We start from the raw sequence: 142325 nt of genomic DNA, 5'->3' as shown, positions 1-142325 counted from the left end.
AATTGTCCTACTGCTTGGGCTGGCCAATTCAATGGCCATTATAACAAGCCAACCATCGTGCTTAAGGTTGTGGCGTCTTATGACACATGGATTTGGCATGCATTCTTCGGCATTCCTGGATCAAACAATGATATTAATGTTCTTTGGTCTTCACCTCTATTCAATAATGTTGTCAATGGATGGGCACCAGAATTTTGGTACAAGGTAAATGGTAATAGGTATGAGCTAGGTTACTACCTAACTAATGGTATTTATCCTAGTTGGTCTACCTTTGTTAAAAGTTTTTCTCATCCCGATAGTGCAAAGAAGAAATTATTTTCGCAGAGGCAAAAGTCTTACATGAAGGATGTGGAAAGAGCATTTGGGATCTTACAAGCTTAATGGGACATTGTTAGAGGGCCTGCATGACTTTGGCGTACCGAAGACCTTCATTTAATCATAATGACGTGCATAATTTTGCACAACATGATTGTGCAAGATGAGTACATCAAAATTGAAGAAGATTCAGACAAAGATGTGGATGATGACCAACCAACACATGCGAGAGCTATTGCAAGTGATGTTAAATATCTCGCTGAAACCACATATGAGACCCGACATGTAGGGTCACATTGAGTGAGTATATGAGACGTTTAATTAGAATTCAAGCTCTTCAAGGTCATGACACACTCCGTAAGGATTTGGTTAAGCATGTATGGCGCCGAGAAGGTGAACGTTGATGATGTTAGTTGAGCATTTATGTAATAATTTAAGTGTACTATGTTGGTATTTTCTAATAATAAATAAGTGTCTTCTTGTGCAAAGTATTTTGTGTAGTACATTGAATAAATTATTGAATGGAGGTTAAATTATTAAAGGCATCTATTCTACATCAAAGTGTGGAATAATAAGTACAATAATTATTGAAGGCATCTAGATTAATAGAAACAATAATTAATACACACGACAATTAATAAAGTACATAAACTTAATACAAACGACAATTAATAAACCACATAAACTTAAAACAATCGAAAATTCATAAACTACATAAACTTAATAATGATATCCACCATCTTGATATGGTGATGGACTTAGTGGTGGACTTGGGATATAGCCTTGAGATAAATTATCTTCTTGAAATATACTCCTTATGGCATCCCTTTGCAGAATTTCCCTTTACTTACCACGTAAGTACTTCTTCCTCTCTGGAGTGTATTTGTTGAGGGCTTCCATCATCAAATTTATTTTGAACCTCTCTTGCTCATTATCCCCGTTTTCCTTCATTTGCAAACGCATTCGAGCCGCTTCTTTTTTGCTAGCATTATGGATTTCGCTCAATTTTGCAATTCCAGTAGCAATGGGTTCACTCATTGGATCTTGGGACTTCCTTTTTCTCTTTGCTTCCTTTTGCTTATCTCATCCGGGGGGCCTTGCAAAAGAAGAAGTTGGGGTCATTTGTTCGATACCTTCATTGACACCTTCATTCGCACCTTCATTGAAATCATTTGGGGGCGGGGCTTCACTATGAAATAATCTTCCCCATTGTTGGTCCGCATCGGTTCCCCACCTCGGACAATCCTTGAGGACGTTTCAAGCATGATGCAACTTAAAAGCTTGATTTTTTGGTCAAGTAGTTCTTGCGGACATACTGAGCTATCAGAGTAATAACTTAAAAGCTTGAGGACGTTTCAAACCAGAGTTTTTTCTTCTTCTAATTTTTATGTCATAACTAGATTATCAGGATATGTTTCTTTAAAAAAAAAAAGGTTGTTGCCTTAGTTCTTGATATTCACATTTGGGTATAAATAGTTTTCTATTATCGTCTATGTACTATCTTTTTCTAATTATTAACGTATCCAATTAAAAAAAAGGCATAACTAGATTATTGAACTACCAAAAATTAGAGTGCTGCCATTATCCTATTTTGCCACATGCATTTTATACAAATGCTAATGACATATTTATCCTTTTAAGAAAAAGACTTTTAGGCCTCTATTTATAAATTCTCGTCACTATTAATAAATACCTCCTTAATTCCAAAACATAACAAAGTTAGTAAAATAATTAAATTAAATAAAAATTAATAATTAATGAAAACATAAAAACCCAACTGCCACCCCATCTCCTCACACCCACTTAATCAAGTTTCCAGGGGGTCCCGAGGACACACCCAGGTCTCTTAATGCATTTTGTGCTGCTTTCTACTCATGCTCTTCTTCTTAGTAGTCACTATAGCGCGTAAGACTCAACCTGGAAGATCCAAATGACCAGCCACTAGAGTCGAAGGAGTCAATCGACGTCATGCCGAGTGTCAAGTGTTAGGTTTTGAACTTACACATATCATGATAAGGATGCCTAAACGTGGGTTTAAACCAATTAGGAGTCATGGCCATGTCAATAACTGATCTCCTAGAATTAAGGGATATGGGACGTGATAAGGATGTCTGCATTGCTCCACATCAAAGGAAACTGATTACTGCAGTTCATAGCAGTGGCTATCCAATCATCATGATAGATGGAAGTTGGAGAAGTTCAGTTTAATATAATAAAGGATTCCCTGCTCACAAAGAACACGTTCTGTAATCAGGGGTTCTATCACCATTGGAACATAAGGTCTTGAGTGAGTAGAAGAATTCCTATGCGTTACCAGTAAACACAGCCTGCACCAGATCTTATGGTCGATCTCTTTTTAATGCCAGCTCTTGTAAATGTTATATGTAAGATATGTTGTTTGTGATCCTTGTTGAAGACTAACCATTTATAGTTCCTACATTTGGTATCAGAGCAAGGTTAGTCTACTTGGATTCAAACTTAATTATCTTAACATTTATACCTATATCATTTACTGGAAATATTTGTTGTACGGGGAAGAAAATTGCCTCAACCTAGCCCCTAATGTTAGCATCGGTGATTGTTGCCTTGATTCATGACAACATCTAATTCCCTACTTCATGGCTGCCTTGGTTAATGATAGTTTCATTTATTATTTTGAGGCATTTATTTATGACTATTTTGATTTCTTGGTTCATGGTTGCCTCGATATCTTGTTGCCTAATTCCTAATTGCAAGTTCCTGTAATGTTTCTTGATTGTTTATATATGCAAGAACAAGTAAAAAGATGATTAGATCACCAAACTTGTGAAACTCAATCTCTGCTTAGAGAACCTGCATGTGGTGTTCATCTTGGTTGAAAAGACACAGAATTAGGCAAATTCTACAAAGAAGGGAAATTTTGAGTGGTTTGTTTTTGTGCTATGTTGCATGCTCGTAAATTTTTCTCTTCATAAGCATGCGTTTTTTATTTCACTTTTCTTCCTTGATCTCCTTGGGTGCATGCAAGTAAAGTTGAAACTAAACTATTTTCATGCACCGGTTGATGGTGTGTAAATGAACATTGCGAGAATGTATCTTTGTAAAATTATACTGCAGTGTGTGTGCTATCTGCTGCTGTGATTCTTCTGGTAAAGTTTCCTCGTTAAACAACATATTGAGTGCATGCTCTGGGACATGACTAATCAAATGATGTTTTTCATTAGTTTATTAGTATGATTATATCCCATTTATTTAAAAATGGAAGGTGAAGTGGCTTTATGATATGCATATGCAACGTGTTTGGCTGCAGTGAGAATGCAGTTTTCATCTATTTCTGTTGTGATCAATATAATGATTCGTATATTGTTGGAACTATATCACTTTGAGGTTTATCTTTTCCGCTACTATACTAACAGTTTGGTTTGCAGTAATGTTAAGAGCAATTAAGAACATTGTTCGATTACAGTAAAGGAAGAATGTTTGTGGTTTAAAACTCAAGAAATGTTCACATTCTTTTCCAAAGAAGGGGATGTATAAATTATTGGTAGTTTTAATCAGTGTATGGCATCATGTAGATCAGGCCATATTTTTGTCCAAAGATTTGTAATAATTGCATGATAAGATCCCTGAATGATGGCTATACAATGAAGGTCAATGGCAGTTTATATCTCTTGCCCAAAGGTGTGATATAAACATGCATTTAACAATCACTAATGATTGTTTCAAGTTTTCCATGTCTTCTTAATATAGTCCTTACAGTTTTCCAGATGATTTCAACTGGCGTATCAGGATAGATTTAAGGACTGGGAATCTTCACGTTTTGAGATTGTGCCGCTGCTGTGTTATGCGGGCAGAAGCAGATGCTAAGGTATCATTCTAATGCCTTCATTCTTTCCCATGTGTGCTGTCAGAAGCATTCCTATGTGGTTACTGTTAAAGTGTAACCTTCAGATTTCTTTCCCATGTTTGTTACACAAATCTTTCCCATGCGTGCTGTCAAAAGACAGCAGATGGTGCTACTGCATGTGTGCTGCCATATACTTGATATAATTGCATGAAAAGATCCTATAATGGTGGGTGTACAATAAAGAATGAATGGTTGCTTATAGTTTTAACTAAAGGTATGTTATAAGTATGCATCTCAACGATTTTTCCATGTCTTCTTCAGTGAATACCTTGACTATGAACTTGTGATAAGAAATCCTAATGCTTTATGCATGTATAAAATTCGTATGATGATTGCTACAGTTTTTTCTATAGCATGATTAATTGTTCTAATGCCATATGTTGCTGCCAAAGTTTTATTCACAGCAGGAAAAGGAATATATGGTTTGGAGATTAAAACATTGTAAGCATTGTGTTTTTGTCATTCTAGAATTGGTTGTCATGCAAACGATGATCGATATGTGATTGAAATCTGGAATATGATTGAAATCAGTTTCTTGATATCTAAGTATGTATTGGCAATAGCCATTGGTGTAGATTGTAGCTTAGTAACTTTAGGTTGAACCTGATACATGTGAAAATAATCTATAATTAGATTTTACTTGTGTAGAAAGTTGGTTTTTCATTTGACGTTTGGATGATTTCTACAATCAAATTGAAATGCTAAAGTTTTATGCAGGTTTTCAACACTAATAATCTCTATACTTGAACAAATGTTTGAATAAATCTTCATCAAAGTGGGAATTATTAGAAAATTTTGTTCAAGGGATTCTTAATTGAATTTTGTGAGTGACAGTTCATTGCATAAGACCAATCTTTCAAAAGAAAGAAATAGTGAATGGCTTGAACTGTGATAAAGTGTGTAGTATTTTATAAAAGTTTTAAGTCAACTTTGTTCCCTTGTCCAAAGACATGATTTGAGTTGTAACTTGAAATTTTTGTGAAATAGCTATGCAAATAAGGATGCATGATTAAGATTGCATAACTGATATTTTATGTCTCTTGCCCAAAGGTGTTACATAAATTGCATGTCATGGTTACTCACTCAATGACTAGTTTATCTGCATAAGGCAGAATTGTGGCTTGGTTGGAAGCATTAGGCAAACTCATTGGAGTTTGATAAAGGATCGAATATGATTGTATCATATTTGATGTTGTTTCATATATATATGCAGTGTTTGAAATGATGAATTACTAATCAAACCGAGGTTTAATGAGCTGGTTATTGTAAAAGGCTTATCATTGGAGCCAAACAAAGGCTTGACAATGATGTTTGGTTTGATCAGTGGGAGTGTAAATAATAGACATGTTAAATATGTCTATTTGCTCTGTTAATATCATGCATGAGTAGTATTGGGGGATGTGATTTCAGAGTGTTAGTACAAATTATGAAGTACTAATTTTCTGGGGTTCAACTTTTAAAGCTATTCATGGATGAGTTGTTGTATGGTTGACATGACTTAAGTGATCACATAAGGGATTGGTTTAATACATTGGACAAGGAACATGATAAGTGGAAGTTCAAAAGTGGGAGAATGTTAGGCTTTGAACTTACACATATCATGATAAGGATACCTAAACGTGGGTTTAAACGAATTATGAGTCATGGCCATGTCAATAACTGATCTCCTAGAATTAAGGGATGTGGGACGTGATAAGGATGCCTGCATTGCTCCACGTCAAAGGAAACTGATTGCTGCAGTTCATAGCAGTTGCTATCCAATCATCATGATAGATGGAAGTTGGAGAAGTTCAGTTCAATATAATAAAGGATTCCCTGCTCACAAAGAACACGTTCTGTAATAAGGGGTTCTATCACCATTGGAACATAAGGTCTTGAGTGAGTAGAAGAATTCTTATGCGTTACCAGTAAACACAGCCTGCACCAGATCTTTTAGTTGGTGTTGCTGCTGTCTTTGTTGCTGGACAGATGGGTTCTTAGGTATGGTCGATCTCTTTTTAATGCCAACTCTTGTAAATGTTATATGTAAGATATGTTGTTTGTGATCCTTGTTGAAGACTAACCATTTATAGTTCCTACATCAAGATTATGAAGGTGGACAGTGGGTTCGAGTGCTCGATTTGCTTGAAGCAATTTAAGATTGACGACATGGCGAAGGAGAATAAAGTGGACGGGAACTTTGATGGGATGGGTCGGTGAATTTCTTAACCAACTTTCAAATAAGATGTGGAGGGTATGTAGAAGTGAATTTGGGAATCTTACAATTGGTTCCAAATTCGGAGCTAGGAAAAAGAAATAATGAAAGAAAAATAGGAGGAGAGAGAAGCAAAGAGAGGTTGTCGGCCGTGGAGTCGAGTGGTTAATGGGTCAGGGTGGCTGGCGGGCTTCGGTGATGCTAGACTTTTTGTTTCAATTCTTACTTTTGATTTTTGTTTAAGTTAACAGTGTTGGATCTAATCCAACGACACTTTTTCTACACCATATGATGTAAGAGAACGAGACTGATTAGAAGTTATTTTAGGAATAATAATAGTTGGAAAATACCAAGAGAGAGAGAATAGAAAGATGTAGTTCTGAGGTGTATGTTGAATCACCATATTGTGCCTTTATTTATAGTAGTAGGATAAGTTATATTTTTACCCTTATAGGATTACAACTCTAGTAGGATATTAACTACTGATGGGAATATTTAAAGATATCCCTATATACATTAAGATTTGCAGAATCACATTCCTAATCTAATAGGACTGCAACACATTTTTATTTTATTTTATTTGTTTTATGGGTGGAATTATAATTTGAGTATGAAAATAGGACAATCGAGTAAAATCTAGGAACACTCAAAAATTAAAAAGAAGCAATAGTCTTTGTGGGCTCTTAACTTTTACCCTTCTCAAAATAAACCCAACCCAAAATTTTTTTTTTGTCAAATAAAACCCAAATATGTTTACTTTTATTATACTACATCAAAACTAAAAAGTAAAGTCAATTAATACTACGGACTAGTCGTATTTCTTTTCACTTGTAAGTGAAGGGTCTTAAATTTGATTTTCGCCAAGGGCGACTTTGAATTGCATTATTGTAACATCCCACATCACCCAAGGAAGTGGATCTTGTAAGCCTCATATGTATATTCTCATCTCTACCTAGCACGAGACCTTTTGAGAGCTCACTGGCTGTGGGTTCCATCGGAACTCCGAAGTTAAGCGAGTTTGGCGAGAGCATTCCCAGGATGGGTGACCCACTGGGAAGTTCTCGTGTAAGTTCCCAGAAACAAAACCGTGATGGTGTGGTCGGGGCCCAAAGCGGACAATATCGTACTACGGTGGAGTCGAACCCAGGATATGGTGGTGGCCCGGGCCGGGATGTGACAATTATTGTTAGCTCATTGTGAATGCTAAGTTCATCCTCTCCCTAATATCATTTGTTAAAAAAAAAAAAAACCTTCTACAGTAAGGAAAGAAGTGAAACATCGTTTTACCCTAATAAAAAAACGAAATCTAATGAAAAGAGCTTGAAAAAATTTAGTTTTAATAAAAAAAAACCATGTTATAAGTTTTGTTTAATGATTAGTACAAGGTCCATATTAAAGTAGTCCAACTAAAAATGACCTAACCATAATAAATTATGATTTGTCGATTTTACCCCTAACTTTTTTAGGTTGAGTTCCAGATTTTCGTCGTTAATGGAGTTCATCGTTGTTTTGCAGACCTTCTTCTTTTTCTTTGAAACAAAAATATAGATCCTCATGCTATTTAATTTATATTTTGTATTATTTTGTTGAAACGTGATCGTCGTTATTATTCATAAAGTATTCGAGGTACTATTTTTCAATTTTTTTTCGTTAGTGGAGTTCATCGTTTGTTTCTCCAGAAAATAAATTTGAGATCTGCATGTTATTCAATAATAACGACGGGTCACTATTTCTGGACTGTAAAAATAAACTATTTCTGGATTTTAAGTAACACTGTTTCTGGAATCTAAGTTACTGTTTCTGGAATCTAAGTCACTGTTTCTGGATCCAAATGAAATAGACACATTGTCTCTTAAAAGTAAGCTAGAAAATAAATAGTGAAATTCATTGTATATGGATTCAAAGCAAAATAAGCATCCTACTTCTTAAATATAATCAACTGATGCATGAAAGAAAAGAAACAATCAAAGGTTAAAACATAGACTGTATGTCGCTGTTTCTAGATTTTGGTTCTTTTCTTTCCAGATACAATGTTTGTTTGTGCACAGAAAAAACAAACACTATATCTTTTTTTTTTTTTCCAGAAACAGTGTTATATTTTGGGTTCTTTAGAAACAGTTTTATGTTTTGGTTCTTTTTTTTCCTATTTACATACGCCTGACATGTACGTACATCACCGGGACCGTAGATCCTTATTGGATTTGATTGGAATAAAATACTAACACTATAAATTGTTCGTCATGCAGATAAGAGGATGAGAATGAGGACGATGATGAGGAAGATGAGGATAAGGGCACGAAAAAGGTAGACAATAGTTTTGAATGATTTTTTATTAAACTTTTAGCCATTTTAATTAAATAACATTTTTAGATGATTTTTTATTAAACATTTGTTGGCCAAGCCCTTTTCATTAAAAAAAAACCCCTTTTACCGCTGTCATTCCTCATTCATCGCCGCATACCTTTTGCGTCTATGCCCTAATCTTCGTAAAGTTATTCCCCAAACCCTTCAAAACTTCTCCACTCCATCTTCTTCGTCTTCACAAACCCTAGCCATGTCTATCAGTATCACAGACTACAAGTTGGACTACGATACGCACAGCCTATACAGAGTAGATTTCTTCGACGACTACATCACAACCCTTGTGACACACACTCCCTCCAAGGTCAAGTCCTGGATCAACAAAACCCGATACTTACACCGTTACCGACTTCACAAACTCATCATTGGACTTGATGTTGAGTGGCGTCCCAGTTTCAGTAACGGCGTGAACAACCCGGTCGCAACCCTACAATTGTGTGTTGGCCATCGCTGCCTTATATTTCAGTTGCTTCATACACCGGGGATCCCTAGTCGTCTTTTCAACTTTCTGGCAGATCCAGACTTTACCTTTGTTGGGGTTGGGATTAAGGACGATGTTCGAAAGCTTTACCTTGAGTATGGCCTCGCAGTAAGGAGGTTTGTCGATCTTAGGGAATTGGAAGCGAGAAGGTATGGCTGGAGTGTGCAGCGGAACATAGGGCTTAAGGACATGGCAGCGGATGTTCTGGGGCAAGAATTTGAAAAGCCAAAGACTATTACAATGAGTCACTGGGATAACCCGTCCCTTTCACTTGCGCAAATCAAGTATGCTTGCATCGATGCTTTTGTTTCTTTTGAAATTGGGAGGGCTTTACGCGCAGCCAAGTAAAGCGGTTGGGTCGATTATGTTCACAGTTTTTTTTTTTTTTTTCTGTTTTTTTTCGCTATGGATGGACAACTACTAATAAGTTTAATGCATGTGTTAGGCATATTTACTATTAATGTATGTCCTTTTGAATTTTTTATCCATGTCAAAATATTATGTTAGACATATGATTACATATGGTAAGTTCGGCAACTTTTGTGTAATAAGTAAATTGCTGTATATGTGTGTTTTGAAAAGTTTATTTCCAAATCTTAGGTCTCTCCTATGTTTCTCAATTTGGGTATTTAAGAAATATACGTTAAGAGCTAATGAAATTAATTGGTGACTGACAAATTGATTGGTGTCTTGAACTAAATTTGTCCGCTTCAACAAATTGATTAGTTGCTTTTCTATATATACTGCTACTGCCAGCTTTCCTTCTTTCAGTATTCTGCATTCTGTACATTGCCCACCTATAATTGATTGAATATGAATCGAGAAGGACATACATTTTTCTTCTTGAAAGTGAATAGCTTTTTTCTGCTTGGCATCATGTATTTGAGTAGTTGGTTGATAGATGTTTCATGTTGCACTATCGTGAACCTTGGAACTTAATTTGTTTTTTCTAAGATGTGGTGTTGGTGGTTTTTCTTCAAACTGTGAAGCTGCGATTCTATATTAGTGTGACAAAAAGCCATTGTGCACTCTTCTTGCTTTTTTACTTTTTACTTGCAAGAAATGCAGTTTTTAGTTTTTTTTGTAGTGCTAATAGCAATTTCTAAGTTAAAATCATCCTAATATTGACATATATAACTTACCAAATACAATAATGGCTTTACCAATGTATTATGTTAATGGGTGTTGCCCTTTGCTTGACTCATGTAATTTGCAAACTCACCACCTTATGATTCATTGTATAGCTTAGTCCATCCCCACTTTTCATGTAAATATATCATTATATTTATAAATAAATATTTTTGTCGTTGGTATGGGTGTTAATGGTTTGGGTAGCTAGATATAAACTTTGTCATGTACGAAATAATGTATATATTGTTATATGTGGATGATTTTACTTGTTTTCGAGTAGTTATATTATGAAAGGGTTTTACTAGTACGTTCCAATGCGGGTTTTTATCACAAATGATTCTTGAAATTGACCCACCCAATCAAGATGGTCCTTGAAATTGAAAATCGATCAATGTAATCCCTGAAATTGACCGTTGCAAATCAATGTGGTCATTCCATCACAATTCAGTTAAAATTTCTGTTAAGTGCTGATGTGGCACAAAAAGGGATCCACAAATTTAATTAAATATTATTATGTGAATAAAAATATTTAAATAATAAATAATAATTGTTATTTTTTATAATTAAAATCTTTAGAAAAAAAAGGGAAGGAGATGATTGAACACTGTTCATCATCTTCTTCCCCTCCCACCCCCCACCCCACCTCTCCCTGTTTTTTCACACCGCAGAAGAAAACAGAACAACTGGGTTATTTTGTATTGTTGAAAATATGTACACTACCCATTTCTCATACGCCTTAAACCAAAAACCCAGAAGAAGAAAAATTATAAACGGTAAACGAAGGAGAGAATGAGAGAGAGACCTGAAATAGAAGGACAACTGGGTTTGTTGAAGCAGAAATTCTCTGCGCACGAAGTTCTTTCTTTTCATGGTTTATGGGTCGTTTCGGAATTTGATTGGAAGGCAAGCTAAGGGGATGAAGTGAGAGATGGAAGTGGGAGGGATAATGGTGATGGGGCCTTTGTTAAAAGCAAAGAGGAGGAGCTTGAAATTGGCAAGCCAAGCGAGGAAGAAAGAGGACGGGCCGTCGAGAAAAATGATGGTCAGATTGAGAGGGAGGTAGAAGAAGAAGAATGCTACGGGTAGGGTGGCGAGGAGTCTGGTGGTGCCAGAGAAGTGAGCTTGCCGACGGTGTGACAGTAGGATAGTGATGCCACAACCAAAATCCACACCATGAAAAAGTTTGGGATTTCTCCTTTCAATTTCATCATTTCTGTGAATATTTCTTGTGAGAGTATAAATTTTTTAGTGGGAGGTGAAGAAGATGATGAACAGTGTTCAATCATCTCCTTCTTCTTTTTTTTTTTAAATTTTTTTTAAGATTTTAATTATAAAAATACCAATTGTTTTTTATTATTTAAATATTTTTTATTTACATAATAATATTTAATTAAATTTGTAGGACCCATTTATGTGCCACATCAGCACTTAACAGCCAATTTTAAGGACTACATTGATTTGCAACAACCAATTTTAGGAACTACATTGATCTATTTTCAATTTCAAGGACCATCTTGATTGGATAGGTCAATTTCAAAGACCATTTATGATAAAAACCCTTCCAATAATCATGCAGTAATGGCATGAGGTTTTGTCAAGATTGTGACTCAACAGAAAAATAAGATAAAAGAATTGGCAAACGTCAAATCCAAGAGTATAAGCTGAAGTCCATGAGCAATCCCAAATCCATCAGAAAATAGAGAAAGCTCTAAAGTTTAATTGATACTCCTAGGCATTATCCTAATTCTAGTAGTAATTGGAAATCTAAATGAAACATAAAAGAAACCCTAATTAACTAGAGGAAAGGAAGCCTAATCATTATGGAACAAGGAAAGATTAAGTTACCAAAACTTAAACTTTCCCAAAACCCATTCAAGCAACTATAGAATATTCCAATGATACACCTTCCCATATTTTATCACGAAATACTTTATGGTTGAACGTGAATTTTTTCTCTTTCTTTGTCTCCTACCAAGAAGATGGTTCATTTTTGTTTTTAGTTTATAAGGTAATTTTTTAGTTTCTTGTTTTTGTGGAAGGGAAACTTTTGTTCAAATGTCTAAAACCACATGAGCTCCTATAACATCAAAGGAAATAATGGGGTAAACTTAGACAAAAAATTGTTACATAATAGAGTGTAAAAGGTAATGAAATTTTGTATAAAGTATAGAGGGCATAGAAAATCATGCCAACAACTAAAGGAAATTTTTATTAGTATAAGGCAATTTTTTAGTTTTAGTTTTTGTGGTTTCAGATGTCTAAAACCACAAGAGTTCCTACCACATCAAAGGAAATAATGGGATAAACTTAGACACAAAGAATAATTACAAGGAGTAAATTGATACATAATAGAGCGTAAAAGGTAAAGTGAAATTTTGGGTAAAGTATAGAGGGCATATAGAAAAAATCAAGCTAACAACTTGTTTGGACCCAAAATTACATCATCGATCCGTGCAATGAAGGCCATTGAATGGGCATAGTTTCCAACCGTTGGATGGAAAAGTGAAGATAATTTTATTAACATTAAAAGATAACATTATGGTTTCTATCATAATTATCTTTCAATAATGATTTATCTTGACATTTTCTTACGAAAAAATATATCTCCAAGCTGAAAACAAGCGGCACAATTCAAACTGATGTGGATGTGTGGTTGGATTAGTTTGGGTTGACAGATATGCATGCATATGATAAGGGTGAAGTAAAAATGGTGATTTGCTTGGGAAATAATTTTACACGTGGTGGTGATAAGATGGCAACAATTATGCATGCCAGTTATCCTTTAGGTGATTAATGGGATGTGATAAGACTTGTATAGCATTGCAATTAAATTGTAAGTGCTTACGACATACATGATTTACATACACGTGGAGGATTTGGCTGCCAAGCAGCATGGAGGATTTGAAATTAAGGAAAGTTTTGTTGCACGTGGTTTACATCAGGCATTTCGAATATGCTGTCTGACTAGCCCCAATTCAGGTTGTGATAATTATTAGCAGGGGGTTGGCTTATCAAGAGTTAAAGTGTGGCGGTGATATCACGTATTAGCACGGGAAAGAGGTGGTAGAGTTGCAATTGGAGTCCACAAAATTATCAACCCCGTACTCGTCCCTATAAATGAAGGATACCTGCAACATTTCAGCCCCCCTCCAACTCAACAGACAAACTGCCTTGCGCAAACTCTCACTCCATGCGAAACCTCTCAACAACCTTGAGATTTTTATTTTCTTTTTCGCCAACACATCTTCAGTTTGGATAAACAGTACTGTGAAGGCAACTGGCGAACATCTTCAATTTGGATAAACAGTACTGTTGTCGTAGAATCAGCCGACCACGAAGTACCTTTAGTTTGAATAAACAGCACTGCGACGAGATCGACTGGTTATCTATACAAGTCTCCGTCGAGAAGGATTTTCAAATCCCTATTGGCAGATGTCATCTCATCAGCCTTCTCGGCGAAGTGAGGTGTTACTAGGTTACTACATTCGGCACTCTAAGAGCCAAATTTGATATTGAACTTCGCAGAACTAGCAGCCTTGTCTTCAGGCTCTAGAACCCGAAGGCCGAGATGTGTTCCTTCCTCGGCCGCAATCGCAAGATTCAGAAGTCAGCATCGCACAACGCAACATCAACAAATTTTACTCACCGGCCAATCTTGGCCATCTAGTTGGCACGCCCCGCACACAACCGAAGGACATAGTTAGCTTATTAATTACTCGGCATGTGCGCCACATAGGCTTAGTGGTTTTTAAGGTCAACACAACTAAAGGAAATTTTTATCGCCATTCCAAAAATGTCATTTTCCAATCCTCATTTTTATGAAAATATGAGGCATAAAATATACAAAAGAGATGTGCATGATAGCACTTTTCATTGAAGAACGATTATTAAAAAAAAAAAAATTGATAGTTAAATGAGGGAGTTATACATTGTCAAATGCCATATTGATTAACCCATTCATTGGGCAAATACATAGTCTAACGGTTTTACGCCCTTTTATTTTCTTATAAATATTATCATCCTTCGTTTTTCTCTAGAACTCTTAATCTTCAAAGTAATATTTTTCAAGTTTTGTATACCAATGGAAAATTGAGTTGTTCACCCAATCCAAGTATTGCGAGTGTATGCTTATAAGGATCATAAATTGTTGTATCTTGTAGGGTAAGGCGCCATAACCTGCTACACTGAGACATTGTCTTAGAGGGGTGAAATCTACTCTTAAGGACAATGATTACACGCCTCAACCTAAAATTTTGTTCTAATCAATGATTGACGAAGAGCATTCTCTAATTACGAAAGATAAGTATTTTATTTTATTTTGTTTATTTTATGTAATTAGATGTGGAAATAAAAATTATCATATACTAATATTTATCTTATGTAATTTGTAGGAAAAGTAGCATAATGTTTCCAACAGGTTTTTCTGCCCTTCACGAACATAAAGGCTATTTTGACAACAACAAAAAAACTTCCTTATTCTAAATTCCAATTATTTATTGTATTGATTGAGAATTAAGGTTAATGCTATTTTGATAATTTGGAGGACAAAACTGCATAGAAAATTTAGTTATGCATTTATAACATATGTGGATAATTGACTGACATAGTCTTTGTGGCATCCGGGGTGCAGTGGGTCGACCTCGTAAAAATGTGCACCAAATTTCTTTTTGTCGTTATAAACATATACACTTGGCTACAGCCCCTTAATTAATCTTTGCATAACTGTTAATTGTTAAAAGAGAATGTAACAAGTGACTGAAGTGAGGAATAAGAAGATGTACACAGCCTGTGTAGCCATGAAAGATTTAAAAAAAAAAAAAAAAAAAAGGAGTATAGTATTGAGAATAAACGAAAGAAGAGGCTGGGAAGCAGATAATGTGACGGCCGTACTTAATTGTTGCATGACTCAAGTATATATATAAGTGAAGTGCAAGTATGGTGAATAGGGTTTTTTTTCTTTCAATTTATTGGGTTTGGGGTTCAAACTCTACCAGGCCTACCCCCTCCTTTTAGCGGCCATAAAGATTTTAAACGAGAAAATATGAGTAGTATTGAGAAGCAACGAAAGAAAAGGCTAGGAAGCAGAAAATGTAATGGCCTAACAATTGCATGACACAATTTTATAAAGTGGTGGATTGATGGATACAGACTTTTCGTTCAACTTGTTTTATATAAGGTGAGTATATACGAGGAATGAAGTAAATAAAACCAAAAACGAAGTGGAAGTAGACGGGACATGATTTTATATATCAAAATTTGGCGGAAGAGGCAAACTGGACTAACCATGAAGTAGTGAGGCATCCAAGAGGGTCTCAACCCCAGAGTATTTACAGGGCTTTGCAATAGACAACGCCTCCTTCAACCGCACCAAAGCTCTTCTGTAAGGATTGTAGAGGGTGAACTGGGATTGGGAGCGGGTGAATGGTGTCTTGGAGGATGGCTAAGGGTGGGGGAATGAGTTAAGCCTCACAATGGACTAGCAATAATGTGGTTCAAATTCACATTTGGTGAGAATCAAACCTAAGACCATTAGACAGTAGTACTAAACAGGAAAAACTCCTCTTTTGTATTTTATTTTATTTTTTATTTTATAGCAACGGTAATTTTATGCTACAATTGAAAAGAACGAGCCCGTATGTCTATAACATCTCATGTAATAAAAAAATTTGTAAATTTGGTTTGGTTATATGTAGTTATGTACCAAAAAATTGAGTGAATTAAAGCGGTAAGCCAAATCAAAACACATTTGTTGTTTAGGCTGACAAAGTTAAAGAATAAAAAATGCGAGTGAAACCAAACATGTTATAAGCGGACATTTGCACCACGTGGTTGAATCAATCAATGTAAAACTTTAATTTTAATGAAAAACCCTTAATTTTGAATAAAGAGGATAATAACCATGCTATAACTTTATGTTTGACCAATGATCTAATTATTAACAACTTCGTAATATAATATACTCTAGAGTATACAAGAAAGTCTCATAAACAAAGAGTGTGTAAGTATAAATATTCTTGCGATTTAATGAAAATTACTAATTTGCTCATTAGAACTAATCAAAGTTTACCAATTAGAAGGGAAAAAAAAGGGCTACTTAAAATTCTATTGATAATTTGCATCCCCCAACCTCTTCTGTTAAAAAATAAAATAAAATAGATCAATTGATAATGCAAGTTGCCCTCTACCACAGTAGTGGAGAGGAGTGTTGCTTTGCACCACAACATGATTTCGAACCTCATCGGCTTCCTAATCTAATATCTATTCTAACAAATCTATCGTTTGACAAAAAATAAAAGTTCTATTGATAATGAATTACAATATTCATTATTGTAATTAAAATTCTATGGTGATGTTCTTAAGGCCTGCAATGAAGAAGTAGCCTTTCTTGTCTGTCTTGGCTTTCACTGCCACTGGGTTCTTAGTATTGTTGCATAACAGCTTTACAGTAGCACCTGCCACAGAAACAAAAGATGAAAAATGAAAAATGAAACAAAAAAACAAGTCATAAAAAATCTAAACCATAAACCCTAAAAATTGGTTATATTTATGCTAGCAAACGTGTGTACCAATAGGCACATTTTTTTGGAAGAATAATGAAATCATGATCGATCAACTGTTTCAATGTAATGAGTTTTTTTTTTTTTTTTTGTGAAATAGAAATGTATTATGGTGTATGAATATATAACGAAGGCTAATTTGGAGTAACCTTGAAGTGGCGAGGCAACCACGAGGGTGTCAAACCTACTTGCAGGAGTTGCAATAAACAACTCCTTCAACCGCTATGAAGCTCTTTGGTAGTGCGTGGGGAGATGGAGAATGGCTAGGGGGTTGAACCGGTGTGCGAGCAGGTGATCAGGGAACTGGTGCACTGCTGGGTGGGTGTGCCGGTTCATGGCTTGGTGATTGAGGCGGTGCTTGGCTTGGTTGGTAAACTGGTGAACGACTAGGTGAGGGAATCGGTGAACGGTTTGGTGAATGAGCCGGTGCATGGCTTGGCAGGTGAACCGGTGAATGGGTAGGTGAGTGAACCGGTGCTTGCCTTGGTGGGTGAACCAGAGCATGGCTTGGTGGGTGAACCGGTGAGTGGCTCAGTGGGTGATGGTGATGGTGATGGTGATGGTGATGGTGGGAGTGGTGGTGCCCTTGGCGGTGACTAGGAGGATGAACCGGGAAAGCTATCGGGTGAAGGTTTTGACCTAATTCCTAACACAAAGAAGCTGCTAAATAAAAGCAGAGAGAGTTGCACGAGCATTATAGCTTGAGTTGCACGGAAACTCATCTTCTCTTTTACTCCTGTCTTTCTTTTTTCTTTAGAGAGATAAGCGAGAGACTGAAAAGAGAGATATGGAGAAAGGGGATCAAGGGAGTGAATTTATAGGGGGTTAAACCGTGCAGTTTAAAGCAAAAATTAATCTCCATAAGTTTTGGAATATGTCTTGAATTAGCCTTCAATAACTCTTTGCTATTGAGCGAAAATTTTGTCAAATTTGCTACATGATTGACAATTAATATTCAATAATTCTCTGATTCATGCATGAATTGGTTACTTCATCTTGTTTAGTAAATTGAGAGTGACTGTAGAATGAAAGGAATTTGTGCATGTACTATATGCCTTTCTCATTTATAGTTGACGTTTTTGTAGAGGCAGTAATATAATATTAAGAGTAATGCTAGGTAAACAAAATTCTAAAATCAAATTTACAAACCAAATTATATGTCAGCAACAGGAAATAAGAGCATCTCTAATGATGATGTCAAAAGATAAATGTCAAATGTTCATTTGATGGCTGACGTGATAATGTCAGATTTTCTTTTTTTCCAACCAATATGTTTTTTTTGTTATACATGATATTTGTATAACCCATTGTAAAAAGAAATCAATTATAATAAGTTTTCAAGATCTATAATTGGTGTATTAATGGGACCCACACAATAAAACAATTAAAAATTATTTAACATCACATTTTCTCATATGCCAATTCACATAGGATTGACATATCGTTTGGAGCTTACTTATACCTTCAAATTTGATTACATGACATTCCACTTAGGATTTGACATCTCATTTGGAGATAGTCTAAGCATGTTAATCAACACTTATGTCACATCCCGACTCGGGCCCCCACCACATCTTGGGCTCGACTCTGCCGTAGCACGATATTGTCCGATTTGGACCCTGACTATGCCCTCACGGTTTTGTTTCTGGGAACTCACAAGAGAACTTCCCAATGGGTCACATATCATGGGATTACTCTCGCGTGAACTTGCTTAACTTCGAAGTTCCGATGGAACCCGAAGCCAGTGAGCTCCCAAAAGGCCTCGTGCTAGGTAGAGATAAAAATATACATATAAGGCTTACCTGATCCTTGTCCCTGGGTGATGTGGGATCTTACAATCCACCCCTCTTTAGGGGGCCGAAGTTCTCGTCGGCACACTTCCGGCCAAGGATTGGCTTTGATACCAAATTGTCACATCCCGGTCCGAGCCGGGATGTGACACTTAAGTAACAATCATCAACAACCATATTATTTGATTTAAAAATTTAGTCTTCCTAACATTACCCTAATATTAATAGGAAAAAAAAAAACAAAATGATTTTAATAAAAAATTAAAATCTAAAACAATTTCAACTCTTTTTTAGATGAAACTTTAAGCTGAAATATTTCTAAATTCTTTGGTAGTTTCAAATGGAGTTAAGCCCAAGTTTGAAGGAAAAAAATGTGACAATCTATATAAAAAATTAGAATATTAAATTTAAACTAAAGAAATGTTAGAATTCATTAAAAAGCTCTTATCTGTGTGCTCCAAAAGTAATAAAAAAACAAAAAGAGAGTCACATTTCATGAGGGTTTTGAAAATGTCCTTAATAATAAAGAAAATGTCATTAATTAAGAAATTTGTTTAAGAGTTTTTTAATAAAAAAAAAATTGTGTTGCGATTGACCATGCTTGTTCCACAATATACGGAAACCTAATCCACCAAGGAATCAACATGTTTCCTATAAATCTTGGACTTGGAGTCCTTACAATCTAAGGATTGGCGTGTGTAGCAAGTAATCACACTCCTAAAAGGATTCAATATCTACTTCCTAGATATCCTCTAAGATTCTCCCGATTTAATAATGATTCTACTATCCTAAAAGGTCCCATCCTTGACTGGTATAAACACACCATTCTAGAGTTCATCTCGGAAAACACAAATGTCGCATACTTATTCTCGTGGCCATTCACTGACCCTTATATTGCTTACTAAATTGACCGTCAGAAAGCCTTTGACCGACACACTCATTCCTGATTTTAGCTTGCTCATGGTTATTTGTTCTTTTACAAGTTACTTGAATCTGTGCATCTCTACCTCCTACAACTGTACACGAATTTGATTCCAACAAAGGGAAGCAAAGCTCCAGTGTCCCTATGGACGAGTCGGCATAACAATTACAAGCTCGGGGTTAACAGATAGGCTATAAAATTTGAACTAAACCTTGACCACCAAGACAACATCACTCCAGAGTTCAAGGCAGGTGAAGAAGCAGTTTACAAAAGCATCGATCCTGACAAACTGAAACACAGAGTCAGGAACAGATCAAAGTCGACCAATCGAGAGAAATAACTGTTTACCGCTTTCCTGCAGCCTAACGAGGATGTGTTCATGTGAGATCCCGTATTTATAGAGTTTATTTTAGGTATTATTACTACCGTGATTTTATACCTATCCAACTCTTAGCTGAGGTGAATTACCATTCATCCTATTTATGTCTACGTGGCTAGCAAACATTTTTATCAATCCAAATTGCTATGGGAAAGAAGGATTATGCGCTTAGAGGGCACGTATATGTGCTGAGGTGAAGCTACCTTGTGGATGTGTGCTCTATATTGCTATGCAATTGACACCTCTCAATAGGATGGTTATCAAGTCCTTATAGTTTATCCGTGTATATTAAATTAATAATATTTTTACTTAGCCTCCAAGTTTTGCAACCGTCATATCCTAGTATAAATAGGACTTTCCTATCTTTGGTTTCAAACATGAATTGTTTGATGAATGCATGCTATGCATGCAAGTGTTAGTATGTACGTATAGGTGGTGTGTTTATGTAATATATGTATGTACGTGTGTGTGTGTGTATGTATATATAGAGAGATTAGGAAAGAAAATAGTGGAAGAAATACATAGCATTAGGAATGATCAAGGAGCTTGCTGAATTACATGGAACTTAGTTATTGCAGTAGTGATGTTGATCTTCGTTTTAGCTTTGGATTTGAGGTAGGGGATTTCTTTGGGAACTTATCACCATTGGGATATTTGTCTTGTTTAGCTTTGTGAAATATGTGTTATTCTTGATATATCTCTGTAATTGATATATTGGAATATGATTTATATTATTGTTGGTAATGTGGATACTGTGATGATGATTATATGCATATGTCATTGCATATTGGAGTGGATGGACTTGGTTGGAATATTTGAGATTGGCATACGAAAATGGAAATGTTATTTTGTGTGGTTGAGTTCGACTCTCATAGGTACCAGCAAGGGTGGCAAAAGTGAAATTATAGGAACGATACGAAGTAGTGAGGACTTTAGCAATCAAGAAGAGAACAAGATGACCAACAAAATAGGAAATTTGGGTTGATTGAGTTACGGGGGTTAGTTTATATAATAGAGCATTCGGACCACCGCTACAGTGGTAAAATGCATGGTATGGGACATGCAGGTCCGCGTGTTTTATTATATGGATTAACAGGTTGGGTAATTGAAGTTAAGATGCATTCATGATAAATAATTTATGTTTGATAACATGTTATAATTGATTACGTGTTGCATGACACTTGGTTTGCCATGACAATTGTCCTTGATAAGATTTATGTCCTTACTAAGCTGTGGTTTCGCTCACCTTATACATTTTAGACCTTGCAGGTTCCTACAAGTGTAAAGAATGGTAGACGAGTGGAGATTGTGTTAGATGAGAGATTTAAGATTTTTGATGTATTTTTGAACACCTGTAAGGATTTTGGAGTTATTTTTTTTTTATAAGAGAAGTTTGGTTTTTCTTTTATTTTTACTTTTACTCGCACACCTGGCGCGGGGTTAATTTTTTCGCCGACCCCTGGGTCTGGGGTGTGACAGTTTGCTTGGTATGTCGAAGAGATGCCAGGGACATATCCCTTCATAATTTGTCATTGCCTCCATCTGGGCGCTTACTCCGTATATAACCAAATCAAGATGTACGAACCAAACATGGAGAAAACATCATTCGTCATTGATTAAGGTACATATTGCTATAAGGTTATGCCTTTAGGTCTTAAAAACATAGGAGCAACTTATCAAAGATTGGAGGAATGAAGGAAGTGTACGTAGACGACATGGTCGTCAAAAACAAAGAAAAGAGGGATCGCCATACCCACCTTCAAAAGTCTTTGGACCTACTCCGCAAGTACAACATAAAGCTCAACCTGGAAAATGTATATTTAGAGTAGCTTCGTGCAAGTTCCTAGACTACTTAGTCACTAGGTGCGGAACAAAAGCTAATCCATACTAAATCAAAGCAATCATGGAGATGAAATCCTCTAGGATTGTGAATGAGATATAAAGTTTGACGGGAAGAGTGGCTACCCTCAGTCAGTTTCTTTCACGACCCACCAACAAGTGCAAGCCCTTCTTCACGACAATAAAGAAGAGCAAATGCTTACTCTAGACAAATGAATGTAAGGAAGCCTTCATGAAGTAAAAGAGTATTTGTCCAACTCACCACTATTATCTAAGCTTGTGGAAGATTTTTTACTTATACTTAGCGGTGTCGGACTGCGCGTTTAGTGCAGCTTTAATTTGAGAAGACTTGGGGGAGCAGAAATTGATACATTATGTGTCAAAAGATCTTCTCAAACCAGAAGCCAAATACTCAAAGATGGAAAAGTTCATCTTTGGGCTGGGAATGACAGCTAGAAAACTATGTTCGTACTTCTAGTTGTTTCGAGTCGTGTACATGACAAAGTACCCATTCCTCCATCCTACATGGTCCCGATGCGTCATCCAAAGTCACCAAATAGGCCATCAAAATGGAGCAGCAATAGATCGTCTATCATCACAATACTTTGATAAAGAATAGGTGTTCGTAGACTTTCTAAGAAGTTCACCCTGATGAATCAGGGTGTACTTATCCTCGCAGATCCGCGAAGAACACTTGAGAATCTTCATCTTTAAAAAATCTACGTGGACGAATCGTCAAATGTGAATGGAGTAAGAGTAGGAATGGTTTTAATGACATCAGACATATCCATACGAGAACATGCTTTAAAGCTCAGATTCAAAGTAAGCAACAACGAGGCTGAGTATGAAGCATTGCTCACCAGACTTAGGGTCGCAATGGAATTGCAAGTCAAGAAACTATTGATGTGGTCGAAACTAACACACATTAAACCCTATAAATTATGCAATCGTAGTACAAGTAAGTAGGGATCGTTTTATTCCAGGGATTAGAAGGGATGCTAATCAACACAAATTAAAGTTAATAAACTGAAAACTAAGTTAAACTAACAACAAAACAATGACTGGGGGGATTTTGGACCAATTCAATTAAAAGAAAAGTAAATGGTAGCAAGTAAATTAAGTTGTAAATGAAATATGGATGAAATGATAGCTAAAGGATTCTTCTCCACACATGAATCATATGCATACAAATCGATTTCCAGTTTTTCTTCCTATAAACCATGAAGGACAATGCCCCAAATTAACTATGTACAACACTAATTAACTCTACAATTTTCTTAAGTTCATTGAATTGGACTCAGCTACGCAACCAAATTATTCTTCTCGAGTTCCCTAACTATGAAAAGCATGATAGAGATACATCTCGAAGATCATTAAGTTTTATGAAAATCATAAGCATTAACAAAGTATTCGTAACTATGAAAAACATGATACTCTTGCCAAGGATTTACTTAACTCAATTATGACTAGTGACTTTTACTACTTACAAATATAAGTTTATTACTATTAGGTGAAATTCCTTTATATTCTAACATCAAATCCCTGCATGCAAACTAAGTATGCATCCTTAATAAACATACAAGAATAAGTTTTCTATAAAGCATATAAGTAAATAGCATTCATGTTTTATGAAACAATAGCTGGATGTAATCAATTTATATATAACATATGATCATGGTTTTGAATTCACCTCTAGCTAAAAAGAAACTTAGTTACACATGTTCATCATAAATGAAAAACAATCTAAAATAAACATTGAAACTTAAAACAAAGAGAGAAAGAACGCTGAAAATTCCAGCAACTTCAATGGATGAATGGTAGGTGTGGCAGCCCCCTCAAACGTTGTAGGACACTTCGTATACATATATATATATATATATATATATATATATATATATATATATATATATATATATAGGGCACAACTAGGGTTTTCTTTAGAGTGAATAAAAAGAAAGGAAAATATATCCTTTGAATTGTGTAATTTGTCCAGAATAAAAAAAAAGGCATGTAAAAGTGGCTAAAAGGCAAGTTTTTTATGGGGTAACAGAGGCTGCAAGATATTCCAAAGTTATCCCAGCAACTTAGCCTTTATTTTGTATGTTTTTGCCTTATTTGGCACCTCCAAATCAAGCTAGATATCCCAATTCCTTTCCCATTATGATCTTGGTCTTCTAACAAGCTACATTCATCTTGGATTCTTTATTTGGACTTCAAAACAAGTAACAACTTTGTTTGAGCTCCAAAACAAGCCACTAAACTTCTTTCCAACTAGGATTCCTCTTTATTGTGTAATTCCTTGCCTTCCAAGCCTCAACTTTAATTTCTCCATATTTTAGCACGTGTTTAACATCTTTTAAACACAAAAAATGTCCGGCCCATATACGATCCACACATGCTATCCAATCCAAGTCCAAAACTGCTCCAAATTGCTCCATTTTACTATTTATTGTCATATTTACCAACTGGACCTATACTAATTCGAAAATAACTTAAATTACTATAATAAATGAAAATTAAGTAAGTAAATGCAAAGAAATAAGATAACAAAGTCACATAAATATACTCCGATCAAATTCCCTCACACTTAGCTTTTGCTAGTCCCCGAGCAAAACAAGGAAAACAAAACAAAACATAAACCTTCCAACAATTGCCTCAGGGATTTCCAATGAAACATGACATGTTAAAAATCACGACTCACATAGATTTTAGCCATCCTTACTCTTGAGCTTATACTTAGCCGTAGTAATCGCTCACTAGCTCACATGTAATCAATTAAAACAACATTTGAAAGTAGTAACATGCCTTGGATAATTCACTCAATTCCTCACCGAATATACTCTCTATTTTCACATATATTTTCTGACTACACTCCTTGTACTAAGTATATGTGAGAAGATTGATGTAAACATGTAGATTAGCACTTACATATGTTATAACAAAGAAGGCACTTTTAGGAATTATTAATATAAACATGTATATGATCTCATGAACAGAGTGCTACTACTTAGAAGCGAGAACCAGGGATTTCATATGCTCGTACCAATTTCAAACTCCACATATTGAAACACATAACAATCAAAATAAAAGTCTAAGGATTGTAACAAGGCTAAGGTGTTGGCTAACAAAGAAAGGTTAAGGATAAACAAAGGTTCTAAAAGTGATAGTAAGCAAAGTAATGAAATCAACACTTATAATTCAACTTTTGATTGCAGCACCCAACTATAAACACAAAGGGGAGATTCATAAAAACTTTAGGGTCAAATTCACATTTTTGGACCTTTCTTCAACAACCAACACTTATGAACTCATTCTCACTTCTTTTCAACTTTTTTTTTTCAACGTTTTTCTTCTTCTTTTCTTTTTATTTTTTTATTTTTTTATTTTTTGAAACATAAAACATAAACACTACTTCACTAGACTCAAAATAACAAATCTTTCCCCCACACTTGTTTTTCTGCAAATCATAGATCAAAAGGAATTCCCAATAAGTCATGCTTCACTATTATTTAAGATCAAGGGTATGGATATTCCTATACTAGGCTAGGTAGGGATAACGCAAGCTAACCATGAAAATAGGCTACATAAGGCTAAAAAATGGGTTAAACCTACAATATATGTGTAAGGGATAAGGTTTTTTTGGCTCTGGTGGTAACTAAATACCTTCACCTTGTTATTTGCTATGCAATCAATTTTATGCTTTGAACGAAATCGGCATGAGTTCTAATATTTAGAACTAATATGATGAAAAAGCATTCTAAGTAGTAACCAAGCAAAGAAATAACGAGATCATGCAACGACTTTAGAAAACAAGAATATCACAGATTAATAACTCTCTAAATAAAGAATAAGCCCAAGTCTCACAGGATTGTAGTGTTAGTTTGAGTTTTTTCCTTCAAGCATATTACAAAAAATTGATTTTTTTCCCTTTGTAATTATATGTGAATTCATAAATGACAACTACAACTAAGTATTAACCAAAGAGCATATCAAACTTCCACTCATGTTTGTAACTTTCTTTAACAGTTATGAAATTAAAAACTGAATCCTCATCATTGTGTTGGAAGGTACCCTAAGACACAAACAAACAAAATTAAAACAACTTTTTTTTTTTTTTTTTTTTTGTATTTTCTCAAACTTTTTCTATTTTTTTTCCAATTTTTTTTAAACACTTTAAAACAATGAATAACAACATTAGTAGTGATAGGTGGTGAAATTCGAAGAGAAATCATGAAAAACAATCTGTTTACCCCCTCCACACTTAAACCAAACATTGTTCTCAATGTTTCAAAAATAAACTTAAACAAGAAAGCAATAAAAGATAACTAGAAAACAAGACAATCATGGCAAAGTAAAAACAATAACGAGAAGGGTACAAGAGAGCAAATATGGTTGTAGGAGCCGAAAATTGCCTTGTCTCTTTATTTGAGCACATGAGTTGCCTCCCAAGAAGCGCTTGTTTTAACATCTTCCAGTCGGACAACACCTCCATTTAATGTTCACTAGGACTAGCGGCATGGCGTTGATCTTTGAATGGAAGGTGATACTTGAAATGATTCGATAATGGTTTAAATTCTAGAGCGGGTGCCTGAATCATTGAAATCAACAACATGTTAGTAGAAAACAAAATTGAAATTTGAGGAGGTGGCTTACATGTGTGCTGCGACAAGAACTCAAGGACAAACACTACTTTGAAAGTTTCAGGAATGTTGCTCTTGGCCAGATTTGGTGTGAGGGCAGTGACTTGTCATGTGTTATAAAATTCAACTTCTTTGGGGATGGTTGTCTCAAGTACATCCTTCTTTTTATTGTACAAATCTCTTTAAAAAATTCATCACATTCTGGAACTTGCTTTATTATACCAAGAATCGAGATATTAGCTTGCAACTTTCGAAAGGCTTCCAAGATGTCTTTTTCACTCTCTTCTTTCTTGGATTGCATAAACCTGCGAGGACAAGGTACATTTGGTGGAATAAGGTTAGAAAGAATTGAATTTGGAACAACCTTACTAGAATTGGATGGTGGTGGAGCTAGGGTAGCTGCGACAATAGGATTAGAGCTAATTGTGTGTTGCGGCAAGGCTTATTCTAAGCTTGTAAGCTATGTTTGGACATCTTTGGTTCAGCTCCAACCTCTATACCACTTCCTAAAGTGATAGCTTCAACGATTTCTAAATCTCGCGTTGAATTGACAATAGTTAAGCTGGGGACTTGGCTTTGTTCTCAAATTTGTCCCATGAATTTCACGATCTGTCCAAGTTGATTTTTTAATTCGACCATCTCTTTAGCTTGGTTTTCTAGATCCTGAGTCAAAGAAGCACAATAAATATTTAGTGTTTGAAGAATTTTAACATGATCCATGGACATACTTGAATTTGGTTGGAATCGTTGTGGGGAAGATTGGGCTATTTGGATAGGTCTTGAATAAAACTCTTAAGGTTGTTGCCAATATCCTTCTTGTTGAACTTGTTGAGGTTCCTTCCATATAAAATTTGAATGATCTCTCCCACCTAAATTGTGAGTGTTGGAAAACAAGTCGTTTCTTGATTGATTATGGCATTGATAACTTTAAGTATTGACACTATCCCAACCTCCATTCTCAATTAATTGAGGATGTTGATTAGTTTGATATCCTTGCATATAGGACACACCAAATGTAACCACACTTTGCGTTATGGACCTTTTAATATTCTGCGACATAAGAGAAATAAGATTTGTCATTTGAGCTTGAAGATTAGCAATTGCCATGTCTTGCTTCTCTAGTACCTGAAATTAAAGAAATAAAACTAAATCAAACATCAAAAGAAAAAAAAACAAAAAAAACAGAGTGATTAGCAATTTTACTAATCCGCGGCAAAGACGCCAAAATTTGATGTGGTAGAAACTAACACATAAATTAAACCCCATAAATTATGCAATTATAGTACGAGTAAGTAGGGATCGTTCCATTCCGGAGATTAGAAGGGATGCTAATCAACACAAATTAAACTTAATAAACTAAAAGCTAAGTTAAACTAACAACAAAACAATGACTAGGGAGATTTTGGACGAATTTAATTAAAACAAAAGTAAATGGCAGCAAGTAAATAAAGTTGTGACTGAAATATGGATGAAAAGATAGCAAAAGGATTCTTCTCCACACATGAATCATATGCATACAAATCGATTTCCAGTTATTCTTTCTATAAACCATGAATGACAATGCCCCAAATTAACTGTGTACAACACTAATTAACTCTCCGATTTTCCTAAGTTCATTAAATTGGACTCAGCGACGCAACGAAATTATTCTTCTCGAGTTCCCTAACTATGAAAAGCATGATAGAGATACATCTCGAAGATCATTAAGTTCTATGAAAATCATAAGCATTGATAGAACATTTGTAACTATGAAAAGTATGATACTTCAGCTAAAGATTTACTTAACTCAATCATGACTAGTGACTTTTCAGAAAAAAAATCAGACTTTTTTTAGCACTGATAAAACATTCATAACTATGAAAAGAACATTTGTAACTATGAAAAGTATGATACTTCAAATGTTCTATTTCTTTTTTTAGCATTGATAGAATATTAGTAAAATTGCTAATCACTCTGTTTTTTTGTTTATTTTTCTTTTGATATTTGATTTAGTTTTATTTCTTTAATTTCAGGTACTAGAGAAGCAAGACATGGTAATTGCTAATCTTCAAGTTCAAATGGCAAATCTTACTTCTCTTATGTCGCAGAATATTAAAAGGTCCATAATGCAAAGTGTGGTTACATTTGGTGTGTCCTATATGAATTTTTTTTCTGAAAAGTCATAAGCATTGATAGAACATTCGTAACTATGAAAAGTATGATACTTCAAATGTTCTATGAAAATCATAAGCATTGATAGAACATTCGTAACTATGAAAAGTATGATACTTCAAATGTTGCAGGACACTTCATATATATATACGGTTAGGGTTTTCTTTAGAGTAAATGAAAAGAAAGGAAAATAGATCCTCCGAATTGTGTAATTCGTCCAGAATAAAAAAGGCATGTAAAGGTGGCTAAAAGGCAAGTTTTTATGGGGTAAAAGAGGATGCAAGATATTCCAAAGTTATCACAGCAACTTAGCCTTTATTTTGCACGTTTTTGCCTTATTTGGCACCTCCAAATCTGACTAGATATCCCAATTCCTTTCCTATTCTGTTTCTAGTCTTCTAACAAGCTAAATTCATTTGGATTCTTTATTTGGACTTCAAAACAAGTATCAACTTTATTTGAGCTCCAAAACAAGCCACTAAACTTCTCTCCAACTAGGATTCCTCTTTCTTGTGTAATTCTTTGCCTTCCAAGCCTCAACTTTAATTTCTCCAGATTTTAGCACGTGTTTAACACTTTTTAAACACCAAAAACATCCAGTCCATATGCTATCCACGCATGCTATCAAATCCAAGTCCAAAACTGCTCCAAATTACTCCATTTGATTATTTATTGTCATTTTTACCAACTGGACCTACAATAATACGAAAATAACTTAAATTACTATAATAAATGGAAATTAACTAAGTAAATGCAAAGTAATAAGATAACAAAGTCGCATAAATATGCTCCTATCAACTATCAGTCAATTACAACTCTAACTCAATACTGATAGTTAACCAAGTCAAGAGAGAATATGCAACTCATCATCCGATGATGGGACTCTACCTAGCTAAGGCTAAGGCACTCCTCAAATGATTTGACAAGTAAGAGATCCATCAAATCCCTAGGAATGAGAACTGTCACGTTAACGCAGTAGCAAACATTGCATCCATCGTTGACTATGTGCTTTGACGAACAATCTTGTTCGAGTACCTCGTTACCCCAAGCATTCACGAGCCCAAACCATATAGTCGTCACAAACAACACAAGGGAAAAACTGGATGAACGAGATCATCGACTACATCTAAGACGGAAAGCTGCCCGAAGATCGTCATTTGCTGATTCTCGACTCGTAAAACTACCAATTCTTCTTTGTGTGCATTGGATACGGCTGTGGCTGCATTATGGCAGTCCACACCATTTTAACAACCTCCATGACCTTATTCTCGGTGTTGGCGGCTTAAGATGTAGGTGGAGTTAGTGTTGTGAGTTGGGTTTGAAGGTGATGACTTGATAAGGGTGGTGGTGGTGACCATTAGTTGGTGAAGGCTATGCTTCCATGACCTTTTAACTAACATAAATTTAATTTGAGCTTAATGGATATGACATTTTCAATAGGTTGGACACTTGTTTTAAATGTTTAAAATGATTGAGACAAATTTGAGCCGACTAAAAAAGTGGGGAGATTTTAACTTTAATATATCAAGAATCATTAGTTAAACAGAACAAAATATGCGCACTAATTGTGAATGGTTGATTAGTAAAGTTCGCACCAATCAATAAGTTTTTTTGTGCTCATGCTCATCCCTTTTTTAACTAAACACTTCCATGCAAAATATTCATTACTAATGAGATAAATTAAGAATTCTCAAAAAACAAAAAAAACAAAAAATGTCAATTCACAACATGATTGAATATTTAACAAAATCAGATAAACAAATATCATCTAATAGATTACAAAATGAAATACAAAGACATATACGTGAACATAAATCTATTTTATTTAGGGGTGTACTATCAACGCACCCTATTTTACTTCTCACACATGCCTTGATAATTTCTGTCCGTTGATCTTCTTCAATTCATTCGATCCGATGACCGAAATTTAAAAAAATGTATTAAAAGTAAAATGAGATGTGTGGATATCACACCCCTTAATTTAAGGTGGTGAGGAAAAATGCGTTCTACTTCAATTTCTATTTCAATTTCAAGTTGGAAACTTGTAGAAACCAAATCCAAAACCGAAACCAAAGGAACAAATACACCAAACAAATATAAACACACGCTCAAAAAATGAATAAATAAATAAATAAACAAAAACAAAAACAAAAACTAGAGAGAGAGACCAAAGCCAAGGCCAAGGTCGTAGAGAGAGATTCATACGGTATTAAAGAACAGAGCCATAGCCACCTCTCTTCTCTCTCTTCTCCCCTCTCTCTCTCCCTCTCTCCTTCTCTCTCAATTCAGGAAATGAAGTTGGAGCCAAACAAGATTACTTTCACTTCCTCTTTAAAACCCTAATTATCGACCCCCTCCCTCTCTCTCTTTCTTTCTCAAGAAACCCAATCTTCTCTCTCCACAATCTTCGATCCCTCTCCGCCAATCGATCCACTTCAATCACTTCTCAAACGCAGAGGAAGAAGAAGACCCTTTCTTTCCCTCTTCGCCTTCACCGGAACCCCACAATTTCCCAATCCAAACCTCTCGATCTGCGGCGCTCTATTTCGGCGACTGATTTTTCTTTAGGGTTTTTGGGTTCTCGGGTCCGTCAAGGCTGGCGGGGATTCGGGTCAAGTAAATGGCGGATACGCCTGGTATCCGCCGCCGTCGTTCGTGTGTATTCTCTCGATTGGGTAGGATAGGATTACGTTGCTGTCAAGATTTTTCTGCTGCCTAGAGTGAGAAGCGAAAACAAAGCATGCTGAGCGTGCTACGCGTGCACCTCCCTTCGGACATTCCCATTGTAGGCTGCGAGCTCACGCCATACGTGCTTCTGCGCCGGCCTGACAAGGATGTCACGACAGACGATGTGCCAGAGTCGGCCCCTCTTGATGGCCACTTCTTGAGGTACAAGTGGTAAGTGACAATTTCCCCAATCAATTTCAGTTTGTTTTTGTCATTTCTTATTTGCTTAATTTGGTTTTCGGGTTCTTTTCAGTTTCTGGTATTGTGGGGGCTTTGATCTTTGTTTGGGCTTCTGGGTTGGTTTGTTGGTATTGTTGTTACATGGGTTTTCTCAAAGATTGTAGCTTTATTTTCGTCTATAGGGAAAAGGTTATAGGTGTGTTGAATTTTAGTGTAATGTGTTTGTGTAATGTATCTTTTGGTGTATGTTTTAAAATCATAACATCTTTTGGTCATTTTGTGTATTTGTAGTTCTACATTCACCACTGTTTAATTATGTTCTTGAATTTGAATTCTGTGTAGTTTTTTGTCCACTGGTGCAGTATTATTGTACTAATTTCCTTGAATTGCGTAATTGAATTAGAAAAATTTAATGTTCTCAATAGCATCATTTACTTCAAATGAAAGGTGAATTATTTGTCCCTGACTCAAAGCTCAATTGAAACATTGCAACCAGGCCAAATTGGGTTACGAGCTAGACTTTACAAGTCTAGAATAGTTTGTTATAGCAATAATTAATAGGAGAGTGATGAATGCTGCAACAAATTTAGCAGTGCTAAATGTCAAATTATTGAGACCGGTTTGGAAATCCAGGTTGCATTACTACCTTTTTTGTTGCTAATACACGTGTTTGGAGCACATATCTGCCCAATGGTATGTAATAAAAAAAATATTTAAACCTTTTATTCTGCTTCTGAGCTTGGGGTGAAAACTAGTTGCCAGGTTGGGGCTTATAGCTCCAATTATAGATATCCTCCACGGGTATAACGCTTGCCTTGCACCTACGACCAGAATTTGAATTTTCCCATTCTTTTATTCTCAAGAAAAGAAAGAAAGAAAACCTGACTACGGAATTTTGACCGACTTTTAGTTATCTATCCGTATTTCCTTCTGGGTTTATTTTTTCAATAATAGCCAGTTTTTGTAGGTCCCATTAGAGAACTAACCTGTTTTGGGCTACGTTGGGCTGAGTCACAATCAAGATCAAGTTAAGATGTGGGCTGAGATTGGGGTTTATATGTTCAAGATCTCAATCCACATCTTGACTCATATATTGATCACCATTTTGGTGTTCAAGTCCAAAGCAGGTTAATCTTCTGAGTTTGTTGAAAAAGGGATAGTTTTCCAGTGGGCCAATGCGATGGGTTATTTTACGAAGGAATCCTTGTTTTGTTTTCCACTTGACCTAAATTCTTATTCAACGGTTGTGCTGTTTTGTGTTATAGTTGTGTCATGTGTCAGGGGACAAACTAACCTTTTTTTTTTTCTTTTCGGGTCATTGTGGGGATAAACAATGTTGCCTACTTCTTTAAGGTTCGTGTTATGCACTAAATGATGAGATTCTATCATTCAATGACAAAATATTGATTGCTTAATTAATTTATATGATGGTGGTTGATTGGACCAGCATATTTCACTTGCTTATCAAGCTTATATTTTGTACGGTTTTTAATTGACATGCAATTAATGAATTGAGGTCCGTCATTAAGTGACAATATTAGGTATTATTTACACCTGATAAGCTCATAGTGCAAGTATTGACAAGTGTGACGCCCTTTCTTTCTTATACTAAAATTGATGATAATTAGTATTTATTCTCGGATTTCACATACCTATGTCACTTGAGTGCATGTTTGTGTGCTTTTTTTTGGGTGGTGGTGTGTGTGTGTGTTTTTTTTTTTGGTGGGGGGGGGGGGGGAGTGCTTTAGTGCAGCAAATTTGGTTAGTTAGAGGATGTTGACAAATTTTTTTCCTTCTTAAGTGCTTAAATGACCCCTTCCATCTGTGGAGTGAGGGAAGTTAGGGGACTAGTGAATTCAGCACGCTGATTGATCTTGAAGCTTCAAGATGGACTGAATATTTTATTTTATTTAATGTCAGCTTCTGTGATTTATGTTCGCCCATTCTTGATCTTGATTGCAGGTATCGTATACAAAGTGATAAAAAAGTTGCTATCTGTAGTGTACATCCATCTGAGCAAGCCACATTGCAGTGTCTAGGTTGTGTTAAGGCCAAAATACCTGTTTCAAAAAGTTACCATTGTTCACCTAAGTGCTTCTCGGACGCGTGGCAGCATCACCGTGTTTTGCATGATCGTGCTGCTAGTGCTGTAAATGAAAATGGAAATGAGGAAGAAGAGGTGTTTGGACGCTTCAATAGCTCTGGATCTGGAGTTCTTAACACTAGCTTATCTGGTTCCGTGTCAAGCACGAGTTTGACAAATGGTTCAGCACCTTTATATCCTGCAGCTGTTACACAAAGGAGTGGTGGTGAAACATGGTTTGAAGTGGGCCGCTCTAAAACATATACACCAACAGCTGATGATATTGGGCATGTTCTAAAGTTTGAGTGTGTTGTGGTTGATGCTGAATCAAAAGTACCTGTGGGACATGTCAATACCATATTAACTTCCCGTGTCATTCCAGCACCTTCTCCAAGTCCACGCCGTCTGGTTCCTGTCAATGGAGTTGACGTGATGGGGCATTTAGATTCAGATGGCCGTATTTCTTCTTCTGGAACTTTTACTGTGCTTTCATACAACATTTTGTCTGATGTGTATGCCACCAGTGAATCATACAGTTACTGCCCTTCATGGGCACTTTCTTGGCCATACCGCAGACAAAATTTGCTGCGGGAAATTGTTGGTTATCGCGCAGATATTGTTTGTCTCCAGGAGGTACACATTCACGCTTTATTAGTTCTCTTACGATGATATTGATAATTAGAGCATTATGAGAATGTCTTGGTATGCTCAAGCCAAATTTTTTTATTGAATTCATGAAGATCAGGTTATAATTAAGGTTTGATATACTGGCAAATGACACTTAAGAAAGTGGCGACAATTTTAAAGAACAATGACAAATGTTGCTTTAATTTCTAGCCATATTTGAAGGTATACCTGTCAACTAAATATTTGGAAGCATTGAATGCTACATGTCATAAAGAACTCATTCATTTCAGTGTAAGTTATGAAATAACTATGCATTTTGTGTTATATGAACTGATCATTGTCCCTTTCAGGTTCAAAGTGATCATTTCGAGGAATTTTTTGCCCCCGAGCTGGACAAACATGGTTATCAAGCACTATACAAGAGAAAAACAAATGAGGTCTCTTAGCTCATCCTTTATACATATTATGGCTTGAATGAACTTCATGTGCGTTATGCTCATGGTTTTTTAAATTATTTTGGCCTTTAATTTACATTCTCTGGCTTCAGGTTTACAATGGAAACACACAAACAATTGATGGTTGCGCAACATTTTTCCGTAGAGACAGATTTTCACATGTCAAAAAATATGAGGTTAGGAAAGTGCGATATATAACAGTGGATATTTATTTATGTTTTATTTGGTTCTTAGTGTGAAGCAATTTGTGTTTATGCAGGTTGAGTTTAATAAGGCTGCTCAGTCCTTGACTGATGCCATGATTCCAAGTAATCAGAAGAAAAGTGCTTTAAATCGATTAGTTAAGGTGGGCTTGTTATTTATGGATTATTTTGGGTTGAACTTGATCTTTTTGAATTGGTCTTAATCTAAGAAGCTCATACCTGGATCTCAATATGTCTGTAGGATAATGTTGCTCTCATAGTGGTTCTGGAAGCAAAATTCAGCAATCAGGGAGCTGATAATCCTGGGAAACGGCAACTTCTTTGTGTGGTATGACTTATATTTTTTATACTTGTAATATTTGAATGGTCTTGTTGTTGAATTTGTTTGTACTCTTTGGGATTTGTTATCTTTTCAACTGCCCCAATATCAATGCAAGGGCATCTTTCAAGGCATCTGGTAACACGTTTTCTGATGGAATGGAGTACAGGCAAATACACATGTAAATGTCCACCAAGACCTGAAGGATGTCAAACTCTGGCAGGTAACTTGTATTTTTGGTTCTTCCATATACATTAGTGTATTGGTTCAATCAGTTTGAAGTTGGCATTCAATTTTTTGTATTCTTGCGTTTCTTACCAGGTTCATACTCTCTTAAAAGGACTAGAGAAAATAGCTGCCAGTGCAGATATCCCGATGCTGGTGTGTGGGGATTTTAATTCAGTTCCTGGAAGGTCTGTTGATTGTTACTGATGATCTTTAGTTGGATTCTAGAATTTATTACCGGTACGTTGTTTGCTTAAGGTACTGCTGAACTTTGTTGCAGCGCTCCTCATACACTTCTGGCTATGGGAAAGGTAGATCCATTGCATCCGGATTTACAAGTAGATCCTCTTAATATATTGCGCCCTCTCAGCAAGCTGATACATCAGCTGCCACTGGTAATACATGCTTTCTGTTGTATTGGCTTCTTGATCATCTTTTTGTTATTAGTGTTGGGAGTGTGGAATATGCATATTTTTGGGTGCTGAATTACTAATCCAACTCACAGGTTAGTGCATATTCATCATTTGCAAGATTGGGGGTTGGTCTTGGGATGGAGCAGCAGAGAAGGAGGATGGATCCCACCACAAATGAGCCGTTATTTACAAATTGCACTAGAGATTTCATTGGTACCCTAGATTACATATTCTACACTGGTAAGTTTATGGATTACAAGTTTGTTTGATATGTTCATTTTGATGCCTCACTTTGTTAGAACATTATTCATAAAAGGTAACGTGTGGTTGCAGCTGACTCCTTAACAGTGGAGTCCTTGTTGGAGCTCTTGGATGAGGAAAGCTTAAGGAAAGACACGGCTCTTCCTTCTCCAGAGTGGTCATCAGATCACATTGCACTTTTAGCCGAGTTTCGCTGCAAGCCTAGAATTAGACGTTGACACATTCAGGTAGTTATTCAAGTCTTTGTTGTTATATATGCCTGTATGTATATGGTCTTGTTTGAAATTCTTGTTTGTTGGGCTTCATTTGTTTTCGTTTCTATCTTTTTCTGTTTTCATTTATGAGTAGTTTTCTCAGAGATCAATTTAGGAAGATTTTTGGCATTTAAAAAGGAGGAGGGGGAGAGATCAGATACATTAATGAAGTACAGCCAATGTAATTATGTATGGCGGTATCACTAATTAAATTTGATGGGGTGACATCTGCTTAGTTGATTCAGGGCTAAAAGTAACACTTTCTACTTCAAAGAAACCTCTCAATTTGAATTATCAAACATAGTCATTTCTTGTGTTGGTATGAAAGAATGATTGCATAAATGTGCGCCGACTTATGTGGTTTTTGTGTTGATTGTAACCTCTATGCATGTAGGAGAGAGCTCCGGAGACATCCATGAAAAAGGCTGAGGGAAGCTGTTGGATGAAGTTAAGTTATTTTAAGAATGGTAGATCATGCCCCACAGTTCTTTCCAGGTATCTCCTTGCGGGATCCTTGCTATGATCTGCTTTGTATTATGCCACCGTTGTCTTTATAGAAAAGCTATTATGATCCCTGCTCAATTGCCGATGTCGTTTTTGCCTATAGAATTTTCTAGATGCTCACTGGTTCAGTATATCTGGTCTTAATCCTGTAACTCTAATCCCTGAAAGGCAAGTGGTTAGTAGGCCGGCAATTGTTTGCTCCTTTTCTCTTTTATACCTTGGGGTTCTCCTGTGCTCCTTAGGATCCGGTCACAGCGCCCTCTCCTCTTTTTCTTCCATTTTAATTTTTGGTAAGGAAACACAAAGGATCAGGAATAAGATTTTGATTTTGATTTTTTTTGTTTTTGTTTTTCTTTCGGGTTCCATAAAGTAGCTCATCTTGTTTGCAACTGGACTGCATTTGGTTTTTTCCATTTCGTCACTAGTTTGAGATGAGTTATTGTAGTCCGAAATTCGATTATCGACCTGAATGCTGGATGCCAACTGTTAAGATCAATCCTTACTGGATAAGAATATGTGCATACTTTACACAAATTGATTGAACCGAGATGCCTGTGCCTGTGGTTTATTCGTGTTTTTTATTTATTTTTATTTATTTTTTTATCGCTTTTGGAATCGGAGGGGAATATGAATGTTAATCTGGACTTGAATTTTGTTTCTAAAAGAATGGGCACGTTTGCTGGCCCGGTTGTGCGCTCAAAAGTTGATAGATCAGGCATATGATATTTAGACACGCAAAACTGACACAATTAGGCATGGAACTGTAATCAATGCCGTGCCAGCGATAAGCAGAAGCTCCGGCCAATAACGTACACAGCCCCACGGCCTCTATTAATTTACCGGATCAAACTCTCGTCCAACTTTGATTCATCAAATTCGAACGATGCTGCTCGGAAAATCCTAGGTACAAAAATAACACAATCACAGTTCATTTGGTTTGTGTTACCCAGACGAACAATATGCACATACAATCACAGTTCATTTGGTTTGTGTTACCCAGACAAACAATATGCGCATACAATCACAGTTCATTAAGCTCAATTAGCGAGACGCAGACCCGTAAAATTCTAAGGTTACGATTCACCGAAGATCAGAGTATAGTCAAGCTGCATGAAATACCGAATGTCTGCACTAACTCTTCCACGGTTCCACCCTCGCATGTCTGTAGATTGACTATCAATGCAATTTCGAAGAGTAATCCTGAAAAACATACAAACAGGCAATCATAAGTCCGAAGGGTTTAAAGATATTCAACTGCAAAGAAACTAATGCAATAGATATTGCGGGGACTTTCGCGAAACATTGGTGAAGCTCGTTCCTAATTCGCCTCAAACTTACAATCTAGGAGAGAATCATTAGCATAAAAAGACTGGAAGATGAAAGGATGAAAGAAAAACGGCAGCTATTTGAGCCCCCCTTCCCAAACTGTGAAAGCTTCATGCTAAGCATTTTCACCAGAATGACTACGTCGGAAGATATATCTGCCTCGGTAATAAATTATAAAACAGACTCAACGGATAACAAAATGTTGGTACATGTAACCATCTAATCGTCTGTCCTTGTGTGTGTGTGGCCTTGACAATAAACCCTGCCAAACAGCGGGGAATACGAGCTTTAATAGCTCGGTTATTGTTCCTTCCTTTTTAAAGTTCGTATAAGTATACAAATGCATGAAGTAAACCATAGCAACACTTCAGTAAGTTGTTTGCTCATATGGAGTTCAAGAATCAGACTTCCCTTTTAATGGACAGATTGTGATTTCTTATCTGTTAAAAGTCGAGGTTTGTCTGCTCATAAAGGTTACAGCTCAGAGATAGTATACCTTAATGGAAGAATACAGAACCTGTTCATCTGCAAGTTTCCAGAGCATTAGCTGTGCACTTTGAAGCACCGCAACTTTGGAAACATTTGAAGCAATTCATCACGGCTCCGTTTCTACAAGAGAGTATTGATACAGTAGAAAAATTGGTCAAAGATTTAGTAACTAAAAATTGTACCAAATATTAACTAGATCATTACCTTAATTCCAATACATCCATTAACATCAAGAGTCGTAAGTGTGTTTGAGCAGGTCAGTGAAAGGGGCTCCAAGCATTTATCAGTCACCCCAACTATCCCAAATAAGCTGCATTGTTTCATTCATAAGTCAGTAAGATCACTGAAATGCATGCAGGTTTCATTCAACAGCATGGGAACTCCATAGGTTTACTTAAACAAAAAAGTATCAAACAATGTTTCTTTTTCTGTTTCTATGCATGTACTCTTTTGCCATGGTTTCAAAATAAACCGTGATATTTCCTAACTTCAGCTCAATCCAATGTCTTCTTGCTCTCTAAATGGGTTTTAAATAAAGAAATAAAGAAGAAAAACAACAATAGTTACTGCTCTTGCAGACCGGCCAAAAGATTTCAACCCTTGTGATTCCATCCCAGTTGTCAAAGACATTCAAATATAATGTAACGGGATAAGTGACCAGAGTTTGAAATTTCTCAAGTCAAGAATGCACAGGCCAGCATCAAGTAAGTTCTTCAAAAAAATTCTTATCAAGACTTACCTGAGAAATTCAAGCGACGTACAACCCTGCGCAACGGCTATGACCCCCAAATCAGTGACCCGTACACACCTATTAGAAAGTGAAGATTGGTTTTGTAACTGTAGTTAACTTGTCTCCTTTGCTTCATATGCATGTTTAAGAATTCAAATGCTTCAGTTACCAAATTACCATGTCAAATTGAGAGACAAAAGGCTCTTGCATCTAGCTATACAAGACACCCCTTCATCCGATAGATTCTGAAATGTGATTTCCATAATTATTTACCATCAGTTTAGTAAAGTGTTCCAAAAGAGTTACGTCAGCAAAACTAAGTCTAGTTAATGTTACCTGAGCACCGCATAAATCCAAGAATTGAAGATGGGAAAGAAGTGATATTTTCTTGTAAGCTTCATCAGTGAAGCTGAGCAAACAAAACACAGCCAATAAAAATACAGGAAGAAGAACATAGCTCAACTTTATATACAAAGCCGTTATCAAATACCTTGACAGGGCATACAAATTTAGACTATGGAGACAAGGACAACTGTGCAATATCTGCTGCAAGCCAGAATCTGTTAACTTGACACACCTGTGCATAAAAAGTTATAATATGTAAGCGCGGAAGGGAGCTAATGGCTTTTTCATAGGAGAATCAGTTCCACCCCTCCTTTGTGTAGAAGGTAATGTGTATTTTAAAGGAAGGATTCAGAATGTCAGGTTATAACTATACATTTCCACTTTAACCAACTCCACTAGCATCACCATGTCATGTCAACTATCAATTTTCAGATAGGTCATAACCCGGAAACCACACAATTGAAAAATCATTGGTGTGATTCCCTGTTGTGAGTGTCACATAAGCAGATAAAATATTTTAGTTTCTCACAAATGAACTTTTCTCCAGATGATACAATGATTCTCAGCGTTTCCTACCTGGTCAGGTTCAACAACTGTAATTCTGGATAATTCTCAGCAACTAATTGCAAGCTTTTGTCTGAAAGATTCTGCAGTTTCCACATCAAAGTAAACAATTGAAATAAATCCTTCACCAAAAAAATATATATATAAAAACTTAAAAGGTTGCCTAGCCAATATAACATATAATAGTAACCTACACTATCTACTTAAATAAGGGATACATATGAAGCATATCATAACGGACCTACTTCAGGACACTAAAACCCAATCTTTTGCAGAAGATTGAATAGAAACTATACAGACTCTGCATATATGTTTCAAAGTGTATAGTTTGCAATTCACAAAGAAGTAAGCACTGAAAAAGGATGGGACCCAGTGACAAGTACCTTACAGCCACTTAAATTCAGATCAACTACATGCTTGCAGTTTTTCACCAGGTGCATTATACCTATATCTGTTGCCCTGAAATTCAATTCAAGTTCCGAAATTCATTGAAGGAAAACAACATTTCAACTAGATATGAGATTTGAAAGATAAATAAACTTTAAATACCTCACATTCCAATAGATTGAAAACTCCTTCATATTGGGGCAAGAACTGGTTATAGCTTCAATTCCCTTATCAGAGATCTTCTGGCAGCCATTAAGATTCAAAACCTCCAGGTTTTGAAGAGAATCATGACACTGAGGAAATGCATAATTTTCTTTTACACAATCAAAGGTATGCAAAAGCATCTATCTTGAACAATATTGAATACTTCATCAAGTACTCATAGTTCTTTGATACCAGAATTATAATAATTATGTTTAGCTAGCTCGTCCAGATTCCATATTTTGAGGGGAAAATTGAGAATAATAACAGGTGATCTACTGTGTAAGGGATAGAGGTTGTCAAAAGCTAGGTCTGATAAAGTAATTGGTTTTGTTTCCATTCACAATATCATGTAACACAAACATGTCTTGTGCTGTAAGATCCCACAACTCATGAAACCACAAATAACTTAAAATATAAGGACATAAGCTTAGTTGATTCTACAAGTGGAAAATTTAAAATCATGAGGGTTAGCCCAAAAATTAGACTTAATCACAAGCGTGATTAGTCCTAACCCTGTCATGCTTCTCAATGTTCTCATACTTTACAAATACTAACAGTACATTGGTAAACTGTTTTATAGTATGCTTTCTATGTAGCAAGAATGTTCATAAGAGTGCAAGATCCATACATTACTCATTAAACCTATTATAATGCCGTGATGCTGGAAAATAACACCTTCTCTGGTGTTTGTATTAGTTAATATTTTAATGCAAAATGGAGCAAGGCAAAAATTGTTACAATTATTAACCTTCTAATATTCACTAGCGTTATTATTATAATTACAATGTCCTTTCCTCTTACACCAGAAAATCGATATCTTCCTAGTTCTTTGAATATGAATTTTGCCGCAAGCTCTTACTAGAATGAATGTTACCTTACTCTTTACGAGTTCAAGATACTTGTCTTCAATGTCTTGTGAAAATTCAAGGTTTATCTGCTTCACATGCTGATACCTCGCCTTGACACATTGCATCAAGAAACCATATCAATATAGCAATGAATACAATCATCCACTTGAAGCATTTTGTAATACTACAACAAGCAAACTCTACATACCAATCATTTCAAAAATACCATTTATTGCATCATTGAAGAACAATTTTTTATTGAACTTCCAAATTTAACGGAGAAACCAATCATCATTTCTCCCTTCTTAAAACTTGAATTAGGCACAAAATAGCCGCTATTTTGCGCCACATTCGAAGTTATGATCACCTAAACAACATTATTTCGGTATTTTTCACTAACAATTACCCCTACATCATCGAATGCCGGTATCAAACAAATTAGTTTCAATCAAATTTGCTATATCCAAGTTCTAACCAATGAAAGAGCATCCACAAGGCGATTCCCAGCATTATTCATTTCTCGAAGTTCCAGAAGCTGAAACAAGAACCAAAACCCAGTTACCCATGTCACAGAAACACATACAACACACATCACTTAAAAACCCATCTCAAATTTTGAACTTTTAACCAGAAAAACAAAGTATTAAATCGAGAAAAAAGGACAAAACAATACCAGCCAAAGGGAAGGGTAGGAGATGAGAGTTGCGTTGAGCCATGGGCTGACTAGCAAGAGAGAGATGAGGTCCCTCTGAGGCAGTCTTGTGCTAACTATTTTCAGAACTTTGGGAAGCGTTTCTCTGCTCCAAGCCACCTCCTCCCCACCTGCTTCTTCTACTTGTTTCTCTTCCATTTTTTGATCAGAGAGTGTGAATCTGGTTTTGCGTTCGTTGCTTTTTTTTTGCCAAAAATGTGTAAATAGGTAGGAAGTTATCGGTATTGGGCTATTGGAAGCGGCCCCACTTCGAGAATTTTTTTCACATAACAATTTATTATTGGACCGGGACGTCATATGATGCGGATCCGTTCTATATAAGTTTCTCTTCTTAACTTACCTCAATATTTCCTTGGTTGAAAAATGAGAACGTTTAACCACGAATTGGTGGTTCAGTGGTAAAAGACAGATTATGAGGCTTCCTTTAAACTAAAAAATGGAGGTCTCGAGTTCGAAACCCGCTGCTGATGTGGAAGCCAGACTTGTGTCTAAAGAAAGGTTGAAATGCCTCCGTAATGAAGGTCATCCATTACAAAAAAGATCTTCCGAGTGGATATATGGAAGTAAGCTATAATGATCCAAATAAATGTGGGTTTATGAACCTATTGAGATTACTCAAGAATTTTGCTATTTCAATTTTGCTATTCCTTGGGAGCAATGTAGCTAAGTTACAAGGAAGCCTTGACCAGGTAGGCAAGATGAAGTCTCTTCGTCTCCTACTCTCAATTGCTGAGGAATCAGAAGGTCTCTGTTACCATTAGATATTCTAAATGCTTTCTTGAATGGGGACTTACAGGAAGAAGTTTACTTCAGCTTCTGCTACCTCCATCTACACTTTAGCTGGCTCTGTATCAATAGAATAATATTAATCTTCATTTATAAACAAGGGATCTTAAATTCGACTCTCATATGTCATAGACTTGCATGATACTCAATGCTGAAATTTTGAACGGAAGGGCATTGGTGAAGTCAACAAGAATGCTTAACGATAATAATAAAATGAAACTACAAAAATTAAGATGATCAAGCAAGTTTTGTTCTTGACAGACACATCCCAAATAATATTATGATTATTCAAGAGATTGTCCATAAATTTGAATGACCTAAAGCTAAAAGGGTTTTTTTAGCTTGGAAAGTGGATTTTGTCTAAAGCATATGACAGGTTGAATTGGTCTTTTCCAAAGCATATGACTACATAGCTTCCTAGTCAGTTCTGTCATAAACTTGATATATTAAATCGTGATTTTCTGTGGGGAAACTCTAGCTCCGTTAGAAAGGTCCATTGGCTTCCTCTTTGGAAGCTGCACATACCACCAAAGTTAAAGGTCTTTGCTTGGTTGGTCACTCAAGATAAAATTCTAACCAATCAACAAAGATTTAAGAGGAAGATTGCATTAGATACTAGTTGTTCCATATGTGGTGGTTTTGTTGAAAATTTATTTCACCTTTTGAGGGACTGCTCTAGCTAGAACTGTTTGAAATGCATTGAAGGTTCCTAGTAATATACTTTCTACTTTCAACTCAGACTTGGAGGGATGGTTTGTTGCTAATATACACTGTAAAACACGCAGTCATGAGGGTCCGAAAGGTGTAATCTTTTCTGGTTTGCGTCTTGGCATATTTGGAAGTGGAGAAATTATATATATTGTCCTTCCTATCAACTTCTCTTTGATCTTGTGAAGGCTATTTTGAAGTATGCTTGGGAGTGGACTGATGCTAATAAGGTCAGTCATTCTAAACCCTGTAGAATTATTGAAAAGTTGACTTGGATTTCTCCAAATGAAGGATGGATGAAATTGAATATTGATGGTTCTCGCTAAGGGCAAAACGGTGTTATGAGTTATGGAGGAGTACTTAGAGATCATCATGGCTCTTGGATTGGGAGCGTTTCAGCTAATATGGGAGTAGGAGAAGTCTATGAAGCTGAGCTACAGGGTCTCCTTTTGGATTTGAATTGACTTTGGATAAGGGTGCTAGGAGGATAATTGTAGAATCTAACTCTACTATTATAGTTTTACTCTTTAAATTTATTGTGCATGATCTGCATCCCTTGGCTTCTTTGTTATACGGGTGTCATCATTTGAGTTCTCAATTTGATCAATGTGATTTAAGCCATATTTATAGAGAAAGGAACATCGTGGCTTATGGTTTGGCAAACTGGATTTTTCTTTGAACTTGATCTGTATTATGTTGGATGACCCTCATCGTTAAATTGTTGGTTTAAAGTTAGATGATATTTTCAGGATTGCTAGAACTCGGATTATTTGTGTATGCAGTCTTTCTTTGTTTAGCAGTTCTGCTTAAACATCGAGCCCCTTTGTAACTAAAAAGAAAATGAAACTACAAAAACGAAAATGAAAACGTAACAAAAATGTACAAACGAATGTGAAAATCCAAATAAAGTACGGGGATCGTTGCCTACTGTTGCAATTCATGACGTACTCGGCTCTCCAATGCGGAGATGGATTGTCTGCACTCCTTTCTCCATACCCTCCTCGTACCCTCCTGTTTTGTGCGGTCATAGTTAAGCCACGTCAACATTTGCTTTTTGTCTTATTATTTTTATATAAAAATTAATATAAAATATTGACGCGTGACCGCACAAAACAGGAGGGTATGGAAGAGTATGGAAAGAGGAGGGCAGACAATCCTTCTCCCTCCAATGCTTCATCGCTCACAGAGTCACCAATGGCCCCCAAAACCCCAAAACAAAACCCAGAGGAAATGAAAGCCTTCCTCTTTTCTCTCCTAAAACCCCAAACCCCGTCCTCCTCCTCCACCGCCACCACCAACGGCGGAGCATAACCAAAGTCCGCCTCAAATGGGTCAAAAACCGAAGCATCGACCACATAATCGAGACTGAGATCGACCTCAAAGCCGCCTGCCTCCTCAAGGACGCAATCAAGCGCTCCCCCACTGGATTCCTCACCGCCAAGTCCTTCGCGGATTGGCAGAAGCTCCTCGGCCTCACCGTCCCCGTCATCCGCTTACTCCGCAGCAGGTACCCAACTCTTTTCCAAGAATTCCCACACGCCCGTTACGCCAATTTGCCTTGTTTTAAGTTAACAGACACTGCAGTTTTGTTGGATTCATAAGAACAAAGTATTCAAAAAACCCATGAGAGTGACAATGCGGAGAGGTTCTGTAGAGTGCTTATGATGACAAAGTCTACGACTTTACCTCTCCAGTCATTGTATACTTTGAAATGGGATCATAGGATCTGGGTTTGCCTGATGGTTTTGAGAAAGTGTTGGTTCCGAAATACCCTGATTGTTTTCGGATTGTTAAGGCCTCAAATGGGGTCGGATGTTTGAAGGCCATACAATGGCCTAAAGAGTATGCTGTTTCGGAATTGCAGATGAGTAGAGAGGGTGGTGATTTAGGGGATGAGTATAGGCAGATCAAGAAGGGGGAGACGGTGTTGGCATTTCCGATGAATTTTCCGAGGGGTTATGGTGGGCAGAAGAAGGTGAGGGCATGGATGGAGGAGTTTCAGAAGTTACCATATATTTCACCATATGAGGATTCTAGGCATATTGATCCTAAGAGTGATCTTATGGAGAAAAGGGTGGTTGGGGTTTTGCACGAGTTCTTAAGCTTGACTCTTCATAAGAAGACTAAGAGGAACTACTTGAGAAGCTTGAGGGAGGAATTGAATCTTCCTCGTAAGTTTATGAGAATCATCACAAGGTATCCCGGGATTTTCTACCTCTCGTTAAAGTGTAAAACCACCACTGTTTCTCCCAGGGAAGGGTAGCATAGAGGGAAGTTAATGAACCCGCATCTGCTCACACGTTTGAGAGAGAAGTTTTGTCACGTCATGAGAACAGGGCTTCTCTATCGGGGTAAAGGTGTGAACTTGCTATCCGCTGATGAGATTTTGCTTAAGAGTGTGGAGAGTGAAAGTGGGCAGGAAGCATCTGAAGAGGAAGAGGTTGGAACAGGTGGTGAATATGAGGATGAAGTATTGGATTCAAGTTCGGAGGGGTCTGAGGAAGATTGATGTTTGTATCAGAAGTTAGACAGTTTGCTTACATTCCATATCAATTGCACTCACTTCCAGTTCCAAGTAAGAAACTTGACCAGAAAGATCGATTTCATAGATTTTACTTGTTGACAGATTTTTTCTGTCTTATCGCTGTATTAATATTCGTTCTCCGGATTGCTGCTTGAGATGTTTGAATTTTCTGCACAAATATGGTAATGATTATTAAGTTTAGGTCAACCTTGTGAAGGATTGCGACAGTAATGTTTGAAACATTGCAAATTAACTTTCTGATGGTTTTTAAGTGGAATTATCAAAGAATCCAAGTTTTGTTCAAAATGCTCTCTGTTTGTTTACAGTTTTCTTACTTCATATCTCATTTTCCCATTTGTTTTGTAATGTAACCTTCAATACATTGTTATAATATCAACTTCAAATCGTTGTACATACTTTCAGTCTCGCAGTTTTCGATCTGGGAACTTATGAACTGGTGAATAAAATGAGTATCAAATATTGGAAACCATAACGGGGAAAATAAAACTATTATTGCATAAAGTTAGGGTGAATGAATTTCGAGTATCCTAGCCTCTACGATGGCGTTGAAATCTTTACAGTAACTTGTAGATTTGGTTGTTTGTTGTTTGAGATAAAACCTGGGATCATCTGGTTCTAATTCTGTTGACCAAAAAACTTTTCTTGTCATCCTCCGGTTCAGTAGCCATCATTGCTTGCCCTTAATTTTTGTTCTTGTGAGAGACATCGGATTATGTTATTTCTTCTTGTTTCTTTCGAGTCGTTATGTCTAGATAAGTTGTAAATAAATTGATCCAAAATGTGTACGAAGAAGAAAGTTTCTTGCATTGCAATGATCCTCATTCCACTAATGTGACATCATTTCACCGTACATAAACCGTACATAAGGGATAATCGAAACTATATACTCTCTTTGTCATCAGATTCCTATGTAGACATTCCTTTGATTTGAATACCGTTTAGGTGTCCAACAAATTAAAAGTTATAATAACAAGTAACATCCTTTAAAAGTAATCTTTAAATGATGATAAAAAGAATGAACAGTTTTGATTATAATGTTTGTACGGTAAAATGATGTCGAAACCCGGACGGATGGCAAAACTCTCTATGGTGCTTTCCACCAAACGAAGTTAACTAAAGTCCTTTCCTCCCACATAAGAAAAAATTAAGAACCACAAAATCAACAACAAAGGAAAAGGAAACAAAATGTGTAATCCATTAATTTTCAAGAGAAACAATATATATACTCGTCAAAAACGAAAAATACGAGGAACAGCATCCAGTATTTAACGGGAGCACTAATCCCAGGCACTGGTCATACCACCATTACCCGGACCATAACCCCCAGAGCCGCCACCATAGCCACCAGAGTTGCCATATCCACCACCATTTCCTCCACCATAAAAATCTGAACCCCTACTGAAAGAGCCGTCCCTTCTAAAATCACGGCCACCAAACCGACCTCCCCCAGATCGTCGGTTTCTGCCTCCTCCGCCATAAGAAGCCCTTGATGCATAACGCGTAAGCCAAGCAGGTACTTCCTGATTTGCTTCTTGCATTAGATCAGCGAGTGGTTTTGCCAATGAGAGATTGTTCTCGTTAAAGAAAGCAGTTGCCAGTCCTGATTTGCCGGCTCGCCCTGTCCGACCTATCCGGTGAACATAATCATCGACGTCATTTGGAAGATCAAAATTTACCACATGAGCTACATGGGGGATGTCAAGACCACGTGCTGCCACATCTGTTGCCACTAATATTGGTGTATTTCCGCTCTTGAATGATCTTAATGCATGTTCTCTTTCCTGCATACAAGCACATCGTATCGTAACAATATCCGGATTCGGATTAATGCTAAACTTGCATGGCCATCATAAAATACCAATGAAAGAAAAAAGGATGACAATTTCAACCAAGTGAAGCTTTCTATTAAGAATCGTCATTTCATAATAATGATGTTACTTCCAGTTTGCCCTTGGGGTTAGCCTAAGTGGCGGAGGGTGGATAATGAATTAGGATTAGGATTCGTCTAGTATTCGGGTCCCTCTAATGTAACCAAAGAAATTCCTTCCAGTTCTACCCAAGCTGGAAATTTTACATATTAACCAGACACGAGAAGTCTCACAGGTTCAAAGATGGTTTAAAACATGACTAAAAAGAAAATGGATGGTTCAGAAACACTAAAACTTGCTGCAGGTAAAGTAGAAGCATAAATCGCTCAGTTATAGCAGCACAATAGCTCCACAAAGTTCCTTTTAGAGAGAGAGAGAGAGAGAGAGAGAGAGTTTTAACTTCTTTTTTCCAACAAATTTTGTCACTAACAAAAAAAAATATGACACCACATTAGGAAAAATATCACTTCTCATAGACTATAAGATCAATTTTCTGAACAGTCTTACCTGTTGTGTTCTGTCACCATGAATAGTAGTTGCTGGAAACCCATTCATGCACAACCAGTGTTCCAATGCATCAGCTCCCTTCTTTGTCTCCACAAAAACTAACGTCAGAGATTGCTGCAAATTCAATGACAAACGACTATTAATACAACACAGGATACTGATATACCGATTCTTCAAAAAAAATCAACAGAACTTTAACAAAGAGTCTTCCTTTCCATGTTACCTTGCCATGAGCTCCATTTTCCCTCTGTGCATGAAGGAGGTCCATGAGATGACTTCGTTTATCAGACTCATGAACAAATTCAACTCTTTGAACAATTAAATCAGTACTTGAACCAACCCTTCCAACAGCCAAAAATATATAATTTGAAAGAAAATCTGATGCCAGTCGCTGCATTCCAACAAAAATTTGCAAAAGCTATCAGATACTTTCAGTTTGGAATTCCACTGTATAGAATGTTCATACTGCATTAATATGACTATATACAACTCAATAAGTAAAGAAAGATCCAATAGGAAACCCAGCAAACGATTAAAACAAACCTGTATCTCCTTTGGAAACGTAGCACTAAACAGCATGGTCTGTCTCAAACCCGGCGGAGGCATGTCCATCTTTTCCACTATCTTCCTAATTTGAGGCTCAAAACCCATGTCCAGCATCCTATCTGCCTCATCAAGAGCCAAATATCTGATCATCTGCAACGACACTCTTGCCCTCTCAAGCAAATCTACCAATCGTCCCGGAGTTGCCACAAGAATATCAACTCCTCTCTCAAGCTCTCTCAACTGACACAATATAAGAAAACAAAAGAGTGGGAGGTGAATCATCAAAACAAAAACAAAAACAAAGTGAAAGAGGCAGCACGAATAGGCACCAATAACAAATTGTTTGAGCTGACAATATTTTCCACAATAGGATTGAGTCAATCAACATTTTGTGCTTTTAAGAAGAGATCAATAAAGAGAGATTTAAGCAAGTGGTATTGACATTAGTTGAAGAGGAAAATTGCTTTATTAACTTCAGTCGAAAAGGAGAATTGCTTTAATTGACCTATGCTAGAAAATGAAATGATCATTGATCTATGCCCATATATGAAATTACTTATTGACCTAAACCAAATTTCCTATAAGTTTAATACTTTGAATGGGATAGAGATCAAATTGAATACAAGTCATCCAAAAACATATCCTACGGTAAAACAACTTTAACCACGGCCTCAAAATTATGATCATTGATTTGTTTGCAGACTCACTATTTCCCTCTCTGTTAAACATATTAACCTAAAGACCAACCCATCCTATATAACTTGAGCCTTCATTCTATAATAAGGAAAGATAGAGACCAAATTGAATACAAGTCATCCAAAAACATATCCTACAGTAAAAAAACTTTAATCACGGCCTCAAAATTATGATCATTGATTTGTTTGCAGACTCACTATTTCCCTCTCTGTTAAACATATTAACCTAAAGACCAACCCATCCTATATAACTTGAGCCTTCATTCTATAATAAGGAAATATCGTTACTTAAATAAATTATCTGAAAAATGAACAAATAAATAATAAAAAGTGGAGACGAAGAAGAAGGAAAAGAATGAATGATCTAGCATATAAACCAGAATTAAATAAATTCTGTAATGTAATAAACATTTTCTGGTTTGAAAAAGATGTACATCACTCTGCATCATCATCACTAAAAGAAGAAAAAAGTGGTATAACCTCTTTGTCGAGTAATTACAAAGATGAAACAGATACATACATACATACATATATATATGGGTTAGGATCAAGGGACAAATATTTTTACACTTCTTTTGAATCATTATATTTCATAACATCTAATGATCCTAATTATGAGTGAAGTGGAGCTTTTTAATCATCTAATGACATGGACGCTGATGTGGCATTATATAACTAATGAAGGAAAAAAAGATTGCAAAGAATAAGAAACTGAAATAAGAAGAAAATCATTGCTGCTGCAAATCCTAATTCATCGCCGCTGCAAACTGTAACCTATTGCCGCTGCTTCTTCATCTTCTTCATTTAGACATAATAAAGGACATGACGACCAAGTATGTTCAAATGATGTAAAAACCAAGATGGCAATCAACTAGTGGTATATTCATGTTGGGAAAAAAACATTAGATTGGACTGAACGAAGTTAAAATAAAGAATAAAATAAATAATCTTTAGCTCATTAGGGTGCGATAATCATCCGCCGATCTAGGCGGTCAACTAAATGAATGTATTACACCCTGTTTCTAGCATATATGTACTTGATTGATGATGTCATATGATACTTCTCTAGAAAAGATGCAAGATGAAGCAGCTTGATGATGATGTCCTGTGATACTTCTATATAAAAGAGATGTGAGATGAAGCAGCATCAATGGAGGGGCAGGACAGGGATAACTTATTAATTTACGTTTGGATTCTTTTCTTAATTAACTTTCCACATCAGTTTCTATGTCATTAGATGATTAAAATGCTTCCACATCATTCTTAATTAGAACCCTTGGATGTTATGTAATCTAATTGCTCAAAGGAGTGTAAAAATATTTGTCAAAATGTTTGTCCCTAAACCTAACACTATATATGTACATATGTATTTAGACATGGATCCAAAGTATCAGTAAGCCACAATCACAGTCAAGTTATACAAACCTGTTGATTTATTGGTGCACCTCCATAAGCAACTACCACCTTGACACCGGTTTGATAAGCAAACTTTCTAGTTTCTTCATGTATCTGCAAGCCAATCAAAACAGAAACAATAAGATTTTGCCTATAAACCACTACACGTTATGTGACTGACATAAGCACAATCTAACCTGGCAAGAGAGTTCTCTGGTAGGGGAGAGAATAAGAGCAAGAGGATACACAGTACGTGCTCCACGAGGTCTCTGAGCATACTGCCCTAGCATGATTCCACTAATAATTGGAAAGCAGAAAGCAGCTGTCTTCCCTGAACCCGTCTGAGCACAAGCCATCAAATCCCTACCTCCCAGAGAAATAGGTATTGCATGACGCTGAACAGGAGTTGGCTTCACATACCTGCACCTTCGAATATTTAAATTCAATGCCTCCCCTAAGTCTATCTCTGCAAAAGTATTCACAGGTGGTGGCACATTATCCCCACTAGTTTCCACTGGGATATCCTCATAAGCATCAAAGTTAATGCCTGTGTTTTCTTGGTCACTAAATGTCGGTTCTGAGATGTCTTCATCGCCAAAAGGGTTTACTTCCCGCTCCCTCCCACGGTCCCACCCCCCACTTTTATTGTTCCAACCACCACCACCTCGACCACCACTGGAACCATATCCCGGACGCCCAACATCATGCCTAGAACTACCAGCACCCCAGGCAGGGCCAGGTGCAGGCCCATTGTAACCTACGCGGTCATTGGCTGGTAATGGGGCAGGATGTGAAGGAGCCGGGGCATCAGAAGACGGCGGCCTATTACGAAGATGTGGCGGGACATAACTTGATCGTGCAGGGCGAGATGAGCTGTTATTTGCAGATGAACCGATAGTCGGATTCTCTCCTTGAGAATTTGCGACAGAATCCGCCCATGAAGTTGTCATAATTGTAAAAACGTGACCCCTCCTTTTCCAATAAATTTAATTCGTAACCTAATGCACCAAACACACAAAAAAATCAGACTCTAAATAAAAATTTGTCCAATGATTTATCTCTAAATATCTTGCAGATCAAAACCCTGATCAATCTTAACACTATACCATTCGAAAGGGGATTCGTCTACGAAAATTATCATTAAAAACTGGATAACATGAAAATTTTAGTTACAATTTACATAACACTAACAGTAAACTCTATTAATTTTGTTTAAAATAACGCGATTAATTAAACACATAAAAAATTACAAACTTTCGATTTAGCGCAATAAAATCACGCAGAAAACTTCTGCACAAATCTGAGCAAAAATATCAAAGTAAAATCAAGCAAAATAAATTCAAAATTCAAAAAACTAAACAATGTCGATACACGAAAAATCGGAAAAAAAGAACAGACATAAAAATTCGAAACGAAAACTACAGCATGCATTCGAAGAGCAGATTAACACATGCAAAAACGCTTAATAATTACAGAGACTGAGAGAACTTCGAACCTAGATAAGCAGTGAAAGTAGCAGAATCGGATCGGGAACCAGAAAAAGTTGAGAAACCCTAGCTTTTCTGAGCGCAGGAATGGCAGGATCGGAAGGTAGGCGAAGATATCGCTCTGGCTTTTCGCTTTCTTCGTCGATGAGAAATCCTCCTTTCTTTTTCCTGAGATATTTTCGTCTCCTATTCAAATGGGATCAAAACTCTTTCTTCTCCTTTTCGTTTTCTTTTTCTACGCAGCCGAAACGTGTTACGAGGAAATTATTTTTTATTTTTGAAATAAAAAATTTAAAAAAAATGAAGAAAACGTCCGTACAATTCGGGGGCGAAAGGTGGCTGCCGTCGTATAAATAACCCTGCGGTGAAGCGTGAAATTGTGAGGGTTACAAAATCTGTATGCTTTGATTTTTGAGGTCCCTATTATTTCTCTAAAATCGTTCTACGATATAGAGACTCAATTTCTTGTAATTAATAGTCACTTACGATTTAGTAGTAATTCACAAGTTATATGTTCGGTTCTCGTTAAAAGTAAATTTAAACCATTTTAATACTGTTGATTGAGAGGTTTAACTCACTTCCACTCCATACCATAGTGTAGGTAATATTTTTTTTTTCTTTTTTTTTTTAAATTTCTATGTAATTGATAAATTGATTGTATTTTTTTATTTTTATGCAAGTGTCATCTCTTGTTAATGAATGTTTCAACCTATTCAAACACTATATATTGAGTGGAAATTGTGTGTTTCAATCAATCCAAACTCGACAAGTTGGGTTGAAAATTGTGTCCCCATTAATATTAATGTGAGTATTTTTGCTCACCATCATTTAGTGTGGTGTATGCTCACTGTTAGATGAGTTTGAATTTCGAGATTCGTATAGTAGATAGGCACAAATCTCAAAATTAAAACTCATCTAACGGTAATAAATAAAGTGATGAGCATACAACACACTAAATGATGATGAACAAAAATGCACTCAATATTAATATACTTTCGTTAAGCAAAGCAATCATTATTAGTTTACATAAAATAAAGTTAATTAGAAAGAAAAGTTCCCTTTATTAGGGTTTAGTCCACTCGAACTTTGCACTCCTGCGCATAAAAAAAAATTAAATTGTAATAAAAAAAATTTAATTTAAGGATGTGATATCCAAACAAATTTTTTTATTTCTCATACATATTTTTAATTTTTAACTGTCAAATTAAATGAATCGAAGTCGAATCGGTCCTTATTTAAACATATGAGCTGTGCAGATATCAGCATGGGTTTGGGCAGGGACTCTCACAATTCCAAGAGCAAGCCCACACGAACAAAAGAGAATGGCATGAAGTATAATAATGGAAATTGAAGGGGTACAATTACGTAATTCAACAAATACGTGGCAGTGCATGGTGTATAATCAGAGCCTTCAAACCCACTCGCTCCCTCCTCACGCGCTCTCTCGTTCGATTTTTGTCTCCGTCCTCTCCACCTCTGCTTTAAGTACGATCAGAGAGTGAGGACCGGAACCAATATCTTAATCTGGGGTTAGGGTCATCCCTAATCCGAATACCTGTAAAATCCACAATTCGATTTTTGAATTCGAAGCCGAGAGAAGATGGGCGTGAATTCGGTATCGACGGACACGAGCAGCGATCTGAACGAGCAGATCGAGCAACTCATGCAATGCAAGCCACTCTCAGAGCAACAGGTTTTGCTACATTCTTCGTTTTCTTGAGTTGGTTTTTGGTGGATGATTGAGTGGTGTTTGATTGAGAAATTTGGGGATTAGGGTTGTGTTGGGGTCAGTCTGGTTGCCTGGAAAATTTGGGAAGGAAAATGGGGTCATGGGGTTTCTTCGTTTGTTGTTGGATTTGTGGTAATTGCAATTTCTAGGTGAAATTTTGGTGTGTATTTTCTTAAGGGGAAAAAAAAGTTCTTTACTTTTCTTGGTTCTCTTAGCCACCAAATGGGGAATTTTTCATTTTCTTTTATGTGTGTTTGTAGTGATGTAATTCAGGTTCTGTTTATTGTGTTTTTAAATCAAATGCCTTACTTTGTCTCAATTTTTTGTGCCTTTCATTTGTTTACCAATTTTGGGGACAACTCATGAGCTCCATTAGTAGTGATACAAAAGTTTCTGAATCATTTTGTCATGATTTGGAGCGAGATGCCCGGTATTTTGAGTTTTAATGGAAAGAGGGGTAAAGATTGTTAGGCAATACAATTTGATGATTTTGTGCACGGGAAACTCTGGAATTGTCACAATTGGTACACTTGCATCTTAGATTTACTACAAGCTTTAATCTGTATCTTGCGGAGAATGGTAGATTGGCCATTTCCGGAATGACATGAAATTAGTTAGATTATAGTCTCATAACTCTATTTCAGTCGAAGAATGTATTTTGGCAAGGGGACCTTTGAGTTGATTACGTGAAGAACCAAATTGTCTTATAACAAGCTTCTTTTTTGTTTTAAAAATGGATGGGATTCCTATAAATATTCTAGCGATTGACTATAGATAAGGAAGTTGTAATTTTCAAAATGAATTATCTTATACACATACAAAACTATGTGAAATGGACTAAAGTATAATCTGGGACTTTTACCTCAGTATTAAACTTGGCTATATGCCAGAATGGTTTATTTATACACCTTTTAAGTTATCTTCCCTTTTTTTTTAAATTATCTCTTGTCTTTTAGTATCAGAACTGTTCCTCATCAACATCCACTTCCTACTCTTTTCGTTCTGAAGTTTTTGTAATGAGTGTGCAAATAAAGTTCTCAAATTGCTCTCTTCTCCATTTTCTCTTGTAATAAAATTAGGGAAGTGCTATCCACACACCCATTTTTACTTCTCACACACCCCTCTCAATTTTCAGCCGTCGGATCAAATGAATTGAAGAATATCAATGGCCAAAAGTTAACAAGGGTGTGTGAAGAGCACTATCCTAAAATTACACAAAGTATCTGTACATGATCATTTCTTCATTGCTTCATTGTAGGTGAGAATGTTATGCGAGAAAGCAAAGGAAATTCTAATGGGAGAAAGCAATGTTCAGGTGAAGATTTTGCCTTCTTTAGTCTCTTATTATATTTGGATTACATTACATATTTCACTGTTTTTGCATTTTTTATGGGGAAAAAGCTTTTTTTTTTTGTCCTTCATTTGAACTGGTAACTCTGGTGTAGATCTTTCAAATTATATGGGTAGATACTTATATTATTTATTTGCATGTACTTACAGCCTGTGAAAAGCCCAGTGACAATTTGTGGCGATATTCATGGACAGTTTCACGACCTTGCAGAGCTTTTTCGAATTGGAGGGAAGGTATCAGCTCTGACTATGACCTTTTTGTATTTAACTCTTCTATTTCAGTTGATGGAATAAAATATCTAAATAAACTAATTGAGATCTGCAAATGAAGATTGAAGTCCTGCTGAGGTATTGTAGAGTAAATTGCGTAATGGGAACTGCATCTAATTAACATCAGTTGGATATTATTGACTTTGTCAACACCATTTAAATACTGACTTTGTCAATGATGCTGCTTGTTATATTAATATAACTTTTTCCCCTGGACCCAATCTGTCATTTTGTGGTATCCAAATTTTTTCGGTTACTTGTTCTGCTTACCTAGTTCTTTTTCCTCCCTTTTTTTCTTTTGATGTTCTATTAACAGTATTTCATCGAGTCATGTCTTTTTGGTGTAGTTTGGTTTGTTTTCATCTTGCATTGTATTGTTTAGAAAAATATAATAATAATAATGGGAAGAAAACTCATATGCCTTGTCAATTGATTTCACAATGATAAATTTTAGGGAAGTGATTTTCACACACCCTTTTTAGCTTCTCACGCCCCTCTTTATTTATGGCCATTTGATTGAATAAATCAAACGGAATCAACAACCAGGATTAAACATGAGTGTGTAAGAGGCTAAAAAGGGTGTGGGATACTCACTTCCCAGGATTATTTTTCTATTTTTGTTGATTTTATTGCCAAAATTCTTATTAAGGGTTGTTATCAATTTCTTTGACAGTGTCCTGATACCAATTACTTGTTTATGGGAGATTACGTGGACCGTGGCTATTACTCTGTTGAAACCGTGACGGTATGTAACTATCAATCTTTTGGATTTTCTTATGGTCATGAAAAATCATCATGTGTGATTTCCCCAGAGTTTAGCTCCGTCAAGTACTGTCGTAGAGTTGTTTTTCAGTTCGCATACTAGCATATGCTCTGACAAGTACAAGCACCAGTACTAAAGAGATATACATGTGGCCTTTTTTACACTTTGGTTCGTATTACTTTGATGTTTGTTTGTGAAAAACTTGGCACATTTTTCGTTTTGCATAATTTTATTTAGTGTGTGCATGGGTTAACCAGGGTAAGTTGTTTGCCTCTCTAACTCTTGGGTTTTAAATTCTACTTTCTATGTGTACTGGCTAAAATTCCTGGCATAAAATTAAAAATACCACGGAAATGATTCTTATATGTGGGTGTATATACTTTCATGTGAATGCTTTACATTTGATTAAAGGTCACTATCTGTTATTTTGTCAGTCAATCCATTTTCCTTGAAACTTTGAGTGACAATCTATGAAATTCAGGCTAGCATTTGGGGTGATGTATCATATAAGTTTGCCGGTCACGATTTGGAAAGACAGTTCCTTTAGGGGCCAAAACCAAATTGTTTTAAATGGCAATGTTTGGTACTTTGACTGGCTTCGGATGAAACTGGGTCTTTCCCCCTTTAAAATGCATACTTCTAAAATTTGTTTAAGCAATTCTATATTGTTTTCATGCTTTCAGATTTATTGCTGATAACAGCTTTTTTATTTATCCAGCTCTTAGTGGCCCTGAAAGTGCGTTATCCTCAGCGAATCACTATTCTCAGGGGAAACCATGAAAGTCGTCAGGTATTTTACCTTTTGCCAATTTATGTTGTTTGATTTCACTTTCAGCAAATGTCATAAAGCTTATGTTTTGTTTCTTTTGTTACAAAGAATATCGAGCGTGTTGGAAAAAAGAGGGCATTCTGTTCAATCTTCAAATTTCTCTCTTTTTGGTTGATTGCTGGTTCCATGCAAAATTGTAATGGACCCTGCATTTATGAATTTTAAATTCTGGTGGAACATTGATCTGGAAGCATTATGGTGGTATATAACTTCTTACTTGTTTCATTTTTTTCTGCAGATTACCCAGGTTTATGGATTTTATGATGAATGTCTCCGAAAGTGAGTGTCCTGCACACCAAAGAAGTATTTTGAAAATTTTACTTACCTTGAATGTATATGACTGTATTGGTTTTCATGTTGGAAGCATAAACACATCCATAATGGGCAAATGATTGGTATCAATTGATGAAGGGGAATTAAATTAGTTAATCCTAATGTAAAAAAAGGATTGAAACTTAGGAACTATTGGAGTCGTTATTGCCATTGGACAGTTAGATTCAAACAAACTGAGTATGAAGATGTGTTTGATTTGGATGTAAACTCCATGTGATTCTGAATACTTCTTCTGCCTGAGATTGGAGAAAGTAGAATCAGACTTGGACTGAGGTCAATTGCAGGCGTACTAATACCATTTCATGGTTACAATAGAAGGCATATTAGTACCGCTCCAATCAAGGTTTACGAAGCCTTTTATTCTCCTGGTTAGCATAAGCTTCATGTATGACAAACAAACCAACTGTTGTGCAAGCTCACAAATTATGCAAGATCTTCTCGAAGATTATTAACAATTTATCAGACATGTTATTGAGATGCTATTTAGCCATAATATTGCTTGAAACACTCTGTCAGGAACAGCTTCTCCTTAAAACATTTGGTTTGTTTCTTATCATCATCTCAACAAGATGTGAAGTCTTGAGTTCTTATAATTACAGGATACTGCAGTTTTTGAAGCTTCTATTAGATTATGCTGAATCATTCCTACTGTAGTCTGTTTGTGTATGTGGCATGGTTCAACTTCTGATGCAATAGAGCATGAGGTTATCACTCTCTTTCTCTTAAGGCCTCTTGTTTGTTCGTCATTTGGGTACTGGTTTGGCATTTCTATCTAATATTGTGATGTAAAGACGTACCTTTTGAGTTGTTTTAGTTTTAGTACTTCGGCCTTTTAGATTAAATTGTACTTTTTTATGGTGGTTTCTTACACTCTTATGCATGTAGAACAATCTGCTTCTAGCTCCTCTGGCAAATCAATGACAGTGCATTGTCTGATAATCTAATTACAGGTATGGAAATGCCAATGTTTGGAAGATCTTCACCGACCTTTTTGACTACTTTCCACTGACAGCATTGGTGAGTAAAAGTTTCCACCAGGTTGACCCGTGTGATACTATTTTGGATACAGATGGAAATAATTTTCTATGGGTTACTTTTGTGGTTTTCTGTAGCTTAAATTCACCTTGCTCATTACCTCACTTTAGCTGTAACGTGATCAGTGAACAACTCTTCACAATGTTTTTCTGTGTGAAGAGAGGAATAACAATAGTTCAAATTCAAAACACTGCAAGTATTAGCATTCTTGATAAAAGATAAAAGTGAGAAGAGATTTATGTTTTCAAATTGTTTCTTTTGATAATTTGAGCTGATTTCCTTTGTTTCCTGCTTCTTTCAACTCACTTTAATCATTGATGGGGCTGAAGTACTCCCGTTGATTACCTATTATTATACTTGTATGTGCTGATCTCTCCTTTTTAGGTTGAGTCAGAAATATTTTGCCTGCATGGTGGATTGTCCCCTTCAATTGAAAACCTTGATAACATAAGGAATTTTGACCGTGTTCAAGAGGTTCCACATGAAGGGCCGATGTGTGATCTGTTATGGTCTGACCCAGATGACCGATGTGGTTGGGGTATTTCACCTCGCGGTGCAGGATATACTTTTGGCCAGGTAACTTCAAATATGTCGTTGGACTCTTATTTTTGAAAATATTACAATGACTTGTGTCTTAATATATACTATATACAATGTTTGCATTGTGTCTATGTGGTCCTTACTGGTCAAATACTTGTTCTTTTTTGCAGGATATATCTGAACAATTTAATCATACAAACAATTTAAAGTTGATTGCAAGAGCTCATCAGTTGGTTATGGATGGATTCAACTGGGCACATGTAATTTTCTTATCTGTAAAATTGGGATTTTTATCGTCTACTTTGGTACGCAGCGGATAAGGTCTATTGATCTAACATTGTTTTGTTTTGACAGGAACAAAAGGTGGTTACTATATTTAGTGCACCTAATTACTGCTATCGCTGTGGGAACATGGCCTCTGTTTTAGAAGTCGATGACTGCAGGGGCCATACCTTCATTCAGGTGCTCATTCTATCTCTGTCTCTCTCTCTCTCACACACGCACGCTCATAAGTAGTAAGTGTTGAGGCATAGTTTGATAAGCTTTGTGAGTGCTTCAAATATATGCTTTATGCTTTCGCAGTTTGAGCCAGCTCCGAGGAGAGGAGAGCCAGATGTTACGCGTAGAACACCCGATTACTTTCTGTGAAGCAACTGCATTGGTGTCATTTCTTTTGTGGTTCTTCCACTCTTCCACACTTGGGGTAGCACATTGTTTTAGCACAAGATGACCATTGGGTTTGCAGCCCACGTCTTCCTGTCGGGTTATAGGATTCCAAGACCGATGTAAAATACACAGGTAAGGTGCCTGCTGATTTGTCTTACATTAGAACGTTGCTGGATTTCCCATCGAATAGTTTGCCTAGCTGTTGACGCTCCGTAATTATTGTATCATATCCAGCAGAAGATGTGGATATTCTTTTTGGTTTTGTATTTCTTTTTCGTCCTTGTACGTTTTGCTCACCCTCCCCCCATGGGGATCATGGGACTTTATTATTAGTGGATGTTTTTGCTCTTTCATTCGATTACTCAAATGTTTTGCGATGCGATGGATGGTTCTTTAGTGCTCACCCACTTGAACAAGAACGCGGGATCTTGGCCGAACGTTCTCCAGTTCTCGCTATTCCAATACACGTCTTGAGAAAAGCCAAGTGCTTGTATATGCAAATTCTGAATTCTAGTAACGTGTACTCTTTCACAGCTGTTTCTTGCGTTCATTTGGAGATTCAAGGCTTTGAACTTTGAAGGATATCAAATGTGTCGAACTAAGAGCTTTGAGCGCTGGGGTCACTGCATGGCAATATGGCATTGCGAGGAATGCATCTACACCGATTACATTGCTATCGTCTGAGGATAGCCAACTCCGCAAGGGGATCGTAGTTTGTTTGGTCACCCGCGGTTTGATCCTATCCTCGCCCAATATTGCTGTCAACACCGTAAGGAGCTTGTAGCTCAAGTAGTTAAGAGCATGTGCCCTTGCAAAAGTCTCGAAGTTTGATTTCCCCCTCCCAATTATCGCTCGTAATTACAAAAACAAGATACCCGAAAGTGAGTGGAGGAATTATCCTAACAGTAATACAAATAAATTCATGTAACTGCAGAAGGGTTTCCCTGGAAATAGCGAAATCGATTTGGTACGTCACTGCAAACATATACTTTTTACAAACTGGACAGGTAGCAAAATTTGTAGGTGCATATTCTAATAATATGAATAATGAAGCATTACAATCGTAGATGAGCGAAAAGGGAAGGAACAAGATCAACGACGGACCATGCCAGCCCTGCATATTGAAGGAATCTTATACCAGTATCAACGTCAAATGATTCTTGCCCGGAGAAAAAGAACAGTTTTTGGACATAACCTGATTGCTTCAAGCCATCTGATTTTTTGCCATCACCTGATCCCTTTAGTGACGCGATGTAAGTGGTTGATCTTATTGGGATGCCCAAGGTGTTGGCTACCACTGGAAGAATCCATTTAGCAAGAGCTTTGCTACAGAACTTCACGATAAGTATGGTTGGTATTCCCACAAGCACTCTTCCCGTAAACCCAGGGACAGTCAATTGTGATGTAAATACACGCGGAACGGCTTCATGGTGGAACTGATGATACGTCTGCTGGACCCCAGATACCTGGATAACATTGTTGTTTTTAGTTATGAATAGTAAATGACTATGCAAATTTAGCAACAATGTTTGATGTTAAGGGATCATTGATTACTTACAATTCCTAATGCAACACCATTGAAGGCTGTGTGGTACTCAAAACTTGGAGTCGGAAACTCAGGAGTTGGATAAGCAAAAAGCAGTATCAAGCTTAGGCCGCCCCAAAAGGATGTTACTGCAATACAAACAATTTGCATTAAGAATATATACTAACTTGTCAAGTTGTAATTTCCATAACTGATTTCTCATTGCATTCCAAGAGTGTTGAGGTACCACCCCGTTCTACTTATCGCAAAATATGTCCAAAAAGGTTCATGTTTCTGCATTCTTCTTTAATCTGAACCTGATTCACAATACACGTTTGATAGTACAACTTTGGTGCATCACAAAAAGAGGCCCCGTTTCTAGAGGGTGGTTCTCCTGCATTAGATAGAAAAATCTGTCCCATCCTTGCTTTAACATGGTACTGAAAGCATTTCTAGAAACCTTTTATCCATTTCGGATGCATCAGACCAAGTTCCATGCTTATTTCAATCCTAAGAGAGCGTGTAGTGGTCATATTTGTATATATCCTGTATGCTCACCACCTTTGGGCTCCCACCTGACTGTTGCAAACTTCTTGCATTATTAAGTTCTTTAAAAGCTTAGGTTTGTGCTCTAGGTTGTTTCGACCGCAATATACGAGTTAAATGACTTGTAGTGTGCTTACCATTTTGTTCCGAGACCACAAAACTGTCAACGTATTTGTAAACACTGAGCCAGAGCCAAAGAATCACCAATCCAATAGCAAGCCCACTTATGACATCAATAGGACTGTGCATGCCGAGATAAATTCTTCCTATCAATAAAACACAAGTTAGGTTCGAGATTAAACAATAAATATAAAGAAGCTGTCAGACAACTCATAGAAAAAGATAAACTCACCTAAACCAATGAAACCCACAAGCAAGCAGACAAGAGCGAATCCAGCAATTTTAACACGGGCATCTTCATTCTGACTGTACGATAGGATGTAATGCAAAAGGAATCTGGAAACACCTAACCGAAGAGCAAACGGTTAGTACATACACGACAGTAATTCATACAGCATGCGCTTGACTTTTTGATTCATGTGTTGATAATTCATGGCTAAAATGCTAGTTAGTCTTGAATAACACAAGTTTTGCCTCAACTTGAGAAATCAAGAATTTGGCGAAATACGCGTGAACCATATATCCCGGTTCATTCAGAATATATGTTCAAAATCAAGACCTTCATGAGCAAGCAGCATGCAGTTTATAATCTTGAACTAAAAATAAAACAATTTATCATTAGCTCTGCCTCAAAGTTTATGCTTGAAAAACAAGCTGCACGGACAAGAAGAAAAGTAGTTACCCGGATAAGCATACTGTGTTTAGAGCGTGAGAAGATGGCAATCCATATTCCAAAGCATTATCTTCCTCATCTTTCGTAGCGGTTATTCTTCTAACAGGTGGACAACAAGGTCTAGGAGCTGATACCACATCCTATAAACACACAAAGACGAAAAATATGTAACTTGAAACCCGAAATCACTTAACCAATTATAAAAAGTAAACAGTAAGGAACCTTTATGCAGTTCCCCGTATAATCACAGAAAGCCATCAACAGAGTCATTTGCCTTGCCAATTTGCCATGACCGGTCTAAAAACCGTCAACGAAAAGCAACAATGACAAGAAATTCCCAGAATTTCGGTTAATACAACAAACATACAGCTAAAAAATGACATAAAAACAATCACAGAAATTAAAATTCACCATTAAAGTGAGAACAAAAAGCTTACCCAAAAAAGCAAAGGAAGAAAAGCAGTGTAAAATGGCACAGAAACAACACAGGACAAGGCAGAGAAGAAAGAATCCAAGGATCTATGCTGGTAGTTCTGCAAAAACCCAACAAAACCCAAATTCAAAAAATTAAAAAAGTCAAATAAAAATTGAAATTTCATGGATTTGAGCAAAAATGATCATCTGGGTCGGGTTGGATTTGACGGTGTGGAACCTGGATCTGGAGGATGAGAGGAGTGCCGGCGGTGACATGGTGGGCCACCCATGGTTGCAGGAAAGATCGAAGCTTTCGAGTCACATCGAGATATGAAGCTACTATCATCCATGACACAATCCCGCAGAGTGTTGCCCCTTGCCACACTGCTATGCTCTCCATTCCCTTCTCTCTCCTCTCTCTCTGTGTTTCTGTCTCAGAGAGAAGAACAAGGAGGAGACTATGAGAGACGCAGAAAACAAAGAAAACCGAACCTTTCTTTTTTGTTCAAATCAAAGATAACAAAAATGGAAAATCAAAGATTAACAAAAATGGAAAACAAATAGTAGGACTTGGACTTCTTGGCAAAATAATTTTTTAATATATATGGATATTTAAAAACTCTCCCGAATTTATTTTCTGAGATTACTGGCTCTGTTTTGATGCATTGTTTAATTAGAGAACATCAAAAATATATTTTATATGGTCACTTAGTATTATAATCTAATACGATATCTCTTTATCTAGATGTATTAGATTCAATTATTGTAAAAAGCGAATTTGAGTCACATTATTGCTGATCCATTATGAGGCTTAATCTACTATCTCATCCCTTAGTATGGATAATATAATTTGTTGAAAAACACGGCCCATTTGATTCAAAGCAACATAAAAAAGATTAGTTTGACTTCAATGTGTGGTTACGATGTTCAATATTAAAACAATAAATAATAAATAACGTTTAATAATATAAAGTCTTATTTGTCTGCCTGGTTTATTCGTTGGACAGTTGTCGTTGGATTTTGACCGCCGGAGAAATGTCTGCCTCTCAGTAAAGAACAGACCACTTTCCAAAACCAAATATTGCAAGATCAATAAAGAAAGGGTTTTTATTACAAATGGACCGTAAGATTGACTTAAGTTATCAAAATGGTCCCTCACTTACACAATCAATTAGTGTTGTTCTTGAGATTATGTATTACACATTAATGTAGTCATTGCCGATAAAATCTGTTAATTTTTTTTTTAATTTGTTGATATGGCATACTTGAAGTCTGCACAGCCAATCATTTGACGCCACATTTATTGATTTTGAAAGTGAGAGATCGTTTTGATGACTTAAGTCAATCTTAAGGACTATTTGCAATAAAAATACGTTATTCACAACTCGTGAAATATGTACTTTCCCACAAAAGGATGCAAGTATTATCCATTAAAAATGGTGTGAAAATGTTGTTGGCTTACCATTGTTTCCAAAACCTAAAATTATTAGTGTGGACCAACAATTTTATGTTCTGAACAATATTCCTCCTAACTCATGAGCTAGAGGCCCCAAAAACTGGAATTATAACTTAATTTGGAAGATTGCAGTTGCAATAATTTAATCATTCCGATCAATAATCATTTGGTCTCCGCTCATTGCAGGAAGGTTGTGAATTCAAATATCATATTGACGATCGTCTGTGTGTATAAATTCAAATACGTTACATTGTAAAAATTATATTGATGATTGTTTGTGTGTATAAATTTAAAACCTTAAATATTTAATGCAGCATCAATCTGCATGTATAAATTCAAGACCTTAAAAATTTAACGCAACACTAATAGTATGTATAATATCGCTGGCAATGAGACAATCAGACCAAAAATTGTGATTGCACATTTATATTTCTTTCGTGCTTCATAGAAGTTAAATGAAAAATGGAAAATAATATTTGGCTTATTACAAATTAGTTGCATGACTTGAGATAATTTAATTAGGGCCACAGGGGTAGGAAGCATTTTGTTTCAACTACAAACCCCCTCTGCCCTTCAAGACATGCCTCTTAAGTCCAGGAATATGAACATTTGTAATATAGTCCTTCCAATCTATGCTTCCAACATCAAACCCAAACTTCCTCTTTTCTTCTTCTGACATCCTCTCCATCAGTCTCTCAGTGTTGCTGTTGTCAAACCTGCACCAATCAATGAATTCAAATTCACATGTTTTTCCTTTATTCGGACGGTATTTTAATCTAACCTAAATTATGGAAATTTCAAATTAGGATGAAACGGCCAGAGCATATTGCTCTAGCCAACTTGAATTAGTCCAGGTCTATTTGATCTTAAATTTAAATGAAAGACGTGTAGAAGTGGGTTGGGCCGCTTAGAATGTGCCCCTCTTGCACCCGAGTTTGATCCCGCTTCATAAATAAGAGTAGTTTCGACTATTGCTTATTTCAAAATATTTAAATGGAGAGCCACAATGCTATGTTCCACAGTGCAATGCAATACCATACCTTCCACCATAGAAAGTATACGGCTCATAAATGCCAGCCAAGTACTTTGCTTGCTCAACTGATTTTCTGCAGATCATTTCCAGCTTCTGAGACAGCTTCCCGTTTGACGAAGACAACGCTGTCAACCCGCTTTGTTGGAGGGCGTCTCTCCAAATGTGGGCAGAGAAATCTTCCATGGAGCTGAAGAGCTTCATCGATGGAACTTGGATTGGCCTGCCCTTCGCGTCCAGGCATGGCGAGGAATTGTAATGCTCATCGAGTAGTTCACTCAGTTCTTAGAAATCTAAAGGGTTTGCAACTGATGAAGTTATTTGGTAGATGTTGATGTCTTGTTTCTGAGCCATTCCATGATTTGCAATTGCCGCCAACATTGCGCTGGCAACCATGTCTGCCGAAACCTGCTAGCATGAAGGAAAATTTTATGAAAACATGTTCATTTGAGCAACATCTATTAGCATGCAATTAATAATTAAAGGCGGAATCATGCTTGCATGCACTAAAAAACAAAACATTACCCATGAAATTCAAAGCCTAGTAGATTAGTGAACCAATACTCAACTCAAAACAAAGTGAGTTGAAATTTATACCTTTGTAGATTCCTCTTTGCATAAGCAAAGGCTAATCACCCAAAGAGAGGGCCTTCATTCCTTACTTCTTAAATCTATGGATTTGGATGGAAGAATAGGTTTCTCCAAGTTCCCAAAATAGAGAACCTCTAAGTATCTTCACCAAGGTTAGATTGGAGAAGAAATGAGTGACCTTGGAGGAGTAGTATTGCTAGCTAATCCCTCCAAGGGGGCCGGCCTCTTTAGAGAGAAAGGGAGAGACATGTTATCTCCAATTTTCTCCAAAAGAAACCCTTAATGAATTTAGGTTATAAAGTCTTTTATATAGTCCCTTCAAATAAGTGACCTAAAGAACCCAAAAGTCATTCTCTCTAACATGGCCGGCCATAAGGGTTTTATTGGGCTTTTGGGCCTTTGTGAATTAAGTTGTCATACAACTTAAGTCAATGGGCTTGACGTTCGAAGTCCATTGGGCCTTGAGGCCCAAAACCAACCCTTGGTCTTTTAACGAACTTTATTCGTTTGATTAATTAACATATTAATTAATCATTGCCATAAATTATTAAATAATTAAACCATTTAATTATTATTACTCATCTCCATTGTTTCTTCAATCTCCACCTTACACGGTGTACGATCCATTAGGTTCCTTTTAGCGAGGCAGTGGGCGATTAAAACCATTTCAAATCGATTGTGAATTGAAACTTACTTTCAATTCTCCCTTTAGTGATTATACACGTTTAGGGCTTCCACAAACCATGAGTGACACCTAGCAGCATATCATGGTTACCCAAGCTAATCAGAAGAGGTGGAGAACCTATTCAGTTTAGGATTACAAATGCAATACAGTCTTTCTCTAATACAATACTCTTGACCACATTGTTTGGTTTGATAGTTTATTCATGTCTAATATCCAATGTGATTCGTGTGCTTATATGATTACCTTGAATGTGATTTGGAACATCTTCCTAAATCTCATTCATACTCTGATCAGAGATTTTCAATCATATCATAGAGTATTCTCCCTCAAACGATTTGAAGGTTAGAGATCCCTTGTTGCGCATTCACTTGCCTCCATGGCTAAGTGGCTTAACCCCAACGATGCCGTGGACACCTGCGGATGGGGTGACTTTGACATAATCAAAGATCAAGAACTTAACCACAAGACAACTGTGATGCCTCAGGTCAAAGGACTACTTTGCATTATCCCAACCATGAGTTCTCATGTGACATGAATATGAGAACTCTTCGTTGATCGTGTTCAGTGAACTCATTCTCTATTGAGCACCTACGTACTTGTCTTGATGTCACACACACCAATGACTCGAGACTAATCACTCTCCCTGAGAGAAGACATAGCATGTACTGATCTTAACGGACTGTCAATGCCCAATTGGCAATCCTATGATCAGGAACGTTTAGGATGTGTCTACGAAAGAATGGTCTCATGAATCTAACTTCTTTAGATTGCATTCTCCCAATCACATATTCCTTGGACTTATCGTTTAAGCATATAACATTTATATGAGACGGCTCAAACAATAACCTTTGCCCTTTATATTTAAACTACGTTAGTTTAACTTGTGAAATGTCCGTAAAGTATCATCATATGATTGGTTTTAGGGCACATTTCCAACATAGCAGTCATGCCAATAGTGCAGCTACGATTCAGTGAATGAACGTGTGATACACGCATATACATATACACGTGTATATATAGGTGCTGCATACTTTTCTGCTACATGTTTTTCCATGTCAATGTCATAAAGCCAACATAACGATGCCGAAGAGCCAAATGGAAGAAATAAAGGCGAGTAATTACCACATCGAGTACTCCGTTTGGATCAACTAGAAAACATGTGAGCTGCCCTTTTCCATAGTGCAAAACAATCGGATCCATCATCCTGCGAAAATTGGGACAGTAAAGGTTTATTTTCAAGGCTGATGTGAATCTGAAAAATGGAGATGAAATTTCTGTTTCAAGGTAAATACACACTTAAGATGTACCTATTTCCTTCCATCCAACCAGGAAATGGCTCTTTGCAAGTGCTTTCGATGACACGTACGTATCTTGCCATCCGTATTTTCGTGCCCTGATAAGATGATTGTTTCGTCGTGTTAAAACAATAATCAATGTGATTCAGATCCTAGTTTTGTCATGGTAAAAAGGTGAAGCTATTACCTTTCTAAACCCAACTCTTTCATCTTTTGAGCAACCTCATTGTTTTCATAAGCCCCTTGGAATTTAAAGCCAAATTTATTTCATTTTCGATGTCAAGGGGATAAAATCCTGGTGGGGTTTCAGATATGTGTTTTTCGGCCGCTATGCTTTCGCCAATACAAAATGGCTTCTCCATAATTCTCCCTTGCCTTTGTCCATTAACATAAGCTGAAAATGAGAGGACAAAAGCATCAGTTTTTAAGTAAAATTAGAGTTGGAAAAAGCAGTTTCGTAGAAGCATATCATAGCTTTCTGTTACTTACCGGTTGAAACTTGCAGGAAAAGCTTAAGTTTCTTGCACTTCTTTGCGAAGGCCATAAGGTGACAAGGTCCTTTTGTGTTTATATCTATAGCTACATCATATCTGCAAAGCAGAACGGTACGGAAATCCATCATAATCAAAAGAAAAAAATTCGGAGAAATTCATATACATGTAGTGAAGAATGAGAAACTTCCGGAGGTAAAAAGCCGTCTAACCTTTCATGAAATGTTGTGTTGGCTGCAAAATTTACAATTACATCAACTTCTTTCGAAATCAAACCGGCTATATCATCTTCAATGCCGAGATCTGATTCACACACATTTCCAACCACATGAACCAGCTTGCTCAACATGAAGGATTGATAAGATTTTCCATAAGTTGGTCTTAGACACTTGAACAGCTCTGCATTTATGATCTGCGCAATGATAACCGCACACACATCAGAATTGAAGGCAAGAGCCAGGAAATAGAAGAAATATGAATAGATTAGAGAATGTAGAAAATGTTGAAGAAGATATTTCTCATTCATATCTTAATTGACAGTACACAGAGATATATATAGTCACAAAGACTCTTTACATAAGTGACCTTATCTTCTACAACTAATTACACAAATACCACAACTAACTATTTACTGTTGTAACTAAATTGTGACTGGTTTAGGTCTCTCAATACACCCCCTCAAGCTGAGCTTGGGATCAATGGAAGAACTAAGAGGAAGCTTGGATTTTAGAGCAGCAAATCGACCTTTGGACAGAGACTTGGTGTATATGTTAGCGAGCTGATCCTGACTACAAACAAAGTGAACCTTGATGAGATTAGCTAAGACCAACTCGCGAATATAATGATAGTCAATCTCCACATGTTTAGTTCGGGCATGAAAGACCAGATTAGAAGCAAGAGAGATGGCTGAAATGTTATCACACCAGAGAGTGGGAGCTTGAGAGAGAGGAAAACCAAGGTCACGAAAATTTTTATAGATCCAAGTCAGTTCAGCTACAGTGTGGGCTAGAGATCTGTATTCCGCCTCTGTGGATGACCGTGCCACAGTAGCCTGTTTCTTGGCACTCCAACTGATAAGATTGGATCCGAGAAAGACATTGTAACCACTAGTAGAACGGCGATCAAATAGACAGCCAGCCCAGTCTGCATCGGAGAAGGCTGTGAGATTAGTGGCACCCTTTCGAAACCATAGACCTTCAGATACAGTACCCTTGAGATAACGAAGAATTCGTTTGGCAGCTTGCATGTGTTGGTCTCGAGGAGCATGCATGAACTGACAGATTTGATTCACAGCAAACGAAATATCGGGACGTGTCCATGTCAAATACTGTAAACCACCAACAATGGATCGATACTCAGTTGGATTAGAGAAAAGAGGACCACTGTGATCCAATTTGTTAGAGCCAAGGGGAGTGCAGCAAGGCTTCGCACCAGCCATATTAGTTTTCCGGAGAAGATCAAGTAAATACTTTGTTTGATGGAGGAAGAGACCTGTGGAAGATCGTTGAATCTCTAAACCCAGGAAGTAGTGCAGTGGACCCAAATCCTTGACTGGAAAAATATCACTGAGATTTTGAATGAAGAGACTGCATAAGGAAGAGTCAGGTCCAGTGACTAAGATATCATCGACATACACAAGCACCATGACAGGAGTAGGACCAGGGAGAACAAATAAGGAAGCATCAGAGGAAGATTGCTGAAAACCAAGCTGAAGAAGAGCTTGAAACAGTTTGTCAAACCAAGCCCGAGGGGCTTGTTTGAGACCATAAAGGGATTTCCTTAATTTGCAGACATGATGCGGCATAGTAGGATCAGAAAAACTGGGAGGCTGCTGCATGTACACATCTTCCTTCAAATCACCATGAAGAAAGGCATTACTGATGTCTAACTGATTTAGAAACCAATTGAACTGCACATCAAGGGACAAAAAGATTCTAATTGTGACTGGTTTAGCCACAGGACTGAAGGTCTCTTGAAAATCGATACCTTCCTGCTGATGATACCCCTTTGCAACTAAAAGAGCTTTAAAGCGCTCAACAGTACCATCAGGTTTCTTCTTGATTCGGAACACCCACTTGCAGCCAACCATATTGTAGGAGGAAGATGGAGGAACAAGGGTCCAGGTGCCTGTGGATTGTAATGCATTAAACTCATCTTGCATGGCAGATCTCCAATGAGCATGTTTAGAGGCTTGCAGATATGTAGTTGGAATAAAATCAAAATCATATGGAAGAGGATGTTTGGTGGCTGCATAAACTTTGGGCTTGAAGATACCAGCTTTGGAGCGAGTGATCATAGGGTGAGTATTGGAAGGGGGCAGTGACATAGTTGTTGCAGGGGAAGATACGGATGCATTAGTCAGAGAATCTGTACTGGGAGCAGCAGTAGGAGGAATGGACTCTTGAGTATGGCCAACGTGTCCAGGAGGAACACCAGTATGCTGAGGAACGGAAAGCTGGAGATCCATGGGAGCGGTAACAGAGTCTGAAGACAGAACAGGGATGGTAGGAGAAGACTGAAAAGGATATGTTGCTTCATCAAACTGCACATGTCTGGAAATATAGAGACGATTAGTGACTGGATCAAGGCATCTATATCCTTTGTGCTGTAAATTGTACCCGAGAAACACACAGCTTTTGCTCTTAGCGTCCAGCTTGGAATGAGTGTAAGGTTTGAGCCACGGGAAACATCGACAGCCAAAGACTTTGAGTCTGGAGTAATCTGGTGGCTTGAAGAAGAGTAATTCCCAAGGAGATGTAGAAGGGCCAGAGATTGGCAACCTGTTAATAAGATACACAGCCGTGGAAAAAGCTTCCACCCAATAAAGATGTGGAACATTCGAAGCAACAAGTAATGTACGGGCAGTTTCCACAATATGGCGGTGTTTTCTTTCAGCACAGCCATTTTGTTCAGGAGTGTGAGGACATGTTAATCGATGAAGAATACCATGAGCGTGAAGAAAAGACTCAAACTTAGCACCAATGAATTCACCCTCTGAATCGGACTGCACAACTTTGATTTTATTTCCAAGTAGATTTTCTACATATTGTTTGAATACAACAAAAGTAGAATAGGCATCAGATTTTGCCTTTAATGGAAATAACCAACTATATCTACTGTAATCATCTACAAGCAACAAGTAGTACTTAAAGCCACTAGGAGAAGTGATATAGGCAGGACCCCAAATATCACAGTGTAGTAGTTGAAGACTATGAGTACTTGTAGAACTGGCAGAACCAAAAGGAAGCTTGTGACTTTTAGCTAAAGCACAATCTGAGCAAAAAAGATCACCAGCAGGTTTGCCTTGCACGACAAGCTTATTTCCTGAAAGAACCTTGCGAAAAATAGAAGAAGATGGATGACCCAATCTTCGGTGCCAAATCTGTACAGGAGCTTTGACACTTATTAAAGCCGAGGGTGATGAGGAGGTGGGATGACTAGAGCCTTGAAGAGGATAGAAGCCATCTTCAACTCGTCCCCGCAAAAGCGTCTTCCCCGAAACTCGATCCTTTACAGTGGATCCATCAGGGTCAAGAGTCAAGGCACAATTATTATCTTTTAAAAATTGATAGGCAGATAATAAGTTGTGTTTCATAGCAGGTACATGTAAGACATTACGCAACTTAAAGGAAGTATGAGATGTATCTAAATAAGAGATACCAATATTGTGAATAGGCAGACCTTTACCATCTCCTATATAGACCTTGTCTTCACCAGTGTAAGGAGAGGCAACAGAGAGATTTGCAATGTCATTCGTGATATGTGAGGTGGCTCCAGAATCCAATAGCCAAGATGGGGATGGTTTGGATGAGTAGTGAGCACAAAGAGCTGCAAGTTTGGCTGGTGGCACCCGTCCAAAGATCTCAGGGTTCATCCTGTCAAAGCAATCAATTGCCTCGTGGCTGGTGGAACCACATATTTGACAGGTGGTCTTGTGATTTGATGAAGAACCTTGGTTGTGAGATCGGGAGCCTTGATGAAAGGCACGAGGTTGACTTGTACGATAAGTACCAGTGGAGTTGCCACGTGAATTACTGACATTTCGATTGCCTCTGAAAAAATTGCGATTGTTCCGGCCTCTATTAGAATTGTACCGAGAAGAAGATTGAAGAGGCTGACTATATGCAGCAAAGGCCTGTGAAGAAGGCGTTGGGAGCAAAAGTGCTTGAGACTGAACAGAGAATGCTTGAAAGGGCTTCGTAGCAGTGGTGGACAGAGTGTACTTTCGACGAGCCAAGGAAAGCTCTTTGGTCAGCAACAGACCATGCAATTCATCAAGAGAAGTAGAAGACAATCGCAGCATGATGAAGTCAATAAAGGACTCGAATTCATCAGGAAGACCGTGAAGCGTTGCAGCAATGAGATCACGATCAGATACAGTGGCGCCAGCAGCATTGAGAGAATCCGAAATTTCCTTGATTTGCTGTAGATATTCCGAGATCGATTGAGAGCCTTTTTGAATCGATTGAATACGAGAACGAAGCTGGTGAATGTGAGCTTCAGAGACGCCACCAAAGCGTTGTTCAAGCTTTTGCCAAAGTTCTCGAGATGTGGACACCCCTACCGTGAAGGGAATGAGATCTTCGGATAAAGTCGAGTTGAGCCAAATCAAGAGGTTTTGATCTTTTTCAAACCACTGCTCAAATGCTGGATTCAGGGAGCGATCAGGGAGAAGGGGAGCCGGACATGGCTCAGTACCGTCGACGAGGCCAAGAAGTTTGTATCGGCGCAAGATCGGAGCAAATAACGCACGCCATGGAAGGTAATTAGTGCGTTTGAGCTTGATTGGCACCATGCTACTAATATTTTGGATCGTAAGAGACATATACGAGTTCTGAGGATTTTCAGAGAAATTAGGGTTTGGCGACGGAGACGAAGAGTCAGAGGGGGAGGCCATGATATACAAGCGCAAGATGAGAGAGAGAAGGAAGAATCAAAGACAGAAAACACAAGATCGATCACGAAATCAATCAAGAAATCGATCGAGAAAGAGAGAAATCGATCAAAAAATCCCCAAATCAACGAAATTGGAAGAAAACTCAGATGTATCACCAACTCAAAATTGAAAGAAATTGTAGACAAAAAAACACCATGACAGATCAAGAACAGTGATCAGAATACCAAATCAACGAAGAAATCTGATCAATTTGAACAGAAATCAGAGAAGTAGAGCGGAAGAAATGGAGGATCGAATGCCGGAAGGCTTTTGGTGATGAAACCATGTAGAAAATGTTGAAGAAGATATTTCTCATTCATATCTTAATTAACAGTACACAGAGATATATATAGTCACAAAGACTATTTACATAAGTGACCTTATCTTCTACAACTAATTACACAAATACCACAACTAACTATTTACTGTTGTAACTAAATTGTGACTGGTTTAGGTCTCTCAATAGAGAACACATACTTCAGTTTTTAATCTCTCCATTGCAGCTTCCTTGTTTTTTGCCTTGATCAAGAGAAATATCTTCCCCACATCCGGCGCTGTCCTCAATATCTTCTCGATAAGAACTGGATGCTTTTAACAAAAAGAACAAAAACTTATGCCACACATCAAAAGGGTCTTTGCTATATTCATGCAGTTTTCATCGAAATTACTTGACGATCAAAAGAATGATCAAAGACACATTTCAGTTTGTAAAGTAGTAAATATTTTTACCTTTTGCTAGAAACCCGGTTGCACCAGTTATGAAAAACCCCTTTCCTCTAAGAAATTTTAGAATTCCAATGTCGTCATGCATGTCAACCAAAGAGGTGGATGGAGTTGATGATGATCCACCAAAAGGCACCAAATCCTTCACCGCGATGTTACTCTCTTTCGGGCTCCTCTGGTCATTCGGAGTCAAAACCAGGCTTCCGGCATCCATCACAGCTACGGAAGAAAACCCGCCAGTCTTTACAACATTGCCACTACTTGACCCCTGACACAAAACCACACTCCTTTTTCTCCTCAACAAGCACCAATTCCTCTTATGATCATCACACACTCTCAAGACTATCCGGTGCAACTGCTGACGGCAGTGAGAAAGAGTTGAGGAACACAACTCCCATCACTGCCAGGAAAACTGAAAAAAGAAAGAAAAACAAAAATTAATCAAATAAAAGAGGGGAAAAAAGAGAAGGATAACAAACCAAAGTTGTTGAAGTAAAAAATGCATGGTTGGGTTGAAACCCTAGCTAAACACTTCCTATCCCAAAAGAGAAAAAGAAGCAAGTAAACTACATAAGGTTTTTATGAGGTAAAAAGATTGGTAGTTTGGATTTGGTTTTTGTAAACTTGATATTCTAGAGAGAGAAAGGAAGGGTGGAGGGAGGAGTGAGATGGGAGTTAGGTGAATGTGTGGAAATGGAGTTGGTTGTTTTAATAGGGAAGATTTTGGCACAAGAGGGGGGACTCTTTTTATGCCACCCTTTCACACATTTTTTTTACCAACGGCAAAGTTGGCGGGAACTCTCTTGGCATCTCCCCCACTATGTTTTTGATTAGCGGTTCTTTGGTGGGGTGGGGTTTTTATGACCATTTGTGATTTTAACCCCCAAAATAATCTAGGGTCAAGAAGGGTGTGGATGGAACAATGAGAAGTAGGCCAGCCGTATATTGTGTGTGATTGTTCTCTAACTATGAGTATATAAGTTGATAATTACCTATTAGAGAGACACAATTAGTATTTTTATTGCCAAAAACCACTTGGATTGACGACCGAACTTTAAAATTTTTTCTTAAGTTAGTCGTCTCTGAATTTTGGTGAACAAAGCCTATAAATCTCAATCAACATTATATATTATTTATCTGAAAACTTTTAATTCAAAATAGCATACAAAGCAAAATAAAGACTAAATTTTACCAAGACTAAATGATCGTCGTGCTCAATCCGCGTTGTATGTCAAATTTTCTTTTCCATAATATACTATGTAACTAGTTAGCCATGAAATCCAACAACAAAAAAAGTATGATTTATTTATAATCCGATAATGTGCTAGATTATTATCTCAAGCGTTTGTAGTCCAACGGTTAGGATAATTGCCTTCCAAGCAATAGACCCGGGTTCGACTCCCGGCAAACGCAATTATTACACTATTTATTTTTCTCTTCTTTAGTTTTCGCATTATTTTTCTTTACTCCCCCACCCCCTTAGTGTAGAGAATATTGTTTATACAAAAAAAAAAAAATCTTGCATATCCAAAATAATCCTCACACAACCAACATGAACTTTTGTACGTGATGCATATCATAATGATCATTTTTTCTTTTCCGTTTTGTTTGTTTGTTTTTTCTTTTTAGGAGAATTCTCATTGTAGGATTTATTCATTTTGAGCAACTGATTCAGCATAACAACTCATGTTAACGACAAAGGTTTTAGTGGAGTTTTCATTGCTAAACTCAGGTTGTTCAAAAACCACTTTTTTGTTTGTTTGTTTTTTCTCTTTAGGAGAATTCTCGTTATAGGACCAATACCTTACAAGACAACCTGCGTAAAGAGTGTCACAATTTTTTTGAGAAGGTAGAGGCCAAGGATATTGAGCGACTGATTCGGCATTACAACTCAATGTGAACAACAAGGGTTTTAGTGGAGTTTTGATTGCTAAACTTTGGTTGCTCAAAATCCACTTTCAAGTATGAAGCGCACAAAAACACACAAACTTTTAAATGCTTCTCTAACCACATGCAACTTGCAATAACACTCGGTACATAGCGCTTTCAAGCATGTTAATGTTGGATTAGGCATCTAAAACAAAAGCCTTATATGAAACAGATTTATCGTCAAGTGGCGTTGTGATCAATAATACTATGTCATGCATTGAGAAACTTATACATGTCATGTGTTATTTGAACATAATGTCACGATGACGGTAAATCCATTACATGTAAATCCTAAAATAAAGTACTGAATTATTAATTAGGGCAAAAGATTGTTTACTACCCTCATGTTTCGTGGTTTTCAACATTTAGTACATCAAATTTTTTTCATCTCAGAGTCATACCTAAAATGTTAATTTTGGGACAGTTTCATACATCTGTTAGTCAAACTGTTAGTTCTCCCGTTAAGTGATGACGTGGCGCCCATGCGGACAATGACTGGGCGCCACGTGTCATTAAAAATATTAAAATAATTAATTAAATTTAAAAAAAAAAACCCGAACTGCAACTCATCAGAAGAAGGAAAAAAAAAAGAACTCGAAGAAGAAGAAGGAAGAAGAACCCAGAAGCAGAAGAAGAAGGAGGAGGAAGAAGAAGGAGGAGAAGAAAAAAAAATTAACGAATCTGCAGAAGAAGAAGAGGAGGGAGGAGGAGAAGAAAAAAACAAAACCAAATCTGCCCAAACCCAATTCTGCCCAAACCCAGTTCATCGCCATCTTCCACGACAACAGTTTTGCCTAGTCTCATCCTCTCCCCTGCTTCCCACATATCTCCAACCTCTCTCCACCTGCAACCACCATTCCCATTCTTCAATTCCATTACCACGACGTCTCTATAATGCTCGTCCACCGGAAAAACCCCTAAAATTGTTCTGGACTCGCCGTACCCACCCATAACCCAGAACTCCCTCTCCTCGCCATCCTCAACAAAGAACCCCGCGCACCCAGCCCGAAAACTTGGCAACCTGTCCATTGCAACCCATTCATTTCTACCAATGTCATACCGCTCGACTAAGCTTATTCGGCTTCCAGCCGCGCTGAACAAAGTGTGGCAGATCCGTCGCCAGCGACGAGAATCCCTCCCGAATTTGGAACCGCGGCGCAGGCGAAGCTTCCGCACGAGGTGAGCATCAGAGCAAGGAAGTCCCACGAGGAAGTGCTGAAGTCAAATCGGAAGACCGTGAAGGACGACGAGGGGCGGTCGATCGGAAACGAACGAGTGTCGAAGAGCGAGTCGCCGATGACGTAGAGATGGGGCCCAATTGAGAGGGAGGTGAAGTTGCAGAGGTCGTAGACGTGGGGATTGCAAGGCATGGGCGGGAAGGGGCACCAGGTTAGGGTTCGAGGATCGAAGAGGTAAGGGGCGGCAATGGAGGGGTCCTGGGGGAAGATGCAGAGGAGGTGGGAGAGGTTGATGCGGTGGTGGGTCTGGCGGAGGGCGATTAGGGTTTTGGAGGAGATGAAGAGCCTCCATCATTTGCAGGTGGGTCGGAGACGGGCCTGGTGGGAGAAGGGGATGAAGGAGAGGATCAGTGCAACGACGTCGTTTGGGAGGCCAGGAATTAGGGTTAGGGATTCGTCGATCGGAATCAATAGCGAAGAGGAGGAAGAAGAAGAAGGAGGAGATGGAGGTGGAAATCGGGTCATTTCTTCCTCTTCGGGTTCTTCTTCTTCTTCCTCCTTCTTCTGGGTTCTTCTTCCTTCTTCTTCCTCGAGTTCGGTTTTTTTTTTTAATTTAATTAATTATTTTAATAATTTTCAATGACACATGGCGCCCAGTCATTGTCCACTAGGCACCACGTCATCACTTAACGAGAGAACTAACAGTTTGACTAACGGATGTATGAAACTGTCTCAAAATTAACATTTTAGGTATGACTCTGGGATGAAAAAAAATTAATGTACTAAATGTTGAAAACCACGAAACATGAGGGTAGTAAACAGTCTTTTGCCCTATTAATTATCATGTTGCCATTGCATCCCAAACTTATTAGACCATTAAATTTTTCAGGGCATCCAACATGGGGGGTTATAAAAAGGTTGGCCCAAAAATATGGCTTTGAAACCAAAAACTAAATATGAACCCAATCAACAAACCATCTTGAAGCGAATTAATCATACGTTTGTTCATATTAGCGGAATTTTACAAAAAAATTAATTTATCATTAAGGTTCTCCACGAGTCTACGAAATTTTAGTTTTACAAGCAATAACTAGATTATAGTACCTTCGTGTCGCTTGTATATAATGGAAATAATCATTTATCAAACATAAACAAATGACCTAAAATTTAGACATACCTTAATTAACAAAAATTCATGTTTCAGCTGACTCATACTGTAAAATGTTCAGTTGGACGTTTGGCGAAAATGACTAAATTCACCAAAAAAACGAAAATGATACCCAGCTTTTATACGAAAGAAATACCATTAATCACCGGACAGACACCGAAGGCAACTGCACTGAAAACCAAACCCCTGGGACAGTATACTCTGCCGGGCATCATGATCCATGCTTGCATCGATGTAGCAGATCCGGAGCTCTTCACCTGAAAACGCAAAACACCCAATAACTTACTTTTTACTGACCCCGTGTAGTATTTTGCATAAGCACGTCTTTACCATATCTACCTAGCCCCAAACTCATATATGGTACGCTAATAGACTACACTTCCCGTGTAGCTCAATCAATTTCCAATGTTATATGGTTATCACAAAAGAAGTGTTTTTGAAGCAACAGCTTCGATGCATTACTTTCTATTGGCTTGACTCTTAGCATTACATGCATATGCTGTTAGCATTAAGATTGTGGGACAGGGAGAGGTATTTTATTAACAAGTGTCTGCCAGACGCAAACACCATTCACCAAAAGACGGGACCCTAAATTAATAGCCAACATTGATAACATTAAGAATTTAAGATAGCGGAACAGGTATTGCATATGATGAAGATAATGAATGTGGGGATGTAAAGACTAATTATGAAAAGACTGGTGCCCTTGGACCTATAGAAAGAAGAGAGAACTTGGTTTGTGGAGAATAGAATTGCTTTTACATTATTTCATTGAGAACGGCTACAACTTACAACTATACAATATTGTTGACCCTAAAAACTACCAAGCCTACGTGGCGCGTAGGCCGAGTAACTAATGAGCTAACTACGTCCTTCGGTTGTATGCAGGCATGCCAACTCGTCAGCCGAGCTCAGTCGAGGAGTAAAATATGTTGATGTTGCGTCGGATGCGTTGCTGACTTCTCGATCTTGCGATTGCGGTCGAGGAAGGAACACGTCTCGGCCTTTGGGTTCTAGAGCCTAAAGACAAGGCTGCTAGTTCTACGAAGTTCACAAATCGTCAGTGTCAGATTTGGTCATGGTGATTATATTCGTAAGAGTATAAGCATGCCGAATCAACACCAGACTATATGGACACAAATATTCAAAGCAAATGTACGTCTTAATCGTAAATGTGGTTCGGCCGTTAGAATGCCGAACTCTAAACCTAACTTGTGAGTATCCAATCATAAAACCACTCGGCGTTCAATGCGCCGAGTCTAGTGATTCGTAACACGTCACTTCGTCGAGAAGGCTCGTGAGATGACCTCTACCAATAAGGATTCGAAAACCCTTCTCGACCGAGACTTGGATAAATAACCAGTCGGCCTTGACGCAGTGCTGTTTATCCAAACTGAAGGTGTTTCGCGGTCGGCTAATTCTACGGCAGCAGTGCTGTTTATCTAAACTGAAGATGTTCACTGGTTGCCTTCACATTGTTGTTTATCCAAACTGAAGATGTGTTGGTGAAAAAGAAAATAAAAATCTCAAGGTTGTTGAAAGGTTTCGTGTAGAGCGAGGGTTTGCGCAGGGCAGTTTGTGTGTTGAATTGGAGGGACTTGAATGTGTGTTCATCCTCTGTATTTATAGTAGCGAACCTACTTCCGGCCGAGTTAGAACCTTACCTGGACTAGGACTCCTCATCCTGATCTAACTAAGACTCGGCCAATCCTACTTTAATTAGGACTTTGAACACATCTCCACAACGAGCTAGATTCTTTCCGTGTTCCTTAGTGCCTTTAGCTTTAACACTCTTGGGGGTTTAAGGAATCATCTTTATCCAAATCAATCCTTCTAACAAAGGGACTTGATCAACAAACAACTAGACAACTCCCAGTACCTAGCTGGCCCATGATCCCCCTTACGACCTCCGGATCAAAGAGTCTCCGCTCATTTGTTACAAGTAGTTCTTTAGCATTTGGTTTTCTATTAATGCAAGTAGTTCTTTAGCATTATCAAAAGAGAAACTATTGCACAATACACATACCTGCGTCCACATCGCGTAGGGCCTTCAATCTTGCATCTGTGTTCTCTATCCATATAATGTGGGCATTTGGATCTGAAGTAAAAAAACAAATGTCAGCTGATTTAAATTTCTCAAAGCAGACACGAGGTGGATGATAGAGCCGTACAGGTGTCTACGGGAACATATGCACAATTATCAGCTTCTCCTACCGTGCGAACTACTTTATTCAATGTCTTATATCATGTTAAATTAAATTTCATTTAACATCTTGACTAAATTAGATTAACATCTGGAAGATACTAACTGGACCTAGAACTTTCATTACTTTTGTGATAACTCCATGTGCTAAGCCCTAAGCAGAATATGCCCAAAACACTTATGGTATAGTTCTTAATTTCCATATTCCCTCTCCCGAGAAAAATTGCAATTTCAAATAATTAAAATAAAGGAGGGAGAAAAGTTTTACCAAAATAGTGCAGAAGCAGAAGACAAGAAGAGCTTACCACAATCATGATTATAGAACGATGGAAGGATATAAACAGCATTCCCAACAGCAGCTTCAGCATCTATAGATGCTGCTGCTGATGACAGGAGATCATCATACAGTCCCCCAACCAACTCAATTCGAAATGCATTAATGCGAATGCGTGCCAGTATGCCAATATACCATTGCTTAGTTAAAACTTCTAATGTCAAAGAAAATGATTCTCCCAAATGCTGATGCCAAGTACACATGATCTGAAAACTAAGATGGAAATAAATATTAATTTTCAGTCAGTTGAAGGATACATGACATCTGTTCATCCGTGATATTTGAGTTTCTGAAGGTACTCCTTAGCAAGCCAAACCCCGCTTCCATCTGAAAATTGTCACCTTGATGCATAAATAATCATTAATTTATTCTGGTAATGCCTACTACAAAGTTGTAGCAAGAAAGAGAAAAGGCAGGGAACTTTGATGATCAAAAGAAATACAAACTGTCAAGTTTTCAAGCTTTTCAGCCACCCGAAGAAGGAACCAGAATAAGCTATGCGTCCCTAATTTTTAACATATTTGATACTCTTCTTAAGACAAAGAACCCAAGAAAATTACTTTTAAGGGGAAAGACATAAGGGCTATAATTGTTCTGAAAGCATGACAAACACGCCAGGTACAAGTGAATTTTGTGCACGAGGGAAGCGGGAATAGAATTCGAAGCTCCTTCTACTTAGTGGAACGTATATAAAGAAAATAAAGTCATGATACCATTTCAACGTTCAAACTCTAGCGTCATCAACATAGAATAAAGCCAATGTACTGACCTCTGAAATCATCTCTGCGAATAAGCTAGCAGGTTGGAGTATGTCAAGAAGATTGGCAGGTGCAGCTCCCGACACGACCATACAAGCCAACCGCTTTACAAGAAGTGGGTATTTCAAACCATGGGACCTTTAGTAAGAGACAATTACAAGTAACCAAATTAATACGTAGCTAGAAGCATTTCTGACTTGTCAGACCAGGTATAAAAACCCAGCATAACTAAATATATAAAACAAATTTGTGCAAAATTGTTATTTCCCTTTCATGTGAAATACTTAAAACAAAGATAATATTGACGCTCATCAACTAAAAAAGTATTTGTACTAGCAGTTGCTGTTCTTGTTTTTGTCAAGCCCTGTTAATGGGGCAAAAATGTCGACTTAAGAACCAATGACACCGGAAAGAAGCAAGGAAACTCTCTAATGACTTCCGTTAGATCACAAACCGCTTTAAGATGAAATCTTGATGGTTTTCCTACAATAAATACATAAAAGGTCGTACCCAGTGCACAAGGCTCCCGCTTTACGCAGGGTCTGGGAGAGGCCTACAATAAATACATGATAAAGAAATAACAAAATTCTGCAAATACAGTGTGTAGCATGAGTAACTTCTGTCCTATAAACTATATTGTTCCATTGTCTGCAAAACAAGCATACCTGCAATAGTCATCATAAACTGACCAATCTGCTCTCATCTCAACATCATAAAAACCCTAAAAAAACAGCAATACAACCCAAATTAAGCAAGTTCTTTCAGAGACAAAAGCTCGAACACTGGGTGCTCATAACCCAAAATTCGAACTGCCAACCTTAGCTTGCTTTTTGCAATCGTCGCTGCAAAACGAAACACGTTGTGGTTGGGAGGTGTCCGTGTTTCTGAGCTTTCTGAGGCAAAAATAACAGACCCGGTGGACGGTGGAGAGGGAAGGGTGAGACAGGACGGGCTTGGCTGTGTGTATGAGCTCGCCGTTCTCGATTTTCCGGGTGGCGAAGACGCCGCGCCCGGATGACTCTGTGAGCGCGACTTGAATCGGAGGCGGTCCGGGTCGACCTGGGTTCTCATTCCCGGCTGTGGTGCCGGAGGAGAAGAAGGAGGTGGCGGAGAGGAAAGGCTTGTATTGGGAATTCAATGTTTTGAGGCGCGAAGCCCAACGGCTATAACGGACCAGTCCCATTTTTCACTCGCAAACTTTCAAAGCTTGTGCTATATCTACCCGCACAAAAGCTTTTCCAGTTAATTACATATACATCAAACGGTGATTTTCTGCATATACATTAAACGGTGATTTGCATATTCGTAGTAATAGTCAAGTAGTGTTCATTAAATAAACCAATTGTTTCCTACATCTAAACATCTACTCGTATATTTAAGGTCTTGAGTTCAATTCTTCTTAAACAACGACAGATCTAGAATTCTAATATCTAGAGTTCCAAGGTAAAATTATTGAAACGTGTTTTTTTTTTTCAACAAAAACAACTTTTAGCATCGCAAAAAAAAAAATTGTCAATAGACGCCGATAGCTTCCAAGTGAGTTTGTTGAGCGTAAACAAATGCTAACGTCAATGTGTTGGGTTTTTGGCTCAAAATTAGGATGATGCAATAAATTAGGTTTGTGTTACCTATTTGGTTTTGGTGTTTTATTTGGGTTTGGTTTTAACTTCTTAGTGTATTTAGTGTGGCTCATTCGTGTGACAATTTGGTAAGAGTCAATTTGTGAGTTAGAGAGCAATTTGGGAGAATCTTCTCCGTTAGGTTTGAGTTCTCTACTTGTTTGGTTTAGGGTTTGTAATTTGTGGGATTTGGGTTGTGAGAGTTTAAACACTTTTTTGTAATCTCCGTTTGTTTAGTGAAATTCCTCGCCGTGCTTCGCCCGAGGAGTAGGCTTTACGCCGAACCACGTAAATCTCTTGTGTCAGTTTGAGATTGTTTGTTTTAGCTTTCACCTACGACGTTGATATTTGGTATTTTGTTAGAATTTGCTTCCGATAGCTTCCAAGTGAGTTTGTTGAGCGTAAACAAATGCTAACGGTAATGTTGTCGACACATGTTGTCGAGATTTGTGGAGTAAGCATTTTATCGAAACGTTGAAGGAAATAGACCATCTACTACTTTCTATAGTAAAAAAAAATAGTTATCAAACAAACTCTTAAATAATTCTTGAAAAAAAACAAAGATGTACATAAGCATGTATGAAAATAACTGTATCTACACTTTGTATATGAAGAGACAAAAATATTCAACTGTTCACACAAGGCATGGATCAAAACATAATCAAATCCTTTTGTTATCAACTAATCTTGATCAAGATAATCACCATCATCTCATCATCAATCCAACGGTGATCTCCAATCAAAATCTTTCTTGGGGTAATCTTTCTGTACTTCTTTAGGAGGAATGAAGCAATCCATGGACAAGCCGGGGACGTTGAATGCAACATCATCAATGGTCCATGTTTCTTCCAGCCGCGTGATCGCGGATCCCGTCTTTAGGTTGTCCCCAAACCGTGTGATGATCACGCTCGTCTGACCGGCATGCGCGATCATCACACCCTCCACCGTCCGATAGTCCTCGATTTTCGTCGACATTGTGGTCTCCCAGTAGGTAGGGTAGGCGCCAGGTGAGTGGATCCTGGTTAAGTATGAGTCCTCTAAGTACACCAGCAGCCCATTTCTTTGGCTGAAGTAGCCAAATATTACATGCTTGATCATCTCTGCTGTGCTATCGCTTCGTTCAGCCAGATCCGTTTGATCGGCTGACAACTTCAACACGAAGCAATCGACGCCTGTGATTTGCTTTTCTCCCATGTACTGTGCTGGGGCAAACACAGCTGATATTGCCATTGGATCTAATCCCTACTAACCAAAAAAGAAAAACATTTCAACACTGATATAACGTCTTATATTATACGTAGTCTGTTTACTTGTGATAATCTTTTGACGAGCACAAAGACCATTGGATATGTTTAACCAAGGTTAAATAAGACATTCAATAATCTTTGTGTTCGTCATAAATCGAAATGAATGCAGGTGAGCTCGCACTCATATCATAAAAGAGATAATACATATCCGGTTACTCATGTTAACAAAAAACAACCATTGCATTCGTTGACTGTGAACGCATCCAATGGTTTGGTGTTTATCATGAATCTCAATGAATGCAAGTAAAAGAAAGAAAAATTCCTAACATGCATGTGAAGCCCACATATTATACGTGTGTAAATATAAATAAATTATTAAAAGAACAAAAAAAAAAAAATATATATATATATATATATAGAGAGAGAGAGAGAGAGAGAGAGAGAGAGAGAGAGAGAGAGGGTAAATTTTTTTATTTTGTTTTAAATTAGATTATTGTCAATGATTTTATTTTGATAGACGACCAAATTGTCTTTTCACTCTCTATTAAAACAACAAAATATATAGAAGAGAGAGAGAGAGAGAGAGAGAGAGAGAGAAGGTGAATTTTTTTATTTTGTTTTAAATTAGATTATTGTCAATGATTTTATTTTGATAGACGACCAAATTGTCTTTTCACGCTCTTTTGATTAACAAAGATGATATATTTTTTTAAACCAGAGTTATCCGCACAACTATATTTATTTCTTACACATCATTTTCATTTTCTGCTGTCGGATTGAATGAATTGAAAGAGAACAATGGTAAAAAATTAACAAAAATGTATGAGAAGTAAAGATAAGTGTGTGAATAGTTCTTTCCCATATTATTAGGTAATTTAGATATCCAACTCCACCAAAAACATACTATGAAACAATAAATATAAAAAATAAGTAGATAAATAATACCTACTCTAATAACATGCATATTGTACAATTGCTGACTCAATAATGCTAGGAAGATCCTTTATGTAAATCATATTTTGTAAACAATTATAACGTGATTGTTGATGATTAGATTATTAAGTGTTGATTCACATACTAATTTTCTATTAATAACACATCACATAGTTTACAGATTTTATTTAAAAAATTAATTTACCTAACATTATTTTTCCTGAAAAGCACATTTCAGCTTATTGGTATCGTGGGTCTGAGACCTTTCTGTTTTCTTTGGGGTCGTTGCAGATCTTTCCTTATAATTTTCCCTACAAATCTGTTAGATATGTAGAAGAAGACGCAAACGTAAAGGGAACAGGTCAAGGCTACCAATTATGGTGTTTGAGGAATCTTCTAATTACGAGACGAGTGCTTTGCTGGTGTGTGTTGCTTTCTTCTGCTTTTCATGTGCTTTTCTATTTTGAGTACGCTTGAATCGTAAAATACACATAATGTTAATATTGTCAAACTGTATGGTTAAATTACACATTATGAGATGTTTTAGATTCGATTCTCGCTAAAGACGAATTTAAACTACATTATTACACATTATGACAAATGCTGACGTCAATGGTCTAGATTCACAATCTTTCGAGAGTACATTGCTCTACTACGTACTAGCCAACTCTAGCTTGACTACAAAAATTTTGACAAAATAACGTTTTTATGAGCTTATTTCTTTAGGAGCTGTTATATGCACTCCAAAAGAATCGTTTTGCTTCACCCTTCTGTATGTATCTTTTACACTAGGGAAGAGTGCATCTAGAGCGTAGGATGACTTTGTAGAGTGTTACAAACAATTTCATTTTCTTTTCTCGTATAGTTCAAATGTAGATGCACTTAATATTTTCTTGTCAAATGTACGTTGTCAGACTAATGTGTATATTGTGAAATTGTAATTCGAAACTACATTTTAATTATAATCAATTGGATCAATAGTTCAAATTTACAGTCTAACCGAATATCTGGCAACTTCTATAATTTTGGTGACGCCTCTCTCAATTAAAGTGACAAATGCAGATGGCAGTTCTGGTACAATAAGTTCATTATTTTCACACTACCCTACCTAACAAGCAACACTTTATTTATTTGCCCCTGGTCCCCTCAGACACATTTTCCCAGTGCATTTTTCTTTGGGACCAAACCACGACATTTAGATGAATTAATTCTAATTCAAAAAATATTTAGTTAAGTAGGACTTGCCTGAAGAGCTCGCCGGAGGGGACGAACACCACCTTTGGCAGCGTGGGCGCCTAGCCAGGGCGTGTGGCGCCAAGCGACAATGCCGTCGCTACCAGCTGCCACCTTGTGACCACCTAGAACTAGCTCAATGAGCCACTTATTAGGAACCATCTGCCACATCACAAAGCATCCTTTTTCCGAAACTGTGGTGGCTCCGGCAGCTGAGCTGCCACTGGGGCCGGGATCATTCACCATTGCCATGATCACTTTCCCGGTTGCGAATATGTTCTTCACTTTGCCTTCTAGCTTGCGACAACCAGTGGCAGCTGTGAAGTGTTGTATTATGTATTGTGCGGTAGAAGACACCTGCTTAGGAAAACCATTAAAAAATAAATAAATAATCAGAGGATAATAAAAACTTCATGAATTTGTTTATTGTTTAAGATATATATTTTTTGGGATACTTTGGATGCAGTCCCTAATTCTTAACATTCTTTGACTAAAAGATTAATGGTATTCAAAGTTTGATCAAAGTCCCTTGACTTTGTACACCTCATTATATTACAATTAATATTTATATTTTTATAGTTTTGACATTAATTGTTTAATATTCTATGAGATTTATAATCCTATAAATTTAAAATCCCTCATTATAATACTATTAGAAACGGTTACAATAAAAAAATTCAAACAGTTTGATTGAATAAATGGAAAAACTATGTACAAATAATAAATAATAAATGACAAAAAAATGTATCCATAGTGTTAAAAAAAATTGGTACATTTCACATATAACAGAGTGATACATTAATAAAGAAGAATGGGTACATTATAAATAAATTAGGATATAGATAAAAGATTAAAAAATTATGAGTACAAATGAAATTTTAAAAAATATAGGCACTAAAAGAAATTAATACATGGGTACAAAATAAAACTAAAAATAAAATACTACAAATTAAAAAAAAATGTTGCAAATTAAAAGTGGGTACAAACTAAAAATATAAATATATGATACAAAGTTTAGGCATAAAACATAAATATACAATGTCACGTGATGGTATACACATGGATACAAAAACAAATAAAACTTTAAAAAATATGGGCACAAAAAGAAACTAATATATGGGTACAAATTAAAAATAGGTACAAACTAAAAATAAAAATATATGATGAAAAAGTTAGCCATAAATATAAATATACTAATTGTAACATTTTTAACACTAAAGGAATATATTCAAAAATAAAAATATTTTATTATTCAAATAATTAATGATGTTATTAATACCCAATGACCTTGATAAAAAATTGAAAATGAATAGGATTTTAATCAATGGAGTAGCAAAAACAAGGATGTGAACCTAATTTTTCCTCTTTTTTAAGTACATGTTAATTATTTTTAACAATTAAATTTCATACCGTTATTCAGTACTACGGTCTGGTAGTATTTTTCTTCATTTGTAAGTGAGAGGTCTTAGGTTCGAATATCGACTAACGAATTCGATACCAAATTGGGTTGTCATTGTGTGGCTTAGCCAAATCTCTTCTTTCTTTTAATGTAAAATATATCGTTGTACTAAAAAAATATTAAATTTCATCCAAAATTAAAGGTGCTTCCTTTTTTCATGGTGGGAGACAAGTGTGGGAAGCAACTTGCCAAAAAAGCTGAGCAAAAACACAAACCAAAAGAAGACCCATAACACCACCACTTTGCTCTCTCTTTAGCCAATAGCCAGTCGTTATTTTCTCACATGCATGGGAACCCACTCTCCCTCATCAAAAGTAAACCCAATAAAACTTTTAAACCCAAAAAAAAAAAAAAAATTAATGAAATACAATTGGTATTGTTCATTTTTACCTTTTCTGATACTATTCACTAGATCTTATTTGTCATTTTTCATTAAGATTAAAGTTTTTTGGACTTTTAATTAGTTTTCCTAAAAAAAAAAATCATGTTAAAAGAAAAACACATCCAAGCTTAAGTGATTATGGACTGTTCTACTTGTGATCGATTATGCATTTGATCACATCCTCTTTGATATTAGTTATATTAATCACACTGATAACCACTTTTGTCCTTATGTGTGGGACCCATTCGTAATTGAGAAGTGATAAATTATGTTTAATCAACAATGTAAATAAGCTAATCCGACTTTTAACTTAGATGGTTAAGAACGATTATTTAAACACCTAAAGTTACGTACTTGATTTCTCCTTCTCCTTTGTATTAAAAAGTACTAAAAGAGAAATTAGGTACTCTGCTCTGCATACCAAAGTACCAGCTGATCCAAACACATTATGAACTCATGATCAATCAAATCATGACCACCAATCACTAAGAATGAAGGGATGAGTACCTCATTGAGGGGTAGTTTGGGGAGAGCAGAGACAGGGAAGAGAGGGCAACCCAGAACACCGAGAAGCACTTTGAAGTCGGACCTCTTGTGGAAGAGCACGAGGGGAGAAAGGTGGGTCTTGATCCAGTTCCGCCACGGCTGAGTGCTCCGCAGAATGCCTTTGCTCGACCGGTTCGCGGCGCCTTCTCCGTTGATGATCGGCTCTTCCGACAGCGGTGCGAGCCGGCCCATCTGTGTGTTATGAACCTCTGAGCTTCTTCAATGGCTGTGTGGTTCCCCTGTTTTTGGTTTGCTCTGCTTTTGGAGAGAAGCAAAAGGAAGCTTATGTTTGGTTGAAGCAGAGCATAATGAAATGAGGGATAGAAGTTAATCGAAACAAGTGCTTATAAAAAGAGAGGGCAGTTTTGTATTTGCATTTTCCACTCGCCGTTTTTGGTGCGTGCTACCAGTCTACTTCAAACACTGTTGGTATTGTTTTAGGTCTCGTTTGGTGCGTAGAATAATTTACAATTTAATTTAATTTATGTTTGATCTACAAAAGTAAATAAAGATATGATTTAGTGACATTCTTTCTTTTTTATAATAAACGAGAGTTTTTAAGTTTGACTCTTGTAAATGACATTTTAATACAAAATTATTGCTTGCTCCCAAGCCTCGACTTCCTTGTGACCCTGGACGAAAGGTCTGGCACTCGAGACTCAATCTAGGGACTCACAAGTTGGAGACTCGAATGGTATCACGAAGCCTTGAACTTGACCTGAAAAATATGATAACCGAGAGTGCGGACCCTAACGCTAGAGATTCAACTTCGAGAGTTGCGGAAGCCGAAGAGACGAAGACACCAAAACCCAAGACACAAACTAGAGACTTCGGCATTGAAACACAAACCCGAGACCCTAACGCCCAAGACCCGATAGCATATCTATCCAAGAATCAAGCTAATTTATCCAAGATGCACAATGCAAAGATGACATTATCTTAACAAATGAGTCACATGCAAGTTACATGACTCAATTTGGCGAAACTTTGTCTTGATGGTTTATTTTAAAAGAAGTGATAGTTGGGGAATGAAACTATAGTTTACTCGTAATTTAAAAGGATTATAATTCTATATGTTTTGATCCAATCCATGTCAGATTTTCCAACACAAGTGAGATTTTAGTAACTCCCCAACATTTTTCTAAGGGGTGAACTATCCACACATCTCTTTTGTGCTATCCACACACCTCTTTTTACTTCTCACACATTCTTTGTTAATTTCTGTCCGTTGATTTTCTTCAATTCATCCAATCTGACGGCCAAAAATTAGAAATGTGTATAGAAGTAAAAAATTATGTGTAGATATCATACCCCTTTTCTAATCCTAAATTAGTGAAAAATATGCGTTTGCAGGAAAAAGCTAAGAAGAATGAGTAGGAAGTAAATGACAATTTTATCTAAAGAGGGCCACCAGCCACGAGCTACTATACCTTTATGACGTACTGTTGTACTTGAATCCTTTTAAGTGGAACCATGATGTTACCCTCTACAATCACTTTTCACAAAAGTATTTTTTAGCTTACTTTAAAAGCACTTTCAATGATGCGGCCAACTTATTGAGATTAACAGCTTTTTGCCATTAACTTGCAAAATTATGCTCAAATGAAAAGCCTAGGCACATGCACTTAACAGTACTAATATGCATACTTTAATTGGATTGACATTATAAACTTCATTAAGGAATGTGTGATGATTATATCTCGTCACAGTGTTTTAATTCTTTAAGATTGACAGTACCCAACATAAGACACCAGCAGGCAAAGACGCCACAGCCAATCAATGGCGTAGCCACCTACAAGGCTAAGATGGGCTATAGCCCAGGAAGGTTTTTTGTAAGGGTAGTGTTATCCATGCACTCATTTTTACTTTTTACACACTTTTCTTAATTGTCGGTTGTTCGGAACGAATGAATTGAAAATGATCACTGACAAAATATTAATAAGGCTGTGTTGGAAGTAAAAATGGGTTTGTGAATAGATCTATTCTTTTGTAAACTCATGCTAATAGCCTACTCAATTTCAATACATATTATTATTTAATGTATATTTAGTAGAGGAGAGGTAGTAAATAATAGTTTTATGCTAAAAATTATAAATTAGTTCTATCTCTAGTCCCCCTTTATTCTATTCTTTAAATAAAAAGACCATTTACCCTATGTAGTTTAGCTTATGTGCTTCTTACTCAAGAAAAGATTAATAAGTTCTTTAAATACACAATTAAATCCCTATCTCTGCAATTCCTGACTTTCCGTTGCACTTTTTCAATGAATGTCACATTTGGTACGTTCTTAATCTCTTTATTTACTTATTCTTGATTTAATTAGTAGGTTAATTATTTATATGGTCCTTGAATTTATCGGTTAGGGTTATGATTTTGAGAATAGTTTATATTATATTGTTGTTCTTTTATATTGATTATTATATATTTTATATAAGCAAAAAAATAAACATATGATTTTATGGTACTATTTTCAACTAGCCCATCCAAGAAAAAAATCCCGGCTCCGCCCTTGCAGCCAATATGCAGTAAACCAGTTAATTTAGTATTTGCACGCTACAATATTGGGATAACAAAAATGTAGTGCGGTTGGCAGTTGCAAGAGAGTTCAAATATTTTGCATCTATTTTGTGTGTGGTCTCTTTGTGACATCTATAATTAATTGATACGTATTAATAAACTTAACCCTCCTTAATTTTGTTATCATAAACTTAGCACATATCAATCAATAATAGAAACCACACACAAAGTAGCTGCAGAATATTTAAACTCGTTGCTGGTGAGGGGATCTTATTTATATAGGTGTTAGATTAGGTTTTCAACCTATCATGGAAAAAACCTAACCATCCTAACATAAGACCATCTCCAACCGAGCTGGCCAAATGGCTATAAGCCAAAATATAGCCCGTTTTGATACAAAATTCATCTCCAATGGAAGACTGAGTCAAAAAAATTTAGGACCCACTAGGCCAAAATATAGCCAAATGGCAAGAGGGCTGGGTAGACATAGTTAGTCAACCAGCCCTGAAAGTTGGGTCCAGCTATGCTGTTAGCTCACATCATGTAACCTTTTTTTTTTAAGATGACACTAAAAAAAAAATTTATTCTAATTTTTTCCTATAAATACCTAAGTTATTTCTACACCATCTCTCACATCCCTTTCACCCTTCTATACTATCTTACATTATTTTAATGTCTAAGTTGTTAACATGCAAGTAAAATTAAAATATTTAATAACATGAAACTTAAAACAACATTTAGCGATAAGTGGCTCTAAAAAAATGTTCGAAAACCTTATTTTAATATAGTAGTTTAATTCAATTAACAGATAAAATTAAAAAAAAACAAACTTAAAATAATAAATTATTTAGGGGGATAGAAAAGAGCCCCCTTCGGTTGGAGATTGTATATAGATATGGTTTGACACTATTCATTAAAAAATAATTTCTTACAGGATTACAATATGGACGAGGGCTAAACATAGCCCTTTCGGTTGGAGATGACCTAAGTTGATTCAGTCCAAATCCAAACAACTGAAGAATCCATAGACACAATACGATATACAACCCTTTTGGTAACGATCAACCCGCTATTATCTTTCATATCGATGCATCATGATGTTACCTATGACTATGAGCAAGCACATAGCATTCACATGTGCTACTGAGTCGAACCTAAAAAGGTGACAGAATAAGATTGCGATCGATTTGATCATGGTCGAGTGATATTGCTTCTTCCGTCCGAACCACTCTTGCCCCTTATATTATAATGTTGGTGGAGGCTTCAAAAATATAACATATGATGGAGCATTTGCATGCCCTCTGCGCGTGAGACTTTCTTTTCACTACCAAAATACATTTCTCCTGCGGAGGAGGAGCTTCCAAGGGAGGCAACGAAATTCGAAGGTAACGTGTCCAAATCATGGCCTATTTGCAATTATGGCATATCTGATGGTTTGGTGCAAATTGGGAAACTCCTGTTCCCTCCTCCCTCTTACTCCTTCTTGGTGCTTCTGGTAGTCCGTAATTGTGTCGGCAAGTTTTGGCAGAGCTATGAATAGATAAAACAATACTTGACTATTCAAATATGAGTAAGAACTCTTACTTCAATTTTTTTTTAAATTGTTCATTGTCAATTTATAGAACTTCGTGTTTATAATCAGAAACATTCATATTATAAATCACCCTATAAAGATCATCTCTGCAAAAAATCAATTAAAACTAAGGTTGTTTAATCATCAAACTGTTTAAAAACAAATGAATGGATTTGTTAAAAGCATTACGAACCGTCTATGTATTTGCTACAATAGATTGACTAAACGACCTTAGTTTTAATTTATTTTTTGCAGAGATGATCTTTACAATGTGATTCATAGTATGAACTGTTCTGATCATAAACACAAAACTCTGTGATTAAAACACTAAGAGTTTTGAGTATGAGTTTCTACTCATCTTTGAGTAGGAGTTTCTACTCAAGTATTGTTCGAATGTATATATCTGGGTGGATATTATTCCATATAGTGTACACGTGTTTAAGTGAGGATTAAAACCGTCGAGATGAGAGTTTGTGCCAGCTAGTTCTTGGTTTAGTGATTTATTCATTTTTTTTCTCTCTTCGACATTGTATATTGCGTTTGAGAGTGAATGTATGTGTCATCACATGGTTCGATTTCTATATAAATTGTTTCAGTTAGACTTACGCATCTTGAAACTCAATTCGAGTCTTGCTCTTGCAACTCAAATTACGTCACTTAACCTCCTGAAACCCGAATCGTTAAAAGATGCGTCAAAACTCTCCATCGCTCTGTTTTTAATGCCTTTGCCAAAGACTTTGACTTGAAAATGATGGAGAGATTAGCCAGGTCGCTCAAGCAACGCACGACGCGACTTTAAAGCCATATTATATGTTGCTGGGCTTTTATGGTCCGCCCATACCACACTTGTAATTCATGTGGGCTTATAAGATGGGTTGCTGTATGGATCACAACGAGAAATTACGAGCCTCATTGTTGTTTCTTATGTTGTCGTTTTCTTTCTTATTTTCTAAGGAATTTTAACGAAAAACCGCCGGTACTATTCACTTTAATAAAAAATTACATTTTACACTAAAAAGTCAATCCTGGTACTATTCACTTTACCCTTTATTTTGTCTTTTTCGTTAAAACTCAAAGTTTTCAAGCTCTTTTCATTAGTTTTTCTTATTTTCTAAGGTGGATCAATTGCATCTCCATTTTCTCATGTTGCACATCAATGTCATCTTTGACGTTAATTCCGCCTAATTTTCATTTTTACCATATTTAAACTAATTTATGCCCTCACCAACTGGTGTAATTCATACTTTTAAAGGTCAATTTAAATAATGATATAAGTGGGTGTTTTATTAGATCAAGTTATGCATGTCTCGCCTTCATGATTAAAGATTCAAAATACTCCCATGTGGATAGGGGTGGGTTCGGTTCCGTGGATAGGGGTGGGTTCGGTTCCGTTCGGTTCGGTTTTTCTTGATTCGATTTTTTTTTTTTTGTAGGTAAAAAAATTTCTATGAAAACAATTTGCAACCATTTTGTAATACATTTTCGAAAGGAGTATAAATAAAATCAAAGTCCCATTTCAACATAATCGTCAAAATAAGCATTCCAAATTTCTAAAATAATCATAAAAAACAATGAAAATTGTTGATGCACAAAATCAGCGAGGACTTTGGTACAACAGAAAGTGTCAGGTTTTATGACCTTCGCTTGGTTGCTTCGGTCACTAGTGAGGATAAGTACGTAAATGAATAGAGACAGAGAAGCAAACACAGGATGTACGTGGTTCACCCAGATTGGCTACGTCCACGGAGTAGAGGAGTTCTTATTAGTAGTGAAGGGCTTACACAAGTACAAAGGATCAAGCTCTCAATTTAGTGAGTTCTTGTGAATGATTTAACACAAATGGCATTAGACAATATTGTGGGGGAATGACCCCTATTTATAGAAAAACTTGTAGCTTTGTCACATTGACATGTGTCATGTTATGATTGGTTCTTGATGTTGACACGTGCTGCGCTCTGATTGGCTTCTAATCTTGACACGTGTCGAGTAGTGATTGGCCTCCTGGTCGGAGGGGAACTCTTCTGGGTCTTTGACAGTATAGCGTTGGCCGGTGCTCGGTAGTTTCGGGATTGGTCAAGTATGGTACAAACAGTGCTCCCCTAAGTTCCCGAGTGAGAGAAACTCCTCGGTTGGGGACTTGCAAGATCCAATCCCTTGAGTAATCACGAAACTTCTAAGTACCGAAGTGTGGTCTGATCTTCATCTGCCCTTCTCTGGACGTACTTTTCCTCCATCCGGGAATGGTGTATTTAGCTGATGTTGACGCACAAGGTAATGTATCAATTTCACTTGAAGCTTAGTTGTAGTTTCGGGCTTAGTCAAGTGTGATACAAACCCTATAGTAGGAGTCCCCCAAGTCGCCGAGCTAGGAGATCTGCCGAAAGAGGTGACAGATAAGGTAAGCAGTCAAACTTCCAAGTAAGCAACCCAGGATCAGAGGTTTGACTTCGGCTTCCGGTTGATTGTTCTCATTCTCCTTGTCTCTCATTCAACTGCCAGGATAAGGAGAAGCAAATGGATAAGAGATGATATGAGATACTTTTGCTTTTGAAGAAGTAACTTTCCACAGGCTTATTCTTGAATTGTGCTGGAGGGTTTTCTGGTGCCCTTCAGAGTATAAGGCCGACTCAAAAATTTGAGGGTCAAAACAAGTCTATCAAATCTAGAGTACGTTCGACCTTGATGATATGGGATACTTTTGCTGTTGACGGAATAATGAATGTGGTATGGAAAGGTGTCGTGCTGTAGTGATCTGTTTCAGCTCACCGTTGAACCTTCTGCTTCAATCTTTTGCATGGCAGAAGTGGTGTGCAACCTTTGCATTTAAATGGTCCTTCAGAACATTCCTTCATAGTGACTCATCCACGCTTGGCAGCTTCAGTGTAAAGAGCCAATATCTGATCAACTGTCATGAGGTATTTGCCGGTGGAATTCGTGACCTTGACAGCAGTTGAGGATGAGTACTCGAGAGCAATGCTAAGTAAGCAACCAGGCAAAGGCTCCAGGCAGTCAGTTCCAAATTGGAGGTTTGATTTCAGGTTCCGACTGACTGCTCTCTTTCTCCTTGTCCTGCAGGTGTGGACAAGGACAAAGACAAAGATAGGGAGAAAGCATGATATGGGATACTCTTGCTTTCGACCCTGATGATATGAGATACTCTTGTTCTTGGTGTGGCTTATTTGCTGAGGTATTATCGGGGGGAAATAAAGCTGAGTATTTCGAGAGGTTATGTTGAGGGTGCCTTTTCGAATGCGAGAAAGGGTTGAGCATTTTTGCAGGTTTGCCTGTCCGTTGAGGAAGGAGGTCAATGTATATAGGGATTTCCCAATAACAAGTAGTAATGCTATTCCTTTACCCTTCTTGATCACAGCAATGTAGTGGGAGCTGCCAGCTTCACGTGTTTTAATTTTGTCAGAGCACTTTGAAAAAGTGGTATGTGGTATCTGGAAAGCTGATGTTACGTGTGAAGATTACAGACAAGCTTTATCTAAGGAAATCTGGCTCTCGAAGTTCTGAGAGTTGTGCCTCTTCGGTTTTCGAACAAGCAATCCCGTCGAGGATCTGACTCTCGAGATTCGGAAAGCGGTGCTACTCCGGTTTTTTAGAAAGTAATTATGTTGGGAGTCTTTTCTCGAATGTGAGTAAAGGTTGGACGTTCTTGCCAACCTGTCTTGCCGCAAAACACGGAGGTCGACACACATAGGGACTTTCCAGTTGTCAAGCAGTGGTGCTGTTCCTTTACCCTTATGGGTAATAGTAGGGTAGCTGGAACTTCGAAATTCTCGTGCCTAAATTTTGTCAGAGATCTTTGACAAAGTTATATGTGGTACCCGAGGAGTTGATGGTGCATATGGAGAGCGGTGATTGAACAGTAAGATTCACGTGCTTTCTACTTCACCAGAAATCTTCGACAGATTGCCCGTAATTTCCGCAAAGCTGATTGTGCATGTGACAGGTGCTGACGAGGCTGCAAAAGCAGGTGCTTCTTCGATTTCTGAGATCGGCCCTCGTGGTCTCTGAGCATCCCAGCTTTTAAGAAAGCAAACGCCTCTTCGATTTCTGAGATCGGCCCTCGTGGTCTCTGAGCAGCCCAGCTTTTGAGAAAGCAAACGCCTCTTCGATTTCTGAAACTCCGTCGAGTGCAGATTTTTATAGAGGCTGGCATTAAGTTCCACAGCACACTTGAATCTCTACCAGTAGAAGCTCATTTCTTGCACTTCTAAGATCTTGATTTGTCTGACCTCTTCCTTCTTCAACACATTTGAAAATGTCTGGACCCTCCGACCGTCGTTTTGACTTGAACCTTGGAGAAGAGACAGCCACGCCTTCTCCAGACAACATATGGCGCCCATCCTTCCTATCCCCTACTGGTCCTCTTACCGTTGGGGATTCTGTGATGAAGAATGATATGACCGCTGCAGTGGTGGCCAGGAACCTTCTCACTCCCAAAGATAACAGACTACTTTCCAAACGGTCTGATGAGTTGGCTGTTAAGGACTCTCTGGCTCTTAGTGTTCAGTGTGCAGGTTCTGTGTCTAATATGGCCCAACGCCTATTTGCTAGAACCCGCCAAGTTGAATCATTGGCTGCTGAAGTGATGAGTCTCAAACAGGAGATTAGAGGGCTCAAGCATGAGAATAAGCAGTTGCACCGGCTCGCCCATGACTATGCTACAAACATGAAGAGGAAGCTTGACCAGATGAAGGAATCTGATGGTAAGGTTTTACTTGATCATCAGCGGTTTGTGGGTTTGTTCCAAAGGCATTTATTGCCTTCGTCCTCTGGGGCTGTACCTGGTAATGAAGCTTCAAATGATGAACCTCCAATGCCTCCTCCTTCTGGGGTTTTGTCAAGTACTGAGGCTCCGGATAACCACCCTCCGGTGCTTTCTCTTTCTGGGGCTCTACCGACTGCTGAGACTTCCCCTAAGCAACCTTTGTGAAGGCTCCCTTTTGTTTGTTTATTTTGACTCATGTATATGTACATATTTGTGGCTTATCGAAAATATTAATAAATAAGCTTTGCTTCATTTCAACATATTGTGTTAAATACACCAAAGCCTTCTTCATAAAGTTCTTTGAATTTTTGCTTTTGTTGAAACCTGTATTGTTGAAGCTTTGTGAGTGAAGCATGTAGTTTGAGGTAGTGTTCCCTTAATTTCCCGAGTGAGGAAAACTTCTCGGTTGGAGACTTGAAAAATCCAAGTCACTGAGTAGTCACGAACTTTTGAGTACCAAGGCGTAGTAGCATATGGTGGGAGTCCCCCAAGTCTCTAGTCGAGGGAGTTGACGAATGAGGTGTCTTGCTAATAGTCCATGTCGTAAGTACCAAAACTTCATTCTGTTGTTTTCTAAGTGGTAGCCCCGGACTTTTTCTTCATATATTTTGTTTATGAAGGTTGCTAGGCCCGAATAAGTGGAATTGCAGAAGGTGTAACGGTTGGTAGCTGTTTTATGGAAAGCCATCTGACTATGATAGTCTTGCACATGATGACTATAGGGAGATACACACACATACTGCTATGATAGAGGGTGTAACCGTTGGTGCATTACAATCATAATGGAAGCATCACAATGATGGAAGCATCACAATGATGAAAGCATCATAATGATGAAAACACCATAATGATGAAACATCATAATGATGTTTCTTTGGTGGAATTGTTTTTCATTTCCCTTAACACCCTGAATTGGTTTTCAATATAAGACCATCATCTGTAGCTCGAATCACAAAGTTGTCTTCATGAAAGTTGTTCTTTAATTCCTTAACGACAACATATCCAAATTTGAGAGCCATCAGATCAGTACAACTCGAGAAATTCAGGTACGACGAGTGATTGTTCATCATTTGTCTGTCAACACGTCAGACCTGTTGTGAGCTTCAAAAACTCCATTTTCTCTTGCTTAGATCAACATACGTTCTTCATTGAAGTTGTTCCTCAGCTTGTGAACTACAACATATCCAAAATTGAGATCCCTCGGAGCTGTATAACTCAAGAAATTCAGGTATGATGAATGACTGGTTATTATTTTTCTGTCAACCCGTCAGATTTGTTGTGAGCTTCGAAACTCCATTTTCTATTGTTCAGATCAGCATGCTTTCTTCATTGAAGTTGTTCCTCATCGTCTCTTTCATAACATATCAAAAATTCAGAATGAACTAATGGTTAAATATTTCCAGATCTTCGAAACATCACAGCAGCTTCGAAATCTGCAAGAATCCGACTGTCATGCTTGGAGCTTCAACACTTTAATTTCCGTGGCTCAAACAGAAATGGTTCCTTCTTGAAAGTTGTTCATCTGCTCAAGAACTAGAGGGTGTCCAAAATTCAGCTCCATTGGAGAAAAGCAGCAGCTGCAAAAATTTGATAGAGAAAAGGAGGCGAAGCTTTGTTGGATTTCTAGGCTGGGGAAGATTCCAGTTTTTGTAGCAACTTCAGTACTGGTGAATTGCTTGTATTTTTGTCCATAACTAAATTTTGGACTTTGAATTATTATTTGATCTATCATAATATGTTTGGGAACATATATAAGTGAATAAATAAGAAGGAAAATTTTGGGCCCTTGTGGGTGTAAAACAAAAAATGTTTATGTTGACCCAAGTGTTTTTGTACAAGTTCAAGGGCATCTTGGGTTTTGTGAACAAAATTTGTTTATTTGGAGCAAGGTTTTGTGTTGAAGCTTTGTAGGTGAAGCTTTGGAGGTGAAGCTGTTTTTTAGGTGAAGCTTTGTAGGTGAAGCTTTTTTAAGGGAAGCTTTTCGGGTGAAGTTTTTTTTTTGGGTGAAGCTTTGTGGGTGAAGCTTTTTAGGTGAAGCTTTGTGGGTGAAGCTTGTTTAGGTGAAGCTGTTTGGGTGAAGCTTTTTGGAGGTGAAGTTTTTTTTTGGGTGAAGCTTTGTAGATGAAGCTTTATAGGTGAAGATTTTTTAGGTGAAGCTTTGTAGGTGAAGCTTTTTTAAGTGAAGCTTTTCGGGTGAAGTTTTTTTTTTTGGGTGAAGCTTTGTGGGTGAAGCTTTTTAGGTGAAGCTTTGTGGGTGAAGCTTTGGAGGTGAAGCTTTTTGGGTGAAGCTTTGGAGGTGAAGCTTTGTGGGTGAAGCTTTGGAGGTGAAGCTTTTCGGGTGAAGCTTTTTGGATGAAGCTGTTTTTTTTTTTTTTTTTTTTTTTTTTTTTTTTTTTTTTTTGGCGCTTGACACGGTCTTCATTTGCTTGTTTTGTAGTGACTGTGGAAGACGGATTGCTTTCTGATTGAGAAGGGTTCTGGCATCGCTTGCTATGAATGTAAAAGAGTGAGGGCTGAGTTGGCTAAATTACCTCTTTATTGAATTCATTGCCAAATGGCCTTCATTACATAGGATGCCGAACGGCTATAGCTCAACACTTGTACATCGTGAATCTATTTGTAGTAGTACTTCAAGTGATCAGCGTTCCATGGATGGCCAAGGGTCTTGCCATCGGAGCTTCTAAGTGTGTAAGAGCCAGGGCGACTGATGCCAATGACTTCATACGGTCCATCCCAGTTTGGACTAAGTGTGCCTTCACTCGGGACTCTGTCGCAGAGTAATCTTTTCTTTAAGACCCAGTCTCCTATTTTGAAAGAACGAGGCTTGACCCTAGAGTCATAATAGTTGGAGATGCGCTGCTTGTAGGCGACATTCCTCAAGTGAGCTTGGTTTCTGTGTTCCTCGACTAAATCCAAGTTGAGGGTGAGTTGTTTGTCATTTTCACTTTGAATGTAGTTCTGGACTCGGAATGTTGCTTGCTCGAGCTCAACAGGGACAACCGCCTCTGTGCCAAAGGCAAGTGAGAATGGAGTTTCTCCTGTTGAAGTCCGATATGAAGTGCGATATGACCAAAGAACTTGGGGTACAAATTCTGGCCAACAGCCTTTAGCTTTGTCCAAGCTGGTTTTCAAAGTGCGCTTGATTATTTTGTTGATGGCCTCAACTTGTCCATTAGACTGGGGATGAGCTGGAGAGGCAAAGCATAAGTTGATGTTGAACTTAGAGCAGAACAACCTGAACTTTTTGTTGTCAAACTGTCGCCCATTGTCAGTGACTATCGCATTGGGAATGCCGAATCTACAAAGGATGTTCTTCCACACGAAGTCTTCTATCTTTGCCTCAGTAATGGTTGCCAAGGGTTCTACTTCGGCCCACTTTGTGAAGTAGTCCACTGCAACGACTGCGTAACAGACTTTGCCCTTCCTGAAGGAATTATTTTGTAAAACATGTTCATTTGAGCAACATCATATAGCATGCAATTAACAATTAAAGGCGGAATCATGCTTACATGCACTCAAAAACAAAACATTTACCACATGAAATTCAAAGCCTAGTAGATTGGTGAACCAATAATCAACTCAAAACATAAGTGAGTTGAAATTAATACCTTTGTAGATTCCTCTTTGCATAAGCAAAGGCTAATCACCCAAAGAGATAAGGGCCTTCATTCCTTGCTTCTTAGATCCATGGATTTGGATGGAAGAATAGGTTCTCCAAGTTCCCAAAATTGAGAACCTCTAATTCTCGACACCAAGGTTCGATTGTAGAAGAAATGAGTGACCTTGGAGTAGTAGGATTGCTAGATGTACCCTCCAAGGTGTTGGCCTCTTTAGAGAGAAAATGGAGAGACAATTCTCACCTATTTTCCCCAAAAATAAACCCATTTTTCACTTAATGAATATTTGGCTATAAAATCATTTATATAGTCACTTCTTTAAGTGACCTAAACAACCAAAACCCTAATTCATTTCATCATGGCTGGCCATTCTAAGGATTTATGGGCTTTTGGGCTTTAATGAATCTTTATTCATTAAATTGTCATACAACTTAAGTTAATGGGCTTGACGTTCGAAGCCCATTGGGCCTTAAGGTCCAAAACTATCCCGAAGTCTTTAACGAACTAATTCGTTTGATTAATTAACATATTAATTAATACTTGCCATAAATAAATGATTAAACCATTTAATCATTCTTACTCATTTCCGTTTAATCTCCAATCTCCACCTTTCACGGTGTGCGATCCATTAGGTTCCTTTTAGCGAGGCAGTGGGCGATTAAAACCATTTTACATCGATTGTGAATTGAAACTATTTTCAATTCTCCCTTTAGTGATTATACACGTCTAGGGCTTCCACAAACCATGAGTGACACCTAGCAGCATATCATGGTTACCCAAGCTAATCAGAAGAGGTTAGAGAACCTATTCAGTTCGAGATTACAAATGCAATACGGTCCTTCTCTAATCTAATACTCTTGACCACATTGTTTGGTTTGATAGTTTATTTTCTCATGTCTACTATCCAATGTGTGTCTTGTGCTTATATGATTACCTTGAATGTGATTCGGAACGCATTCCCTAATCTCATTCATACTCTGGCCAGAGATTCAAATCATATCAGAGAGTATTCTCCTTCAAACGGTTTGAAGGTTAGAGATCCCTTGTTGCGCATTCACTTGTCTCCATAGCTAAGCGGCTTGACCCCAACGATGCCGTGGACACCCTCCTGGTGGGATGACTTTGACATAATCAAAGATCAAGGTCTTAACCACAAGACAACTATGATGCCTCAGGTCAAAGGACTACTTTGCATTATCCCAACCATGAGTTCTCATGTGACATGGAATATGAGAACTCTTCGTTGATCGCGTTCAGTGAACTCATTCTCTATTGAGCACCTACCGTACTTGTCTTGATGTCACACACACCAATGATTCGAGACTAATCACTCTCCCTGAGAGAAGACATAGTACGTACTGATCTTAACGGACTGTCAACGCCCAATTGGCAATCCTATGATCAGGAACGTTTAGGATGTGTCTACGAAAGAATGGTCTCATGAATCTAACTTCATTAGATTACATTCTCCCAATCACAAATTCCTTGGACTTTATTGTTTAAGCATATAACATTTATATGAGACGGCTCAAACAATAATTTATGCCCTTTATATGTTAAACTAGATTAGTTTAACATGTGAAATGTCCGTAAAGTATCATCACATGATTGGCTTTAGGGCACATTTCCAACAATCTCCCACTTGCACTAGAGCCAATCAGCTTGATCATCAATGATGATATCTCTTCTGTAGTCATTTCATAAATGGCTGAATAGTAGGCCTAGGCAGTGGATATCTATATGTGTTATCCACAGAAGCAACCTTGAGAATAACGACGTCACCATTATACATGATTCTCAATCATGTGGTTCAGTCTCTCATTTGTGTTCGGATCTTGATGAGACCTTGATTCCCAGGCTTGAGCTATCGCCCCATTAGTGTCATACACTTTCTGGTTGGAACCGAATAGAGAGTTCATAAATGAACTTTCCCATCCAAACAACATTGTTGTAAACTTCTATATGGCAATATATCTTGCATTCATAATGGAACACACTAAAGTCATTACTTTAATGTTTCCATCCAAATATCTCTTTAGTCATAATAAAGAGATATCTGTTTATCTCTTCATTCATAATGAAGAAACATCCAATGATGGATTAGATTCATAATCTAATACATTTACGCTTCCATTACGTTACTTTGATTCTTCCTCGATCTTTGAGGAATTTATCCTTTAGTATTTCTTAAATACTTAAGGACTCACTTGACAGTTGCCATGGTTCTGATCCTGGGCTTGCACTGATATCATCTTGTACCGTTCTAGGTACAACTCATATCAATGTTTTTCATACAATATGAAATACATAAATCACCTTTCTGCGTATGCATAAAGGATTCTATTTACGCATTATTTCTTTGGGAGTCAAAGGGTACATTCCCTTTGAGAAGGGCAACTTGCTAGTCTCACTAGAATCGTCCTTCTTATTGAAGTTTATCATCATATGAGAAACTTCCTAGCATCCATTGTCTATTATTAGGGATTGATATAATCCAATTATATCATGAAATATATCATTATAGATTTCCATCCCATGTATATAGACTATATCTCCCATATACATTCTATCTTCATATAATGTATTAAAGTCATAACTTTAACGAAGAAGTATTCTTTTCATTTCCAAAATTAATATATCATATATATTAAATTTTAGGAACATGATTAACTCCCACTAATCTTTTGTAAACCTAGTAAACAAAAGATTCATTTACATCTTTATGAGAAATCAAACGATTTGATCCTTTTTCCTCATAAAATGCAAATAGCTCCCACTAACTTGCTAAGATCCATGATGGATGGATCTCTACAACTTACATGTCTTGTGATTTATAGTTTTAGACATATATTATCAAGACTATCTTAATAATGGTTTCGGAAACCCATATTATGTCCAAACATTGAATCACCATTTAGTTGTAGCTAGCAATCTTCGAATTTATTGAAACTAAGACTACGTCAAAAATGGTTCCTTTAGAGTCAACCATTCTATTTGATTGTAGTCACCTTAAGCTACCAATTAGCTTTGAAGGTTTCATTATTTCGAGTCAAATGGTACTTTACCATTTTCTTGAGTATATATCGTATATGCACTCAATGTAGTCATAAAGTTCAAAACCATTCAACTGAGACGGTTTATAAATCCTTATCGACTACCTTGGAGCTTGTGGTATAGGAACTAGGTTGTTATATTTGTTGATTACTATCTTGTCTCTCAAAGAACCCATTCTTCGAGTTCTATCTCTCGTTCATTTGCTCTTAGGCAAATCACATTGTAGAATTACAATGAACTACCCAACAAAACAACATTTGTTAGTTGGTTTATAGAAGCGATATCCAAAAGTTATTTTAAGGATATCCTACAAGATTGTTATCAAACAAATATTGCTTATTAGCACACAACCCCAAATCTTTAACATGCTTAAGATTTGTCTTTCTTTTCCAACTACATCTTATGGAGTCATGAAAATATTGGAAGATCTTCTCATTGACAATCATATTGTTTTAGAAGTATATATCCTATATATGGGTAATAGATAACATCTAACGAACTAAATCTTATTCAAGTTCGTTCTTCTCCTAATGGAGAAATACATTATCTTATGATGCTATTTTCCTTGATATCTTTCAAGGAAACTCATCTAAAGTGTTACCTTATCTTGGATCAAATCTAAGTAGGTAATTACTTTAGACGTCTTACTCATCAACATACATTACTTGAATTCTTTGAAACATTTTGCAAAGTATTCGGACTTGTGTTTATTCAAAATAAACTATAGTCCAACCGAGAATGATCTTCGGTGAATGTTATTCAACATGAGTAATATTATGTTTGTGGACAAGTGCCACTAACATCTAAGTGAATTAACCTCAACAACTTTGTGATTCTTTCTTCTTTCCAAAAGAATAAAGATTCGAACATTTCGCCTCCATACAATTTTAACAAGAAGGTATTGGATCCGGATCTAACGATCCAAAGCATCCATCTTTCACCAACTCGTAATTTATGTTTTAGAGGTATCACAACTTTAGTTGGGATTAGTCACTACCTTGCAACCTTTTGGGTTTTAAGCATCATTATTTTCTAAACAGTTAACACTACCATATTATCTCTACTATAGAGATAATTAATTAGATTACCATAATCCAATCATTGATTAATAAAGAACATTGTTTTGTCAAACAAAACATTTATCCATTTCACATAGTGACGGAATTTAGTTCCTTAAAATTGGAATATAAAGACAATCTATGTTTTTCCAATTTCTTTGGTAGTTCATATGAGGAAGTAAGTACCATCTGCTTTCGCAGAGATCTACATTTGATTCACGCTTCGAATGTGAAGTACTTTCTCTTCTCTCATTAATCTTCTACTTCTTATTAGCCACACTTTTACAATGATTGTAAAACATAGTCACTAATACGGAATCATGCATTCAAGTAGAAGAACCAACTGTTTTGAACTATTCAAGAACATTTTACAACACCTTCGAAAGGTGTGTCCTTGACACTTGCAAGACATTTCTTGCAAATACCCCTTCCAATATCCATCCTTTCATAAAGAAAGTTTGTTCCCTTGGAGTTATTTATCTTCTTTATTTGACTTTCACCTTTGACTACATTAGTCATGGTCCCTAAACTCCCACTATCTCTCTTGAAACCTTTTTTTCAATTGTGTTATCACATCAAACAATTTTGGAGAGCATGTGGTTATTTTTCACTACATAGTTTACAATAAACTTAGTGAACGATTAGGATAGGGAAACAAAGGTGAAGTCCTTGCCTAGTTTCCGTCTCGTTAAGTGGTTTATCACTTCAACATTCAATGATTCAAAATCATCATAAGTCCATGTTAATGGACTATTTTTGTCAACCAACCATTATGTTCTAAACATAATTACAAACCTTCAAGAGTTGTACAAGGCAACTCTCATTTCTTCATACAACAATTTGTAAGTGAAGAAACATGGCACATAAAGTGTTCATGCCTTTGTGCTTTCTTCTCAAGTTCTTTGTTCATTTAACAAAGAAATAAGCACTAGTGTTTGCATTGACTAAGAGTTGTTCAAAGCAACTCCTATTTCTTCATACAACAATTTGTAATTGAAGAATTATGACATTAAAAGTGTTGTCCTCTTTATGATAGACCTTTTCTAACATATTCTTCTAATGATACATTATCAATAGGAAGATTGTGAGGATGAGACTACTTTGGTACTTTTACAAGCCATTAAAGACAATCTATGGTTTTGTAGTACCAAGTCCGTAAACTAAACGTTCGGTTTTGTCAAGTGTTGGATAGCGTTTGCAAATATATTGGTAATCAAATACATAACGAATATAAATTGATTGATTTTAAGCCATTTGATTTGGGTCTTTAAATCAAATAGCACCACCCACTATTTTTGGCAAATTCCATATCCCTCATAGGAATTCGAGAGTTTTGGATGAAACTCCTAGTAGGTTATGGGAGGCTCACTATTACCAAGCCCACCTCACGATGATACGATATATGGCTAGCAACAATAATAATGAGAGAGTACGCTTACTCATTTGCAACTCATGCAAGTACCCATCTTATTTGGCCTCTAGAGAATGTAACCTCACAATGATATGATATTGGTTCCATTGCACTCAGTTAAGTTCTTCCCACCATGCTTAGTGTGTGAAGGGGTTCAAGAATAGCCTCACGATGATACGATATATAGCTATCCTCGTTGCCTACACTCACCTCATCATATGTATATGGATTCCTCCTGAGTATAAGCATGCACTGTGTACTCCCCCATGATAGGGTGAAGCCGGTGTACAAGTCATAAACGATTGGATCCCACCACGGTGGAAGGCCACGAAGAGATATTCTAAACATCTCTCGCTTATCAACTTAATATTGGTTTGGTTGAGGGTTTTAGGTCTCATCACATATAAACATACATTTTAATCTCTATTAAAACTATTTTGGTCCTATAACAACTATTGGTCCATCTCATTGTTTTAGTTGTACATAATACTCCCACTATGCTTTTAAAACGATTTTTAAAGCAAGAGTATATGATACTACTAACATAAACTTTGCATTCATTTGATGGACTACATAGTTGCCTTAGGGCCTAAGGATGATTATGAACCTTTGTTTAGATTCAACACGAGCCTTGTGTTGAACCTCGGTCTAGGAATGAAGATTGATTTTAGTTACGCATTTAATCACATTAAGGCGTGTTGTCTTATGGGCGTTGGACCCAACTACTTCATTTTCATGCATATCGTATAAAGCAAGAAAGAAGTACTTCAAAGTAAAGGTGAGCTTATGCTCATTACAACATTTGCATATAACAAATTACTTTAAAGTAAAGAAGAGCTTAAGCCCTTTTACAACATTTGATCAAATCAAATTACAACCAAAATCTAATCTACACATTCCCATGGTTCAAACAAATTTGAAACACCTTTCACATAGCTCAATTATATTAGGCTTAGGTTCATAATCACCCTTTAATTAATTAACACTTTAACTAATTAATTGAATGCAACATTTTCATTTGGTTTTTGTATCCATAAGATTGATTTAAATGGAGCTAAACAAAATGAAAATCCAATTCTCATTTAAAGAGACAAAACAATTTTGTTCTCATCCTATTTGGGCCATCATGCAATTAACCTCAACTTTTGGGCCATATTGCAATAACAAAAACTTTTGGGGTCACTTTGTATAATACACAAAAGTCACAACTTCATGTAAATACAACTAGAAACCAAACTTTTAATAATGCAAAAACATCATTAAAGGAACAAAACAATTTGCCCTTTAGCGTTTTTGGACCTAAACGTCAAAACGTAAACTTTTGGGCCAAAGTGCAAATACACAAAAGTATCAAAACTTTATGTAATTGCATAAAAGCCCCAAAAGTACTCCCTTTGAGGGAGTGGCTGGTTTTAGGGAGGGATAAGGTTGGTGTGTGTGTTGATTTGTGAGTTTTGTCAAAAACATGCAAGTGTATGTAAGATAAGATATGTTTTTGAAATAATTCAAACACAATTATTTCAATCATCATTTATACAAATATTTAACACTTTAAATACATAATAAATCATTTAAAAACATATCACATAAACTTTATGAAATAATTCAAAACTTTGAATCAAAACACCAAACCTTTTTGTTCTTGGCAAGAACAACAAGAACAATGAAGAACATCCATGAAAAACCCAAATTTTTCCATGAACCTTTTTCACCCAAAAACATTCCAAAACCATTCTTACTTAAGGGAAATAACATCTAACCAAACTAGGGTACTTAGGGGTTCCAAAGAACACATTAAAACACTTTTAACAAGTCAAACAAGAACCCAAAAATTCACCCTTTGATTTTGGCCGAATTTTCCCAAAAGCATGGCACCAAATTTTAGCTCCAATATTCATGCTCATATGAACAATATCTACAACATTTGAGATAGCAAATTTTCCAACAAAATTTACTTTCAAAGAAGCAAGAATAAAGCTTGTAACAATTACAACTTTTAGATCACAAACTTATGAACTACAAAACACAAAAGGATTCACCAACTACTAGACCTAGGCTCTGATACCACTTGAAGGAATTATTTTGTAAAACATGTTCATTTGAGCAACATCATATAGCATGCAATTAACAATTAAAGGCGGAATCATGCTTACATGCACTCAAAAACAAAACATTTACCACATGAAATTCAAAGCCTAGTAGATTGGTGAACCAATAATCAACTCAAAACATAAGTGAGTTGAAATTAATACCTTTGTAGATTCCTCTTTGCATAAGCAAAGGCTAATCACCCAAAGAGATAAGGGCCTTCATTCCTTGCTTCTTAGATCCATGGATTTGGATGGAAGAATAGGTTCTCCAAGTTCCCAAAATTGAGAACCTCTAATTCTCGACACCAAGGTTCGATTGTAGAAGAAATGAGTGACCTTGGAGTAGTAGGATTGCTAGATGTACCCTCCAAGGTGTTGGCCTCTTTAGAGAGAAAATGGAGAGACAATTCTCACCTATTTTCCCCAAAAATAAACCCATTTTTCACTTAATGAATATTTGGCTATAAAATCATTTATATAGTCACTTCTTTAAGTGACCTAAACAACCAAAACCCTAATTCATTTCATCATGGCTGGCCATTCTAAGGATTTATGGGCTTTTGGGCTTTAATGAATCTTTATTCATTAAATTGTCATACAACTTAAGTTAATGGGCTTGACGTTCGAAGCCCATTGGGCCTTAAGGTCCAAAACTATCCCGAAGTCTTTAACGAACTAATTCGTTTGATTAATTAACATATTAATTAATACTTGCCATAAATAAATGATTAAACCATTTAATCATTCTTACTCATTTCCGTTTAATCTCCAATCTCCACCTTTCACGGTGTGCGATCCATTAGGTTCCTTTTAGCGAGGCAGTGGGCGATTAAAACCATTTTACATCGATTGTGAATTGAAACTATTTTCAATTCTCCCTTTAGTGATTATACACGTCTAGGGCTTCCACAAACCATGAGTGACACCTAGCAGCATATCATGGTTACCCAAGCTAATCAGAAGAGGTTAGAGAACCTATTCAGTTCGAGATTACAAATGCAATACGGTCCTTCTCTAATCTAATACTCTTGACCACATTGTTTGGTTTGATAGTTTATTTTCTCATGTCTACTATCCAATGTGTGTCTTGTGCTTATATGATTACCTTGAATGTGATTCGGAACGCATTCCCTAATCTCATTCATACTCTGGCCAGAGATTCAAATCATATCAGAGAGTATTCTCCTTCAAACGGTTTGAAGGTTAGAGATCCCTTGTTGCGCATTCACTTGTCTCCATAGCTAAGCGGCTTGACCCCAACGATGCCGTGGACACCCTCCTGGTGGGATGACTTTGACATAATCAAAGATCAAGGTCTTAACCACAAGACAACTATGATGCCTCAGGTCAAAGGACTACTTTGCATTATCCCAACCATGAGTTCTCATGTGACATGGAATATGAGAACTCTTCGTTGATCGCGTTCAGTGAACTCATTCTCTATTGAGCACCTACCGTACTTGTCTTGATGTCACACACACCAATGATTCGAGACTAATCACTCTCCCTGAGAGAAGACATAGTACGTACTGATCTTAACGGACTGTCAACGCCCAATTGGCAATCCTATGATCAGGAACGTTTAGGATGTGTCTACGAAAGAATGGTCTCATGAATCTAACTTCATTAGATTACATTCTCCCAATCACAAATTCCTTGGACTTTATTGTTTAAGCATATAACATTTATATGAGACGGCTCAAACAATAATTTATGCCCTTTATATGTTAAACTAGATTAGTTTAACATGTGAAATGTCCGTAAAGTATCATCACATGATTGGCTTTAGGGCACATTTCCAACACTTCCCTGCCGGTATTGGGCCGATCAAATCAAGTCCCCACTGGGCGAAGGGCCAAGGGCTGATCATAGGAGTAAGAGGCTCTGGAGGGGAATGAGGAATAGTTGCATATCGTTGACATTTGTCACATGAGCGGGATACTTTGATGGAATCCTGGTGGAGTGTTGGCCAGTAATATCCTTGGCGAAAAGTCTTGTGTGCTAGGGACCGAGATCCAGCATGATCTCCACAGACTCCCTCATGTATTTCCCGAAGGACGATTTCCGCCTCGGCAGGCGTAAGACACCTTAAGTATGGCAGGCTAAAACCTCGCTTATAGAGTTGATCATTGATGATCAGGTAGCGGGTAGACTTGTATCGAATTTGCTTAGCCTGGACTTTATCATTTGGGAGGGTGCCATGAGCAAGGAAATTATAGATCGGGGTGATCCAACTATCCCCCTGTTGTAAGTTGCATACTTCTGCGGCCATGGTGCTTGGTGTTGCCAACAGTTCGACATGAATTTTTCTTCCAATCTTGTCTTCCACAGCCGAGGCGAGGCGAGCCAGGGCGTCTGCATGACTGTTTGCCGCTCGAGGAACTTGGGTGATCTGGTAGTGGAAGTGCTTGAGCAAAAGTTGTGTTTGCGCAAGATATGCTGCCATGGAGCTGTCCTTAGCATCAAAGTTGTTGGTAACCTGGTTGACCACCAATTGGGAGTCACTGAAAATATCAATTTGTTTAACCCCGAGGTGTTTGGCCAAACGTAATCCTGCTAGAAGGGCTTCATACTCGGCCTCATTATTTGATGCCTTGAATTTGAAACGAAGAGCATAGTCCATTGCTACTTTGTCGGGTGTAGTCAAGACTAATCCCGCTCCACAGCCCTGTTGGTTGGATGAGCCATCAACATACAGACTCCATGCTGGGGTTGTTGGTTCTATCTTCTGAGCTTCCGGGGGTAATGAAGCCACTGCTTCAGGTGTAGAAGCAATGTCAACTGGATATGTGAAGTCGGCAATGAAGTCTGCCACTGCTTGGCCCTTCTCAGCTGGCTTTGGTTGGTAGGAGATGTCAAACTCACCCAACGCTATTGCCCATTTGATCATTCGCCCTGAAGTGTCAGGACTTTGGAGTATCTGTCGAAGAGGATAATTGGTAAGCACGATGATGGAGTGCGCTTGGAAGTAAGGGCGGAGTTTTCGAGCAGACATGACCAATGCCAGAGCCAATTTCTCAATGTTAGAGTACCGTGTCTCCGCATCTTGTAAGGCTTTGCTAGCGTAGTAAACAGGTCGCTCAATATTCCCATCCTTTCGAATGAGAACGGAACTTACGGTTGAAGCTGATACCGATAGGTAGATAATTAGAATGTCTCCTACCTCGGGCTTGGAGAGTAGAGGGGCTTTACTCATGTACTCCTTGAGGTTTTTGAATGCCTCGGCACATTCATCAGTCCATGTAATGTACTTCCTACTTCCCTTAAGTGCTTTAAAAAATGGAGCACATTTGTCTGTGGCCTTAGAAATGAACCTGGTTAAGGCTGCCACCTTGCCAGTAAGGCTCTGGATGTCCTTTGAAGTTACCGGTTCCTTCATGTCGAGGATTGCTTTGATCTTCTCGGGATTAGCTTCAATGCCTCGTTGGCTAATCATGAAACCTAAGAATTTGCCAGAGCCTACGCCGAAGGCACATTTGTTGGGGTTTAACCTCATTCGATACCTCTTCAAAATAGTGAAAGTTTCAGATAGGTTGGTGATGTGTTGGTCAGCATGTTTGCTCTTGACTAACATATCATCAACGTAAACTTTCATGCTCTTCCCAATCTGCTCGGCGAACATTGAGTTGACTAGTCTCTGATAAGTCGCTCCTGCATTCTTTAGGCCGAAAGGCATGACTTTATAGCAGTATAGTCCTCTGTCGGTAGTGAAGGCTGTGTGTTCTTGATCCGAAGGGTTCATGAGGATTTGGTTGTATCCTGAGTAAGCATCCATGAAGCTCAGGAGTTCACACCCGGCCGTAGAGTCTATAAGTATGTCAATAAGAGGAAGATGGAAGCTATCTTTCGGACACCCTTTGTTTAGGTCGGTGTAGTCAACACACATTCTCCACAAGACCTTTTGAAGCAAAAGACTTTCTTTGGTCGGATTTTTCTTAACAAGGACCACATTTGCTACCCATGTCGGGTAATTGACTTCGCGGACAAAGCCTATGCCTTTGAGTTTTTCAACTTCTGCTTTCATTGCCTCGTATCGTTCAGCGTCATAAGATCTTCGCTTCTGTCTCACCGGCTTGATCTTGGGGTCAATACTCAAACGATGACAGATGACATCGGGAGAGATGCCTGGCATGTCCTCGTATGACCAGGCGAAGACTTCAGTGTTCTCTTTCAAAAAAGATATCAATGCTAACCGAAGGGGTGGTGACAATGTGGTGCCAATCTTCACCATGCGATCTGGATAATCTCTTGAGATAGGTACCTTCTCCAACTCTTCAGCAGGTTGGGCTTGCTGGGTGAAAGAGTCATCTCGAGGATCATCGGGTTGATTGTTGCTATCAGGAAGATCCAAGTTCGCTTCATCTAGGCTGGTCTTTGTGACTTGGTCATGTACAGACAGGGTTTCCTTGGGTCCGGGCAAGTGTTGTTGCTTAACTGAAGTGTTGTAACATGATCGTGCACTAAGCTGATCTCCTCTGATGTAGCCGTTGCCATGGGGGGTTGGAAATTTCATCAACAGCATATGCGTGGATACCATAGCCTTGAGATCATTGATGCCTGTGCGCCCAAAGATGACATTGTATGCCGTTGGGCAGTCAACCACTAGGAAGTTAGTGGTAATGGTAGCCGTGTAAGGGCCTGTACCAATAGTAAAGGGTAAATGTATGCTCCCTAAGGGTTGCACGATATCACCGGAGAAGCTTATCAGATGAGAAATCGAGCGATCGAGCAAGTGTTCAGCTACACTGAGCGCCCTGAAAGCTTCGGCAAACATGATATTGACCGAAGCCCCTGTGTCTACGAGGATTCGTCGAACATCAAAGTTGGCTATGTGAGCCTCCACGATCAATGGGTCGTTATGAGGGTAGATGATGCCTCTTTCTTCCTCAGGGTAGAAACATATCGGATCCCAGTTAGGTTTTTTATACTTCCCTCCCCTGATGTCTTCCACGTGAAACACTTGGTGACCAGGCCTCAGACTTCGTTCACTGTTTTTCATGGCCCTATTGGAAGATTCAGATATGGGTGTGCCGCCGCTTATGGAATATATGACATTCACCTGGCGTTGGTTACGGTTATCCCTTTGAGGGTGAAGAAGGAATTGATCAATTTTTCCTTCTCGTGCCAAAGCTTCAATACGATCACGGAGGATGATACATTTCTCGCTATCATGGCCGTTATGCTCATGGTAGCAACAAAACGTGCCCGCGTTATTCGGGGGCGTGTAATCTGGGTGCCTCGGCTTTGGTTTTGGTATCAGGTGAGCTATGCTGGGGTAAATGGCCGCGCATGTGGCATTCAAGGGCGTGTATGTCTCATACCTTGGGGTACGGGGTATCTTGACGCGGGTTTGACCCACTGCATTGACTGCCTGGGGGCGAGCGTTAATGTGGCGATACCCTTGGTTATCGGGATAGTGTCCCTTACTCTTTTTACTGAAAGGAGAGTGGTGAGGATGGAAATCCTTCCTCTTGCCTTGAAATTGATATGTCTGTTGATTCGGTGAAGCATTATGCAAGGCACGGGGAGGTGCCACTGCTGTTTGGAAAGTCGAGGTCTTCTCATTTAGGTGAGTTTGGCTTCCACCTCCCACTTGTTGATAAAGGATGGTTGTAGGGGGTTTCTCCTGATATGTCTTTGCCTCGGCGGAGGCATGGTTATAAGCCTGCGCCATCACCTCAGAGTAAGTCTTCCAAGTATTGGCATTGATTATGTATTTAAAGAAACAATCACGTAGGCCTGCCGTGAAGGCTTTGAGGGCAGTCTTGTCGTCTGCCTCGGCACACCGGGAGTATTCATGGCTGAAGCGGCCAGCATACATACGTAATGACTCGTCTGGCTTCTGGCGGATAGTGTACAAGTCATCTGCAGAGTGCAAGCGATCGGTTTGGAAAATGTGTTGGGAAACAAATAGTTTCCTCAATTCCTCAAATGAGTCTACCGTCTCAGGTGTAAGACGACAATACCAATTTAGAGCTCCACTAGAGAGGGTGGAGGGGAAGAGAAGACATCGTTCTTCGTCGGTGTGCATCCGGTATGCCATGGTGGATTCAAAGAGGTTAAGGTGCTCAATCGGGTCCTCTTTTCCAGTATAAAGTTGCAAGCCAAGCTTTTGCTTTGTCTTTGCTTGAAGGGGGGTGTTGAGGATCCTCCTTGTAAGAGGGCCAGGCCTGGGTTGGTTCCAGTCAGGTATTTCAGCCTGACGTTCAGCCTTCAACTTGTTTACTTCCTCAAGAATTTGTAGGACAAGGGGGTCCTAAGCGGAGTTATGTGTCACTGGAGCTTTCTTTCGTAAATCTCCATCTCTTATTGGAGTTAGGAAGGTTTGATCAAGGGCATGTGATTTTTCCCTGGACTCGCTGTACTAGCTTCCAGGGTATGTCTGTCGGAACACCTCTGAGTCCCCTGTACCCTCATGTCTCTCTGGGACTTGTTGCCCCTTCCCCAAATTGGTGGCCGGCTTGGGCCGTGGCAGGGGACCGAGTCTCTCAGAAATCCTTGGGTCATTAATCTTTGAGCTTATATGGATGGAATTCTCTCGACGTTGCTTCAGGAAATCCCAACAATCGCGAAAGACGGCTTTCGATCCTTCTGCCCCTTCAGCAAAGAGGTGTCTCCCTCCACTTCTCATGGTTCAGGTCGAAGCAACTGGGTTAAGAGAAGCCTCATGTTGATTATCAAGTCGAGGGGTAATCTGTTCCCTATCAGGGATATCTATGTCGAATGCATGTGACCCTCCATGTTGGAGGGCACCCAGTTGATGGTTGACTTCCACGGGGGCAACAATCTCGCGTGTCTGAGCTTGCCTAGCTTCGTGGAGTGTCTCGAAGAGCTTCTCATATTGCTCCTGGAGGACCTCATTCCTCATTGCTATCTTGTTGTTCTGAGCTTCCAACTCATCGACTTTAGCTTGAAGAAGAACTCGGTTTCCTTCCTTCTTTCGTTGTTTCGCACTATGTGCAAGGGGGGTGTCATTCTGTGTGTTGTGGCTTCCTTCGCTTCCCATGTTGGAGAGGGATGCCTGATCAAAAGAAAGTGTACGAATGATAGAAACCAGCTTGACACAGCTGAAGAGAGTAGGAATAAGTGTCGTTTCCCACAGACGGCGCCAAATGTTGATGCACAAAATCAGCGAGGACTTTGGTACAACAGAAAGTGTCAGGTTTTATGACCTTCGCTTGGTTGCTTCGGTCACTAGTGAGGATAAGTACGTAAATGAATAGAGACAGAGAAGCAAACACAGGATGTACGTGGTTCACCCAGATTGGCTACGTCCACGGAGTAGAGGAGTTCTTATTAGTAGTGAAGGGCTTACACAAGTACAAAGGATCAAGCTCTCAATTTAGTGAGTTCTTGTGAATGATTTAACACAAATGGCATTAGGCAATATTGTGGGGGAATGACCCCTATTTATAGAAAAACTTGTAGCTTTGTCACATTGACATGTGTCATGTTATGATTGGTTCTTGATGTTGACACGTGCTGCGCTCTGATTGGCTTCTAATCTTGACACGTGTCGAGTAGTGATTGGCCTCCTGGTCGGAGGGGAACTCTTCTGGGTCCTTGACAGTATAGCGTTGGCCGGTGCTCGGTAGTTTCGGGATTGGTCAAGTATGGTACAAACAAAAATAAACATTCAATTCAAAGTTCAATTATAATCAAGTCTTTCAAAGTCCAAAGTTAAATAAACATCAAAGTTCAAATCTTTCAAAAGTCCAAACTTAAAATAAATATCAAAGTTCAAGTCTTCCACACCTAAAATAAACATTCCAAAGTTCAAGTCTTCCACATCTAAAATATCATTCGTGAATGCCTGGTAATTTAGAACTTCCCCTGATTTCGTAATGCACACAACTACCTCAGCACCTGCACCATAATGAATCAAAGCCTCAAAATTATTCACTTCAACCTGTGTCAGAGTCATGAAAAGAAAAAAACCCGACTTGTAAGTTGTGTTAGTGAGGGTGTCCTAATGCTTTAAAGGGTCGAACTTCATCCAACAAGATCAACCTCAAGATCAAGTGTAAAATGCATGCATGAACATGATGAAATAGCAGTTATGTCAAGTTTTTTCTACTAATTAGACGACCAATTGAGCAAAGTTTCTATGTAGATAAGTAGAGAGGTCCCCACAAACCGCTTAGATCTCATGTTCGACCATTGGAAATGGAACCTAGAATCCATGTACTAGGATGCCAAAACATTTTCTATCAAATTGCTACTGAGCAAAACTATAACATGTTTCCTACTGAGCAAAATGATTGGGCATCTGTTCCACACCTTGATAGCAATTCGCCAAACCAATCCAAATTCAAATATCATGGTCGTCCTACTTATTTAGCAAATGTTAAATGCAATTTGGGATTTCTAGGCAATTTTTATGCCTTTTTTAAGTACATGAATCACCACATCTTGATAATCACACGACATTCTTGATGAAGTACAAATGCATAGAAATCAAATTGTCCAAGTAGAAGAATTGTATGAGAGCGATTTTGGAATGAACAAGACATGGTTGAAATTGGTGATGGAATACATACTTTAAACGTGCGATCTACCTACTTTTTTAAGTTTGAATGACAATTTGCTTGGTAATGCTTGGACGGCCTAAGGGGCAACATAGCACTTTTTTTTTAACTTCCACTTGCCATTTCTACATACAAATAATAAAAGAAATGATACTAATTAAAATGTTATTTAAAATAATCTAACAAAATCAAATGCTATAAATAAAATTACATTTCTCAACTTCTTCACAAAACTTCATCTCCTCAATGGTTGGCTCATGATGTAATGCAACATGAATAGAGTTAAGCCAATTTTGAGTACATATCAAAGCCTCCACTATTTTTGGACTTAAAGAACTATGATATGGATCAATTATCCATCCACTTGTACTAAAGGAGGATTCCGAAGCAATGGTTGACACTACTACAAAATTATCTATAATTGGCGGTCCAAAAACCGATAAAAAAACATATATTACTGTCGGATTTTAAGCAAAATCCGACAAAAAATGGATGCAATGACGGATATAATAAGCGACAGAATTGCCAATGTCAAGAAATGAATTTTTCGACAAAAAATACTCTAAAACGGACAGAAATTGTGTCGGATATAACCGACAGAGAATATATTAATAATGAATAAATAACAGTATTTCTGTCGGCTAAAACCAACAAGACTTCTGTCGAATTTAACCGACAGAAAATGTATTAATAAAAATAAATAAAATCATTCTTGTCCGATAAAACTGACAGAAAAGATATTAATAATAAATAAAAAATAAACAACCACTTTCTGCATTTTCCATATTCACTGCACTTTTTGCATTTTCCATATCTCCTGCATTCACTGCATTTGATGAGATCTATGATAATGGAGATCTATCATAGAACCTGCAACAAGTGGGAGGTGCTTAACATAATCCAATTTGAAGTAATGGCCACACATTTCATGAATCCACCACAACACTTTTGGGAGAACACGGGGAACATTTTCCCGAAGAACAACCTCCAACCATTTCCCAGAAACTGCGATGTTCAATACAACCAAATCAGCTTTGAGAGCTGTATTTAAAGTTTCTTGGCCATTTTCAGAGAGGACCTGTAGATGTATAGAAGCAGTATTAGAAACATGGAGAAGTTACAGAGAAATCTAACCTATCAGAAATAGGAAATGACACACAGAGAAGACCAAGCCAGACAAGGCCATAGTATAGATCAAATCAGATAGGAAGTTAGATTTACTTAGCATAGTTTCCTTAGCAAGTGGCCAATATAGTACGGTTGGACAACAAAATGCTTCCAAATCATGAAATATTGAGATAATAAAAATAACTACGTAGAACAAAGACAACAACTAGACTGCAAAAGAAGACGTCCAAAATAATCTCTTAAAATGTTAAAAAGTGAAATTTGTACCTGCACTCCTTGGTCCAACATCTTATGCTCCAAACTGTATGTTGCTGCATCTGTATCTAACGATTTCATGGTTGTAACCCAATAAACTGCAAGTGTTGAACCTGGTAGAAGAAAGGGAGGGGAGAAAAGGGGGAAGGAAGTGGGAAGGGAGAAGGAAATGAGCACAGAAGGGAAGAGAAGGAAATGCAGGGAGGAGAAAAGGGGTAATATGGGGGAAGGGAGAAGGCACCGGCGCAAGAAGAGATGGAGGGGGTATTATGTTCGAAATTTTTCATTATTGTCGGTTAAAACCAACAGAAACATTTTTTTAAAATATAAATCGACAGAAATTTTTTATTTATGTTGGTTATAATCGACAAAAAAAAAAATGGCGGCAAAAACCCTTCCAAAATTCCCTCCCAAAATTTTAAATTCCCCCACAAAATTTTGTTACGATTTTAAAAAATAAAATAATAATTGTTTGGTATAATAAATAAATAAATAATAAGAATTTAAATAGCATACGTTCTTAAAAATTAAATAAATAATTGTTTGGTTTAATAGATAATAACTCATGTAAGATATGCAATAAAGAAACAAAAAGATAATTGTACAATGAAAATATCATCGCATAAACTAAATATTGTCTAATCAATACTTGAAAAACATAAATAAAAATTTAACACAAATTACTTTTCACACTTCAAAATTTAGGCAAATTTAACAGAGATATTCATTCTATGAAACTAGTTTCAATGATCTAACCGTCAAACTTGTTTGTAGATACTACAAGATCGCATACGTAAAAAATCGCAAAAAAAAAAATTCAAAGATTAGGTAACGAAACAAAAGTTTTCGACGGTTATAAACGAAAAATCACAATTTAACGGTTATTTTAGCTTCAATTTTGATGATTTTTTTACAGCTACACTCATCGATCCTATAATAATGCAATGAACGAATTCAATCTTCAATTTAAAATATTTACACTAGTGGATACCACAAAATCTTATTTTATACTTGATGGAAGTAAATATTAACTCTAAGTGTTTGTTTAATCTACCGTTTTGACGCAATATGCATTCTACGAAACTTTTTTCAACGATCCAACTATCAAACTTATTTGTACACACTCCGAGATCACATACGTAAAAAATCACAAAAAACAAACATTCAGAGTTTAGGTAACGGAACAAAAGTTTTCAACGATTGTAAACGAAAAATCACAATTTAATAGTTATTTTAGCTCCGATTTTGATGATTTTTTACATTTACACTCCTCGACCCTATAAGAATGCATTAAACAAATTCGATCTTCAATTTAAAATATTTACACTAGTGGATACCACAAAAATCTTATTTTATACTTAATGGAAGTGTAACATTAACTCTTAAGTGTTTATTTAATCTACCGTTATGATGCAATACACATTCTATGAAACTTTTTTCAATGATCTAACCGTCAAACTTGTTTGTACACATTCCGAGATCACATACGTAAAAAATCACAAAAAACAAATATTTAGAGATTAGGTAACAAAAGTTTTCGACAGTTATAAACGAAAAATCACAATTTAACGGTTAATTTAGCTCCAATTTTGATGATTTTTTACAGCCACACTCCTCGACTCTATAAGAATGCATTGAACAAATTCGATCTTTAATTTAAAATATTTCCACTATTGAATACCACAAAATCTTATTTTATACTTGATGGGAAGTATAACATTAACTCTAAGTGTTAGTTTAATCTACCGTTTTTCAACGATACATATTCTACGAAACGTTTTTCAACGATCTAATATACGAAATGTTTTGATGCGATACGCATTTTACGATACGCATTCTGAGCGTGTCAATGCAGAGCTGCTCAGGGATTTTTCACAGGAAGTTTATATATTGAGGTGCATCCATATACCTACTTATACTTGTTGATGGCAGTTGTCATTTACCATGCAGCTTTCTAAACTTCATGATATCATGACATTTGGCAGGAAGATTCGGCACAAGAATGTTGTGCAATTTATAGAAGCATGTACACGACCTCCAAACCTATGCATTGTGACAGGTTTATCTTAGAGAATATATATATATATATATATATATATATATATATATATATATATATATATATATATATTAATGATTCTCATGTGCACAAGTAGGACTTGGATTCTCTGCCCTCCAATTTCTGTGCTTTCCTCGTGCCTTCCTGTTTTTGTGGTCACGGTTAAGCCACGTCAACATTTTATATTATTATTTCTTTTTGTTTTATTATTTTTATAAAAAATAATATAAAATATTGACGTGGCTTAACCGTGACCATACAAAACAGGAGGGCACGAGAAGGGCACCTAAATGGGAGGGCAGACAATCCAAGTCTGCACAAGTATCTTATTTCTTGAGTATTCATGATTGCTATGGATGGGTGTCGTACTTTCATCTTTGTTATACAACGTCTAATTGGTTACAACTGAAGAGAATAGTGATATATTGATTGTCAACACTTACGAATTTTAATTTAATGCGATTTGAATTCACTGATGACCACCTTTTGATGCTTATGTTCCTGCTTATCAGAATTTATGTCCAAAGGAAGTGTATACGATTTTCTGCATAAGCACAAGGGTGTGTTTAAGCTTCCAACTCTACTCAAAGTAGCAATTGACGTCTCCAAGGGAATGAACTATTTGCACCAAAATAATATAATCCACAAGGATCTTAAGACTGCCAATCTTCTTATGGATGAACATAAAGTTTGTTTATATCATATTTAGGGTTTCTGTATTTAGATCTCGTATAAATACTCGGGAGACTCAAATGTAATTATGTAATAAAGGAAGGGGCAAATATGTAATAAGTGAGGAACTCTTATTCTATAAAATAACTCCTTACCCTCACAATTAGAGGAGGTCATTTCTGAGGCCAATTCCTAGGCCCTTTCACCCCTTCTCAAAGCTCTCACTCTCAGAGCTCTCTATCCCTCAGATAAATACATAATCAGGATGGACGTAGCCCAAACCTTGGGGTGAACCACGATACATCTTGTCTCATTTACATTTCTTGCAGATTCACGGTCAGATTTATGTTGTTCCAAGACCTCCGGTTTTGTACATCAACATTTGGCGCCGTCTGTGGGAAACGATACGAAAAGTTGTGTCGATTCTATTTCATTTTTTCACCTCCACCGTGAATCTGCAAAAACCCAACAACCCAAAGTTTTCCCATAAAACCCACGGAGCCACCACATCTCTCACTCCTACTCCAATCATTTCTCTTCGATTTTAAGCAGAACCCATTTCAGATTTCAGAAAACCCATTTGAAAGTTCAAAACTTTTACTCAAATCCCTTGAAGAATAAGGAAGAGAAATAGAAAGAAACAGAAATCATGCATAGATGCAGTGGTGGCTCTCCACGTGGTCGGCGGTCCATGCTTGTGCGGTGTCCTTCACCACACCCAGTCCAACTCCTCATTTTCCACGCTGTTCTCTATGCCCAATTATCACAAGCCGTACAATCAAATCCCCCGACTCTTCTCGGCCCTCTAGAAGTTCAGCAAACCTGCACAGACTACCCCACCGTCTCAACCCGAACCCAAATGCGAGCCCAAACCCGCAACTGGCGAACCCTTCGATCGACTCCTCGTTCGATCAGGCCACTCTGATCTGCGAGAGCATCGCGAGGAAGGTGTTCCCGCACGAATCGTACAAGGAATACAACGGCGTTGAAGAAGCCCATTACAGGGATGTGGTGCCACAGATAGTGTACTGGGATATGAATGATGACGATCTTATCCCGTGGGTCCGCTATGCAGAACAAGGGGTGTCCAGGATGAGTTGCGACTGCAACGAATTTGTCCAGTTCCTTCTGGATTGTCGCTGCTATGTGGAATCATTTTCTGAGAAAGTAAAAAGAGAAAGCAAAAGCAAAGCAGGAGAAAAGCAGAAAAGGAAAAGAGAAAAGAAGAAAAGCAAAAGATCTTCCTATTATTATGATTCCTTATGTCTGCCAAATGAAGAGACAGAGAGAATGCATTAGAAAAACACTGCAAAAGCAAGGAATAAACATCCCACCTAAATGATGTAATTTATTTTCCTTATCTTTCGGTAACATCTGTATAAACCCCATCAGAGGTAATTAAAAAAAAAAAAGGCAAAGCCCAAAATAAATGGGCTGGAATGTTGTGTGGAGGGCGAATGCCCATAAGCCCAAAATAGCACCAACCAGGTAACCAAAAGTACGTCCAGTACTCCAAAATTATTCAGCAACCTGCCGCTATTACCACTAACCAGGTGATAAAATGTACAACCCGTACTCTAATATCATTTGGCAACTAACAATTCATGCCACCAACCAGGTGATGAAATGTACAACCCGTACTCTCCTTCATGCCACCAACCAGGTGATCAAAAGTACGCCCAGTACTCCAAATTATACATGAGCATTACTCATGTCGTTCATACATAAACATTCATGAGCATCACTTATGACAATCATACATAAACATTCATGACCATCATTCATGTCAACATTCATGAGCATCACTCATGTTAACATTCATGAGCATCACTCATGACAACATCCATGAGCATCACTCATGTCAATCAACATAAACATTCATGAGCATCACTCATGTCAAACAGCTTCAAAAGCTTCATTTACAGAGCTCTAGTTCAAAAGCTTCATTTACAGAGCTCTAGCTTCAAAAGCTTCATTTACAAAAGCTCTAGCTTCGAAAGCTTCATTTACAGAGCTCTAGCTTCAAAGCTTCACTTACAAAGCTTCACCTACAAAGCTTCAGTGCAGGGTATACAAATACCGCCTCCGAACAACCGCCACTTCGACCCATACATGGATTCAATTTGAAGTCTCCAGCCAATAGACTCTATTGACCGAAGACTTGGGGGACTACATTATGTACCATATATTGGGCCTCAACTGGGCCTCATGAAAAATACTTGGGGGACTTAGCCCATTATTTATGTATTAAGGAGCGAGCCCTTATTCTATAAAATGGACTCTCTCACTTTCATTAGAGAACACCCATTATTCATGTACTAAGGAGCGAGCCTTTATTTTATAAAAGGGACTCCCTCACCTTCATTAGAGAGCAACGCCGCCAGCTGAGCAACCGCCTCGCCGCAAGCATCACTCTTAGCCTATCACTTATGTATTGAGGAGCGAGCCCTTATTCTATAAAAGGGACTCCATCATCTTCATTAGAGAGCAACGCTGCCAGCTGAGCAACCGCCTCCCTGCGAGCATCACTCTTAACTCATCACTTATGTATTGAGGAGCGAGCCCTTATTCTATAAAAGGGACTCTTTCACCACCATTAGAGATCATCGTCGCCTACTGAGCAACCGCCTCGCCGCGAGCATCAAACTCTAGCCCATCATTTATGTATTGAGGAACGAACCCTTATTCTATAAAAGTGACTCTCTCACCTTCAAGCGCCGCAAGCCGAGCCAACCAAGGCAACATAAGCCACAAGCCGAGCAGCCTCGCAACATGTGCTACTTATAGTTGAGCATCATTTCACTTTGAGCACCGCCTCATATCAAGTGCCAGTTCAAGACGACATCTAGTTACTTCGGCCCACATATGGACTGAATTTCAAGTCTCCAGCCAAAAGACTCTCTTGACTGAAGACTTGGGGGATTACTGTTTATACCATATTTAGGGCCTTCGTATTTAGATCTCGTATAAATACTTGGGGGACTCAAATGTAATTATGTAATAAAGGAATGGACAAATATGTAATAAGTGAGGAGCTCTTATTCTATAAAAAGACTCCTTACCCTCATAATTAGAGGAGGCCATTTCTGAGGCCAATTCCTAGGCCCTCTCACCCCCTCTCAAAGCTCTCACTCTCAAAGCTCTCTCTCCCTCAGATAAATATATAATCAGTGTGGACGTAGCCCAAACCTTTGGGTGAACCACGATACATCTTGTGTCATTTACATTTCTTGCAGATTCACGGTCGAATTTACGTTGTTCTAAGACCTCCGATTTTGTGCATCAACAAAGTTAAATAATAAAATTTTCATTTCTGTTGGTTATACTAAAATAATAACCGCCAGAAAGTAAAATAATAAAATAGTCAATTTTTGTCGGTTATAACCACTATCATTAACTTAAAAACCGTCATAATATGTCAAAAATATATTTTTTTTAAATTCAAAAATACTGTCGGTTATAACCGATATGATTTTTTTGATATCCGCCACTAAATATCCGCCATGATTTTATGTCGGATATAACCGACATTATTTTTCTAATATACGCCACTAATTAAATGATGTGTCGGATATAATTTATCCGACATAATGTTTCTAATATCTGCCACCATCATCCACCACCTAAAGCTAATATTGTAGTAGTGTGATATGGGAATAGCTAAGATCTCTCTTGCAACACGTGCCAAAATAGGGTACTTAGAAACCCCATTCTTCCACCAATTCAATATATCAAAGTTCTCCTCTTCTTCTCCTTCATTAGGATCGGAAAGATACTTGTCAACATCATTATGCACAACCCGGGCTCTCTTTGCTTTTCTCATTTCACTTTTTTCTTTCAACTTTCTTTCTATTTTGGTCATGCTTGATGAAGAGTCTCCACTTGTTGTTTGAGAACTACCACCACTACTTATACTTTGTTGAGTACTAAAAGACAAATCTTCATTAATCTTGTAAAGATCAATCAACAAGTCATTCACCCCATTTGTGGCACTTTCAACTTTTTCTTCATCCTCACCAAAGTGTATCTCAAAATAATCAACAACTTTCTCCAATTTGTGGCGAGAATCAAGCACAAGTGCAATAAAAAGATATTGATTCATGTCCTCAATTGAACTTCAATACTTGTCGTATTTTTCTTGCATCAACATGGAGATCATAGACAAAAGTTCATCATCTTTGTTTTCATGCAAGAGACTTTTGATTTTAAACAAATCACCAAAAGTAGTATGAACGGTTGGAGTATTAGAACAACATACTTTTAAAGTGACTTCATAAAAAGGTCTAAAAAAGATTGCAAATATCCTCGCCTCACTCCAATCATCCATCGAAGGTGGCCCCTCCCTCATATTATCATGATTGTCTTTAACAAAGTACAGAAGGTAATGACCATCATCTACTTTTAATCTATAAAAAACCATCTTGAACTTTAAAGCCGATTCCAACATTAAAAATGTGGAATTCCACCTAGTAGGGACATCCAAACTCACAAGCCCTTTGCTCTCTATTCTCACTTTCTCAACACACCTTTTAAAGTTTTCCAACCTTTGAATGGAAGATCTTACATACCTAACCGCATTACAAATGCTTTGTATAGCCGTATTCAACAATTTTATCCCATCATTCACAACCAAATTGAGAATATGAGCAATACACCTCATATGCAAATATTTTCCATCATGCAAGAATGCATTAGGAATCCCCCACCCACTTATTCGGTGCACCAAGTCCCTTAAACAAGAATCATTTGCGGAAGCATTGTCAACCGTAATAGTTAACACATTCTCTATACCCCACTTCACTAAACATTCCTCCAAAAGTTGAGCAATGGATTCTCTTTTATGATTTGGAATGACACAAAAATTCAAAATCTTTTTATGTAACATCCAATCATCATCAATAAAATGGGCTGTAAGAACCATGTAATTGGTTTGTTGAATATAAGTCTATGTATCCAATGTTAGACACACCCTAAATGTCTTCAATTAGCTCTTCAATTTATCATTTTCAGAATAAAACAAGCTAAGTACATCCTTAGCAATTGTCTTACGACTAGTCACTCTCCACATAGAACATGCTTGCATGCAAAAACGGCGAAAACCTTCTCCTTCAACAAAAATAAAAGGCAACTCATCTATAATTATCATCTCAACACAAGCCTTAGTTACTTCCTCTTGAGAAAAACCTATAACTTCCAACTTATCTTTCGTCCCGGCAAAGGTTAAGATCTTTTGCCTATTTGCGGCAAATATTTCCTTATTAGGACCGTAGCTTCTATATCTTGCTATATGGTTTCTCAAATTAGTTGTACCATTTTTATCCGGGTCGGCCATATATGATTGGGCGTAATACTTGCACAACCCCTTAACTCAACCACCCTTAATTTTTCTTTCAAAGTGCTCCCAAACTGTAGACTGTTCATGACTTTTTAATGATTCCAAAAGAGCTTCTTCTTTACTTGGTCACTTGCGTCACCTTCTTTTGGAGTTGCATAAGAGGGATTTCCAGATCCACCAAGAGAAGTAGGAGTTTGTCAAGGGGCCACCACGGTGTTTTGAGGCGGAGTTGATTCACCAACAATGTCCATCTAAAATAAGAGAATCATACAATTAATTATTCAAGTAAGAGAATCATCACAATTAATGAATTAATTATTAAACATAAGGGCTAAAGTAATAAAAATATATGACTACTTACTTCCGATGGTATACTTGAAGATGAGTTCGTTTGATCATGAAGGCTATTTGATTTTGATCTCATTGAGTTTGAACTTGAGCTTGAGGCCCTTGAAACCTTTGACGCATTTGACTTCATCTAATTCGCACAAATTAATAAGAGGATAGTAGTTAGTACTAAAAACTTATACAAAAGTAAATGTTAATCAAAACTATAACATTCACTGTCAGTAGCAGTAGAAAACTAGTAAGCATATGAAATATGCAGAGTGAAATCATGCAGCAAAACCTTAATGGTAAATCACCTTAGCTATCAAGCACATTATTAAATTTAAGTCATAAACAAAACCTTAACAGTCACTATCTTATTTGCAACGTCCTCACCTAATCAACCTAAATCAAACTAATGAAGAAATGCAGTTTATAATGCTATTAACGAAAGCCTAGCAATGAGTAAAAATAAACAAACGAAAGTTTGCTTAGTGCCAAGAATTAAGACATACTTTTCAATAGAACTAGTTTCAAAAGAAACACCAGTTTATAATGCTATTAACATATTTTATGATAGAACTAGTCTAAAGCAACACCAGTTTCAAAAGCAACACTAAGCTTACACTCTATAATCCTCCGTGACAAATAAGGTCTTATTTGTTGATTACAAAAACGGAAACAGGAAAGATCTTTCCCTTCAAATTTGAACATATTGTCACCTAAACAGTTGCTACAAATAAGGTCTTAATTGTTTAGTACAAACACGCAAATAGGAAGATCCTTCCCTTTAAATTCGAACAAGGGAGATATTTAAGTGTCCATAGAACAGAAGATACAGTTTTTGCAACATTTTGGGCCACCAGGTAAATCATTTAGTATCCCATTCAGGATAACAAGTCCTAATCATTGTAAGTAAGGCAATAAGGGAATAATTAAGCATCAAGCACACCAACTTGTATATATAAATCCAGAAAATGCAAAGTATGAATCCCTGTAATCTTTATCGACAGAAAATGTAAATTAATAATTGAAAATCTGTAAAGGCCACAGTATGAATCATTCTCTAATCTTTGTCCGATCAGAACAATTTGAATAGATAAATAGAGTAGAAAATAAAACACAGAGAAGTGAGAGTGTGAGACTAACCTTTTGCTGTTGAGACTTGAAACGGCAGAAGAAGCTGACGGCGAGGTGTGAGAGATTGAGAGTGAGAAGGGTCGTGGGTCGCCGCTGGGAATGAGAGACAGAGAGCTTTAGAGAGAGTGATTCAACTTTGAAGACCGATAGAGAGAGAGAGAGAGAGGAGGCGCACGAAGTCGAACTGGGAAATGGGAGAGACGTAGAGTCACGAGAGGAATACAGGAGAACCTTAGGGTTAAAGCTGGGTAAAACACTAAAACATTGCCGTTTAGAATAAAGATTATTAATTAATAAAAGAATTAAAAAACGACGTCGTTTTGAAGAATTTCGGTTCGGTTCGGTTTAACCGGATCGGTTCGGTTCGGTTCAACAGATTCGGTTCGGTTTTTTTTTTCAGTTTGATATTTTCAGCCTCAGTTCGGTTTTCGGTCCGGTTTTTTTTTTCGGTTTTTCCAACCCACCCCTACATGTGGATTCATGTACATGATGATGACGATATATGCCATGAGGGTTGTCTTATGATCAGATAAACGAGTGTGTGGCTTCAATGCTACATAGCACTCGATGCTATAAGTTTATAGCTAAACTTGTTTTTCATAGCTCTTAAATTTTATATTCTATGTGTTAGTAAAAAAAACTTGAAGATTCGTGGATAACAAAATTCGTGTTCAAATTTATCACGCAAACATATAAAACCATGTATAAAAAATTATGGGATGTGAATCTACGTTAGGGCCGACCACATGTTCGGCTAACAATTTAATTACATATTAATTACAATTAATTGACACCTTCCTCAGTTAACCTTTTGATTATTTAGCCTTCCTTTCCAACCAAGTAACACACCATTTCAATTGTAATTACTCAAAAAGAAATACACTAACTTCAAATTATTTATATTTTTGTTTTGACAAACAATAGGATAATCTATACTAAAACTACAGGAGGGGATTTGAATATCGGATCTTGGGTGCAAGTGCGAATGCTTTTAACTAACTGAGCTACAAACCACTTGCAAATGTTTTTATATTTTATACTAGAAAATTCCACAATGTATTAATTTAAACTAGTCAAAGGCAATAGGCTCTTTACCACAGTGGTGAAAATGGGTTGAGCCTTTATAGGTTCAAACCTCATCAGTGGCTAATTTAAGAAAAGAGATTCAAACTTAGGCACATTAGGGAAACACTGCACTAATATAACTTGGCTAAGTATAAGTCAATTTCAATTATAAAATAGAAGAAAAAAGATGAATACTAACCATAGCAAGATTATGAGGAGGGGAAATAGCAAAACACTTATGAATTTCTAATCTCTTCTTAGTCACTCTTGACCATGAATTTTTGTGGCCACCATTAGAACTCCCCTGGAAAATACACACCAATAACACATAAACCTCTCTCTCTCTCTCTCCAATGACCATAACTACCTTAACCAACAACTTCAATTACCATATCTTACAGAATTCTCTCCCTTCTTTTTTTCCCTCTATTTCCCTCCTCTTCTATTTGAACGGTCACTGTTAAGCCACGTCAACATCTTATATTAATTTTTTATAGAAAGAGAAATACTAAATAGAGAATGTGAGAGGAGGGGATGGAAGGGGATGGAAAGAGGATGGGAGAGAATCCTAGTCCCTCACGGAAACAGAGCACTCAGAATCACAACTACCTTGACCAGAAACAGGAATTTACCGTAGTAAACCCTGAAATTACCCTCCTCACGGACCCTTTTCTAGATGTTGTCTCCTCCATTTTTCACACCAGTACAATGGGGTTTCGCTTTCACCTGCCCTCATTGATTCCTCATCTGGGTCCTCACTTTCTTACTCCCAGCTTTACTCTTTTGTCAAAGCATTTGCCTCTGGCCTCCGAAAAATGGGGGTTTCACAAGGTAACGTTGTTATGATCTTTTTGCTGAATTCCATTTACTATTCCATTGCTTTCTTGGGAGTTTTGCACGCTGGTGCAATCGTCACGACGATGAATCCTCTCAGCAGTGTCATGGAAATCAAGAAACAGGTTGATGATTTGAAAGTGTGTCGTGTGTTTACTGGACTTGAATATGTTAGTAAGCTATATGCATTGGGTGTTATTGTACCCGAAAATGCAGTTTTGGATTCGAAGAATGATGTTTTTTTTGGTTTTTTATAAGCTTGTTTATGGTAATATTGATTTGGCTCCGAGGCTGATGATTAGGAGCAAGACACCACGGTTATAATGTATTCTTCGGGGACTACTGTTGCGAGCAAAGGTGTTATGATCACACGCAGGAATTTCATAGCTGCATTGGAGCTTTTCGTGCAGTTTGAGGCTTTGCAATGAGGGTTCGAGTTTGAGCAATGTATATTTGGATGTTCTTATGTTGTTTCATATTTACGGGTTGTCCCTTTTCGTGATGGGGTTGTTGTCTTTAGGTCAAGAATTGTTGTGATGAAGAAATTTGATGTCAATGAGGTGGTGAACACAATTGATGAGTACAAAGTTACACACTTTCCGGTCGTTCCACCAATTTTAACAGCATTGACAATAAAAGTTAAGGATGGTTTGGCCGAACAAAGCCTCAAGAGTTTGAAGCAGGTTTGTTCAAGTTTCTTCCTCATGTCGATTTGATTCGGGGTTACAGAATGACTGAGACCACGGCAGTAGGAACTCGCTGTTTCAACACCGAAAGCCTTAAAAAACCTTCTTCAATAGGGCTTTTAGCTCCAAACACGCAGGCCAGAGTGGTGGATTGGAAAACAGGATCCTCTCTGCCTCCAACAAGTAACGGTGAGTTGTGGCTACGCGGGCCTACCATGAATGCATACTTAAACAATGCCGACAATTGATGAAGAGGGTTAGCTGCAAAAAGGGGACGTTGTGTACTTTGATGAAGATGGATACTTAAACCTACAGGACCGGCTTAAAGACGTGATCAAATATAAGGGGTTTCAGATTGCGCCGGCAGATTTAGAAAGTGTTGATTAACAATTCTGAGATACTTGATGTTGTAGTGGCAGGTGTGGTGGATGAAGAAAGTGGGGAGATATAGACTAGTGGCATTTGTGGTGAGGAAGCACGGAAGTCGAATTTCAAAGGAGAATGTGATGGATTTGCATAGGCTTGGCGTGAACGTCATAACATGACTTTGCCATGATAAATTTACATGGATTTGCATAGGTTTGGCGTGATTATACTAACGTTCAAGTTATAAATTAATATTTTATTAGCGTGACGTGATTGTAAATTTAGTTACGTACCCCTAATTCAGTATCTTCGCATGGATTTAAGCTCAGCTCATGGCACTTTCTCGGTACTCGAGCTTCGAAGTATAATTGTGCTTGCATGTGAGATTTTTGGCCCCAACACCTTTGCAAAATATATTTCATCAAACTTTTCAACATATATTCACCCCTGAAATGTCAACCTTGGTGGAGGTGGCAAAATCACATAGGACTGATTCACACGTCTCAAAGGAACGCCGTTGATTTTGAATGGTCTGGCAATGGTTTCGAACACTGCTCTCAAGTTACAAATACATTGAATGCACGTAAACAAGTTCATTTCAAGGAGTAGGCAAACCTCACCACTCCGAAAAGAAAAACAAAAATAATTTCTATACTTCTAAGGTGCGTTTGTTGCACTGGACTAACTCGGACTGGGTTATCTTTATGGACTAAGTTGGATTGGCTTAGAGTAGACTAAGTTGGACTAATTTAATGAAACGTTTGGTAGAGTGCCGAACTAAAAAAAAAAAGAATAGTTAACAACTATAATTTTATATCATTAAATAACATTTAATAATATTTTTTTATTAACTCAATAATATTTTATTTTTTATTCAAGCTTTTTCATTGTGTTTGTGTCTGGAACACTATCTTCTCCTTGGGAGTTCATTCTTTTCTTCCTCGTTAGTGCCATTCCCCATCACTCATTTTTTCCTGCAAAACAATATCCTTCAAAGCGATTTTTCCCGCAAAATCGTCCCTAAAGCTACTCTCTCCTCCATCTCTCCATTTTTCTTTGTACCAAAGCTACTCTCTTCCTTTCTCTATCCATTTCTCGGGAATTTTCTGGGAAATTTTTTTTTCTTTTTTGGGAATTATTGGGAATAAGGAAGAATTTTTATATGGGGATTGTTGTTGTTTTTGCTTTGAATTTTTTTTTTTAAATTTTGGTGTTGAGATTTAGGCACTGGGTGGGCTGGGTTTCAGATATGGGAAAGAGAGAAGTAGATAGATGGGCAAGGGAGAGAGAAGCAAATGAAGCAGAGCAAGGGAGAGAAGCGGACGAAGAGAAGCAGATGGAGTGAAACAGCGAAGGTCTTAGCAATCCGATGCCTTTCGATGGGACTCGCTAAGACCGTCTAGCGATGTCCTTTGTCGAGGCGAGTCCCAGCTAGTCCCCCTAAAGGTCGTCCTGCTGTATAACAAACACGGTATTGCTTTGAGTTTTAGTCCAGTCCAATCCAATCTCACTTAGTGAGGGCAAACAAATGCCCCCTAAAGTATGATTTTAGGGAACTTTTAACGAAAAACACTCAGTTCTGTTCACTTTAATGAAAAACCACATTTTTACACTAAAAAGTCAACCCTATTACTATTTACTTTACCTTTTATTTTGTCCTTATTATTAAAACTCAAAGTTTTCAAACTTTTTTCGTTAGTTTTCCTATGATTTTATAGGTTCCTATGCGTGCTTTTTTAGGGCCCATCCAGCACACATATTTTATACACTGAGCCCATTATGCATCTAATATTTATTAGGTCTGCCCGACTGTACATCTGTTTTGATTTACCAAATTTTGATTTTTTGATTTTTAAACTTTTTCTTTGAATGCTATACTCTTTGTGAAATAAGCGATTTTTTGTTTTTTGGTCTATGAAATAAACTATTTGGATTTGGATTCTTTGTTTAATCACTCACACAAGTGTTACAACTTACAATTAATAAATTCCCCAAACCCAAAGGGGAAAAGAGACGAAGAGAATCGTGAGTTTCCTATTCCTAGTCATACCAAAACAAGGAAAGTAAGGGGGTGTATTCAATTGAGATTTTGAGGGATTTTAATTCTTTTAATGAATTTAAGGGTATTCAATTAGGATTTTAAGTGATTCTCTAAAATTTAAGGTGTATTCGATTAGAATTTTAAGATAGTTAATTAAAATCCTTAGAAATTCAGGTGCATTCAATTATAATTTTAAAGAAGTTTATAACATTTCAGGTGTATTCAATTAGAAATTAATGTTAAAGAATTTCAAAAAGTTGAGGAATTAGAGGAAATTGGAGAAATTTCGTAGTGTATTTTAAGTATTCACAAATCTCACATCTCCTCATGAGATTTCGAGGGAATTGAATCAACATTTTGCATAGAATCTCTACAAATCAATTAAACTCCATAAAAATTCATGGATTTATAAATCCATTAAAGTCTCTCAAATTCTCGATTGAATACACCCCCTTAAATTCCCTATGTAAATCCAAAGTGGAATATAGAGAAGGGATAAATAAAAAGATGATAAACACAAAATCTTTTAACAAATACACTTATTTAATTTGTAATGTTATTTTTATTTATTTAATCTGAAGACTAAAATTAAAGGGAAACACACTCTTTCAACTTATCACAATCACATACTCCTATTTATTTATTTATTTATTTATTTTTACTTAATTGTTCAACTTGAAAACTAAAAATTAAAAAAAAAAAAAGTGCTCGAGGCCTCCAAAAACTAAAAATAAAAGCATGTGGGTTACCCTTTATTTGGTGAATGAGGTAGGGAGGAGGAAACAGGACCGAACAGCTAACAAACTCATCCGGAGGCTCTGCAAACTGAAAAAGCGTTTAGGGCTATATCTAGAGACCATATTGATCGACGATCTACTTCCCTTTACAGCTTCTCACAAAACATTACGAATACGTTACTCGTGAAAGAAATACATTGACAACGTTTCTGTTCTGTTAATTGCTTAGTTTCATAATTCATTCATTCTAGGGTAGGGTAGGGTAGGGGTAGTCGTCGTCGTCAATGGTTTCCTCTCCGGCTCCGGTAGAGGCTGCCGTTGACCTGAATCTGAGTGTTAATCTTAACGATTCAGATTCAAATTCAGTTTCAGATTCAGGAGTTACGAGGATGAGCAATTTATTATCATTATTATTATGTTGGTGCGAGGATTCGTTGTTTGATGTTTTGTGTAGATTATCACAAAGGGATTTGGTAAAGTGCAAGATGGTGTCCAAGTCCTGGCAATGGCACCGAATAATCTCCCGTGTGTGGCTGTGGATGTTTTGGCCGCGGTCTCCTACCGTGGGTCTTTTCTACCGTACGATCCACTCTTGCGGTATGTATCAGTTACTCTCCTTGGTCTATTTATATGATTATCCCTTCTTCAAGTCCCCCGAATCGTCGTCACCGCTTGTGGATTGGGGCGGTGAACTGTGTCAGTGGCAGAGACGTGACTTCTCTGACAATCTCAGGGACTCTTGTAATGGGTTACTTCTGTTGTTCAACCCAACAACTTACCAGTTTTGTGTGAGAAACCCCATCACTAAGCAACACGCCTCCATCCCTCTTCCTGTAGTCGAAGCCGAGGAGGCCGATTTCTGTGTTGCCTTGGCTTATGACCCTGTCGAGTTAGATCACTACAGAGTTGTTCGAATTGATTATTTCCATTCCCAGCAACAACCAACCTCCATAACCACAACCAACCCAATGGACATTTTCTCGTCGCATTCTAGACACTGGGTTCGACATGAGTTGCAACTTGACCCCACTTTTGTTGAGGGCTTCAAAAGGTTCAAACTTTGCAGGAAATTTTTCTACTTGCGTGGGGTGTTATACAGCTTAGCTACCTCAGGGAAACTTTTGTGTATTGATCTCAATACTATTGAAGCTCGTGCCTTTCAACTCCCTTCTTGTCCTGTCCATGAGGAGAAGGACCATGACGATGATGATAAAACAATGATGGGATGTCTTGGGGTGTCAATGGACCTTGTCTGTTATGTAAACCGTGATGCTTCAGATAATTTTTATTTTTGGTCTTATGATGATCGACCAGGATGTGAATCTGGTGATAGATGGACTCTCAGATATAGTGTGTGTGGCATGACGTTAAGAATGAAAGTGCTTTTCGCTTCGGATTTCAAGTACAATCAACACCATGATACTCTGGTACCCTTTGCAATAAGTCCAAATTCTCATGTGCTGTTCTTTGGCACTCGAAGGTTGATCTTTCGCTATGACTTAGAAAGTAGAAGAAAGCTGAAACTGCTTTATAAGACACAGTTGAACATAGCTGTATCGGGTTATCACTTTCCTTTCTTTACGCTCTGTGCTTGCTTGATGCCTTTCTATGGTCTGGATCATGCTCAGAAGAGTGTTGGCTCTCCATTTCCAGCAGCACAAGAAGTTTCCAAGGGAGCAAAGATTTTGAGAGAGGAAATAGCATGCCAGTGTGATACAGAAAAAGATTCCTGGATTGAGCATGTGGACTCTTACTTTGTACATAAAGACAGAAGACCATTTTTGTATCCTAGCGAAATGCAGTTATGTGCGGGGATGGAGGAGATGGAATTACCCAAGCCACAACAACAGGTTCATAGCTTCCTTCTCTAGACTCAATTATCACCGCCAGTGCAAAAGACCTGAGTCCGCATCAACCTAGACAGCGTTTGCTGGCACGAGTTGTGCATAGATGACTGATATGATAATCTCTTTATTTTTTTTATTAACTATATAGAGGTTCAGGGCCGAAGGGGTAGAGGAAGACCTAGGAAAACTTTGGAAGAGACTCTAAGAAAAGACTTAGAGTATTTGGATCTAACGAATGACATGACACAGGACCGAGCACAATGGCGTTCTAAGATTCATATAGCCGACCCACTCAGTGAAGAAAGCTTTGGTGTATTTAACACAATACGTTGGAAATGAAGCAAAGCTTATTTATTGATATCTCCGACAAGTTACAAATATGTACATATACATGAGTCAAAATAAACAAACAAGAGGGAGCCTTCACAAAGGTTGCTTAGGAGAAGTCTCAGCAGTCGGTAGAGCCCCAGAAAGAGAAAGCATCGGAGGGGGATCATTCGGAGCCTCAGTACTGGACAGAACCCTAGAAGGAAGAGGCATCAGAGGTTGATCATTTGAAGCTTCATTATGCAGTACAGCCCCAGAAGACGAAGGCAATAAATGCCTTTGGAACAAACCTACAAACCGCTGATGATCAAGTAAAACCTGACCATCAGATTCCTTCATCTAGTCAAACTTCTTCTTCATGTTTGTAGCATAGTTATGTGCGAGTCGGTGCAACTGTTTATTCTCATGTTTGAGCCCTCTAATCTCCTGTTTAAGACTCATCACTTCAGCCGCCAATGATTCAACTTGGCGGGTTCGAGCAAATAGGCGTTGGGCCATATTAGACACAGAACCTGCACACTGAATACTCAGAGCCAGAGAATCCTTAACAGCGAATTCATCAGACCGTTTGGAAAGTAGTCTGTTATCTTTGGGAGTGAGAAGGTTCATGGCCACCACCGCAGCGGTCATATAATTCTTCATCACGGAATCCCCAACGGTAAGAGGACCAGTAGGGGATAAGAAGGATGGGCGCCATATGTTGTTTGGAGAAGGCGTGGCTGCCTCTTCAACAAGGTTCAAGTCAAAACGACGGTCGGAGGGGCCATACATTTTCAAAGGTGTTGAAGAGAGAAGAGGTCGGATAAATCAAGATCTTAGAAGTGCAAGAAATGAGCTTCTACTGGTGAAGATTCAAGTGTGCTTTGAAACTTAATGCCAGCCTCTATAAAAATTTGCACTCGACGGAGCTTCAGAAATCGAAGAGGCGTCTGCCCAGAAATCGAAGAGGTATTTGCTTTCTCAAAAGTTGGGCTGCTCAGAGACCACGAGGGCCGATCTCAGAAATCGAAGAGGCGTTTGCTTTCTCAAAAGCTGAGCTGCTCAAAGACCACGAAGATCGATCTCAAAAATCGAAGAGGCTTGCTTTCTCAAAAGCTGGGCTGCTCAGAGATCACGATGGCCGATCTTAGAAATCGAAGAGGCACCTGCTTTTTTCAGCCTTGTTAGCACCTGTCACATGCACACTCAGCTTTGCTGAAATTACGGGCATTCTGTTGAAGATTTCTAGTGAAGTAGAAAGCACGTGAATCTTACTATTCAATCATCCACTTTTCACACGCACCATCAGCTCAGTGGTACCATAGATAACTTTGCCAAAGATCTCTGACAAAGTTTAGACACGTGAAGCTTGCAGCTCCCACTACATCGCTATGACCAAGAAGGGTAAAAGAATAGCAAAGAAACAGCACTAACAAAGTTTAGACACATAAATTTTGAAGGTCTAGCTATCATATTACTACCCATAAGGGTAAAGGAACAGCACCACTGCTGGATAATTGGAAAGTCCCTGTGTGTCAACCTCTGTGCTCCGTGGCAAAGTAGACTAGCAAACATGCCCTACCTTTACTCACTTTCGAGAAAACACTCCCAACAAGATTGCTTGCTCCAAAATCGAAGAGGCACCGTTCTTCAAATCTCGAGAACCAGACTCCCAACATGATTAATTTCTCAAAAATCGAAGAGACACCGCTCTTCGAATCTCTAGAGCCGGACTCCCAGCAGGATTGCTCTCTCAAAAATCGAAGAGGCACCGTTCTCCGAATCTCGAGAGCCAGATCCCCAACATGATTGCTTGTTCGAAAACCGAAGAGGCACCGCTTTCTCAACTTCGAGAGCCAGATCTCCTTGGATAAAGCTTGTCTGTAATCTTCACACGCAACATCAACTTTCCAGATACCACAGACCACTTTTTCAAAGTGCTCTGACACACATGAAGCTGGCAGCTCCCACTACCGTGTTATGACCAAGCAAGGTAAAGGAATAGCATTACTACTTGTTGTTAGGGAGACTCCTTTATATGTCGACCTCCATCCTCAACGGACAGGCAGACCTGTAAAAATACTCAAACCTTCCTCATATCTGAGAGGGCACTCCCAACGAAGCCTCTCGAAATACTCAGCTTTCTTTTCCCCCGATAATACCTCGGCAAACAAGCTACACCAGATCAAGAATATCTCATATCATCAGGGTTAAAAGCAAGAGTATCCCATATCATGCTTTTTCCCTGTCTTTTCCTTTGGCCTTGTTCTTACCTGCAAGACAAGGAGAAAGAGAGCAATCAGTCAGCACTTGGAATCAAGCTTCCAGTCAGGAACTGACTGCCTGGAACCCCTTACCTGATTACTTACCTGGCATTACTCTCGAGTACTCATCTTCAACATCTTATGCTTCCAGAGAAGATACCACATCTGCCTGAGGAACCGATAGGGAAAGTGAGAAGGATACAAGGAAGCATGTGGAGACAAGCGTAACAGAACGCGTGCCGATACATCCACTACTTTGTCAACATCAAAAGTATCCCATATCAGCAGGGTCGAACGTACTCTAGATTTGATGGACTTGTTTTGACCCTCAAATTCTTCAGTCGGCCTTATACTCTGGAGGAAACCAGAAAACCCTCCAGCCCAGTTCAAGAATAAGCCTGTGGAAAGTTACTTCTTCAAAAGCAAAGGTATCTCATATCATCTATTCTCCTTTTTTCTCTTTATCCTTCATGCTGCCTGCAAGATAGGGAGAATGAGAACAATCAGCCGGAACTCGAAATCAAACTTCTGATCTGGGACTGATTGCTTGGAGCTCTGATTGTTTACCTTGTCTGTCACCTCTTTCAGCAGATCCCCTAGCTCGGCGACTTGGGGGACTCCTACTACATGGTTTGTATCACGCTTGACCAAGCCTGAAACTACAAGTAAGCTTCAAGTGAAATTGATACATTACCTTGTGTATCTCCACTAGTTAAAGATATCACCCCTGGATGGAGGAAGAGTACTTCCAGAGAAGATGCCACATCTACCTATGAGACAGATAAGGCAAGTGAAAACGATACCACACTTCGGTACTTAGAAGTTTCGTAATTACGAGATCATTCTCCCACAATATTTCCTAATGTCATTTGTACTAAATCATTGATTTGTACTCACTAAAGGAGAGCTTGAACCTATGTACTTGTGTAAACCCTTCACAATTAATGAGAACTCATCTACTCCGTGGACGTAGCCAATCTGGGTGAACCACGTACATCTTATGTTTGCTTTCCTGTCTCTATCCTTTTACATACTTATCCACACTAATGACCAGAGCAATAACTTAATACTTTCTGTTGTACCAAAGTCCTCACTGATTTTGTGCATCAACAATCCTTAAGTCCTTACCCTTTTGCGTTGGTAATGGATGAGTTAACAGGACATATTCAAGATGATATTCCTTGGTGTATGCTTCTCGCAAATGATATAGTGTTGATAGATGAAACTCATGAGGGGTAAATGCGAAGCTTAACCTTTGGAGAGAAGTGTTGGAATCTAAAGGTCTTCGCCTAAGCCGATCAAAGACAGAATATATGAAGTGCAAGCTCAGTGCAAATGGAGGCCAAAATGAGTTAGGGGCGAGGATCGGAGATCAGGTAATACCAAAGAGCGACCGTTTTCGCTACCTAGGATCTATCTTGCAAAAGAATGGAGAATTAGATGGAGATCTCAACCATAGAATACAAGCTAGATGGATGAAGTGGAAGAGTGCATCCGGCGTGTTGTGTGACCGTTGTAGGCCACTGAAGCTCAAGGGAAAATTTTATAGGACGGCAATAAGGCCGGCGATGATGTATGGCACAGAATGTTGGGCGGTGAAGCATCAACACGTACACAAAATGGGTTTGGACATGTGCAAAACCGAGCGCAATGGCGTTCTAGGATTCATATAGCCGACCCCACTTAGTGGGAAAAGACTTTGTTGTTGTTGTTGTTGACTATATAGCTTATGATAATTTGGATCTAGATACTCTTGATTATGGCTCTAATAACAATAATCAACCAAATTCAAGCAGCTGCATGCATATCTTCAGTACATCAAATGCTGAGAAAAAAGTTATACAAATTTATTAAAAATCAGTTAGATGCTAAAACGTATTAAGTGATGAAGAACCCGGTGAAAAGAAAAGGACTTGAGATATATGTTGCTAGAATTTCAAGAAATTAATTAAATTAGCATACAATATATACCATATACAATTGAAGAAAGCAATATTAATTCTAGTGCAGCTAAATGCTCAAAGATAAGATACAGATACAAGAGAGGTGGAGGAGAAGAGCAACAACGATGAATACGCTACGGCACGCTAGCAAGCATTGAGAATTGACCCTAATTATATTATCAAAATGTTGGCTTAATAAGACTATCATCAATGGTTTTCACAAACATTAATTTCACAGCCTCCTCGATCTGATGTGGTGTAACTTACAAGGGAAAATTCTTAATGCAGCATTGTCCAACAACAACTGAATTCTCAGTTTCCAATTTGTCGTCCAGGTCGTTGTTCATTGAGAAGGACTGATGACTGATGACAACACAACATTGACAGTGGAAATGCCACTTAGTACTACGGTGTAATGGTATTCCTTTTCATTTGTAAGTGAGAGGTCTCTTAGGTTCAATTCTCTACAAATGCGAGTTTGGACCGCATTATTGTTAGCCCATTATGAGGCTAAGCCCACCTCCTCCCCCTTAGTTTAAATAATATCGTTTGTAAAAAAAAATAATAATAAATAAATAGATTGACAGTGGAAATAGCCTAAGACTAAAAATTAGCTCAAGAACTATATAGCTAGAAACCTAGAAGTGATGTAGAGCTCGTTTGGATG

At 37.6% G+C, this 142325-nt stretch overlaps 11 protein-coding genes, 2 long non-coding RNA genes, 1 other non-coding gene and 4 pseudogenes across 19 annotated transcripts; 9 read left to right on the top strand and 9 right to left on the bottom strand.

Annotated features, from left to right (window-relative positions):
- The first annotated feature begins 8949 nt into the window (after positions 1-8949).
- On the top strand, positions 8950-9632 carry LOC126591791 (3'-5' exonuclease-like). Its single transcript, XM_050257473.1, has one exon. The coding sequence runs from the start codon at positions 8950-8952 to the stop codon at positions 9583-9585; it is 636 nt and encodes a 211-aa protein (XP_050113430.1). The 3' UTR covers positions 9586-9632.
- A 21179-nt stretch (positions 9633-30811) lies between these two features.
- On the top strand, positions 30812-37232 carry LOC126591788 (carbon catabolite repressor protein 4 homolog 1-like). Its single transcript, XM_050257470.1, has 12 exons — positions 30812-31544; positions 33516-34269; positions 34614-34700; positions 34811-34894; positions 34978-35064; positions 35163-35249; positions 35410-35463; positions 35562-35653; positions 35746-35860; positions 35971-36118; positions 36212-36366; positions 36788-37232. The coding sequence occupies exons 1-11, from the start codon at positions 31387-31389 to the stop codon at positions 36355-36357; spliced, it is 1812 nt and encodes a 603-aa protein (XP_050113427.1). The 5' UTR covers positions 30812-31386; the 3' UTR covers positions 36358-36366; positions 36788-37232.
- Positions 37233-37732: 500 nt separating this feature from the next.
- On the bottom strand, positions 37733-42701 carry LOC126591790 (F-box protein At3g58530-like). 2 transcript variants are annotated; one of them, XM_050257472.1, is made up of 13 exons: positions 42464-42701; positions 42266-42325; positions 41817-41900; positions 40901-41031; positions 40735-40810; positions 40364-40434; positions 39933-40019; positions 39779-39851; positions 39620-39687; positions 39452-39520; positions 38917-39022; positions 38741-38832; positions 37733-38097 (listed from the first exon to the last, which is right to left on the bottom strand). In XM_050257472.1, the coding sequence occupies exons 1-12, from the start codon at positions 42638-42640 to the stop codon at positions 38767-38769; spliced, it is 1068 nt and encodes a 355-aa protein (XP_050113429.1). In that variant the 5' UTR covers positions 42641-42701; the 3' UTR covers positions 37733-38097; positions 38741-38766. The 2 variants fall into 2 exon arrangements, with proteins under 2 accessions (XP_050113429.1, XP_050113428.1); XM_050257471.1 differs by having other exon boundaries at positions 38720-38832; positions 42464-42700.
- A 2464-nt stretch (positions 42702-45165) lies between these two features.
- Positions 45166-46936, top strand: LOC126591789 (protein WHAT'S THIS FACTOR 9, mitochondrial-like; annotated as a pseudogene).
- Positions 46937-47718: 782 nt separating this feature from the next.
- On the bottom strand, positions 47719-53275 carry LOC126591787 (DEAD-box ATP-dependent RNA helicase 37-like). Its single transcript, XM_050257469.1, has 7 exons — positions 53048-53275; positions 51750-52550; positions 51583-51666; positions 49460-49702; positions 49140-49307; positions 48917-49030; positions 47719-48322 (listed from the first exon to the last, which is right to left on the bottom strand). The coding sequence occupies exons 2-7, from the start codon at positions 52500-52502 to the stop codon at positions 47819-47821; spliced, it is 1866 nt and encodes a 621-aa protein (XP_050113426.1). The 5' UTR covers positions 52503-52550; positions 53048-53275; the 3' UTR covers positions 47719-47818.
- A 1211-nt stretch (positions 53276-54486) lies between these two features.
- Positions 54487-60915, top strand: LOC126593058 (serine/threonine-protein phosphatase PP2A-4 catalytic subunit). The gene is made up of 11 exons (XM_050258923.1): positions 54487-54732; positions 56027-56083; positions 56269-56352; positions 57062-57133; positions 57870-57941; positions 58219-58259; positions 59264-59330; positions 59733-59924; positions 60059-60148; positions 60243-60350; positions 60471-60915. Exons 1-11 carry the CDS (start codon positions 54640-54642, stop codon positions 60534-60536), a joined length of 942 nt encoding a protein of 313 aa, XP_050114880.1. The 5' UTR covers positions 54487-54639; the 3' UTR covers positions 60537-60915.
- Positions 60916-61493: 578 nt separating this feature from the next.
- On the bottom strand, positions 61494-64362 carry LOC126593057 (lipid phosphate phosphatase delta-like). Its single transcript, XM_050258922.1, has 8 exons — positions 64071-64362; positions 63856-63951; positions 63641-63715; positions 63428-63558; positions 62978-63081; positions 62763-62891; positions 62113-62228; positions 61494-62020 (listed from the first exon to the last, which is right to left on the bottom strand). Exons 1-8 carry the CDS (start codon positions 64230-64232, stop codon positions 61610-61612), a joined length of 1224 nt encoding a protein of 407 aa, XP_050114879.1. The 5' UTR covers positions 64233-64362; the 3' UTR covers positions 61494-61609.
- A 1324-nt stretch (positions 64363-65686) lies between these two features.
- Positions 65687-75437, bottom strand: LOC126593915 (fatty acyl-CoA reductase 2, chloroplastic-like; annotated as a pseudogene).
- Positions 75438-76380: 943 nt separating this feature from the next.
- TRNAG-UCC (transfer RNA glycine (anticodon UCC)) lies at positions 76381-76452 on the top strand. The gene has a single exon. It is a non-coding gene; the product is annotated as a tRNA-Gly (tRNA).
- A 471-nt stretch (positions 76453-76923) lies between these two features.
- LOC126593655 (F-box/kelch-repeat protein OR23-like) lies at positions 76924-78671 on the bottom strand (annotated as a pseudogene).
- Positions 78672-79237: 566 nt separating this feature from the next.
- LOC126592056 (histone-lysine N-methyltransferase ATXR4) lies at positions 79238-83938 on the bottom strand. 2 transcript variants are annotated; one of them, XM_050257815.1, is made up of 7 exons: positions 83427-83935; positions 83275-83330; positions 82621-82747; positions 82109-82178; positions 81823-82002; positions 81341-81412; positions 79238-79571 (listed from the first exon to the last, which is right to left on the bottom strand). In XM_050257815.1, exons 1-7 carry the CDS (start codon positions 83790-83792, stop codon positions 79453-79455), a joined length of 990 nt encoding a protein of 329 aa, XP_050113772.1. In that variant the 5' UTR covers positions 83793-83935; the 3' UTR covers positions 79238-79452. The 2 variants fall into 2 exon arrangements, with proteins under 2 accessions (XP_050113772.1, XP_050113771.1); XM_050257814.1 differs by lacking the exon at positions 79238-79571 and adding an exon at positions 79898-80355 and having other exon boundaries at positions 83427-83938.
- An 811-nt stretch (positions 83939-84749) lies between these two features.
- Positions 84750-90349, bottom strand: LOC126594457 (uncharacterized). The gene is made up of 3 exons (XM_050260786.1): positions 89990-90349; positions 87654-87998; positions 84750-85470 (listed from the first exon to the last, which is right to left on the bottom strand). Exons 1-3 carry the CDS (start codon positions 90218-90220, stop codon positions 84946-84948), a joined length of 1101 nt encoding a protein of 366 aa, XP_050116743.1. The 5' UTR covers positions 90221-90349; the 3' UTR covers positions 84750-84945.
- Positions 90350-99795: 9446 nt separating this feature from the next.
- On the top strand, positions 99796-100680 carry LOC126592619 (uncharacterized). The gene is made up of 2 exons (XR_007612732.1): positions 99796-100123; positions 100299-100680. It is a non-coding gene; the product is annotated as an uncharacterized LOC126592619 (long non-coding RNA).
- An 18543-nt stretch (positions 100681-119223) lies between these two features.
- On the bottom strand, positions 119224-120376 carry LOC126594440 (uncharacterized). Its single transcript, XM_050260749.1, has 2 exons — positions 120049-120376; positions 119224-119731 (listed from the first exon to the last, which is right to left on the bottom strand). The coding sequence occupies exons 1-2, from the start codon at positions 120115-120117 to the stop codon at positions 119477-119479; spliced, it is 324 nt and encodes a 107-aa protein (XP_050116706.1). The 5' UTR covers positions 120118-120376; the 3' UTR covers positions 119224-119476.
- Positions 120377-121873: 1497 nt separating this feature from the next.
- LOC126592021 (uncharacterized) lies at positions 121874-122691 on the top strand. Its single transcript, XR_007612573.1, has 3 exons — positions 121874-121931; positions 122022-122095; positions 122608-122691. It is a non-coding gene; the product is annotated as an uncharacterized LOC126592021 (long non-coding RNA).
- A 4987-nt stretch (positions 122692-127678) lies between these two features.
- On the bottom strand, positions 127679-130709 carry LOC126593654 (uncharacterized). Its single transcript, XM_050259746.1, has 4 exons — positions 130705-130709; positions 129579-129825; positions 128464-128580; positions 127679-128353 (listed from the first exon to the last, which is right to left on the bottom strand). The coding sequence occupies exons 1-4, from the start codon at positions 130707-130709 to the stop codon at positions 128300-128302; spliced, it is 423 nt and encodes a 140-aa protein (XP_050115703.1). The 3' UTR covers positions 127679-128299.
- A 397-nt stretch (positions 130710-131106) lies between these two features.
- Positions 131107-132750, top strand: LOC126591781 (4-coumarate--CoA ligase-like 6; annotated as a pseudogene).
- A 2587-nt stretch (positions 132751-135337) lies between these two features.
- On the top strand, positions 135338-142236 carry LOC126591780 (uncharacterized). Of its 4 annotated transcripts, none has more exons than XM_050257457.1 (2): positions 135338-137148; positions 141947-142236. In XM_050257457.1, the coding sequence occupies exons 1-2, from the start codon at positions 135583-135585 to the stop codon at positions 142016-142018; spliced, it is 1638 nt and encodes a 545-aa protein (XP_050113414.1). In that variant the 5' UTR covers positions 135338-135582; the 3' UTR covers positions 142019-142236. The 4 variants fall into 4 exon arrangements, with proteins under 4 accessions (XP_050113414.1, XP_050113415.1, XP_050113416.1 ...); XM_050257458.1 differs by having other exon boundaries at positions 141751-142236; XM_050257459.1 differs by having other exon boundaries at positions 141726-142236.
- The last annotated feature ends 89 nt before the right edge of the window (positions 142237-142325 follow it).

Source organism: Malus sylvestris, chromosome 12 (genome assembly GCF_916048215.2).
Source record: "Malus sylvestris chromosome 12, drMalSylv7.2, whole genome shotgun sequence".
Taxonomy (NCBI): Eukaryota; Viridiplantae; Streptophyta; class Magnoliopsida; order Rosales; family Rosaceae; genus Malus; species Malus sylvestris.
Note: the sequence above shows the minus strand (reverse complement) of the source record. Positions and strands in the feature narration are given on the sequence as shown.

Excerpts from the sequence above, each read along its gene's own strand:
- LOC126591780 (XM_050257457.1), top strand. The coding sequence starts at position 135,583 with ATGGTTTCCTCTCCGGCTCCGGTAGAGGCTGCCGTTGACCTGAATCTG. Across the intron at positions 137,149-141,946 it reads TACCCAAGCCACAACAACAG|CATTGTCCAACAACAACTGA; the intron begins GTTCATAGCTTC and ends TTCTTAATGCAG.
- LOC126593058 (XM_050258923.1), top strand. The coding sequence starts at position 54,640 with ATGGGCGTGAATTCGGTATCGACGGACACGAGCAGCGATCTGAACGAG. Across the intron at positions 56,353-57,061 it reads TTTTTCGAATTGGAGGGAAG|TGTCCTGATACCAATTACTT; the intron begins GTATCAGCTCTG and ends TTTCTTTGACAG. Across the intron at positions 60,149-60,242 it reads ATGGATTCAACTGGGCACAT|GAACAAAAGGTGGTTACTAT; the intron begins GTAATTTTCTTA and ends TTGTTTTGACAG.
- LOC126591788 (XM_050257470.1), top strand. The coding sequence starts at position 31,387 with ATGCTGAGCGTGCTACGCGTGCACCTCCCTTCGGACATTCCCATTGTA. Across the intron at positions 35,464-35,561 it reads AGGATGTCAAACTCTGGCAG|GTTCATACTCTCTTAAAAGG; the intron begins GTAACTTGTATT and ends GTTTCTTACCAG. Across the intron at positions 36,119-36,211 it reads AGATTACATATTCTACACTG|CTGACTCCTTAACAGTGGAG; the intron begins GTAAGTTTATGG and ends GTGTGGTTGCAG.
- LOC126593654 (XM_050259746.1), bottom strand. Across the intron at positions 128,581-129,578 it reads TCAAGTCTCAACAGCAAAAG|ATGAAGTCAAATGCGTCAAA; the intron begins GTTAGTCTCACA and ends TGTGCGAATTAG. Across the intron at positions 128,354-128,463 it reads CTTCAAGTATACCATCGGAA|ATGGACATTGTTGGTGAATC; the intron begins GTAAGTAGTCAT and ends CTCTTATTTTAG.
- LOC126594457 (XM_050260786.1), bottom strand. The coding sequence starts at position 90,220 with ATGGGCCGGCTCGCACCGCTGTCGGAAGAGCCGATCATCAACGGAGAA. Across the intron at positions 87,999-89,989 it reads CCAAACTACCCCTCAATGAG|GTGTCTTCTACCGCACAATA; the intron begins GTACTCATCCCT and ends TTTCCTAAGCAG. Across the intron at positions 85,471-87,653 it reads CCCTCCGGCGAGCTCTTCAG|GGATTAGATCCAATGGCAAT; the intron begins GCAAGTCCTACT and ends TTTGGTTAGTAG.
- LOC126593057 (XM_050258922.1), bottom strand. The coding sequence starts at position 64,232 with ATGGAGAGCATAGCAGTGTGGCAAGGGGCAACACTCTGCGGGATTGTG. Across the intron at positions 63,716-63,855 it reads TTCTTCCTTTGCTTTTTTGG|ACCGGTCATGGCAAATTGGC; the intron begins GTAAGCTTTTTG and ends GACGGTTTTTAG. Across the intron at positions 62,229-62,762 it reads TGTGGTCTCGGAACAAAATG|TAACATCCTTTTGGGGCGGC; the intron begins GTAAGCACACTA and ends TTTGTATTGCAG.
- LOC126594440 (XM_050260749.1), bottom strand. The coding sequence starts at position 120,117 with ATGAAATCGTTAGATACAGATGCAGCAACATACAGTTTGGAGCATAAG. Across the intron at positions 119,732-120,048 it reads TGTTGGACCAAGGAGTGCAG|GTCCTCTCTGAAAATGGCCA; the intron begins GTACAAATTTCA and ends ATACATCTACAG.
- LOC126591787 (XM_050257469.1), bottom strand. The coding sequence starts at position 52,502 with ATGACAACTTCATGGGCGGATTCTGTCGCAAATTCTCAAGGAGAGAAT. Across the intron at positions 49,308-49,459 it reads CGTTTCCAAAGGAGATACAG|CGACTGGCATCAGATTTTCT; the intron begins GTTTGTTTTAAT and ends GTTGGAATGCAG. Across the intron at positions 49,031-49,139 it reads AAAATGGAGCTCATGGCAAG|CAATCTCTGACGTTAGTTTT; the intron begins GTAACATGGAAA and ends TTGAATTTGCAG.
- LOC126592056 (XM_050257814.1), bottom strand. The coding sequence starts at position 83,792 with ATGGGACTGGTCCGTTATAGCCGTTGGGCTTCGCGCCTCAAAACATTG. Across the intron at positions 83,331-83,426 it reads ATTGCAAAAAGCAAGCTAAG|GGTTTTTATGATGTTGAGAT; the intron begins GTTGGCAGTTCG and ends CTGTTTTTTTAG. Across the intron at positions 80,356-81,340 it reads CCTACGCGATGTGGACGCAG|AACTAGCAGCCTTGTCTTTA; the intron begins GTATGTGTATTG and ends TGAACTTCGTAG.
- LOC126591791 (XM_050257473.1), top strand. The coding sequence starts at position 8,950 with ATGTCTATCAGTATCACAGACTACAAGTTGGACTACGATACGCACAGC.
- LOC126591790 (XM_050257472.1), bottom strand. The coding sequence starts at position 42,640 with ATGGAAGAGAAACAAGTAGAAGAAGCAGGTGGGGAGGAGGTGGCTTGG. Across the intron at positions 40,435-40,734 it reads TGAATTTAAGTGGCTGTAAG|AATCTTTCAGACAAAAGCTT; the intron begins GTACTTGTCACT and ends TGGAAACTGCAG. Across the intron at positions 39,688-39,778 it reads TGGATTTATGCGGTGCTCAG|AATCTATCGGATGAAGGGGT; the intron begins GTAACATTAACT and ends ATCACATTTCAG.